Source organism: Xyrauchen texanus, chromosome 17 (genome assembly GCF_025860055.1).
Source record: "Xyrauchen texanus isolate HMW12.3.18 chromosome 17, RBS_HiC_50CHRs, whole genome shotgun sequence".
Taxonomy (NCBI): domain Eukaryota; kingdom Metazoa; phylum Chordata; class Actinopteri; order Cypriniformes; family Catostomidae; genus Xyrauchen; species Xyrauchen texanus.
In genome coordinates, this window is record NC_068292.1 from 29415707 (window position 1) to 29557311 (window position 141605).

Sequence of the window (141605 nt, forward strand, 5' to 3'; positions counted from 1 at the left end):
TTACAGTATGAGCTCAGATAGCGCTTATTACAGTGGGAGATTATTATCCAGTTCTAAAGGCACTGCCATAAGCACAGTGTGCAGTCAGCTGCCCTAAGCGTTTCTTTGATTTGCAGAATAAACACCTAAGCTCATCTTGAAGACAAGCAGCGCGCACACAGCAGGTCAACGCGTGTGACTGCATGGGCTCCAAGTTGCTGAGAAGTTAAGCGTTGTTAGCAGCAGCAAATAATTCATATCTAATGTACATGTTAACCATGCATTTTAAGGATATCAGTGCGGGAATACCGCCATATTTTTGCATTCCTACTTATGTTTTACATCAATCAAATGTAAATGCATTGATAAAGAGTGCTGAATTAATAGAAAATACAGGCATTCCTACAGTTGACACGTTTGCATTTACCTTTGTCGTGTATTCGAAAGCTAAGATTGGTCCTGGACCTGCCGTACGCACTCTCAAGTTCCGTGGATGAGAAATCATCTAGCTTCACCTTTTTCACCAAAAAAGACCTTGGCATGTTTAGAGCGCAGAGCAGAAGCACTTGTCCAGCCCGTTATCCTCACTTTATCCACCGTAGAGTAAAATACTTGGACAGCACGGTGATCCTTAAAAGTGCTGAAAATCAAACACCTGAGCAGAGAAAAAGACGCAGGAGCTCCGTGGCGATGCGTTTCTGCTGTACACGAACCGTTACGCGGAATGCAACTTCAGCACTGGATAGCTCCCGACAGCAACAGATCCGTTCTCCCTGAGTCTCCCGTGTCAAGCGGTGAGATCAGACTCGATGCCGTCACGCAGTTGAAAGCACTCCAAAAATGGGCACCTTTAATGTGAATACGTTTCCGGATGAACTGTTAAGTGTGGGTAGAGAGAGAGAGAGTGCGAGAAAGAGAGAGAGGTATCCGCTCCCTTCTCTCGCGTGTGTCGGTGTGATGTCTGAGCTCTGTTTATCAGCTGGTGGGATTTATACGCGCAGCGATCAGGTGGGAGATGGAGATGGAAGTACTTAATTTAATCCATCAGAAATCTCCCGGGAACAACATTGGACGAGAATGATTTATTGATGCCGTTATTTGTCTCTGCGTCTAATTTTTTTCCACGTACTGGGCGGCCCGCCATGTTTCTCCGATATATAGCCTAAGAATGGAATTTCTTGTGAAAAAAGCCGTGATAAGGCAACGTAATAAGTATAATCCATACGTAGAGGAATTGCTGCTTAAAAATTAATTTAAGTGAAACAAAATTATTTTATGGGATCCATTTTCAAATGTGAGAACATTTTACAGCCTTCAACTTTCTTTTTTTCTTTCTACAGTAAGTTAATTGAAAAACAGTAACATCCCTACTTTGGTCTGTTTTACCTTTCTTCAAGTCAGCTTTGTTTTTTTATCAACCCTTATACACTGAAACTTCTCCAAAATACCTCCACAAACTTATCGTTTGCCCCTTCAGGTCACTTTTGTCACCTGTTTACATGACAAACATGACAATCTTACCCTCAAGAAATTTGTTCCAGTAAAGCGAATTCAGTTACAATTTGTTTTATTCAAATTAATTGGACATTTGCTTCTGACTTCTGAACAAAACAGAGACCATACATATCAAGTACTAAAACAAGGCAGAAGTTCATATCACTTATTTAAAAGCATAAACCATGAAGTGAGCTGGTCTTATATATTTTCAGACCTAAACTACTCTCAAACATACACATTTTCCCATATTGTATAACCAGTATAACCTAAAATCCCATCCATCATTTGCTATCACTAACTAATCACCTACCTAATCTCTGTGATTTTAGCAGCAGTGCTATTATTTGGGAAAGCAAAAAGAGACTAGTTTACAGCTGGTGCTCACATGCAGTGACAGGCAGCAAGCATGGAGGAGAACAGGATCCAGGCTTTGCAGCTGCTGCGGCCCCCTCCACGAGCAGATGGAGCCTAGTGGGAACAAGGCAGGGATGGGGGGGGGAGACTAAGGAGCAGCTAAGGGGAACACGGAAGCATCAGCAGCGAGAGAGGAAGGGATGGGGTTTGAAGGAATTGTTTGGTCGCAGTGTTGGTGAAATCTTTGATAGAAAACAGATTTTTCCTCTCGTGACTTATTCTACTGAGTTACTGAAAAGAAGCATTCCCCATCAGACATTTCGGCATCACTTTACCTTTCCCTGTGGCACTAATAATAGCACTTTGCCAAAATACAGGTTCTGGCTCAATGAAATATCATGTCTGAACACATCGAATTAACCACTGGTGTCATATGGATTCATTTTGGCACCCATTCACATGCATTGTATGGACCTACAGAGCTGAAATATTCTTCTAAAAATTTTAATTTGTGTTCTTCAGAAGAAAAAAATAATTCACATCTAGGATGCCAGGAGGGTGAATAAATAATGAGAGAAGTTTCATTTTTGGGTGAACTATCCCTTTATTAAACATATCTCTTCATTGTATTACATCCTTTACAGCTAAAACAACTCTCTTTTGGTGCCAAATCTGTGGGCATTTCACCCAGAAACTGGAGCTCACACTTCCGCTTTAAGGGCAGTGCTTTGCGTTTCAGTAAGCACAGACAGAGTTTACCTCAAGAAAACTTTTGTTCCAGGTTGATAATGCAAGATTAACAGCTGAAGTACTTTTACTGCTACAGAGCACGTCGAACTGTCAGACTCAAAAAAGAACCGAATGAGCTAGTCTCACTAACTGTTGAAGTTTAAAGAGGATTACCAAGGACTTGCTGTGTGTTGAGACATTAATGGCAGTAGCCGTATAAACCTACAGATGTTTTTTTCTTTTTATTTTCTTTATATTTTTTCTGATTATTTAAAAAAAATCTTTGCAAATGAAGGTCTCGAATTAAGTAGGTGTATTTACTTTATGATATTACTAATATAAATTATTAATACTATATGATTTTTATAGTTATGTTTGTATGTGATGGACATTTTCAAGAAATCTGAATTTCGTTTATTTATGTATCAGCAAAAACATACTAAAACAATGCTAAATGCAGACGACTAGTAGCCTGAGACTGAGTTCGAAATGAAAGCGTTGGACTCATTCAGGCTAGGCGGCTCTTATGAGTGACTAGACCGATTACTGAACCAAAGAACCAATTCGAAATGAATGAATCAAACCTACAGGCAGAATCGCAAGTCAGCTTTTTCGTCGTGTGAGTTGTAAGTACACGTTTCTTTTTTTCTTTTTTTTTTTTAAATATGATGAGTTGTTTTTTATTATTAATATTTTTTATTCAAACACAGAAAAGAAAAACATAAATACACAATCAACTTTGAACACCCACTACCACCCCTCCCCATACCCTGACCCTCAACAAACACCCCAGTGGTCATACATGAGCTCATACAAAAGAAAACAAAAACAAAACAACTAATAAAAAAATATATATAAAAATCGCACACATTAATAACTACCCCTCTCTCTCCACTGTTCCACCCTGACGATCATCCAAGAATACCAAGTATCTACCCCATTTCCTAACAAACAAATCCAAATTTTCCAGTCTTCTATATGACCCTTCTTTTAAAGCCGCCACCCTCCCCATCTGCGAGCACACTTCTGAAATGGGGGCACTCCAGCCGACTTTCAACCCCTCAAAATCACCTGCTGGTGACCATAACACTGGTTAGGACCAAATCCTCCACATGTTTATTCCCCACATTGATGGCCCATCTCCCAAAATAAAGAGTCTGGGGCAAAACCAAACCTGAGTGCCCAAGACGTCACATACAAAACTCTGAACCCTCAACCAAAACCCTTGGATCTTAAAACACATCCAAAAAACAAGTTTAAATCAAGTTTAAATCTTTCTCCCATAATATCTTGATAGAATTTTTCCAAAAGCAGTAATCACCTCTCCCTGAGTATCTGCCTCTTTAGGGGGGTGTATGCGTGCAGTGGTGGTGGCGTAGTGGGCTAAAGCACTAAACTGTTAAGCAGAAGGTTGTCGGTTCGATCCCCACAGCCATCACCATTGTGTACTTGAGCAAGGCACTTAACTCCAAGTTGCTCCAGGGGGATTGTCCAAAGCGTCTTGGACAATCCCCCCATCTGCCAAATGCATAAATGTAAATGTATGCTACTCCCAAAAATAATACAAAGCCGTTTGCACAACTGTAAATATCTATAGAACTGAGATCTGGGAATCCCCAAATGTTGAACCAAATTTTCAAAAGATCTCAACACTCCACTCTCATACAGGTCACCAAGTGTATTAACCACCCTCACAATCCACTCTGACCAGCAGAAAGGGGACTTATCAATACATAATTTGGTTACATGCCATATGCAACGTTAAAATAAATGCCAGAATTAAACACACTGGACACTTTTGTCCATACCGAGTGCAAATGCAAGATAATGGGGTGTAACATAACTTCTCCGATTAGTTTGATAGACAGGCTTTGCAATGGCAAAATAGGCAAAATCATAAAATTTAAAAAATGTAATCTTACCATTCAAAATGAAGGCCTTGCTATGCCATCAAATTGCTTGAAATAAGAGAGGGGGACATCTACAGGGAGAGACTGTAGCAGGTAATTTAATTTTGGAATACAATTCATTTTAATAGCATTAACCTTCCCAATCATAGATAAATGTATTGAAGCCCACCTGCCCACATCGATCAAAAATGTTTTTATAAAGGGGTCAAAATTAACTCTAAATCAGACATATTAGCTGGGAATAAAATGGCCAAATATTTATTGATTTACTGTTTGGCCACTGGAAGGAGCCCGGCTGGAAAGCCGTTACTGGTCAGTACGCTGTCAGAGCCAAAGCTTTGGATTGAGACCAATTGACTCTGTATCCTGAGAATTTAGAAAAGGAATTAATAATTCTGTGGAGGCATAGATCTAGTGGGGTCGGAGTAGAATAAAAAAATATTATCTGCGTAAAGCAAAAGCTTTTCTGCCACCACTCCAGGAAAATCATCTTCCCTTATTATAGCGGCTGCTAATGGTTCCAGGGCAAGACAGAACAATAATGGGGAAAGAGGGCAACCTTGTCGGGGGCCCCTATCCAGAGTAAAATAATCTGAAATGAACCCATTTGTTTGTACCGCCACTACCGGGTCTATAAAGTAACTTAATCCATCCAATAAATGTATTCCCAAACCTGTATATTTCCAAAATCTTAAAAAGATAATCCCATTATACCACATCAAATGCCTTTTCAGCATCAAGTGATATGGCCGCGACCGGAGTCTGATCATTTTTATCGTGCATGCAGATTATATTTTAAGTTGTTATAAACTTAATCATGGTTTCTGGTGAGTTGATTAAAGACTAGTTTATTCTCTTTATATGCCTTAGACACATAGAACATATCTGCATTTGTGTATCAGTGTCCGGATTGGGTGCTTTAGGTGCAAAACTTTAATGTAGGTATACTTTCCAAAATGTAATACATATTTGTCAGTCATATTCGACATGCAGAATCACAGGATGAAACTCTGATGACAATAAGCACCCTTATCATTATAACTTAATTGAATAAAATTATTCAATTATCAATATGCATATTGCATATTGCTGATAATTATCAATTAAAGATAATTATCAGCAATATGCATTCACATATGGCTTAATTTGGAAATTTGAGCATAAATACCATGACACAGGGATGTTTGAATTACGTGATGAATATATTTTTTTAACTGGTTCATTGAAATGAACCATCTGAAAGAACCAGTTAGCAGAAATGAATCAGACTTCCCATCACTATTACATACAGTATATCCTGTGCTGTCAGTGTAGGCTCAGCACTGAACTGTACCAATTCAAGAGATTACAAGGATTTTGTTTTGCATTTTCAAATCATTCAGTATCCCATATCCAGCTGATTAGGTGACTTTAAATACACAGAACTTGATTACCTAATGTGGTGGATGTGGATAGTAGGCACTGCAGAAACATTAAAGAGAAAGCATTTAAAGAGTATCACAAGCATGTATATTTAAATTAAAAAGCTATTATATAATCATAAAAGTCTTATCCAACCTGTTTTTGATAAACTACAATATACTGTATAAAGCATCTGAAGTGGAAACAAGACTAGGGCTTCTGCAAAGGTTTGTACAGACAGCGCTACACACACAAGTAGCAACAACAGAGGGCTCAGTGCATAAAATATGGGCACTGCTGGATACTGTCCTTCAGCCTGCTGTCACAATAATAACACTAAATATTGCTGAGTACAGTTCTCACCAGGCTAGAAATGCTGGGTTAGGTGCAAAAACATGCTTTCCTTTCTAGGCCTCTATTTTCTGATGACTTTGAGTGAAATATACTACAGTACACAACATTTAGTCCTGGGCTGATATTTAGTACAAACAACACTGGGATGCTTCACAGTTTGTATCTTTCTGTCAGCGTGTACGTTGCTTAGTGTCTTAGTTATTTTCATTAGCAGAGCAAAAATAGACTAAATAAGTGGCCATACTGTGTCTTCTATGTAAGTTTTTGATATTCAATTGTTGAATTGTTGTTGAAAAACAATATCACACTTGCAGTTAAGCATTTGTACTGTTGTGTTGTGTATATCGTAAGCAGTCAGTCTGATAAATGCTATGTAGTATGTTTTACGAGCTGTCTTTCTTTTTCTCTGCCCCACCTCCCAAACACCACACACATTCACAGCAAATTGAGGATGATGCAAGTGACGGTGGGTAATTAGGATTCTCTCCTCCTCTTTGTCTCGAGCGCTTGAGCGATTTAAGTCATCACCACGCAGTGTCAGTGGAGCTGCTGCGGATATTTGCCTCAAGCTCTTTCCTTTACAAGAGTCAGCCTCCATCTGTGCCTTTGTAGTTCTTCATCCTGATGAGGAGAGGGGCTCCAAGGTAATTGCCTTGAAACATTGAAATTGCATTTCTACACTTGACAAGCCTTTCTGTAAAAGAGTAACATACCAGAGACTGGGAATTCCGTTTTGGAGAGCAGAAGAAAAGAGAGGAGAGAAAGATATCATTTCATTCCACCGACAGTCAAACAATGGTGTGTCAGAAGTGATCAGAGGTTACATTCTTCTGAACCGTGAGACATAGAGCCAAGGGAGAGAGATATTAACACTCGCTCAGAGACTATATTCTAGCCTGCTTTGACTCACACACATGCAACATCTTCATAAACAGATCCTGTACACACATACTTGCACACAGTGTCACCAATCTACCTCCACATTCATATCCGTGCAGGTGAGTAAAAGGCTCTCACACATTTTCCCTGGTCAGTGTGAGGAGCCAAAACCAATCTGAGTGGAGGCTGTTTCAAAATAAACCAACCTGGCATCAACTTTCAATCGAATTCAGAAACCTGATTAATGCATCATTGGCAAAGGGCAATGTGGTGATGTGGGCATGGTCGAGCGACGCCTGTGGAGAGTGAGGCCAGGAAAGAAAGAGCGTTAAGGATTGACACCTGTGGAAAATCACCTCTAACAGCTGTTTTCTGTTACAGGGAGAGCTGTAGGGTGTTAAAAGGAAGCTGACTGAGTGTGCTTATGTTGAGCTGAAAAGCAACCAGTTTGTGTAGACTGAAAAGTATTCAAAATAAAGACTTGTGTTGAACATTTACTCAGCCCTCACTTTATCCTTAAGAGGAAAGCTAGATGCTTTTTCCAGTGTCACAGTGGTGCTGAAACCCAGAAATTTGGAGGAAGAGTCCTCGCCCTTCGCCGATCTGATCAAGTCCCTCTCCAGAATTCTCCAAACGCAACATCAATCTCTGCTTGAGCTGTGCCAGGTACAGGAGCAGTGATTCTAAGTCATCCTTCAAGCTCAAACAGAGGACCAGCAGGTGCTATGGAGCTTGATACCCCAGCGGGATTCCACTGGCACGACCTTAGCCACTGCCCCCGCCATGACCCACTTCACCCTCACCAAGTTGGGGCCAGAGGATGATCCAGCCTCCAGCCTTTTAAGATCGAGGTGGTCCACAGGCCGGATTACTGACAATGCATTTCTCATCAATATCTTTGCTTGAGTTTGTGCGTTTTCCTTTTCCTTTGGCGCTACCGATAGTGTGTAGTGCAAGCACACTCCACAGAAACCAGGAAGTAATCACGCTACCATAAAGTATAAAAAGTGTGATTCCGAGGAAGCATTTTACTTTGTGACAAGGCGGAGGGCGGGGCCAGGTCGTGGAGGAGGAACGGCCAACAACCGCAAGGGGAGAAGGGGCTCCTAACATCCCGCTGCCAGGGATGGAGGAGTCCCCTACCAGCCACTGAAACGCGGCGGGGTCTGAGACCGCCGACTACGAGCGGGGAGGGGCTCGCTGCCGACCGCCTGGAATGGGAGAACCGATGCCAGAGGTTGGGGAGGACTGCCTCCGATCCGCCCGGGGAGGTGCGGCTGTCGTCCGTTAGAGGGTGGAGGAGTGGCCGAGGACCAAGCAACGGCGTATTGGAGAACTGGCGAGTAAGTGTTTTTTTTTTCATCTCTCTCTCCTCTCTCTCCCACTGCCACTCCGCGTTGGCCTTTTCCCTCTCTTTTAAATTTTACAGTGTTTTTTGAGGGGGTACTACACTGTAAAATATTTTAATTATTTTAATTATTTTTGTTTCCCTCCCCTTGTCCCCTCCAAGATTCAGGAAGGCGGGGATGACCTGTCGGCAGACGGGGCTTAGGGCACGTCTATAAGCAATAATTAAATCAGCATACTATCATCCAGGGGCGATTCTAGGGTCAGCGCTTTAGGGGTGCTGAGCACCCACCACCACCCACCCTCTTTTCACACAAAAATAAAAAATATGTCTATTGAAAAATAACTTTATCATTTTAACATTGGTTCAACTAACTCCAAAATCCAGATTTCTTTCTTCTTTTTTTTTGAGACCTTTTCAGAGCACCAGCTTAATTGTGAGAGTTCACACAGACAGCCCCCTGTAACAAACAAAAAACCTTCTTCACTCAGCTGGTTTTCCTGACCGTTAACTCCATGTGCCTCCTTTTGAATCAACAGTCATCAGATTGGTTAGATTAGATTCAACTTTATTGTCATTGAACAAAGTAACAGGTACTTGGACAACAAAATGTAATTCATCTTCTGTAAATTATTTACAAAATATGGTTCTTGAAAGGCTCTTTTTAGTGTGCCAAACTGAGTATGAGGGTATTGAGACAGCTTTAACTGTTTAGGACCAGTGTCCTTATCCCCTAAGTCTGAACAGCTCTCTTCTGTCTCTGCTGCTTTGGCTTGGTGGTCTCTATGTTGCACTCCCTCTGTCTCTTCATTTCTTTCACTAGTCAATTCCCTCTCATCCCTTATGGACTCTCCCTGTTGTTTTCCTCCTCCTTTATTATGAAAAAATGTGCTGTAAAATAATGTTACAAAAAGTAAATGTAATATAGGCTACTTAATGCCTATAAGTTAGTATAGGAGTATGAGTAGTTACTCTTTTGCTTGCCACTATTCACTATATGTCAATTTATTGTTTTTGTTTCCTCACCTGGTTCTTCCTGCATGCTCTCCCTTTCCCTTTCTCCTTCTCCATCTCCCTCTCTTTCCCTTGGCACTGACAATCATACACAAATATATTGTAGGCAGGAGAGTTGATGTCAGTTTGTCATGTCACAAAAATGTCATGGAGACCATTTACAGATTCTAAGGATATGATCAAAAGGCACACAGATGCGTGCCATTTTCAATGTCTTTATTATTATTATTATTGGGCTTAGAAACTTTTTTAAATCACAAATTCCTTTCACAAGAGAAGCTGTATTCTCCATTGTAGGTTTGAAATAAATAAAAAAAATAAAAGCAGAGGATTGCCTAGATAAGTAATTTGATACAACAACAGATAGCTGGTTTGCATTATCTGTTACTTTAGCTTAACACTTTTCAGAAGATCAAAAAAAACAAAAAACAAGACAGAGGTCATTATGGACTGTCCCTAGTCTCTCACCTGAATCTGTCGTATGTCCATTGCTCACTGGCAGGCCACACACACACACACACACACGCACACACACACGCACGTGCGCGCGCGCACACACAGAGAGAGAGAGAGAGAGAGAGAGAGAGAGAGAGAGAGTGTAATGCTAGGAGTTCAGGAGTTAAGCCTGGTTCAGGTTAAATCCTCTGTGTGTGAGAAATGAATAAATACAGCAAAAGAAAAACATTCAACTTTATTTTATTGTCTAGTTTGATAGTCAGCCACAACTGAAAAATAACAGATATAAATCTAGGAATGAATAACAATTCATTTAAAAAGCCACAGTGAGTGTTTTCACACATAATGGTGGTATACAGTGATATGTTTGTTTTACTCTGGTCCAAACGCCAGGGCTTCATGTTTCCATGACGACTGACCAGAAAAGACGCACGTGATGTCATGTTTACATGACTCCCGATTGTTAAAATGAGTATCAAATTAACGATAAACTTTAACAACAGAGACGCACGTACGCACTACACAGGTACAGTGATATGTTTGTTTTACTCTGGTCCAAACGCCAGGGCTTCATGTTTCCATGACGACTGACCAGAAAAGACGCACGTGATGTCATGTTTACATGACTCCCGATTGTTAAAATGAGTATCAAATTAACGATAAACTTTACCAACAGAGACACACGTACGCACTACACAGGTACGCAGTTTATTTGTCGCGCTGCTGTTTTTGTTTCACGCTCTAGCAGTTAATAAACAGAACTGCATGCGTCTTGCGGAAGAACATTGTAACCGGCGCTACTTCTCTCCGTTTATGACTATGGACGAGTCACCCAGGTCCTGTGCTACTCCACAGCGGCGGCGACCGCTGGACTAAAATAGTCCGAAAATAAACACTTATTATAGGTGTACCATGGTGATTCAGGATACTGACTCCAGTACTCACCGATATGGTTTTGGAATCGGAACAACTCTAGGTAAAAGGAAAGAAGTGTGAGACACAGCTTTGGAGCAACTTAGTTGATTCACAACACTACATAACGGGTTCTCACTCTGCGTGTGTTTCGCGCTGGATGACGGTCGTGCTGAGCGGTGCAGGTACAGAGGAGAAGTAGAAGAAGAAAAGAGGATGACACCATTTGCTAAGCGGGGGTGTTTTCATTTTCATCCTTAACGCATACATTTTAAACCACAAACTACGGAGTATGTTTTGGACATTATTTAACCTTGTCAAAGATGAACAAAAATTTTAGAATAACAACATTTCTTACTTTAGGGGTGCTGAGCTCCTTTTTAGGGGTGCTGAAGCACCCCTAAAAAGGGGCTAGACTCGCCTTTGCTATCATCTGAAAAATATTGCAAGAATTAGATGCTTTGTTTCCAGTCAAGACCTGGAGAAACTTGTGCATGCTTTCATCACCAGCAGGGTGGATTATTGTAATGGACTCCTCACTGGCCTTCCCAAAAATACCACAGTTGCAGCTCATACAGAACGCTGCTGCCAGAATTCTGAGCAAAACCAGAAAATATGAACATATCACACCAGCCCTCAGGTCTTTACACTGGCTCCCAGTTACATTTAGGATTGATTTTAAAGTATTATTACTGGTAGATAAATCACTCAATGGGCTAGGACCTCAATATATTGCAGATATGCTCACTGAATATAAACCCAACAGATCACTCAGATCATTAGGATCACATCAGCTAGAAATACCAAGGGTTCACTCTAAGCAAGGAGAGTCTGCTTTTAGCTTTTATGCCAGCCGCAGCTGGAACCAGCTTCCAGAAGAGATCAGATGTGCTCCTACAGTAGTCACATTCAAATCCAGACTCAAAACACATCTGTTTAGCTGTGCATTTACTGAATGAGCAATGTGCCACTGTGTGTCCGACTGTTTGTACTGTATTTTATTTTATTTTATATTCTAAACTGTTTCAATTATTCTTTTTTTTATTTTTTTTATTCTCTTCTATGTAAAGCACTTTGAATTACCATTGTGTATGAAATGTGCTATGTAAATAAACTTGCCTTGCCTAGATGATGTTTTCCCTACTGAGATTAGAGCACATGGGGTAACAGTCTATGGGTAACAGTCTGTGACCAAATGTCTGACCCACAGTTTGTCTGGTCTCCACTGAGGTCCAACTTGCCAACACCTCAACCTTGCACTGACCAGCATGTACTTTGGCTACCAGCTGAAAAAAATAATCTATTACTTTCTGGACTGCGGTCTGGTGACAGAGGGACTACATTAATCTTATTTTTCATAAGCAGTCCCTTGGGAGAAAAATGAGCCAGCCTGGGACACAACAAAGCCTCTTTATCTCACACAATCATGAAAACAAACTCAAACACACACACACACACACACACACACACACACACACACACACAGCCCTATCTTTGGCTGGCAGTCTGGAGCTCTAATTAGATGTGATAGTTAAAGAGACTGAAAATGGGGACAAAAGCCACATTATGCAAATGGTGTTTGATTTTTGGCCATTCTCTAGCCCATCTCTTGCTTTCTTTTGCTCTTTCTCTTCTTCTACATTCCTTTTCTTACTGTGTACCCAACTTGTGAAAAGACAGAGAGGGAAAAAAGAAAGAAAAAGAAACTTGAGTCATGCTGGCCTCAGTGCACACTTCCATGTGTGACGACTCAGCTGAGTAGGTCCGATAATTGGACACTTTGGCTAGAGATATTTTCATAATGGAGAGGCTTGTCATTGTAGTGTAAGTGAGTGTGTTTGTGAGTGTGTGGGTATGGGAGAGAAGGAGAGGTTTTTAGGCAAAAGATATAGGAGAGGCTGAACTGCTTTAGCAAAATTACAATGCAAATGGGGGATTGTGGGTTTAATTATAAAAATGCAGTAAAGCAATAGACAATGTTTCACATAACACTATAAAACATTGCAGATGTGATGTAATTTGAGTATAAAAAGTAATGGATAATGTACAACAGGGCTATTCAAATCCTGTTCTGGAGAGCCACCATCCAGCAGATTTTAGTTCCAACCCTAATCAAATACAACTGAACAAGCTATTGAAGATCTTCATGTTTACTTAAAAGTAGGTTTGTGAGAACAGTGTTGGAACTAAACTCTGAAGGATGGTGGCCCTCCAGGACTGGTTCAAATCACCCAGATGTAGAGTCATTAACGTAAAATGAAGCCTGACCTTGTGAAAAGGACTCAAATACAAAATGATTTTGTATCATCCTGAAGGGGTTTATTTTGCAAAAATGACCAGCAAATTGTACAGTATCCTGCTTGTTACACAGTTACTTGGCAAATGAGTTACTATGCAATTTGATCGTGCTTACACAATCTTGCCAATGTAGTTGGTTATGTAATGCAAAAGCTATATAAAACTATAGTAACCCTTTTTTGATATCCTAAGATAGCACTGAGTGAGGAACCGGGTAATGGGCGAGTGTTTATGAACTGATAATCTGCCGTTTACTTGGGATTTGTGTGAAAGTGAAGAAAAGTAATTGTTGTTGCAGCACCTCTAGTGTTCATTTCACCAGGGAACTGCCACGATCTGTACAACGATCCATGTCAAAAGTACAGTTGAAGTCAGAAGTTTACATACACTGAAGTCATTAAAACTCATCAGCAAACAATAGTTTTGGCAAATCTACTTTGTGCATGACACAAGTAATGTTTCCAACAATTGTTTACGGATCGGTTGTTTCACATTGAATTGACTATATCACAATTCCAGTGGGTCAGAAGTTTACATACACTAAGATAACTCTGCCTTTAAGCAGTTTGGAAAATTCCAGAAAATGATGTCAAGCCTTTAGGTAATTAGCCAGTTAGCTTCTGATAGACTAATTGGCTAATTTGAGTCAATTGGAGGTCTACCTTCAAACTCAATGCCTCTTTGCTTGACATGATGGGAACATCAAAGGAAATCAGCCAAGACCTCAGAAAGAAAAGTGTATACCTCCACAAGTCTGGTTCACCCTTGGGAGCAATTTTCAATCACCTGAAGGTACCATGTTCATCTGTACAAACAATAGTATGCAACAACAGGGACAATGCAGCCATCATACCGCTCAGGAAGGAGATGCATTCTGTCTCCTAGAGTTGAATGTAGTTTGGTGCGAAAAGTGCAAATCAATCCCAGAACAACAGCAAAGGATCTTGGGAAGATAAGTATCTATATCCACAGTGATTCAAAGCAAGGAAGAAACCACTGCTCCAAAACCGGCATAAAAAACAAGACTACAGATTGCAAGTGCACACGGGAACAAAGATCTTATTTTTTTTTTAAATATCCTCTAGAAATATTCCATCATTTAAACTGGTGCGTATAAATTTGTATAGTTTACGGAGCATGTGGAAAGGCTTGTTTTTCATGACATGAGATACAATATAAACATAAAAACTATTATATGCAGAGTTTGTATTCATCCTGTACATTAACTGTGTCAGTCTACTTCATTAGCAGTTTATTTTTCTTCGCTTTGCGTGAGCTTACAGAATTGCTTTCATTCTATTCCTTTTTTCACGCATTGCTTGTTTAAATATATATTTTAAAAAATCAGGACATGATATATGCTTGTTTTGATTATAATTAAAAGCTTGTTTTTAAATTGTGACGCAACCTTTATGACTAAAAAAATTATTTATCATTAATTACCTTCATTTAAATAATAGAATATTTGAATATTTTTTTTTATGAGCTTAAATATTTGAATACCAAATTATTGATAAATGTCCATCCCTAGTCTGATGAAAACAAATGTAATTGTTTGGCCATAATGACCATCGTTATGTTTGGAGGAAAAAGGGTAAAGCTTGCAAGCCGAAGAACACCATCCCAATCGTGAAGCATGGGGGTGGCAGTATCATATTAGGGGGTGCTTTGCTGCAGGAGTGACTGGTGCACTTCACAAAATAGATGGCATCATGAGGAAGGAAAATGATGTGGACATATTGAAGCAACATCTCAAGACATCAGCCAGGAAGTTAAAGCTTGTTTGCAAATGGTTCTTCTAAATGGACAATGACCCCAAGCATACATCCAAAGTTGTGGCAAAATAGCATAATGACAACAAAGTCAAAGTATTAGAGTGGCCATCACAAAGTCCTGACCTCAATCTGATTTGTGGGCTGAACTGAAAAGTGTGTGTGAGCAAGGAGACCTACAAACCGGACTCAGTTACACCAGTTCTGTCTTGAGGAATGGGCCAAAATTCCAGCAACTTATTGTGAGAAGCTTGTGGAAGGCTATCCAAAATGTGCACTAAAGGTGCACTAAGTAATTCTAATCTAATACACTTTTTGTCAAATTCTGCAAATATCTCCTCACAGTCTGCTAGCTGTCCGTTCTGTGGGTGGGCTGAAATAAAAATCTAGTATTTGTACACAGCCCTGGCTCTGTAAATGGGACAAAAACAAATTTTAACAGACCGATACACACTACACTACTCCAGCCAATCAGCAACAGGGGGTGGTCCTTGCACTTGCACATGATGGCCGGTGGGGGCAGAGCGAGAGGGAAATTCATTAGAAGAGAGATGGCAAATCTGGCTGATGCAAACTTTCTAAACTCCAAGGAAGACAAATGGCTGAGAAACAGACCAAGAGAAAAAGGTCAGACAAATATAAACTAAAAAAGAAGCATTATGATAAGTCTAGGGCTAGGAGCCACGTCAATATTGGCGAGGCTTTTCAGCGGTGGAGAGACCTCCGAGAAGTAAAATGAATGAATTTGCGTGCATTAATTTGGGGGGTGGAGCTTCCAAAGGAGCACTGAAGGAAGGGGTGTGTTTGTATTGGCAGCTGGGTTCGAATATCAACACTGTGTCTCAGGAATCGCAGAGTTTTAAAACAATTTAAAGGCAATGCTAACAAATACTAACAACATGTATATGAACTTCTGACCCACTGAGAATGTGATGAAAGAAATAAAAGCTGATATAAATCATTCTCTCTGCTATTATTCTGACATTTCACAGTCTTAAAATAAAGAAGTGATCCTAACTGACATAAGACAGGGAATCTTTTCTACGATTAACGTCAGGAATTGTGAAATGTATTTGGCTAAGGTACATGTAAACTTCTGACTTCAACTGTATTATAACATGATTTGATTAGACTAGGTTAAGTTTAACAGATATTTTACAAAAATTTGATTGACCCATGAGAATCAACTTACCCAGAGAGCCATATAATAATGAGCATGTAATTCAATACAAGTTTGAGATCTCCGGTGAAGCCCAAGTCTACACTTTGAGAACAAATACCTCATGAATACTGATATACTGTGTTAGTATGATGCATGAATATATATATATATATATATATATATATATATATATATATATATATATATATACCCCTCTAGAACAAGGGGCTCCTAAGCACTCTGCGTTTGACCTATCAAAGCTGATTATATGACCACCACACCATTGTTTCCTTGTATGAATGAATTGGGCCGGCCACTGTGAATGGCTCAACACAATTTACTTACACCAGACAATGGCCATTTAATTAACAGATCATGATGAAAAGAAAAGTGAGAGCAAAGTAGAGGGGAGGGAAATGAGCTATTTGAAAATAGACACGACTTGGCAGGGAACTCTAACACTGCAGACAAAGCGTGTGAGGTCAAATGAATTAATCTGATTAGCATGTTTATTCTAAACCCATTTCCTTGACTACAAGACCCTTTTCGCACCCAACAAAATCAACAACATCCTGCACTTACTGATGTTAGATCATCAGCCATAATGTATAGTGGACGAACGCATTGTGTGAAAATATGTAAAAATCTCCCAAATATCTAAGAACTGCACACTTTTAACTACACATTGCAGTCTGTATGTGCGTATGTTTGTGTGGCATTGTGAAGTTGATCTGGAATCTGGAAGCTGCCCCTTCTCTGCACTTCAGCATGAAATCTGGATGAGATAATTAGATCATCTGAATATTCACCACACTGGCAGACAATTTAAGTCTCAAATTGGCATAGCACTGCCTTATTACAGTTAAGACTAATACAGTAAAAATTTAGCAACCGAGCAAAGTGACGCAACTGCCCTAAGTGAAGCCCTCTGCCTATCTCTGTCAAACTCTAAAATTTGTTTTGTCTGCTCATTGTATTAAAACAAACCTAAAAGTTAAATATGTCTATATATGTAATTGGTTTAAGACAACTCCGTAAGGACACTTTTTGGTTAATGCTTTACTGATACAATGACTTAACATGTCAGACTGAATTGCAATAAAGTGACAAAAAGCAGCCAAATTCTGTTAATCTGAAAAATTTGGACAGAATTTTGACTTAATCACTGCCTGTCCACTGGAATACTGCTTGTCCAATCAGATTAGAGAATCAGAACTAACTGTTGTATAATAATATTTGTAACACAGGTCTGTTAAGTGCTTGATTTTGATTGGTTGACAGACATTCTAAGGTTTACAATTATTTTTCAACTAAACACACGTCTTTGAAGTAGTTCCAGGTCTTGGCCACATAACGGTTCCATATCACTTTGCCAAATTAATTCAGCTCTCTCTCTCTTGCTCTCATCTCACCCACAACCGCACACACCGTACATGCTACCACAGCAAAATAACCATATAAACCAAGACATTAGTTAAAGTAAATTGGTTAAAAACATCAAAAAATATCTATAATATCCTACATTTATTTCAATTTTGGTTGAAAAGCACACACACACACACACACACACACACACACACGCTCACACACATGCTCACACAAACAACCTTGATACTCCAATGCCGAAAAGCAGTGCATCCTCATTGGATTGAAAACCCATTGGTTTTGCTTTATTTAAACCTCACATCTACACTAGAATGGCACTTTCCTTTTTGGAAAATGATGACATTAGGAAACTGAAAACTGAGTTTTCAAATGTAAACAAATTTCTGTGGACGTGACCATGGATAATGCTCCTTTGCTTTTGGTCCATGACGTCACAAAAAATTGAGTTACAAATAACAGAAATAAAAGACAACAATATTCTATCTTTCTCTGACTTTGGTCCTCTCTAGCTGAAAAAGAGGGATAAGAAACAAAAGAAAAAAAATCATTATCCTCTAAGTGGGTGATGGAGGCTATAAGTGCAGTAAGGTAGACATTAGATGGAGAAGAATGAGGCAGCAGAGCTCTCCTTCACAGATAACCCCACTCTAAGATTGATAGCTGGATAGACTTGATGCCTTATTGGTGTGGACTGGCTTTGTGATGTTTATCTCGAGGGAGAGAATCATCACATCAAGGTTAAAACAAGATGAACAGTTTATGGGCAGTAAAGAGAACCCTGAGTTCAGCTGCAGGTGTGACACAGCTTGGTATATTTTTGTGGCGGGATTAAGGGCAAAGAATTGTAAGACCGTGGTTTTAGACAGCACTGGTTTGATTGTCACAGATCTGAAATCAATCCTTGCTCCGAGCAACTCTGTCACAACAGTCACAGATGTATATCTGTGCATCGACGAATGACTTGCACTACATTCAAAAGTCAGGCCCATACAAAATCTAAATGGACCTTTTTTTTTACCATATTTTACTTTTCTAAATTTTACCATAGCAATTTAATATTTAATCAGCAAATTTCACTGCCTTCATTTAAGTTTAAGTTTTTTTTTCATACATTTGTTTATGGATGATCAATTACTGCAAGTTTTCTCTGCACATTAATGCAGCAAGCAATGACAAGTTAACCGCAACCACTGATCTAGAATCAGTTTTCACATTTCACTAATAGTTAAGGCATGGCTTTGGCAATGGAAATCTAATCCTAGACCAGCAGTTATTGGCCGCTTTACAGTGAGATAAGTGTGAGATAATTTCACTACAAATATTTTGTGCGCCAGCGGAGTTTGTGTGCACGTTGGAAACATTAAAGCAGTATGTTGTGCCTTCAAATTAGGACACACTGATTTTACATGTATATTAGTTTTGATGCAGGAATCTTGTGTGTGTTCAACAGGATTTAAAGAAATCTGCTTTGCCAATATACAGTTTGAAGGTGCTCTAACATTCATTTGAGGGTGCAATGCAGAGACAAATAAAATGGTAAATAAATAAAAGTATCTTACAGGTTTGCTGCAGAGTTTTTAAAATCAAATTTAAGACTTTAAGACCTTTTTCCAAGACCTGAACAGATACAATTATTACCATATTCCCATACCAAAACAAACCAACACAATCTCAAAATAAATAATGTATCACAGACTCTTACTGAAACAGGCAGGGGCACACATTCAACATGGCCTTAACGTTGCTAATCAGTAAAAACAGGGTAGGCTATATGTAAGTTTAAAATACTCAAGACATGTTTTCCACATATATCACATTCAATTTGGTTTACGTACCCTTACATAAATAGATACAAAGGTAAGGTAAGAGGTAAGACTTTATTGGCTTGGGCTGATTTAATAATGTGTTAAGAGACATATTTTATATTAATAATATTTTATTAAAATTTGTAATTTGTAGCCTATATTAAATGTTCTGGTGCAGCTCAATCAGTTCCCTAGTTCAGTAGTTAGGGCACTGATCAGTGAGTTGGACATTTTAATGGCTGTCTCATTTGCAAAAACTTTCCAATGCACTGAAACCCTCGCTCCCTCAAAAATAGCACAATGCACCTTAAAACCAGGGAGCATTGTTGCTCACTATGTTCCCTTACTGGAAACGTTGTCATGTCTTCTGAAGTCCTTAGAAGCCAATGCTCCCTGGTATTACAAGAGTAAAACTACGAAGTCCTTCATAAAAAATTATCTTTAAAATATCTTTAAAAGATATGTTGTTTGTAATGTCTTTCATTCATAATTACCATGAAAGTTAAACAATTTTTTAAATATTTGAGTTAGAATACACTCCAATGTATTTATATGCATGCCATTTATCTGTTACAATAACACTACCAAAATGAATGATAGTGTAATTTATACATCGATGGTGCTGATTAATAACAGCTGTGTTTGAATGCGCAAGCTCGTTAATGTGTGGCAGGTGATTGAGTCATATGTATCCCAAGTTTCAGTGGATCAGTATTCTTACCAGTGCCCGAATTCGTGTTCACTATATACTGATTCACGAGCTAGGGAGCTGATTGAGACACAGGGTTAGTCTTTTCTTCCTGTGATGGGGAGGGCCCAAAATAGATTTGTTTAATAGCGTGGAACTGTTCAATTTAAAGGCACTTTAACTTTGAAATACACCAGGGACTATTATTTTGAAATGTTTGTGCTTCACTGCTTCCAGCTGCTCATTCAAACAAATAAGGGATTTAAAATGTGCACTCCTACAATAATCTACAGTGTATTTCTATATAAACAATTAAAAGTAAACATTGTCATATTTCATCATCAACGGTTGATCTTTAGAAATAGATTGTCATAAATGGTTTAATGATTGTAAACTGCTCTGCAACAACTAAAAACACTCACAAGCCCTGTTTGCTTGGAGAAAATAAAACAGTGCTGCGTTTTCACTTCGAAGGACACAGCACATGCATTTATTTAATTGAATTATTATTTTGAAGTTTGATAATCACATTAGGTCATACCACAATTCCTGTCTTTCCACCCCCAAATTTAAGACCTCTTTAAATATGAATTTGAATAAAAGACATTTGTTCTATCATTTAAGAATTTTTATGATCCACGGGAACGCTGTCTTATATATTAGACTTTTAAAATTAGCAACCCTGAAAATTCTGTGCATTATCTCTACCAGCTTCATGAGGTATCCACCTGATATGCTTTTGAAATAGTATTGGAGTTCCTCTGTATGCTTGACACTTGTTTCCTTCACTATACAGTCCAACACATCACTTAAAAAAATCATCCCTATTGTAGAGCACATATAAACTTGTTCAGCGGGAGACACGGGTATAAACACGTAGACAGTGTGCATCAGTGAAAGCCGCAGGGGTAGCGCACGTTGATGGAATAACTGTTTTCACCCACCTATTACTACTAGACTAAAAAAAATTTAATCTTCAAGTCAAGTCAAGTGGTTTTTATTGTCGTTCAACCATATACAGTTAGTACAGTACACAGTGAAACGAGACAACGTTCCTCCAGGACCATGGTGCTACATAAAACAACATAGGACAAACACAGGACCACATGACAGTACACAAACTGAATAACGTACCTATATAAAGTGCACGTGCAAATGTGTGCAAAAAGTATGGGACAGTACAATAAATTACTAAAAATTAACAGGACAATGGGCACAGTGAGAGACCAGTACACAGTAGTGCAAAAAGATGACAGTTTCTAAAAATGCCAAATGTTAACATAAAATACTATGAGATAGCGTTCTATGCACATAGCAGTTATTGAGGTAGCAGACAGTTATAAAGTGACAGTAATTAAAGTGCAACTCAGGACACGTGTGTGTCAAACCAGTCTCTGAGTACTGAGGAGTCTGATGGCTTGGGGAAAGAAGATGTTACAAAGTCTGGCCGTGAGGGCCCGAATGCTTCGGTAGCTTTTGCCAGATGGCAGGAGGGTGAAGAGTTTGTGTGAGGGGTGTCTGGGGTCATCCACAATGCTGGTTGCTTTGCGGATGCAGTGTTTTTTGTAAATGTCTTTGATGGAGGGAAGAGAGACCCCGATGATCTTCTCAGCTGTCCTCACTATAATCTGCAGGGCTTTGCAGACCGAAACGGTGCAGGTCCCAAACCAGGCAGTGATGCAGCTGCTCAGGATGCTCTCAATAGTCCTTCTATAGAATGTAGTGAGGATGGGGGGTGGAAGATGTGCTTTCCTCAGCCTTCGAAGGAAGTAGAGACGCTGATGGGCTTTCTTGGCAAATATCTTGTTGACTTAAGCTCTCTAATGCCAATAAGTAGGCCTTCAACTTCATAATTATTCACATAATTTTACAGATACCCTACTCCTTGGGAATTTTGTTTACAAAATAATTAAGCTCATTTAAACATGTACATTTTACATTTGGTGATTTAGCAGATGCTTTTATCCAAAGTGACTTACAAATGAGGAACATAGCAAGCAATTTGTCATACAAAGTTCAACAATATCTGCAGTGTTTTTCTGCCAAGTTCTTAAGGTGGCTGGTGTAGTATAGCTGCTAGCACAGAAGAAAGAGACAGAGAAGGTTTTGTTTTGTATAGTAAGTGCAACTTAAGTTCAATAGTAAGTGCAATTAGCATGGATTGGTTAAGTGCAAGTGGGTCAGATGTGTTTTCAGCTGGTTCTTGAATGTTGATATGTTATCAGTAGCTCATGTGGAGGTAGGAAGTTTATTCCACCACAGAGAAGCAGAAAAAGTGAACGATTGTAATGTAGCGAATCAGCTCTATATTCTTCCACCATTAGGTAGCGAATCAGTTCTATGAAATATTAATAATCAATCATAACTTGTTATAATCGATTATGAATATTTGGATCAGTTAATCGGGTTAACTTGATGTAGCTACATTAACATTACAACCAAATACTCGGTTCATCCCGTGAACACTCAATATTGGTTATTAATTAATTAATTAATAGAAAGGTACATTTCGGGGCATGGGAAATGTCTTTCTTACTAAGTATTAAGAGCAAGTAGTCAAAATCTATGATTAGTGACTTTAGATATGAGCTTGAGACACAGACAACTTTACATGTGACATGAACAAGACTTTATTAACTAGACTAAACATTTAAACTACTCTAACATACATATACATACATTCATACAGTTTACCAAGGGAAAGAGGGCTGAAGCAGAATACAGGAAGGCAAGAAGTTATAGCATTGTTTGAAGTTCAGCAGATCAACAGCCTGAACAAACCATCATATTAGTTCTGACACGCCCTTTTTAGAAAGGGGTGAGGATACTTAATGTATCAAATAATGAGACTAAGTTTGATACTTGCATGTCCCATTTGAATTAAACTGTCCTGATGCAATTTGTTGAGGCTCCAGTTGATCTTTGGTGATGTTGTCTTGATGAGAGAGAACCAGTGAGAGTCAGAGAATCTTTGGTGAATGGAAAGTCAAGGCCGTAGCCTGGCACACGCTTGGGAGTCCTTGGGGGGCCTTCTAGTTCAGCATCATCTTCATTAGGACTTCTCCGGAAGGCCCAAGAGAGTAAGAGAGCACAAGGCTCAGAGAACCAGAAAGCAAGAGATAAGAGACAGGGCTAAGAGCGAGCTAAGAGAAAAGAGAAAGTGGGCGCAGCAATTTTATACCCTCAGGAAACAGGTCCCACCTCTCATTGGCTCGACCAATAAGAAGGGTTTGAGTTCTAGGCGGGAATTTGGTTTATTGCTCTTTGTTGTAAAATTGCCCATTGCATGTGCAAGAAAGAAAATAGGAAATATACTTGTAATACTAATATGTTGTTGTTATCGACATATCATGTACACAGTCATTTCAATCTTCAAAATACCAAGTTATAGAGACCAAATATGCCACACATATGATTTTGGTTAATCATAGTATGCAAAGTCTGAAACATTAACCCATTAGTTTGCAAGAAAACATAGATCAAGCACATTTAAGGGAAAATGTGAGATGGCACATTAGATACATGTCAGTATTTATCACATGGATATATAGAATATATATATAGGATTAACAGGGTTCATTTCTCTTTCTCAGTAAGAGAATGAAGTGAGGGTCAGCACTTCTCTGAACATTCCTTTGGAGGTCGTAAAAGTCTCTCTTACTCTGGGCATGAGAGAGTTCCTTTGTCAAAGCTCATTTGCATGTTTATGACAGTAAGAGATTTTGGGCTGAATGACTCAAAAGATAGTAAAACATCGCGTAATATCATTCTACAGAGATCTTATATTCGAATTCAGCTCGGACAAATCGTAAGGTTTAATTTGATACCAAGAAACATGTGTTTAGTACACTTAGAAAGGGAATATACACTGAGGCTATTAAATATGAGGCCTCAGAGTTTAAAACACACAACGAAACAGTTCTAACGAGTTTGATATACCTCAGAAATACACAACATACAGGGATTACACGTATTTCATTAGCAATATGCAGTTCTGTGTTTAACTGAAAAACACACACACATTTTTACGTTCAAAGTTTCCCCTTCCTGTCCACCACGATAAGCACGTGGTGAGCATCGCGGATGTCACATGCGGTTCTCTGTCAATAGTTCATTGTCTCTTTGTCAATACATTTATTGTGCTTGTGGAGACTGGTTGGCGCTATTTCAGTAATTAGGGGAGTTTTTAACAGTAAGTTCTTGTTTGTTCGTGAATCTGTTAAGGCCACTGATCCTCCGCCATACCTTACAGTAAAATAGACTTTTAGCCTCTTTGTGATGAGACCACCTGGCGTCACAGAAAGCGAGTTCGAGCACAGTCCTGGAGGACTGAATTGAAGAGGGTGTGGTTCCAATGGCTGTCCTGAAGGCCAGAATCAAAGCCTTGAATTTGATGTGGGCAGCTACAGGTAAACAGTGGAGTGAAATCAAGGGTGGGGTGAAATATCCAGAGCTTGGCCAGGAGCTGTGCAGCAAATTCAGACAGAAATGGTCTGATTTGCCTGATGTTGTAAAGCATGAAACTGCAAGACAGGGCAGTTGATGGGATGTGGTGATAAAATTAAGCTGATCATCTTCCACTCCCAGGTTCCGGGCTGTTCTGGTTGGTGTAAATGTAGTTAAAAGTGAGGTTGTGGTCAAAAGATGGGTTAGCTGGGATCACGAGGAGTTCTGTCTTGGCCAGGTTGAGCTGAAAGTGGTGTACCTTCATTCAGGCCAAAATTTCAGAGAGGCAGGCAGGGATACGAGGCTGAGACAGTAGGGTCATCAGGCGGAAATGACAGGTAGAACTGCATATCATCTGCATAGCAGTGGTAGAAAAAGCCATGTGCCTCAATGATCGGTCCGAGAAGAGGAGGAGTACAAGCACTGATACTTGAGGAACACCAGTGGTCAGCAGGTGTGAATTGGACACTTTTCCTCTCCAGAAGTATGACTCAAACCATCCAAATGCAATTCCTGTGATGCCCAGGTCAGAGAGGGTGGACAGGAGGATCATGTGGTTTACTGTGTCGAAGGAAGCAGACAAGTCAAGGAGGATGAGGAAGGATGATTTTGAGTTTTCTCTTGCCAGTCGCAGGGTTTCAGCTACAGACAAGAGAGCTTTACTCTGTTTTTCACTCTGTTTAGTGTCCTTTTTTGAAGCCAGACTGATGTCTGTTGAGTAGGTTGTTCTGTGAGAGAAAAGCAGACAACTTATACAACTGAATACAAGCCTCTCAAGAGTTTTAGACAGGAAGGGAAGGAGAAAGACCGGTCTGTAGTTGCCAACTACTTTGGGGTTATGTTTTGTTATTTTTTTTAGTAGTGGGGTTACTCGAGCCTGCTTGAATGTTTTGGGATATTTTCCAGTTGTGAGAGATGTGTTGATAATGTGTGTGATAGGGTAAAGAGGACAGGTGGTAGGACGGTTAGAAAGAACTTAGGAGAACTGAGTCTCGGAGAAAGGAGAGAAGATGAAAACAGAGGAGGGTATGTTGGAAGAGAGTGGCTGTGGGTGTTTGGTGTACAGAACTAGCTGCTGATGCTTGCTACTTTGTCAGTAAAAAATGTGGCAAGTCATCAACAGTCAGAGAAGTAGTAGGATTTGGTGGAGGAGGATAGAGATGAGAAAGTTGAAAATAGTTTACGGGAATCTGAAGTTTTAGTGATCCATTTAAGCAGCATAAACGCTAACAGAAGAAGAGGAGAGAAGTAATCGATATTTGTTCAGGTCAGCAGGGTCTTTTCGCTTGTGCCACTTTCTCTCTGCAGCCCTCAGATCGGTGCAGTGATCATGAAGTGTCTCCGATAGCCAGAGGCTGGAGGGTGTGGCATGTTCTGGCCTGGAGGTAAGAGGACAGACACTATCAAGGCAGTTAAATAAAGTAACTGAATTTTGTCAGTTTATGACAAAAGATAACATGAGCATTTAGATGAGAGATTAATCTTTTATTTAATACTCACTGTATTGGAAGGCTGTTATCATTTATACAAGAAAACATGCCAAACTTAGATTTGGATGGGCTTAATTGGGTCACTTCCAATACACGTCAATGTGACTGAGGGGTCTTTTGTTTCAAGATGTGATTTTATGATGTGATTTTATGTTCCAAAACTTGCACCCTGTTTTGCTACACACTAAAGAGTCGACACTTTTCCATCAAAAAATAGTGCACACTTTAAGGGCATAGTATAAGTATTTAAATTGGACACAGCACAGGATTTAGCACTTATCACTTGCACATTTGTTATGTCCAACCAATTGGCGGAGGCTATTGCTTGATTTTAGTCATCATTTTGCGGCCAAGCAAAACAAAACTAATTTATTATTTCCCTGAAATTTGGGAGGAGTAAACGTGTTTATTTTTTTTATTATGGTCTCTTCGCTCCTGGTGAGACTGTTTGAATGTGGCAAGCCACTGCCCCCAATGTCATAAACATTTAGCATTTGGACTGGGATAGCATGCTGAGTTTATCACTTTGCGATTCCCTTGATGACTGATTGGCTTGATTAAAGGAGGACTATGATGAACAAACAGAGGAGCAGTTCAGAATGCTGTTTATGTGCACACTGTGAATCTGGATGGCAAAATCAGTCATGATAATGAACAGAAAACATTGGACTGATAATTAAATGCTGTGACAAGCTCAATGCAGCCACATCTTTCCCCGACTCCTGCATTTCAACAGTCTGTGCATGTCCCACCCTGGATATTTTTCATCAGTGAATCCAGCGAGTCTTTCTTTTATAATGCAAGAATTTTTAAAGATTAAATGTGAATTAGTCAAAGCAATTCATCAAAATTATAAACATCTGAGCACATCTTATAAACCAATTTAACCTTGATAAGGTTTTAAAATGTGTTATAATTAGACAGTTTAGACATGCAGCAAAAGTTGGCCTTTTATCAGCAGAGTGAATGATTAAATGGGCTCTTGAAGGATCACTTGAATCTTCTGACTGTTAATGCATGGTTACCTAACAGCCTCCCATAGTGCACCAGTATGCTCATGCACACCTTTATTCCAGATGGTGCAGGGTGACACACATATACACACATAGAACTGTTTGTTCCACTCACTGTGCATTGTTCAATAAAGAAAGATAATTGTGGAGCTTTGAAAGATGTTAATTAATTATTCCAGATGGACATGCATGGAATTTCATTACATGTTGATGATTTTTACAAATACCACAACACCTGTGCAAAAACTCAGCTGCTTTTAATGCGGTTTAGTATGTCTGATGGGCAGCAAATAATCCCCTTCCTACATTTAAGTAATTCTATAGTCATATTAGAGCTGAACCTCAGGCCTGAATCTAGTGAACATATTCAAAAGACATTTTCTAAAGCATGGCAGATGTCACAGTGTTTCCAGTATAAATGTTGTGAGAGTGATGTGTGTTATATAAAACACAGCATCAGGGCTCATTTGACAGATGAGAACTCACTAAGGGACTGTTTTTTTTTTTCCATTTGCCTGTGCTGTTTTTCAATTGTTTTTCTATATAAACATGCACCAGATGGATGTCTTTGACCATTGTGCTGCATCTTGCTCTTTTTTTCAGCCTCTTGCGCCACATTTTGTAACGTTAAAAGAAGTGAAACTTTAAAAAACAGGTGTCAAAATAAGCATTCTTTGCCATTTGTTGCATTGCGTCAAGCTTTTTTTTTTTTATCAAAAATGTGTCCTACTACACAGTATGCAAAAAGCAGTATGTCAAATGAGTAGGATGTCTGAAAAAGCAGTATACATGACTTAGTCATCGGATTTTAAAAGTTGAGAAAAAATAAATTAAAGAGAACTGTAAGCCTTGTGAGTTTTTAAGTATACCGCTGATAAGCCAAAACGTTATGACCACCTGCCTAATATGCTCTATGTGCCGCCAAAACAGCGCCGACCCGCCAAGGCATGGACTCTACAAGACTATTCATTCTCCAAAGTGCTTCAAAGTAGAAAATTGTCAGTTTAATTCAGGTTTTGTTATCTGTACCACGCTGTTTGGTGATCTGCATGATCCAGTCATGCCAGGTTTACGATGTGTCCAGTGTGAGGATGCACGCACACTGTACAGATGGAGATGTACTTAATGTACTTAAGTAGCTTTTTTGCGTATCTGTACTTTACTGAAGTATTTAAATTTGGGGAGACTTTTACTTTAACTCCACTACATTTCAAAGTCAAATATCTTACTTTTTACTCTACTACATTTTCAAAATCAGTCGTTCCTTTTTATTTATGAGTGGATAAAAACGTAACTGGTCAAACGAGCCACCAATCATAGTACAGCGCGCACGCTTTGTTTTAAACTTGCCTTGGCGGCATCTACTAAGCGCGAACCAGGGGTGCGTTTCCCTAAAGCATCGTTAGCAACTATGGTCGCAAGTTCCGTCGTTATCATCATAGTTCAACGAGTCGGTGTTTCCCGAAACCATCGTTCCAACGAACATTCGCAAACAGCATCGCAGAGTTGTGTGGTTGGAACGACAGCTCTCGACCTGTGGTTAGAAGCAGAGTTTCTTGTTATTATAACATGTGGGCTTAATAAATTATTATCTTGAGCCAAATAAGCAAGATGACATTCAGTACAATCAGTATCTTTTATTTAGAAGACATACAAATGTCCTTTATGTCTTTTAGTTTGTCAATAGATTTAAAGCACCGTTTTTGAAGAGTGCGCATGTGTGAACGTGCTCTAGTGCGTAAGAACGAGCCTATGATTGAATCTGGAAATAAAGCAAATAACTGAGTAAAATATGAGATTTTGACATCCTCAGATGACATGTCCGTAATTTATAGCAAAACATCTAGCATTAATTCGATCACAAACAGATTCATTAAAAGTAGTTTTTACTCCACCACATGTGTGACATCATTAACCAACGTGGTTGAACAACCAATTTGCGACAATACGGTTTCGGGAAACAGTCGTGACTAGCAAGTTGATTTCTTCAACAGTGCATCGTACTACGGTAGTGGAGCAGCAAGTTACGTCATTGTACGGGACACACACCCCAGAGCCATTAAATATGAGAGTTGCGAACATAGACGGTTGCGACAGTGATCTCGCCGCCGCACGGTCACGTGATTCGTGTAGCTCTCAATAGTTCCAAACAAATTGCGTTGCCAATGATTTTAAGCGGGGCAGAGAGCAGCAGCTATTATTGCAGCAATTATCGGTAAATATTGACGCATAATGTACATTGCTTATTATGTTGACACTAAAATGACTTGCATATAATAGCATTTTTTTTCTGGGGAATAGCAGAAACACTGCATTAATACGTTTTTGTGTTTAATTTTGAAGGGAAATTGTCTGCTCCCATAACATAGAATATATATATATATATATATATATATATACATCTGACTAATTAATGTCATTTTATTAATAGATTGGTGTGCCAAGAGTGACATTAGTCTTCATGTAGACTGAGTTAAGCAAGAGTCTTGTGACAAATTATAATAGGACATTATGGCCATAAAAAATCATAGTACTTGGATACTTAAGTACATTTGAAGGCAAATACTTTTGTACTTTTACTCAAGTGAATGTTTAAAGGCAGCACTTCTACTTTTACTTGAGTAATATTTTACCTCGAGTATCTTTACTTTAACTCAAGTACATGGTATGTGTACTTCGTCCACCACTGCCCACCCCCTACAACCCTGATACAGCACCCGTGACTGCACACCTGTAAGTTAATCTTCAAATTTAGTACATACTACAGTATAAAAGAAATTTGGATGCAGCTTCCAGAATGTTCCTTCCATGACTACATAGGTGCAGATAAGATGACAGCCTGGTTCAACCTAGCATACAAACAACTCTCTCACCTCCTATTAATCCACAATATGCCATAATGTTAATGTGGAGCATAGGTGATAATGTGTGTTTTTGTGAGTAACCTATCATGGACCGCAACTAGCTACATTTCCAGATGAAAACAATCCTGAATCTAACAACAGAAGGGCAAAGGGCTGCAAAAGTCAATGAGATGTCACCATGCAGTCGCTGTAAGCCTCCTGTGTCATCTCAGCTTCTAAATAGGGTAACATTAACAGCACTGATTAACATAAGTGTCGGTAGGAATCTGCCAAAGAGCACCCTAATGATTTTTAAATTGATCTGTGGAGAAAGTGGTGGGTTTCAAACAGTTCTGGTGATAAGGATAAAATGGAAGGAGCAAAGACTTTTTTGTTGAAGATCTATTAACAAAATGGTGAGTAAATATAAGACATTTGAACTTGAAGCCATGTCTTGAAATCAAAATTCGAGTTTTATGGATTTTAGTTATTGTCTATTACCTTTCGAGCCATTTACATGCAGTTAATGACAAAATTACAGTCTTCTTATTTTGTGTATACTGTATATTATTTTTGTTGTTAGGTGTGTATTGTATATTGTGCTGTGTAACAAGATGTGTAAACTGTGTTATGTGTAAATCAGATGTTTATTGTAATTGTCATACAGCTGTGTTACATGGAAATGCACCCAAGACTTTCACCCACTGTTGCACTTTTGTATATGGTTGCGTGACAATAAAGGGATTTGATTTCATTTAGATTTGGAACTTCCTGATTCAATAGGACAAATTCCTATTGAATTCAAATTCAAATCAGAAACAAAATAAAGAAGCCAAACTAAAACAAATACACAATTTCGGACAATTAAAGCTCTTTTTTTCTGTTGAACCGGTGAATAAGCATATGGACATTGAACTGCATCATATTTACACAACCAAATTTATTTTGAATGCATGTTATCAAGCAAATTATTAAATTATTTGCATAAAATGTTCCGTGAAGGTTGAGTCATTAGCTTTACATTTGGTGAATACAGTATAAGATCTGTCATATATAACAAATTAATTTTATTGAAATAAAGCCCTGAAATTAAAATAATTTTGTATTAATCATTGCTTTCACCATCTTTCATGTCAACATGCTTCTTCCAACATCAACTCACAATCACCTCATTGTCAATGATCTCTTTGAGCCATTTCAGTCTGGTTTTTGCTAATTTCATAGTACAGAAACGGCTCTAGTCAAGGTCACTAATGACGTGTTAATGGCTTCAGACTCAGGCTCTTTTTCTATTCTCATCCTTATTTATCTCAGTTTTTTTAAGTATTTAAATGTTCCCTATTGGTCAGCTTTTAAGAACCAATTTGGCCTGGTTGCTAGGGAGGGTAGATTCACATGGGGTAACCTCCTCGTGGTTGCGATTAGTGGTTCTCACTCTCAATGGGGCACGTGGTTGTGCGTGGATTGCAGAGAGTAGCATGAGCTTTCACGTGCAGAGTCTTCGCGGTGTCATGCACAACGAGCCACATGATAAGATGCGCATATTGACGGTCTCAGAAGCGGAGACTTGTCCTCCACCACCCGGATTGAGGTGAGTAACTGCGCCACCACGAGGACCTACTAAGAAGTGGGAATTGGGTATTGGGTATTCCAAATTGGGAGAAAAGGGGATAAAAAAAAAAAAAGAAACATTGCAAGACTGTAACTATTCGGGACAATTTGTTACTATTCGCCCTATGTTACTATTCTCTGTGGCTGAAAAGCTGATCAATACATTCGTCTTCTCTCGCACTGATTATTGCAATGCTCTCCTTGCTGGGGTCTCAAAATCTACATTAAATAAATTGCAATATGTGCAAAACTTAAAACCAGAATCATGACTAGGGCCAGGGCAAGTGATTGCTTTCTTGGACTCTTTGCACTGGCTCCCTGTCAGGTTTCATGTTGATTTTAAAATTCTTTTACTTACATACAAGGCTTTGCATGGTTTGGTTCCCCAATATTTGTCTGAGCTTTTAACCCGCACACCCCAAACAAGATCTCCTTTCCTCTAAATCAGTTTTTTTTAACTGTCCCTCAGACTCATTTATGCTCTATGTGTGACAGAGACTTCCCTTCTTATGCTCCGAAACTATGGAATTCTCTACCCTCATAATTTAGAGAAGCTCAGTCTTTCAGTGTATTTAAATCATATCTTAAAACTTATATTTCAGTGAGGCTTTTATTTGATCTTATTGGTTTCAATTAATTTATCAATATCGTGTTAATTTCTGTATTTGTATTCCTTTCTATGTAACTTGCCTTGAGAGTCCTCTTTAAAGGAGCTATATAAAATAAAGTTTATTATTATTAACTTAGGTATCATCTAGAATTTCAGTTTCCCACATATTAATATGACTTTTCTTGGTCATTTATGTGCTCAGAAATTGTAATTACGATATTTATTGTGATATTTATATTAATTATGTTAATCTGCATGGAGTTGTTTTAGTTGTCGTATACTTGTTGAAATTGCAACTATGCAAGACAAACAAGTAAATTGCTGTAAGTAACCAAGAAAGTCACATGTTCAGCCCCTGAGAGCATTGGAGTAAAACGTTTTTAAGCATTCAGTATATCAAGATGAGGCATCAATAATAAGGACTTTGCAGAGTAAATAAGTGGTCTTTTATATTAAGGCCTGAGACGAAGGCTGCAAATATTTTTGTAACCTCATCTCAACTCTGTATGGGGACATCTTCACCTCAGTGGCTTCAATAAATCTACAGGTCTCAAGAACAAACTGTTTATTTTGTTCACGTAAACGGGTCTTGTTCTCTTTTTTTCCTTGTTCTCTATTTGTTGCATGACATACATTTCACAAACAGACAGACATTTGACAGGCAGACAGACAAACAAATAGATAGATAACTCAAGTAAAATCCATCTGCCTACAAGCCAGACTTTCATATCATATCATGTCATATCATATCATATCAAATCATATCATATCATATCCCACAGAGGACAAAACTAGAACCAGAGAATCAGAAGTCACCTTGCTGCCATTTGCATTGACTACAGGTGGATTAATGTTAAGGCAGAAGCTAATTATCATGATTCCAGTCACAACGATGCATCAGAGGATATCCTAAAGAACAGGGCGGCTCTGCACATATTAATGCAGTGTACATACGGCCTGAGCCACAGCAAGTGTGACGGGGTTGCAACGTGCAGATTTCACTTGATTATGCAAAGCTTAGTGAGGTGATACAGATTGAGACTAGATTATTTGAGCTTGGATATCCCATGGGGGCTGGAGATAGGGGCATTTTAGTCAGCAAAGCTGAAAAGCAGATTTGATTGTACATTTGATGGTAATGCAGGGACGATACTGTTAATTACATGGCTCTGAAAAAAAAAAATAGAAACAGGATATATTACCATCAATTTCAAAATCAAAATCTAACACATTTTTTTTTCTTCTTAAATCCATAGCAGGACAGAAATCCACCTTTATATATCCTTGTTACCTTGAGCAAGAAGTAGGGAAAAGCTGGTTAGTATTTTATGCAGACAATAGGTTTAAGTCTTTCCTTGGCCTTCACCTATTTATGTTTCTCAAATTAAAATATGATTAATCAAAAGTATAGTGTATGTGGTCTCCAAACATCAAAATAATATGTGACTGAATAAACAGTAATTTTCTATCTATTGTTGTACCTATTTTTATCAAAAGTAACAGCAACACATGTTGTGCGACAGGTTTTCATGCATCTAAAGTAATATCCTTCTCTTCCCTATGAGATTAAATCCTTGTTTTTATAAAAAAAATGTAATAATTAAAATAATAAATTCACATTGTAGTGCAAAACCTATAGTCCAGCTACACCTAATCTTCTACAGCCTAAAATCTACATGTATGCTCTTGGCAGACAATTAAATGTCTGAGTCGAAAGTTTGTGTTAGTCTTTTGTCTGTCTAAAAAGAGCCTAAAGTGTATGTAATACAGTATAAAATATTCCTGCACTGCACTGACATCAGACATGTTGCACTTGCTGTCTGATTGCTAAACAAAATCAGCTTCAAATTCTGTGAAACACGGAAAAGCCTCAACTTTCCCACAACAGCACAGTTAACTCCTCAAGATGCCTTCAAATTTAGTTAGCAGGCTAAAATATTCAAGGTAAGAGTCAATTATGGCATCCTGTTACATGGTAATGTGACTGTTGAGAGCTGAGAACAATATTATATTCAAAGTTAATGTGTTTTGACCCAGTTTAAACCTCAAAATTGAATTGTCAGTTGCAAGCTTGCCACCTTGCTAATGTTAGCCTGTTTATTTTTTGTAAATCTTATTTTAAATGATTTACTTACTTTTTTTTTGTAAACAAGTAAACCTTTAGGCATGGAACATAACTGTTTTTATAAGATCTGCTTATCAACGCGGATACATGAAGTATACTTTGGCCTTAAGAAGTACTAAGCTGATACTCTTTTTGAGCACATTTGATTTTTAGACTGGTGAGGAAAGTTATGTTATATAGCCCAGCTCTTAAAGATTCTGTAAGTAGCTGTGCGATGCCTTATGTTTAATGCAATAATGCCTTGGGTAATAAATTGTCCCGAGCACTAGCTTTCGAATTCTAATATTTCTTGAGGACGTCATATAAAAGCATAATTAATTATAACCTATACAGCTATAATTAAAATGCTAATCTTTAACGCATATAACAACCTTCTGAAAAAGATCTCATGTGCCGGTTCTACCTAGAACCCATTTTAAGATGGTTCTTCATATAGCACATCTATCAAGCTGAATAATCTTTATGGGTGCTACTCAGAATCTTATTTTCTAAAGGTGTACTTGTTGTGATAGGGTTCACTGTGGCTCAGAGAAAAGGTGTTTTTATTAGACTATGAGTGATTTCTGAGTCTCTTGATGAGCACAAGAGAATTATTTACATGGTGTAGCCCATCAAGTTCTGGGTCACCATCTGGAGTGTACCTACATCCTCACTAGCAGTCAAGGAGATTGTTCTTTATCTGCCTGTCTTTTTTCTCCCCCATCGTCTCTCTTTCCAAGCTCCATCCCTTTTGTCTGCCCGCCTTACGGTTGCTTGACAACCTGCCAGGATAGAGGAGATGTAAAATGGGGGAAGAAAAGAGAAAAAGATGAGAGTAGATCTGAATCTCACCCACATCTCCCCGGACCAACCAGCTCCTTGTGGGGAGACCAATATCATCGTACTGTTTTAGTCACAGGATTGATTGCAGGCATTGGTCAAAAGCCCAAATCATCCCAGGGGAGGGCATTTTCCTCTGATTTAATAAACAGGGATAGAATGCCAAAATCATAAGAAAATGGATTGCCTTCAACAGAGCTCATCTAATATTATCCACTGGTAATCAATTTCTCTCTCTCTGTCTCTAAAAGAGGCAATTTTAAACAGAGGCATCAAGCTAAACCATAAACCAGTTGGAAAAGAAAAAAAAAGCATGTGTGTGTGTGTTGCAAAAGAAAAGAAAGCTAGATAGATGGATAAAAATGTGAGAAAAGAAAGAAAATCAGAAAATGAAAGGAAAACGAAATAAAGAAAAAGAAAAGAAAAAGGCAGGTCTATTATTAATTGCACTAATCATACATTAAGGAACTGTGTGGAATCCTATGCAAGCTTGTCTATAGCTATTTACAAACAGAAAAAAATCCTTGGGGAGCTTTTATGGTAGACAAACACCTCTGTTCAGTCAGAGCAGAGCAGGCTGCATGTGTTTGTGTGTGTGTTGAGGTTGTTTGTGTTTGAGAGGAGGGGAGATGTCTGCTGTCCTTGATACAGGCTACCTGCTGCTGGCTGGCTGATTTTTACCCTGCTTATCTCCCTCTGCATGGGCCACAGGCTTTAGGGAGCTTTAAAGGTATATATAAATTGGAAATGGCCTAATTTCCAAATTAAAGTTTATTCATCATGATTTTTGAGTTTGTAAAAATTCTAAAATTGACCAAGAATTTCAAAGAACAGATGATGTCACAAATGATTTAGCTCTGTACCCATTGTGTCTGCCCCTCCTCCTCAAATATTATGCAGACAGGACTCATGAATATGCATGATTATTTTGGGATAAATAAATTCAGAATATTTTGAGTTTTCTCCCTACAAATAATTCAGCACTAGCAACACTTTGAAATTCAAAGCATTCACAGCATGCACATGCAATTGATTATTTTTTTGGTTTGAAAAAATCTTTAAGGAAAACAAAATGTAGTGATAAAAAGAAATGATTCAAGAACCGGTGGTTTTAAAAATGCTATAAAATTCAGTAATTTCATGTTTATGCTGAACTCTGAAGGAGGCGTGCTGACTTTGCCATTTTTCACAATAATAATCTTGTCCCTTATCTCTTCATTTAGTCTGTTTTCTGCCACCGCACCTCATTATTTCCCTCTCTCCTCTGCTTATACTTCATTGAAAAGCTCCCAAATAACCCTGAAGTGCCTATTCACTATCTTAATGTTGTGCTACAGCAACAAAGGAGAGAGGAGCAATGGAAGGAGGGAGTGTGTGTGTGTGTGTGTGTGTGTGTGTGTGTGTGTGTGTGTGTGTGTGTGTGATGGGGGGTCTGAAAGCTGTCTAGACCATCACACAAAAACAGGCAAACTAAACGCATCACTTTATTTCTAACATGCCGTTATGGCCAATTCAAACAAAACATTCGGTAGCTGTGGGTCGCCCTGGCTGAGCATCTGCATGTTAGAGGAAGTATTACAGTTTGCAGGCACTAACTTGGACAATTATTGGCACCATGACGGAAATATTTTGGAACAGGATCTCGATTTAATTTAGTTGCTATCGGTACAAAACAAACTGGCAGCACCAGAGGTCTGACATTGTCTGATAAGAGCCCAGCCACCAGCTCGGCCTGATTAGAGTGCATCCTAAAACACACACACCACCTCACCCAGTGAGTGAATGGTGAATGTATCCATCACTAGAAATGCAAAGTCACATATACAGTATACTGCATATATATATAGAGTATATATATATAATTGTAATAACAGAGTATATTTTCATTGTATTTTTGGCCATCCAATACAAGCTGACTTCACAGGCAAAAGACTTGTGAGGATAGTGTGTGTATAAGAACAAGGCAGCACATGCCAGGCAGAAAACTAAAGCAATCTTACAATGTAACTGAATAATAATCAAGCATACAAACAAACAAACAAAGGAGGTGTCTATTGTCCAGACAAGTGTCTTATCATTCCTATCAATACGGATTTGGAAGAATACTGATAGAAGAGAGTGAGAAAGGAGAAGAATTCAGTGCTCATTATCGGAGGACTGTGTGTGTGTGTGTGTGGGGAGCATAATGTATTCCTACAGCCATGCAGAGGGCTGGGCCACTTAGCATGCGCTACAGGTTTCCTTTGTCCCCTGAGACAGTGATGAACGAGTACTACTCTCACATAAAGACCTGGGAGTTACACCCCGCAAACGCAAACACTCTCACACACACTCCACAAGTGAAGTGACACACTCCAATGAGCTATAATTAAAATAGACCTGAAATAAAAAAATGTTCATCTGACAAACGGGTTAGAACTGTAGAGGCATGTGGACCGTGCATGGAGACATCAAGTACACGGCACATGCCCTCTGCTTCATGTGGTTTCTCGCCATGTGAGCCGCCATACATAAAGTCATGTTACACATGTGCTTGCACCTACAAGGATAAGATTCACAATGTACAGTTGAACAGCACACAGAAGTAATTATTCAATAATACAACATAAAAAAGTGTAACAATAATGCAGTTACTGGGCAGTTGAATACACAGGGAATACTTTAACTGCACTATATTCATATGTTGTCATCTTCATTAATCCTTAGTTAACATTAAGACACGTACATGCAGGAGTTATAATGCCCAGCTTCTTTACTTGCATCTTTTTAGAACACCTCACCAGATTGGCCACAAGCCATACAACAGTGGGTCATACCAACTACATGAACTATAGGGGTGTGCTGGTCAGAACCATTCACTGCATATACTACATCTCCCTTCTTAAGCTTTTAAACAGAGTATTAATCAGACATAAAACAAGGACAGTATGCTGACAACATTACCAGTGTATGAAATAAACGTTTGCTATGAACAAGCAATAGCTACACTAATCTAGCATACTTAAGTAAGCACATAATCCTCGAACCGTGCCGGTTGTCTGACGATACGTCCGGCTCTTGTGCATTCTGGTCGCTGCACACTTCTTTCCACATCTTGAGGAGGCTCATTTGGAACAGGATTTGAAACAGTGTCTTTGCTCAGATCATTGTCAGTGTCCATGGAACAGTGAGGTTGTGAGCCCTGTTTGCTTGACCTGTCAGGCCTGAGATGACGTCTGTTCCTGCGGTAGACTGTGCCCGCTGGTGTGACAACATCGTATGAACGGGGCTCTTCTCGGGCACTGACAACTGTAGCTGGTTTCCATGTATTTCTGATTCTCATATATACTCTCTGTCCCCCCTTGAAGGCTGGAAGTGGGGCTGCTGTTCTATCGTACCATCTTTTTTGCTGTGATTGAAGATGCTGTAGCGCTTCCTGGATGTGTTTAGGTATAGAAGGTTGCAGAACAGTTTTGCTGGCCGGTAAAGTAGAACGTAAGACTCTGCCCATAAGGATCTGGGCTGGGGAGTGCTGGAGACCAGTGACAGGAGTGTTGCGGAGAGTCAATAAAGCCAGATGAGGGTCAGTGCCAGACTGAGCAGCAGCTTTCAGCATAGATTTGACAGTCTTTACGGCTCGCTCTGCCATGCCGTTGGACTGAGGGAAATTGGGGCTGGAGTGTGTGATGTTGAAACCCCAGTCATGAGCAAATCGAGCCATTTCAGCACTGGCAAAGGGTACATGATCTGAAATCAGGATCTCAGGCACACCATGTCTTGCAAACACTGCTTTGAACTGTGCTATTAGTGAGGCTGATGTTTTGTCTGGCAGCTGTAAGACTTCTGGGTATTTAGAAAAATAGTCCACAATCAGAAGAAATGACCGTCCTTGAAAGTCAAAAATGTCAGCAGCTATCTTCTGCCAGGGTCCCTTTGGAACTGGATGTGAGATAAGTGGCTCCTTTTGATTTTCAGGGCGACTCTCTTGACAGAAACTACAGACTTCTACCATGTGACGTATGGCTTCAGTGAGTCCTGGCCAGTAGAAACATGATCTGGCGTGTGCTAGAGACCGCTGTATACCCTGATGTGCCGCATGAAGTCGTTTCAGCACTTCTTGTCGCAGTGCGCGAGGGATAATGATGCGATCATCTTTCAAGAGTAGCTCATCATCTATGCTAATAGTGTGTCTGACTGGCCAGTAAGCTTGAGCAGCCAGTGGGACATTTTTCTTTCTGTCCGGCCATCCTCGCTCATGTAACTGCCGTATCAGTTGAATCTCAGCATCTGACTGTGTGGCTTGTTGGATCATGTGCATGATGTTACCACCAAGTGATTCTCCATTCATTGCATAGATGACTTTCTCTTCGCTCAGGTCTAGACTCTCTGTTGTATCAGACTGAATGTATGCTCTGGACAGCGCGTCGGCGATATGCATCTGGTTGCCTGGAGTGTAAACAATGTGGATGTCATACCTTTGCAGCTGGAGCAGCATTCTTTGAAGGCGTGCTGGTGCTGCGCCTATGGGTTTGGAGAATATCAGCCTCAAGTGGTTTGTGATCAGACTGAACCCTAACAGGCACACCGTAAACATGCTGGTGGAATTTTCTCAGAGCAAACACTATGGCCAGTAGCTCTTTTTCTATCTGGGCATAGTTCTTTTCAGCCGCAGATAGCGCTCTCGAAGCATATGCAATTGGTTGCTGTTTCTGCATTAGAGCAGCCCCCAAGTCATCTTTTGAGGCATCTGCCTGCACTTCAATAGGCTGCTTTGGGTCAAAATGTCCAAGAACAGGTGCAGTTGCTATGGCTGTTCTGAGTTTTTCAAGTGCTAACTGCTGTTCAGGATGCCATTGCCAGTCTATGTCTTTCCTTAGCAACAGCCTAAGAGGTGCAGTGAGGGTGGCTTCATTGGGAATGTATTGTGACAGGTAGCGTGTCATACCTAGCAGACGCTGAAGGGCTTTTCTGTCAGTGGGAGGGGAAAACTGCAATATTGCTGAAACCTTCGATTCATCAGGCTTCACTCCCTCAGCGGTGATAACGTGACCTAGGTAAGTCACCTCATTGACCATATACTGCAATTTGTCTTTGTTGAATTTCACATTTAGACTCAGCGCTCTGTTCATCACTTTCTCTAGGATGTCATCATGCTCCGCTTTGGTGGATGCCGCTATGATCATGTCGTCAGCCACCATGAAAACACCTTCAATGTCCCCAAAGCTTTCTGAGTTCAAGTGCTGAAATACCTCACTCGCTGACTTTATACCAAAAGGCATGCGATGGAAACGGTATCTGCCCCACAGCGTGTTGAAAGCACAGAGATCTGCTGACTCCTCAACTAGTTGAATCTGCCAGTAGCCATCCTTCTCATCCAGGATGGTGAACAACTTTTTGCCAGCTAGCTTACTCCGTATGTCCTCCAGAGTGGGAATATTGTAGTGCTGGCGGAGTATGGCCTTGTTTAGGTCTCTGGGATCCAGGCAGACTCTCAGTGCACCATTTTTTTTTTTTTTTGTAATGCAGAGACTGCTCACCCATGCAGTAGGTTTAGATACTTTGCTTATGACACACCTTTTTTCCAAATCATCAAGTGTCTCTTTCAGTCGGTCATGAACTGCATACGGTATCTTCCTGCAGCCGTGTATTACTGGAGGAATGGAAGGGTCAGTGTGAATATGGTGCAATCCAGGAAACTGGCCCAAACCTTGAAATACTGATGCATAGCGGCTGAGGAGCTCAGTTTTTGTGGCGGGTGATGACGGTGTGAGAGCGTCTACTTTTCTTATAAGGTCCAACTGCACACATGCCTGTCTCCCCAGTAGGGCTATATCTGATGCTGTAGTCACAAAGAACATCATGTCAGTTGTTTTATTTTTAGCCTGCACATGGAGTTTAACAACACCATCTGGTTTGATGCGGGTGCCTCCGTACGACACGAGCACTGTGTTTGTTTTTTGGATGTTCACAGGAACCTGAAGCTGATCAATGATTTTCTTTGGAATGACATTTGCTTCAGCACCTGTGTCAAGCTTGAAGTTTACAACAATGCCTGCCATACTCAGCTTTGTGTGCCAGCCTGTATCTGACGTGTTTGAGTGAACTACCGTACCCACAAACAGTGTGTCTATCCCAGAAATTTCGGCATCTATATCGAGCGCGTCCATTTTGGCTTTAGATTTGCACACAAGTGCGAAGTGGTTCTTTTTGCCACATTTTTTGCACACTTCTTTATAGGCAGGGCACTGCCTTGGCATGTGAATGCGTCCGCATTTGCCACAATTTTTTGAATGTGCCCTAGTTGGCGCTGTCACTTGTTTGTGCACTGCTGATTTGTTTGATCTCCATTTAGGCTGAGAACCATTTTTGGCGACGGCATGCACAAATTGCGTTTCTGATGATGCTGCCATAGCTGTGACTTGCGCCCTCGTGACTTCTTTAGCTCTGCACATGTCAATGGCTTTTGACAGGGTTAACTCAGATATAGACAGCAGTCGTTCACGAAGGCCAGAGTCTGTTATGCTGAAAACTATTTTGTCTCGTATCATGAGATCTTCAGTTTCTCCAAATTCACATGTGCGTGCTTTGTTTCTTAGCTCTGTGAGAAATTTATGCCTGCTTGCTCAGAGAATGTGTGAGCCCAGAACTGATGTCGTTCAAAGACAGTATTCTTCCGCGGAGCACAGTATTTTCGCAGTGCTGCGAGGACCTCTGATAATTTTTTATCTCGTGGATCCTCGTATTCGATCTCGAGTGAGTTATAAATGTCTAGCGCCTCTTCTCCTATGCTATGCAGCAGTACAGCGATTTTTCTCATCTCAGATTTATCCACTAAAGCTGAGGCAGTAAGATACAAGTTAAATCTTTGTTCCCACTTACGCCAATTTTCAGCCAAGTTCCCCGTCAGTGACAAAGGTGATGGCGGACGAAGCATTTCCATTTTGTCCGTCTCGTTGTCTTGTTAGCTCGTAGGGCTCGTTAGGATAATCCAGCGGTGCTGCAGTTCGACACTGTTTTTGTTTTGTTTTTTAAGTTACCCCCACCACGGTGATCTTCAGTCACAAGTTGATGTGCGTGGTGTTATTCAGGAGATACATCCGACTTCTGACACCATGTTGTCGTCTTCATTAATCCTTAGTTAACATTAAGACACGTACATGCAGGAGTTATAATGCCCAGCTTCTTTACTTGCATCTTTTTAGAACACCTCACCAGATTGGCCACAAGCCATACAACAGTGGGTCATACCAACTACATGAACTATAGGGGTGTGCTGGTCAGAACCATTCACTGCATATACTACACATAGATGGGTCATTAATATTGTGGCAGTCATAGATTTCTCCAATACATCATTCCTACATTTTCAGAAAAATACAGGGTCTGAATATACAGTACAGTTCCATAGTTAATGTGATGAACTATAAGAGTGGTTCCTCAATTAGGTCACTTGTGTGAACTTGAGGGCAAATTACTCTCTGAATTGATTCTCTAAAAATGATCTTAGGACCAGTTGGTTTAAAGTAAGCAAAAATCTATAAAAAGTGAGAAAAGTTTCAACTGTTGCATTATTTGTTTGCAGAGGCAGATATTTTGTTATCTCATGCAATTAAATCCATAACTTTGTAAATGTGGCTTAATTGTCCAAATACTATTTGGGGCCACTGTAAAATCTTTAGGCTTAGAGACAATAAATCGTAATCCGACAAGAAAGCAAGTCAAGCCATTTCCAATCCAAATAGCAGTGACAGTTTAAATGCAGTATTTAAAGTCTTTATCAAATTAAAAATTCTCAAGTTAGTTACAGTACTTCTCTCTGTTTTTCTCACTGTGTGATGAGAAGTTTGGAAATGTGTGTTTTTATAATTAGTCTCTGTTGTGGACATTATTGCTGAGCTCTGGGACATTTTTGCACCTGAAATGCAACATCACACAGGTGTGTTAATAAGCTGTCCACAAGCACAACATCTGCACTCGTTCTACTATTTTTAACTGTCTGTCTCTTTTCTTAACAGCTGAACTTTGAGGTTCACATTCTTGCCTGAAAGTAAAGCACATGATGTAGTTTACTCTAATAAAATCAGGTTCAAATGCAGATTGAGTTTTTTATATATGCAGAAATATAACTAGATATAAAGTGTATCTTCATGCATATTCTTCTGAATGTCTTCCAAGATTTTGAGGCACTTAAAATATGCAACATGATCTTTGAGGTTCTCTTAAGGGTTCTGCCATTGTGTCTAACATCCAGTATCTTTTCATATTTACAGCTTCACATCTTCTATTTTTATTTGATTTTATTTGTTTGAAAATAAAAAGTTAAATGTAACCCTCTTGTGAGGTATAATGGCACTCGGTTAAAAAGTACGACATGGAGTCCCAGCAGCTGATGGTGGGCTGGCTGGATTTTCTCTGGTAAGTTATAATTTGTAAGACGTGGTCCCTCCTATTAGTTTCATTTATTGTTCCTAATAAAATGTAATTGTGCCAACATATTTTGAGAGCTTGTTTCTTTCCCAGTATTTCCAATGTATGCAAAAAAAAAACAAATTGAGTATAATGAAAAAAAAAAAAACAAATACAGATTTATAAACAAAGAACAATTATTTATTTTAACATAGTTAAATAAACCAAAAATAAAATTAAATAATAAACTAATTAAAATAATAAGACTCCCTCCTATTATATCCAAGGAAAAAGATAAATAAATGATTTATAAAGAATCAAATTAGCAAAATGACAACGTTCAAAAGAATCAAATGAGCAAAATGACTCTGTATTAAAACACTGCTAAACCCAAATTATTAAACTCAATAATCAACAGATTAAATGCATAATAAGTAAACATTCACTCTCTAATTAATTACTCAGTGTCCTTAAACCAAATGCTTATGTTTGCTTGGGGCCCATACTCATTGGTGCACATTAGAGTAATCAGATGCAATTAAATAGTAACATTTTGCCACACACAGTCAAGGGGTTACTTACAAACCAAACTCTGTTGCAGTGAAAATTCTCCACACACACAGAGGGTGGAATCCAGGAATAATCCTTGAGAAAACACACAGAGGAAATCCAGCAAAGAGATGAGTCATGAGTGAGAAAATGGCCAGGGGTGGAAAGAGTACTGAAAAATAATACTCAAGTAAAAGTACTGTTACTTCTTAAAAAAATTTAGTTTGAGTAGAGTAAAATACCTGTCCTAAAAACTACTCAAGTAAGAGTAAAAGAGTAGCTTTTTTAAAAGTACTCATGAGTAGTGAGTATTGAGTGGCAAAAGCTATGCCCTTTATAATAAAAAATGTATGCTGCAATTTAAAAATGTGGCACACTTTTACAATTCCCTTTCATGGGTGCTTGCCAGAAAGAATAAAAAATATAGGTATTTTATAGGTGTTTGTGACTGCCAACTTTTAAATCCATCTCTTATCTATGATACTGTAAACACTACATAAATCTGATTTAAAAATAAATTAATAAAAGGGGGACATGATTACAGAAATGAAAAGATGTATTTAACAATTACATTAAAATCAGTTTACGTGCAGGGTCTACATTTCCTTTAATGCATACTGAGAGAGTTATTGTTGCATATAAAGCATGTCCAAAACAATGCAAGGAATGCAAAACAAAAGTAGCATAATCTGTGACTCCAGTGGTTAAATCCATGAATTCAGAAATGACATGATAGGTTGGTGAGAAACAGATCAATATTTAAGGCCCTTTTTTTCTAGAAATTCTCCTCCATGCTCAGTCAAACTCCACTTCAACTTTCACTTTCTTCTTCTTTTGTTTTTGGTGATTCACATTCTTCATGCATATTGCAAAAATTCAAAATCTTCTGAAAATCTAAATTTGTGTTCTGAAGAAAGAAAGTCACACATCTGGAATGGCATGAGGGTGAGTTAATGATGAGAGAATTTTCATTTTTTAGTGAACTATTTCTTTAAGTAGCACATGGGGTGCCACATTGTCCTCCTTTTGAGATACAATGTTCCACATATATTTAGTTCTTGTATCTTTTAAGCCCACAAATAGTTGTGTTCTCATTCTAATGCATGATGCAAAATTTGAAAATTATGAAAGTTTGTGACTGGTGGAATGTTCTGCTGAAGTATTGCTCTGCAAATGTTGATATTTATAAAGCAGGGGTGCCCACACTTTTTTGTGTGATGATCTACTTTTATATGACCAACTAAATAAGATCTACCAACTAAAAAAACACAGTTTCATTTAAAATAAGAAAATGCTTGTTGGGACTACTGCATGTATCCCTACATGGAATTCATCTTCTAATTAATAAAAAAATATATAACAATGTTCAATGTTGATATCATTCAGTTTTAAAACTAAACCCAAAACACCTACAGCACAATAGATTACAATAGCCAGGGCATTTACCTTATTCTGATGACTTGCACTGAATGGAATCAGACAGTTTTGCCTAATCCGGGCAGTAGCATCGCAATTTCGCGCTCCGTTCTCAGAAGTCTTTGGAAGGCGCGTATGTGCAAACCTAGTTATCATGGCAACTGATTAAACAAAACCTCACCTGGTCAATATTTACTCGTCAAGTGCAAGTCAGACAGAAACTAAAAGAAGGAAAGACATATTTATTTTTATTAAAATTTAACGAAAGTACATTAACATTTTGTGCGATCTACCAGCATTGCCTTTGCGATCGACTGGTAGATTGGGCACCCCTGTTATAAAGGGTAAGCATAATTATACATAATTTGATCATCTCTACTTTCCTGGTAATTTATTATACAAATTAACACAATCTCTACATCAGGGGTCAGTACAAAAAAATAAATAAAAAACAACTAACAATATTATTATTAAATATATTATATTAAATTAATATTATTAAAGCTACTCAAGTTATTCAGCCAAAAGAGAGTGGTTTTCTCGTTTCCTTGTTATAAAATGAACTGAAACTCTGTGAATACTTAGCACACAAACAAGAAACATATGTTTAAAGAAAGCTTAAAATGTCTACTTTTAAATAAAATAATAAAAATTTAAAACGAATATTCTCCTGCAATGTAATCTGTATGAAACAAAGCAATGTACAATTTCTCCTGGGTCAGCTAATTATCCCTAATGTGATCACACCCACAGGCAGAGGGTGCTATTCATACGGTAATGTGCTGAGGCGATCAATGCAAATGGTAAACGTCTTAAAAACAAAGTTCATTCACTTTTCTGCGCATTTGGAAGATCGCAAGATACACAAGTGAGAAAACTCCTGGATAGTGACGAAGAGTTAACATTTTCCTCAGAAGAAGTCAGACTTGATCCAGCCGAGGATACAGTTTTGGACGAGTAAGTAATTTAGTTTTCATTAGTTGACATGCTATTTTATATAAACATGTACATATTTTACTAGTGGGACTGTTTCCAGACTTGCCAGCCAGGAGTATTGAAATTTGAAATATGTCTTAATAAGCAAGTTTTAGTTACATTTAAATGCTGTTTCGGCTAAAGAAGACATTTAAATTGTATGCTGTATGATATAAATATGATATGTAATACGATATAAAAATAATATGAATGTTATATTTTAACTAGTGTTTATGCTGCCTCATTAACATCAACAAAGCTTGTGCTTGCAAAAATCTGTTCTGGTTAGATGAGTAAAATGCACTTTAAATATAACCATATTAGAAAATCTGCATATTATAATGATTTCTGAAGGATCATGTGACACTGAAGACTGCAGTAATGATGCTAAAAATTCAGCTTTGATCACAAATTGCATTTTACAATATATCAAAAATTAAATTGTAAAAAGAGTTCACAATATCACTGTTTTACTGTGTTTTGGATATAATAAATGCAGCCTTGGTGAGCAGAATAGACTTCTTATGTAAAGAAAATGCATAGTCAGATTACTTCTTTTAACTTAAAACTTGATTTTGATCATTAAGTCTCCTCACATTAATTTTCATTCTGTCACATTCCTCAGTGATAGGCACAGGGGAGGGGTCTTTGTCTCCTCAGGTGTGAATTACAATCAATATTCATGATCATTCACATCTCCTCACATATGACCTTTCTAACACTAAAAGTGTCTTAGAAAAGTTTAATTACTATATTGTTTTGTATGAATGAGAATTCAGGATGGTTTTCACATCATTTTGTAGCAAAAAGCTCTAGGCTACAAGATCTAGTTCTCAAAAGTATTGTGGACAAATGTTTAGTACCTTTTTATTTACCACGGGAATTCACCACTGTTTGCATAACTGGAGTTTACATTCCTCCCAGCGCTAACGCTAAGGAAACTGTATGGGGCTATAAGCGAACTGCAGAACGCTCACCCCGACGGACTGTTTATTGTCGCAGGAGATTTCAACCATGCAAATCTCAAGACAGTGCTCCCTAAATTCCATCTGTATGTGGACTTTGCAAGGAGTGGGGCGAACGTGCTTGATCTTGTTTACACAAACATCCCAGGCGCATACCGGGCGGTGCCCCACCCCCACCTCGGCTTCTCAGACCACATCTCTGTTATGTTAATTCCAGCATACAGACCGCTCATCAGATGCACAAAACCACTTCAGAAGCAGGTGAAAACCTGGCCAGCAGGAGCCATCTCTGCTCTTCAGGACTGTTTTGAGTGTACTGACTGGCATATGTTCAGGGAGGCTGCAACATATGGCAGTTCTACCAATTTGGAGGAATACACAGCATCAGTGACCAGCTACATCAGCAAGTGCATTGATGATGTCACTCTCTCCAAGACATCACCACACGCTCAAACCAGAAGCCGTGGATGACTGTGGAGGTGTGCACGCTGCTGAGGACCTGAGACTCCGCCTCCGCCTTCAGAGCAGGCGATAAGGCAGCCCTAAGAACAGCTAGGGCCAAACAGTCCCGGGCAATCAGAGAGGAAAGCGCACTCAAGCCCAGAGAATCCACAGTCACTTCCAGGACAGCGGTGACACGCGACGCATGTGGCAGGGCATCCAGGCCATCACCAACTACAGGACAACATCAGTTGCCTGTGACAAAGATGCCTCCCTTCCAGATGCGCTGAACGACTTCTACGCTCGGTTTGAAGTGCAGAACGACGTGGTGGCGAGGAAGACCACCCCTCCTCCCAACGACCAGGTGTTCTGTCTTACCACGGAGGATGTGAGGAAAACTCTACGTAGAGTCAACCCATGGAAGGCTGATGGACCAGACAACATTCCTGGCAGAGTGCTCAGAGGATGTGCAGACCAGCTAGCAGATGTTATTACCGAGATCTTCAACATCTCTCTGAGCAGCGCCGTCGTTCCAACGTGCTTCAAGGCCACCACCATCATCCCAATGCCAAAGAAGTCTTCAGTGTCCTGCCTCAACGACTACCATCCCATCGCACTCACATTAATCATCATGAAGTGCTTCAAGAGGCTCGTCATGAGGCACATTAAGACCCAGCTGCCCCCCTCACTAGACCCACTGCAGTTTGCGTATCGTCCAAACCATTCAACAGACGATGCCATCGCCACAGCCCTCCATCTGGCCCTCACCTACCTAGACAAAAAGGACTCATACGTTCGAATGCTGTTCATAGATTTCAACTCAGCATTCAACACAATAATTCCTCAGCACCTGATTGGAAAGCTGAACCTGCTGGGCCTGGACACCTCCCTCTGCAACTGGATCCTGGACTTCCTGACTGGGAAACCTCAGCCAGTCCTGATCGGGAACAGCATCTCCACCACCACCACACTGAGCACTGGGGCCCCCCAGGGCTGTGTGCTCAGTCCACTGCTGTTCACTCTGCTGACTCATTACTGTGCAGCAATGCACAGCTCGAACCACATCGTCAAGTTCACAGATGACACGACCGTGGTGGGTCTCATCAGCAAGAACGACGAGTCAGCATACAGAGAGGAGGTGCAGCGGCTAACGGACTGGTGTAGAGCCAACAACCTGTCCCTGAATGTCGACAAAACAAAAGAGATGGTTGTTGAGCACAAGGTGAACACTCTCCGCTGAACATCGATGGCTCTTCTGTGGAGATCATCAAGAGCACCAAATTCCTTGGTGTTCGCCTGGCGGAGAACCTCACCTGGTTCCTCAACACCAGCTCTATCACCAAGAAAGCGCAGCAGCGTCTCTACCTTCTATGAAGGCTGAGGAAAGCACATCTCCCACCCCCCATCCTCACTACATTCTATAGAGGGACTAATGAGAGCATCCTGAGCAGCTGCATCACTGCCTGGTTTGGGACTTGCACCGTTTCAGACCGCAAAGCCCTGCAGAGGATAGTGAGGACAGCTGAGAAGATCATCGGGGTCTCTCTTCCCTCCATCAAAGACATTTACAAAAAACACTGCATCCGCAAAGCAACCAGCATTGTGGACAACCCCACACACCCCTCACACAAGCTCTTTACCCTCCTGCCATCTGGCAAGAGGTACCGAAGCATTCGGGCCCTCATGGCCAGACTGTGTAACAGCTTCTTCCCCCAAGCCACCAGACTCTTCAATACTCAGAGACTGGTTTGACACACACACACACACGTGTCCTGAGTTGCACTTTAATTACTGTCACTTTATAACTGTCTGCTACCTCAATAACTGCGATGTGCATAGAACACTATCTCATAGTATGTTAAGTTTACGTTTTTAGAAACTGTCATCTTTTTGCACTACTGTGTACTAGTCGGAGCTGCATTGTCTCTCACTGTGCCTATTGTCCTGTTAGAAATTTCTTGTACTGTCCCGTACATTTTGACACATTTGCACGTGCACTTTATATAGGTATATATGTATATATAGGTATTTTATATAGGTATTTTATTTAGTTGTGTAGTCTCATGTGGTTCTTTGTTTGTCCTATTTTGTTTTTATATAGCACCATGGTCCTGGAGGAACGTTGTCTCCTCTCACTGTGTACTGTACTAACTGTATATGGTTGAAATGACAATAAAAACCACTTGACTTGTATGTGATATATGGCTTTATTTCAATGACTTATTTCTCAAAAATACATACATGTTGCTCACATATTATTGTAGCCCAGTTTGTGCTGAATACAGTGTTATCAGACTTTAGCCATTAATGTGTTAAGCAACTGAAAAAAGCACAAATGTCAAGGCATGTCAAAACTCCTCCAGGGCCCAAAACACCCTCAGACCCCAGAGGGTTAAAGACAATGCTAACAAATACTAACAAAGTGTATGTAAACTTCTGACCCACTGGAAATGTGATGAAAGAAATAAAAGCTGAAATAAATAATTCTCTCTGCTATTATTCTGACATTTCACATTCTTAAAATAACTGACCTAAGACAGGGATTGTTTTCTACGATTAAATGTCAGGAATTGTGAAAAACTGTGTTTAAATGTATTTGGCTAAGGTGTATGAAAACTTCTGACTTCGACTGTATGTCGGATATAGTCGGTGCAATGATATCTTCTGCATCTCTTAAAAACCTAGCTGGAATATTATTTAGATCAGCTGCTTTAGACACTTGTAATTCTTTTAACATTATAGTAATCTCTTCTACTGTAATTTTGATGAAAGAATTTGGTAACACTCCTTGTCTTGAATAGAACCTCTCAACAAAATCAGTCCCATAATTTCCTTTACTTGGAGGCAACATTTCTACTAAGCTATCAGCAACAGATGAGAAAAATAAGTTTGCAACTTTACATTTATTAAATTCTACCTCTCCAACAAAATCCAAGCCCATTTTTGATGAACCAGGTTTCGATTTACCATAAAGTTTAAGCTTATTCATCACCCTCCACAATGATTTTGGGTCCTCTTTGTTTATTTTTAATTTTTCAGTGATAAAGATACTCTTTGCTTCCCTTATACTTTTCTGTACTCAGTTTCTGAGTGCTTTAAACTTATCATAATCCACTAAATTCTTAGTTCTCCTATTAATCGATAGGGCCTTATTTCTATTTCTTTTTATTATTTAAATTATCTTTTGAGTCATCCAAGAACTGGATCTTTGCCTAAATCTCACCTGTCTAAGTGGGGCAACTTTGTTTTCTACATTAAGAAATAAATATAAAAAATGTACCCAAGCATCATCAACTGATGAGGTGTTTTGTATATTTTCCCATTTAACTCTATTTAGGTGATCTTTGAATATTTCATCATTAGCATTTTTAAGTAGTCATGTCCTGACTACTAAATGCTTGTTTAAATAATTTCCTTGTACAGAATATAATATAATGATCACTGACCATACTCCATCACTCCTTTCTAGGAAAAATAATTTTCATCAGATACCAAAATAAGGTCGATAGTACTATCGCCACTGTCCTAAACCCTAGTGGGTTGTGTTTATGATCTGGGTTAAATGAAATGATTTAGCATAATGTCCATACAGCATTTAATTCTCCCATGTTCTTTTATTAACAGCAGTATTAAAATCCCTCATAATAATACATTCCTTTGTCAAACCATCATTATAATTGTTCAAAGCATCCTCAGTCTGTCATAAAAATCATTTTAATTTGGTGGTCGATAACACACTCCAAACAGAATAGGCTTTGTTGCAGGAAATGTTACATCCAGAAACAATAACTCATGCACAGCATTTGTGTTTAGAGTATCAAAATGAATATCGGTTCTAATAAAAACAAGAATGTCTCCCCCCTTCTGTTGCGATCCTTTTTAATTATATTATAACTTTTAACACCAACTTCATCATCACTTGTCGAATCTAACCAGGTCTCTGTTAAACATAAATTTCCCACTTTCCCACTAGTTATTAAAGAGGCCCTACTATGCTTTTTGGGATTTTACCTTTCCTTTAGTGTGTAAAATAGCTGTTTTGCATGTAAAAGGTCTACAAACCACAATGTCCATGCCAAAGGGAGTTACTCTTTCCCTCAGAAAACACTGCTCTTGAATTGTGAGAAACGCCTGCTTTGCAGTCCAGCCATTACTTCCATGACATAGCAACGTCACAATGTAACATATTTGCATAATGCCCGCCTAATGCCCCGGAGCTGATACTCGGTTATGGTAATAGCTGTTACATTTCCGACACACGCTCTAAGCAGTTGACCAATCACAACAGACTGGGCCAGCTAACCAATAAGAGCAAACTGGGCTTTTCGGAATGGGGGGCTTTAGAGAGACAGGAGCTACAACAGAGCGTTTCAGAGAGAGGGTGAAAAGAGATGCTGCAGAAATGTACAGTATGAAAATTAAAGCATGTAAACCTATTATAGTAGACCCCCAAAATAAAATGATGAAACTGTACATGAGCATAATATGGGCTCTTTAAGCAACCACCTTAATTAATCTATCTTCTGTAATAAACTCCTTATATTTAAATGCACAAAATGCAAACCTTTTACCTTAAACAGTCCTTAAATTAATCGTCTGAAACAACCGAAAACCCAAAAGTCTCTCTGACATATAGCTTCACAGTTTCTTCTGGATCCGCGGCAAAATTCCGACACCGTTCACCGGCAGATCACTACACCGATCATCACTCCTCAAACCGGAACTCGCGGTCCCCTCTGCCTCCATCTCAGCCACAACATCAGCATCCAGAAGAAGGTAGGAAGTATTATTAGACATACTGTTAATATTTAATTCCATATTTCTACTCAGCACACCTGTTCAACAGAAATGTTTCGTTCAGCCAAACATATTCTGGAGTTCAAAACCTCACCATTTGGACCTGTACATGAGAAAATGTATCCAGAAAGCAGCAGGCACAAAATGATGATACATTTTCCAGCATTAGTATGGTGTTTTGAGATGGAAGGCTTGGTTGAGTGCAAATGGAAAAAGGAAAGAATAACACTCTGACCGTAGCCAAAATTAACAAAGTTAAAACATCCTCCAAATAAATAGAAAATATTCCTGATTATTGTCCAATTTACAAGAAAATACAAAAAGCGCTCCACTCGAAGGACACAAATTAATGAAAATAGTAAATGACTAAATTGCTACCACAATGCCGAATGCACCTGACGCCATCTTGTTCTAGACTGGTACATTTTCAGCACTCCCTCTCATTATTAGACAGTCATAGTGTGAAGATGAATATTGTGCACATATTGTACCTTATGTGACATGTTTTCAAAGCAGTGATTATTTTGGTGAATAACTAAATAAGGCCTTTGCAAGATTCTTCTCAGTAACCAAGCGATAAAGCCCAGACACAGAGTCCTCAGAATTTGCTGTTTAAAAAGAGCACTGGCAAAGGTAGCGGCCCCCTGCTGCATTGGGATGAAAGGGGGAGCTTACCTCTGTTGGATCAGTGGTTCATCATTGATGATAGATCACAGCCACAGACCACAGCAAGTATACTTGAACAATGGCTTGGTTATTAGTGTAAAGACACTCAGTGAGGGATGATCTGAAAGTAAATCCTTATTAAACACTGCAAAACAATAAAGAAGACAAACGTCCAAATGACATTAACAAGTACAGTACCGATTTAAGAACACAGTGAGAAGTGATGTATGAAAATACATAATCATTAGTTATACATCATTAACAAAAAAAAAAAAAATGTTGTATCATTGTTTATCTACTAGTGGGCCACGGCCCAACATTGGCTGCTGGTCTGTTCTAATAGAGACACAGAGAGCAAGAAAAAAGCAAATAATAAAATTCAGCCAACCGTATTATTGTGTATAATTAGTAGTTCAAAATAAATAGGCTTATCAACTTTTAAAAGGGAGGAGAAAACACTTCCCGTATCTTTTGTTGCTGACATAAAAGGCCATCCATCCATGCAAATTCTCCTAAATTTTGGAAAATATCATCTGTCACTTGGATGAATTGAGCCAAATTAGACAGATGCCACCATGGACAGCTTGTGTGCCCATGGCTGCATTAACGCACAGGCTTACCTGGGTTGAATCCCCTGGGCAATGGATGCAGGGGGGCCCCCAACTCGCACAGCCAGTGACGTGCGGTCTGGGTAGGCAAACTAGGCACTGCCTACCCTGCCAAAATTCAAAAATAAAATGTTTATTAAATAATAAACTTGTATTTGTATTTTTACTTTTTATTCTTGTGATTTTTATATATGCAATATGTGTGTTATTACAATTGTTTAGACGTTATGATGACAAATGTAGCAGTTACGCATAATAATCAACTAAAAACAAATGGTAGAATAAGCAGTGCTTTTACGGTCCATTCATTGCAGATGACAAGCGGAAAACCCATGTTGCGCATGCGCACTTCGATCCTGTATTCTTTAACATGTACGTCAAAAAGCACAAATCTGCTGTGCCTTTTGACGTAAATATGTTATGCCCGTAATCATCTCCGTTACGTATCAGACATGGACCAATTAAAATCGAGATATTCCTGGACATTTGCGTAGCTAACGTCATTACACCACAGCTAGCGTACATGCCTAATCCCCGCCAAAATCAAAATCAAAATAACAGCACCGGCCGTAATCACGGAATTAAGACATTTTTCCAAACTCGATTTTAATTCAAAATATGAGTTAATTGCAAGAGGGAGGTCTACGCCAGCCTTAGATGGACTAGTACAGCAAATGGGCCCAAAAATTATCCGATCATTTCAAACTGATTGCCTGTAAAGACGAGTTTTACAAAGCTGTGATCGACGTCTTCACGAGGAAAGAGCGGCGGATGGATTTTATGTACAAGTAATCTACCGATTGGCGAGTCAAAAACTATTTTGGGCTTAATATTGAATTGATAAATGTGGTTGAATTAATGCAAGCCATTTGCCTTCATATTCTATTGAGCAGTGTGTGATTTTACTTTTGCTGACTGACAAACATAATTGGCCGCTGTGATATTTCTATATAGCATTGCTTGTTCCACCACCACGCAATGACTGTTTTTAAGGTGACAATCTGTTACACATTTGAAGATTTACTGTATCTTGAAGATTGTTGTATTGTATCTTCTGTTATAAAGATGAAGATTGCACATAAAAAAAATAAGCACATAATGTTGTAAAAAATAAACAACTTATGTTCTGTTATATGTTCTGTGTTTTGACAACTGAATTTTGTAAAATAATATCAAATGAAGATATATTAACAAAATCGTGTATATTATATATAAAACATATATAAAATACATATACATTTCTTGATATGTACACGATATACATCCTGATTTGTACATTTCTTGATATGCCGCACTTGTGCGTAATGTTCACTGTTATTACGTATTATTAGCTTAAACAATAAATCAGGTAATCTGGCTTTCATAACTCAGTGCCTAGCCTCTTTAAGACATCACCGCACGTCACTGCGCACAGCGATAGCCGTCCGTGTAGCGCATGGTCACAGAGTAATAAGCCACCACTTGGGTCCACTGTTAAATCTGCATCCTGAAGCAAAACCAGTTGAGAACCACTGATCTATATGTTCTGAGCACAAGTAAACGGAAACAGGTGAAGTATTTACACGTGCCGCAGACTTTACCTACTCTTTTCTCCATAGGGCATGCTGCACTCCTTTTCTCAAAGAGTATTCTGAGCAATTATTCCGATCAACTACAGAGCAAAGTTATTAAGCATATGCACAGATCACTGAAGGAGAATTTCACCAGGTGTTTCTCTCTTTATCTTCCTCTTGGCCTGATCCACCATTTCGTGGAGGAAAAGAGAAACAGAGTGTGGAATTTCTCCGTCCTGCTCGTGTCAGACTCTAATGTTCGTCTCTCAGGGACACCAGATGCTCGCTCTGTAATTATTTTCAGCGTGGAAGCTGGCGGCTGCCAGAGTAGATGTGCATCACTCTAAATTGACTGGGAATGACCCTTGGCTATCCAGGAGCATGAAGGGCCAGTGGAGGTGCAGGGGAGGGGAGGCGAAGGTCCTGGCGTACTAACAAGCAGCCAACTCAGGACATGGAAGGCCTCAAAATTTATTCTTTCTCGGTCTGCCTTTCTTTTTCTTAGATTTGCTTCTTTTACTCTCTCAATTGTTCTGTCTTTCTCAGACTAACAAGCAGCCAAATGTTTATGTGAATCATTGGCAAGACACAGCATCACTTGGCAGTCCCACCAACAACCTAACGAGGATGCATTAGACCATGCATCAGCCAAACCAGACTCATTTTCACTTAGTCGCACTGTCTCTCCCAACAGGAGAGTCGCTTTGACTTTGCCTAGGTATGCAAAGACTTAAAGGGATAATTCATCTGTAAATTAAAATGTTTTTCCAAAGCTGTATGACTTTCTTTCTTCCATAGACCACAAAAGGAGATGCTGGGCCAGAATGAAATTGAATGGTGACCAGGGGCTTTAAAAAGCACAATAGAAGTGCCACGACAGTACAAATAATATACAAATAATTTACAATATTTCAAGTCTTCTGAATCTTTACAATAGATTTATGTTAGAAACAGTTAAAAATGTAAGCAATTTTTAATGGACAATCTTAATTTTTGCAATATCTCTTAAACCTTATTTGTAAAATTAAAATATGCACATATTCTAATTTGGTGCATAGCAACCAGTTATAAGACATACAAGAACCAATGCAATTTAGCATCACTGAAGACAAGCCTCGCATGAAACGACTTGATGTGCCACATCTGAATATATGTGAACAAAATTTAGATTTGAGAGCTGCAGCACAAAATTTTATCAGTAAATAATTACTTAAATTGCGTTCTTTACCATTCACAAGGCTATTGTAAGGCTTGAGAAGACTTGAAATGACTTAGTGCATATATACTAAATTCTATGGTGCTTGTTGTATGGAAAAGAGCAGTGTTAACCAGCGGCTGGTGGTGTAGTGGCTAAAGCACAGGGCTGTTAATCAGAAGGTTGCTGGTTCGAACCCCACAGCCTCCAACATTGTGTCCTTCAGCAAGTACTTAACTGCAGGTTGCTCCGGGGGGATTGTCCCTGTAATAATTGCACTGTAAGTCGCTTTGGATAAAAGCGTCTGCCAAATGCATAAATTTAAACGTTTAGCGTACTTTCTCCTCTCCGCTTGGAATGACATGATGGTAAGCATATGATGACAGAATTTTCATTTTTGGCAAAAATAACACAATTACTTTTTTGTTTGACTTGCTGACCCAAAGAGAGGCTAACTGCTCGGTGTGATCCTGGGTCAGAGTTAAAAGGAGTCAGACATGCTGACATAACAGCAGCATGCAATTAACACCTCTTCGTCATAGAAGTCTCCAAACAGGCTGTCCTCTCCTCAGACACTCATTTCTAAATCATTATGAGTAATTTCAACATGTTTGAAGTTTGCCCTCAGAAGATCTTGACATCATTAGCATTAATATTAGACAACGCTGTGGAACTGTGATGAGTTTAACCATCTGAGAGTTGAATTCATTAATTGACAGTTATTAACACGCAAAGGTAGTTTGTCCTCTAACGAAACGACACTTTAAATGGATTCTGAGTGGCTAAACCAGACATTTAATTTAGAGAGGCAGAGTAATTCTCTGAATGTCCTCTTGACAAAATAATTCTCTGCTCTCCCTGAAGGACGTTTGTCCTCTTCAACCACTGAAAACAATGTAAGATTCTTTCTGATAAAATGTATCAAATGTTTTTTTTTTTTTTTATAAGTTAAAGGAAGTGGATGATTTCTGGTTAATTAAGACTCTATTAATAGCAGTGATTCCTCATTTAAAAGTGAACATTATTAACCAAATATTGTCCAGTACAGATCAATGAGATGTATTAAAATGCAACATCGCTAGATCAAGCCATTAAAATCCAGTAAAGAAAAAAGCAATGAAAGCACCAATTTTACTTTCTATGGGTTATATCGCACATTCTAACAAAATTACAAAACATGTCAATAAAATGTCCTGATCCTATTTTCCTCCAAAATCAAGACACAACTGGAGATAAGATATTTGCATATAGAAAATGAAGCATATTTTAGCCATTAAGCTTTTTTTACATTGTGATATTATTTTCATTACAGTTACCGTAATTTCCGGACTATTGAGCGCACCTAAATATATACCGCACCCACTGATTTTTAAATAAAATATTATTTTGAACATAAATAAGCCGCACCTGTCTATAAGCCGCAGGTGCCTACCGGTACATTGAAACAAATGAACTTTACTCAGGCTTTAACGAAACACGGTGTGGCAGCGGGGGCGTTGTCAAGCGCCCGTCCGGGAGAGAAAAGCGGTAAAGGCGCTTACACCTGAGCTAAATTATGTCTAACACCGGTGTCTCATTTCAGTAAGCATGGGGAGAGCGGCATAAAAAGGCAGCAGCCACAGAGCTGAGAGAGTGACACACGTCAGTCTAGTGTTGGCGCATAGAAGAATTAAGAAACTTTATAAAATTGATTGTAAACATTGCTGTGACCATTAAAAGCCTTACCTGGAACGTCAAGTGCCCTGCTGAAAACTGTCACACTGGTGCCCGTGTGACAGTTTTCCCAAGAAGGACACGTGAAGCAGGGCACTTGAAATTAGACACCGGTGTTAGACATAATATAGCGCAGGTGTAAGCGCCCTTACAGCTTTTCTCTCCCGGACGGGCGCTTGACCACGCCCCCGCTGCCACACACGGCTTGTAATAAAACATTTGCAGTAAACAGTAGCCTACCAAGTCATTGGTTACTATCTTCCTCGTCCTGTGCACTGATACCACTGAAGTCATCTCCTTCGGTGTCGGAGTATAGCCTCAGATTTAGTTGTCTTTTTGCACTGAGTCAATTCCTCACGCTGCTGTTTCCAACGTCTTATCATCGACTCATTAAGACCAAGCTCCCGTGCAGCAGCCAGATCAATCGTCTTCAACTTGAAAGCAGCATCATATGCGTTTCTCCATGTCTTTGCCATGTAGGCGGTGGGCCAGACCTCGAAATTATGAATTTAATACTTACCTCACAGCTGTGTGAGTCTTTTTTTGCTGAGGTCATGTAATAAAATCGTATAAGTACTACAGACATTGTTTCCAACTTTGTTGTTTGCACATTTGACGCAAACTGTCCTTACAAACTCTTACTTTTTTAAACCGGCAAATAAGCAGGCGTACTAATCATAACGTTAGAAAACCTCCCGTTTCCTTGACAACCAATGTAAATAATGAACACAGATCGCAGGAAGCTGCGTTCTTGAAATTACAATTTTGCTGTAAATCATTAAAAATGTAAATTTAGTTCTGTAGTTCAGTAATACTGAGGTAAAAATGAGGTGTTTTATCCATTTAGCCTCAAATGTAAAAAGCCCTGTAACCCCCCTTTCCCAGACAAGTTGGGCAAAGATTGTTCAATGTACAAATTTATGGGTGAACCTGCAAACCACAGAGAGTACAGAAGCTGAAAAAGCCGTATTGGCATTAAATTCCGAAGACGTCCAAGATGTGCCGGCTAATGTTGGATTTCACAGAGAATGCTACATGCTCTTCACCAACAAAGAACACATAAGAAGAGCACGTAAGAAGATCGAAAATGCAGCTAACAACAGTGAAGGTTTGTATCAAATGTATAATTTTTATATAAAACGTTTCATTTATATACGTTTAACCCCTTACTAGTCAGCCCCAATTTTGGCAAGTGATGCATTCATGACATCCCGAAAATAAAAAGGTTGCTGCTCAGAAGTCATTCTGAATCTACACATAACCAACATATATTTAGAAAGCCAACCCTTGAGAGTTTACATTTCAAGACTCAAAATTAACCAGACTGTTATTAATATTGAGATATATAAGCTCAAACATAGAAACAAAAACAACAAATATTAAGAATATATTTATAAAATGTATAAAAATATTATGTGAATTTAGGATTGCAACTTATAACCACAACTAAAACATGGGGATTTTTTTAAAGACAATCATCCCACACATTCTATTCAATATTCTATAATAAAGTCAACTAATCGAATATTCGAAAATCGTGACTCATCCCTAATTAATATAGTATTTCAGTGCAAGTGGATGACATGACAAGTAGCAAAAGGCAGTGCAATATGTGTGTAAGTGGGGTCAAATGTTCATAGCAAATTTAAAAATAAAAAAAATAAACCAATGTAGCAGCATCATAGTGTAAACTACCAGTGTATTTGTGCAAGAGTCAATCAGCTGCCCTTAGGTTATTGGAGGGTGGGGGTGGAAGGAAGAGGCTCTCTATGATTCCCCTATAGAAAGTTAAGAGGATGGATTTGTTGGAGATGAGCATTCCTCAACTGTGGGAGGAAGTGCAGAGGTTTTTGGACTTTCTTGGCCAGGTTCTGTTGGTGGTGTCGATAGATCAAGATGGGTCATCTGTGATGTGGATACTAAGCAACTCCGTGATCTTGACCTGCTCCATTCATGGTGCTGTTGATGTGATGATTGTCAACGATCACCTCTGTAGTCATTTGGGTGTGGAAAGATATGATGTTGTCCTGTCCGTGTCTGTGTGTTAGATACACAACTGAATTATATTCAGATAAATAAACACAGAAAGCACACATTACTAGATAATTTTAAATCACATTTTTCATCTTGACATTTGTATTAAGATGCTAACCATCTTAAACGAGCTTGACAAGACTACTGCAGTTCTGACCACAAATAATTTTGTTAAATAGCTTAAAAACAGCCATCTTTAAATAAAATATTTTTCCACCATATGTGCATAAGCTACCATGCACAGAATTGTGTCATTGTATAAACTGTGACAATCAACCATAAATGGCTTATATAACTCCATGACTACCACTATAAAGTTGATTTGAAATCATTTTTTTGTTTTGCTTTGCACTCTTTTTAGCTGATAATTAGTCTAGCTTACTTGTAGCCTAGGTAGCTTGCTATAAACCAATCCAACCTTGACATACCTGTCAAATTATTTCCTACTGTCTTCCCGTTTAAATATTTACCCGTAATTATCCCGTATTTGAATAATTTTTGCTTAGTTCATTGTGTATGTACCAAATGATTTGGATTAGCCTAAGCAACATACCGTTAGACCTAGCTTTACTGCTCCACTACCAACATTCTTTCGTGGCTACTGTTCTCATCAACGACAACGCATATATTCACGACGAAGTATAGCTTGCAGTCTTAAATACAACTTATATGAAAAACATTAAGATATAGGGGTGTATAATCATTGTAAAACAAATCTTACCTTGACGTTGTCTTGCCGAGACACACCGGTCTCTCCAGGTTGGGTTGTAGACTCATTTGGCTTCAGACTGATGCGAGTCACGCGACGCCGGTTCAACGAATAACGTGATTGGCCAAACCAATTCAACAAGGTAACAACACAAGCGTTGATTGGATCTCACTCCGGCCAATGTTTGTGATCAGCTAGTGAAATTAAATCTATTTTTATACTTTAAAGTCCCCATGAATTCAAAATTGACCATTCTTACTTTGTTTGCCTAAATTGATCGTTTTGTGGTGAACAATTCATCCATGCAAGTCAATCCACACAAAAAAAAAATTTGGCTTCCTAATCTTTAATCAAAATCTGAAAATTCCCGCCCCTCTGCATTGGAGGACCTTGCCTGATGACGTAGGTTTGACCGGTTTAGGTGTCTCCTTAACATCCGTAACCACGCCCCTCCAACTGACAGTAGACAGGCTGCCTGTGTGTTTGCGAGCATTGACAGCGTGTGAAAGGAGAGATGGCGAGGAGGTGCATTTTTGGTTGTGACACTCACGGAACACTTTTTACCATTCGAACCCTCCGCATGTAACGGCTCAAACATGTAAGGTCTGATTCCCCGTGACGAAATTATCCTCCGTGTGTTCCTGTTCTTCTTCATCTTCCTCCTCCTGCTGCAGGAAGGGGACTGCTGGCGGTGTTTCAGGCGGCGAGTAATCCTCAACAACCGATTGTAAACTTGCGTTAAGATCTGCCTCCATTTCTGAATGAAACACCTACTTTTTAGATCCAATCAGGTGCTAGTTGGAAAAAAGCCACGCCCACTATTTTGCCTCATTTAGTATTCCGTTTCTCTCGGAAATACGTCACAACAATGGAGAAAAGTCGTTTGCAACTTCCGGTTCACGGGGACTTTAATGTGCAACAATTGGCGTTGGAAACAATCGGTAATCTTTTTGTGAATTATTCATACAGACAAATAAAAAAAATGAGCCAGACAGCTGCTGGGTAACTATCAAATCAAAAACTAAACGAGATAGACGGACTCGGCCCACCGCCTAATGGTGAGGGTGACAAAATGACTACCGTAATCAGAATGATGGGAAGTTTGAGCGCGCTCGATTTAATCTAAACAGTAAACAAAAAAAGTTGTTTTGACCTTAACCCGTTCGGCAATTTCATTGGTCTAATGAAAGCTTCACGCCGCCAAAAAACTGAGCACGTCACAGAATGATTTTTTTTATTATTTTTTATAAAATTTGAAAGCGGGAAAAATCCATATATTAGCCGCGTCATTGTATAAGCCGCGAGGTTCAAGGCGTGGGAAAAAAGTTGCGGCTTATAGTCCGGAAATTACGGTACAAACATTTTACCCTATAATTCTCATTAGCGCAAATAGAAAAAAGATGGTTGTCATACTCATTATCACAATGTTAAAAAATATATACAGTGCATTTAAATTGAAAATTTTAACACTTTATAGCAGTACTCCCTTGATACTGACTTTAATTTTTGCTGATTTTAATTGTAAAAAAAATTATAATTGTTATAAGGATCATGTTTATGAGAATCATCATTGAAACCAATGGGAATAAAATAAAAATAAAAAGGAAAACATCCAGGCGCATTGAGGTAATAAGACAATTTTACCCTGCTTTTTTGGAAGTGTCCTGAAAATGATGTCACATTGTAACAAATTTTAAAGGACAAGTTCACCCAAAATGAAAATTCTCTCATCATTTACTCGCCCTCATGCCATCCTAGATATGTATGACTTTATTTAATCTGTTGACCACAAACAAAGATTTTAGAAGAATTTCATAGCTCAGTAGTTCCTCACAATGCAAGTGACTGGGTGCCAAAAATGTAAAGCTCCAAAATCCATATAAGGGCAACATAAAAGTAATCCAGACGACTCCAGTTAAATCAATGTTTCATGAACCGATATGGTTGGTGAGGGTGAGAAACAGATCAATATTTAAGTCCTTTTTCCCCTATAAATTCTCCTCCCTGCTCAGTCAATCTCCACTACAGTTCACTTTCCCATTCTTCTTCTTGTGTTTTTGGTGATTCACAGCCTTAATGTATATCGCCCCCTACTGGATAGAGAGGAGAATTTATGTTAAAAATGACTTAAATATTGATCTTTTTCTCACCCACACCTATTATATGTCTGAACACATGGAATTAACCACTGGATTCGTATGGATTACTTTTATGCTGCCTTTATGTGGCATTTGGAACTTTACATTTCTGGCACCCATGCACTTGCATTGAGAGGAACTATAGACCTGAAATATTCTTTAAAAATCATCATTTGTGTTCTGTAGAAGAAAGAAAGTTATACATATCTGGGATGCCAGGAGGGTGAACAAATCATGAGAGAATTTTCAATTTTGGGTGAACTATCCCTTTAATTGTCCATTTTCTTTATGCAAAATATTAACAAATCACTTTAATTAATACAAATTTAATTAATTGAATAATTATCATCCTCATCATCTTGGGAAGATACATTTCCACACGAATGAACAATAAAGATTCAATCTTATTATTATTGCTTTTTTATATTTACCCCATCAGGGCAAAATCCATATAACAGCTAATGCAAAAATGCATACAGAAAAAGTTTAACATCCACTAGAAGCCACAATCTATTTCACCCTGGTCTGATCAAGCATCAACCACACTGAAATATAAAAACCCTCAGAACTCTGGAAGAATTTTCTACCATTGCACCACAGGGTATGAATTGATGGGCACTATCACATGTGAGCCAAGCAATCGAGTCTTAGATTAGATCCATATGTTCTCTGAGTGCCAGGTCAACTGCAGATATGCACTCTCTGTCTCTTCCTCCTGCACTGACACAGGGGAATGAATGAGTGTAATTTTAGAGAGAGAGTAGAGAGAGATAGAAAGTGTGAACTAAAGAGATAGAAACTTTCCCTTTGAAGTGTATGGCATTATGTGCAGATATATAGAATAACAAATCTGAGTTTTGTAAAATAATACAGTCAGAAAACAATATGTGGAAAACGGTTATGAAAATAGAGTTGATAAATTCAGTAGAATAATAAACAGCATATTCTCCTCAAGAGTTATCAGAAGATTAGTATTTATAAAACCAGAATAAGACACATTCAAGAGCTCTGATCCATATATAATTTATATTATCAAATATTACACACATCCTGCTGTGTAAAGCTCAGTTCTGTAGGTAAACTGCAGGGGTACAGTACAGCGTGTGCTGATTATTTCAGTTGAACATCAGAACTTAGTTGCTCTGGCAGATTTAAATGAAGCCTTGAGGAGTTTTGATGTTTCAGCTTGTATTTAATGCAGAAGGCCCTGTCATAAAAATTGCTATCATGATGAAAGGAGCTGAATTAATATCAGGAGCTAACTATTCCCCAACCTGAATATTTGTCATTTTGACAGGGAAGTTTGAGGACACTTATGGGCCATTCACATAAAACAAGATTTTGCATTCATCTGTCCTATTTTTTAATTTTTGGTTTACACATATCATGTCTTTGGCCATGGCATTGCGTCATTTTATTTCAGTGTTTCGCACCTGAGTTCTGTGTTTGTTTTTCCAGTCCTATTTGACTTTGTCTTCCGTGGAACACAAAAGGATATGTAAGGCTGACACAGTCTCAGTCACCATTTCTTATGTTAAATGAAAACAGATCCAAAGAAAGTGTATGGTGACTGAGACTAATGTATCTCTTTGTGTGTTCCACTTAAGAAATAATGTCATACAGGTTTGGTCTGGAACAGCATGACAATGAATGAATGATGACATTTTATTTTTTGTATTTTTTTGGTGAACTATCCCTTTTAAAGTAGTTTGATTAATTGTGTCTTGGGACCATAATTTCTCCTCTAGTCTGTCTAGCTAGAACCCTTCTGAAGTTCAAAAGTATTAATATATCTGATCTGCTCCACCTCCGTAAGTCTCACACACACATACTCACAAACCTTTTCCAATTTTAAATTTCCTGCCCATTTTAAATGAGTGCACTAAAGGGATGTGCACAATGAAACCGTTATCAAACTGCAAACAAATGAAGCCTAATCTTGCAGCTATAGAATGCAGAGAATGTGGAGAGTCAATAGACGTGAGCCGAAAGGCAAGATGAGCTTGATTAGGGAGAAGGACGGCCAGTGCATCCAACAGAGAAAATTACCCTCAGGTACACACCACATGTCCACAATCTCATGTAGTCCTACCGCTAATCATTCAAACACCTTCATTTATACTTAAAAGGCCTTTCGATTTGCTTGCAAAGGTAATGTGATTTTGAAAATCAGAATCTAATCAAGGTAGCTTTGACCTTTTGGTCCAGTAGAATTATTGTTGGATGAGCAATCTCATTCACTTAGTCTGGTCATTTATATGATAGTCAGCTTTTAATGCCGTAAGTGTCATGGGGCTTCTTTAAACATACATTGTTGCGCTCTCTTGTGGTTAAACCTGGAAGTGAAAGACGCACATTAGGATGCTCAGAGACCTTAAAGTATTGTGACAGTATGGTACAGTGATGGTATCAAATAGTAATGCTCTAATACTTTGATACTAAAATTGGTTTAATATTTACCATATTCATGTACTCTGCTATTCGCATGTACTTTTACATCACAAGGCACTTCAAAGAATAGCATGGTATTACATTTAGGCCCAATTTTATCCAAAGCAACAGAGCATTTCCAGTGCATTCAAGGTATATACACTGAATGTTTTGTGACAAGAAAAAAGCAAATTTTCCTTAAGGTGTGCCTTTATCCCTATTGCCTTTATTGTTCAAGAAGGGGTCCTTTGCAAAGGGACCATCAAGTGTTTAGAGGTCCTTATCTAAAGTTTGAATATATATTATATATATTTTGTACACTGTATAAAATACTGTTCAAGTCACAGAACAGATCACAATGTCACAATGAGTGACAGTTCCTGTAAAAATTCATATTTTAATGGAGGTTTCTTTACAATGTATGACAAAATAGATTACGTGCCAAGTGCCAACTTCAGTTTTAATGGTCTAATATGACCACTAAACCGTTTGAAGCATACAAATGTATAACCCAAACCATTGCTAACACATTCTACTTGACACACCCTTTAACTACTGGAAATAGGGTTAGGTACGCAATGTACATACCAAAACATAAAATATAAAGACCTCATCTTACCGTGCGTATTCAGCGTGAAGGTTGAGCTTGTTTCACTGTGCAAATGCTTTTCAACACCACTCATAAGTTGTCGTAAATCATCCTTAACTGTGAAAAAAACATGTAATAGTACATATTTTTAAATGTAGCCGAGTCTGGAAAACATCACGCTTACGTACGTAGCCTCGGTTCCCTAAAACGAAGGGAACGAGACATTGCGAAGCAACACATGGAGGATACCTTCTCGTATGGCCTAGTTGAAACCTCACTGCAATAACGCCAGTATTGGCTATGGTCGCTAGCATGTTATGTTATATTGCTATGTTATATTTAGCATCTTCAAAGTGGCCACACTTTGCCTAGATTTTGCAGAAAAATACTTTTGGCATTTTCTCAACCAACTTCTTGAGGTATTACCCTGGAATACTTTTTAAACAGTATTGAAGGAGTTGCTGGGCACTTAGTGGCTGCTTTTCTTACTTCGGTCCAAGTCATCCATTTCAAAACTTTTTTTTTTAAATACAATTTTAGTTTTTAAATTAAATAAATTAATATGTTGGCACAAATATATTTCCCCTTCTGTCACTCACTCGACGTTGTGTCGCATGAAGTGACACAGGGGTCTTCCTTGGGAGCCTTTCATACCTCTGAACTTGAGAAAAGGCCCACGGATACACAGCGTTCCCCAGGTGTTTGTTTGTCATTGTGAAGGTCGGAGCTTGTCACGCACATAGCGTAATGAAAACATGCGATTTGGAGATTTAGGGGGCCGTGGGGCATGTGCCACCATGAGGACCACCTCAAAGTCATCCTGAACGAACTTGCGGCCTTGCCGTGCCTCCTCGTGTGAATCACTGGGTATCACAGAAGAGGCGGGTGGGTGGTTGCGTGAGGCTGTATCGTCCTTCAGAACGAGGGTGATTCGTGAGCAAATCATCTTGAGACTCATGCCTTCTCAGTGAGGACAGTCTGTCTCCTGATCTGATGGCTGGATGTGCCTCTAGCACAAGGAATACTTACAAAACATCTTTAAAAAGACGCAAACTAGTAAGTGACTCTTTTAGATACATATTTAGACATATTTATATTTATATCACACAATATACAATACACAACTGCTTTGTAAGGATGCACAAACCCTGCCGAAGTGCTGCAGGGAATCAGGATGCTGAGCCCTGTTCACCAGCGAAGCGTCAAATGGCGAGGCCGTGTGATGTTCGACGGAGCACTGCAGAGGAGCAGAAAGTCTTCCATGAAGATTCCTCCCACTGACACTTATTTATCGACGGCGAAGGTAGAGGGCTTCTAGACAAGAGATGATCAATGTCTTGAAGGAAGACAGTTTCGTGCCAAAACAGGCAGGGCTCAAACACCATAGCCAATATTAGAATATTGGCATTATAGTAGAGAGGTTTCAACTAGGTTGTATAAGAAGGTATTCCCCATATTCGTTGCTACACAATGTAGAGTGTGCTAAGTTGTAAGGGAACATTGCTTCGCACTGTTGTTTTGGCTCATTATTAGATTTTTGTTTATGAATCCAGACTCTTTGCGGTGGAAGTCAGCTGGCCTATCTTTGTACGTCTTGTGTTTGGTTTGTCTTCTTAATTTCACATGTTTTAAACTTTAGCCTGATTTGCAAGCACCTCTGAACCTGTGGACGTGGTTCATTATTTCATCATATTTCTTTCGCTCAATCTGTGTGGCTCCAGTGTTTTTCAAACGAATCAGTGTTTTTTAATGAATCTTTTGAATCAATTGATTCAGTGACTCACTCGTAACACATGAAGACGCTCATTTTTTGCCACCTACCGGCATGAAAGATATACTGAAATGTTGACTAAACTAATCTTTTTGTGAACGGATTCAAAAGACATGATTCACTGGGATGAATCAAAACACTGTATTTTCGCACACCCCATTGACAGGTGCTCACGTCCCACAGGTTGAAAACCAGTGCTTTAGCCCATATGAGGGTGCATTCATCACCAAGCTGAAAATAGACAGACTTCATATTTTATATAATACATCGTAAATATGCAGTATCTAATCTCACTAAAAATCTAATTTCCATGACAACCAAATGTCAAACTGATAAATTCTTAGCATAATCACAGTCTTCCCTTCACTTTCTGCCTATACACTGCATATTTTAAGTCACAAACTTCACATCAAATCTCCCAGCAGCATCTTTTCAGTGATTCCATTACCCTCAATGTCATTATGTAAAGAGGGTCAACTGAGATTGAAAATGACTCAAATCTCCATATACTCCCAGGGCCGTTATAGGTCTCAACAAGACATGCCGGGAAAGAGAAGAGACAGCAGTGTTGATATGCAAGCAAGGAGACCTGAGTGACTACTGGCTTGGATTGAATGGGTTGAGAACTATGGAACTTATTATGCAGTCCTGACATCTACAGCAGCACCGAGAGCAACACAAGACTAAAGGTGATCTCAGCTGTTTGAATTATTACAGTGAGGTGTGCTTGAAATGAATCTGGTTGGAATGTTGCAATAGATGCTTGAAGATGATACAGCATTAACTGTCCAACTTTAATTATAGAACTAGCCAATGTAAAGTTCATAATTACGGATTCAATACAGCTGAAAGAAGTACTTTTCATACAAGTTAGTCTTTCTAAAATATGCAGCAATAGGCCAGTTGTTCTGGTAGGTCGCAAACCAAAAATTGGTTGCAGTTGCTTATTTTACTTGTTTTGATAGTGTCAGTGACAGCTGGGAAAATGCATTTCCATGTCTTTTTAACAGCAACTTTGGGCATTGAAGTGCACTGACTGATTTCTTGTAAGCTTTGGAGAGGAAAGGGGCAGAAAACTTTAGACCAATTTTTCTGAAGAAAACATTACCAAATTAAAGCCCATTTCCTTAGCAAAAGTTCTGCAAAAAGGATGTTGTAATCATCCTATTGTGGTCAGAAGTCCAGCAGGGTGTGAGATTGCACAGGAAGCACAAATGTGTGATTTCTGTTATGACACCCATGATGTAGTGCATCTCAAGGCTGAATTTTGTTTTTGAGGCTTTTGGGTTGCACCCTTTCCAGTTAAATCAACCAAACAGTTTCAGTTGCCATGTATAATAACTTTAATGATTCAGACATACATATTCTTATCTACATCATCAAGAGATGAGCTCTTTTACATGAAACAAAACAGTTTTGTCTAAATAGAAACAAAATACATATAAAACAAATTAACAAATTCATGGGAAGATGCAAACAACAGCACACCTGACAAAATGATTATCCTGCAGACCTGTGAAACTTCCAGTGACAGTTTTTCTTGCTCAAACAACCTTTCAGTCACTCTGACTCTGTCATTTCAGCACAGGTTTCCTGACCAAATAAAATAACTGTCTTTAATTACTAATCTCTGGATAAAGCATTTAGATTAATGGTCTGTGTCCATAGGAAGTGCTTTAATTTGATTGGCTTGTGCTATTTTAAAAGCCCAGAGCATTAAGGAGTTTTAACTTTTGTCTCTTTCTCTATATCTTGAGTTTTAGTGGTAATAAGCACTCGATCTGAAACAGTTTGCACATAAGAGATCATTTACACATACTGAGACTATATAATTGCATATTTTTAACTTGATATTTTTCATGACCTAAGATCGTATCCTAAACTGACTGGATTAAAGCATGTGTGGTTCTTGTGAGGTTGAGAATCACACCAGTGCACTTTACAGAGGTTTTTTTTTCCCTAATTTGTTTATGCAAAGTTCACGAAAATATTAACTAACTAAAGAAAAAGACATTATTAGACATTATATTGTAAAACTGTACCAGACAATCCACTATAGCAACTGTAATGAATATTAATATGTAGCACCTTCATAGAGGACACGTGTCCCATGTACTGAACTTCTTAGCATACCAAACTTCTCAAACATATTTGTCCAATTCAAAACTCTCAATATTCTGAGAAGTTTAATACATTAAATCTTCATGCAAATCTCTAAAACAGTTAACACTTATCCTGAAATTCTTTGCACTTTACTAATTAACTTGCAAACAATCTGTAATTTGCAAAACGCAACAAGACAACACAGATGAATCACAAAAGGAGTATGCAATACATAAATTCTTTTAATATCAAATCTACATTGATTTGTCTAATACATATCAATGTTTTGGCACAGTTTCTCTCCATTGTTTTACTTTGGACTAGAAGGAAGCACAGTTCTGTCTCTGTAGTGAATGAGATATAATCAGAAGCAAAAATCAAAAAAACAAAAAACAAAGCTAATTTAAATGTCAATTTTGATTGTGGACAACAGGGATAAACTATTTCTGTCTCAGTTAGTGGCTCAGCAGCTTACACTAATACACAGCCCTTTTAGGGTTATTTATTGCTGAAGGTATATGGTACGGTGTGACTCAACCGTTTGCTTGATACAATCTGATAGAATTAAAAACTAAATACTCAAAACCTACTCTAACTGAGAAGTATTATGTACTGTAATTTTATTATCCGGAAAACCTGATAATAAAAGTTTTTATTTTTGTTTAAATATACTAATTTATCTTAAATACTTTAATGACTTTGTGCTGATATTCATTTAGTACACTTCAGGAACAGCCAAGCAAACTTGTATATTTCTTTTGTAAGTCTAATGTTTAAAGGGTTGCCAGGTACCTACTGTACCTATACCATATATTACAAACCCATTGCTGGTGACAAGAACCATGGAAGGAATCACACACCACATATCTGACATTACTTATAATAAAAGTGCTGTAACATGACACATCATAGCTGTTTAATTCTTCTATTTTCTTACAGAACTAATGTACAGACTTTGGTCTATAATAAAACCTTTAAAGGTCCATTAAAGAGCAACAATTCAAGGCTTTCTCCTTATTTAAAGCAACAAAACTAAAAGACTAGATTGATGGCTGTAGAGCGGAGATTACGTCAGTGAAAATGACCCATGGCTTCAGCGGCTTTCACTCGCACAAGTGGATCTGGATCCTGTAGCAATATTACCAGACCTAAAGGAGAGTTGGAAAAGAGAGAAAGAAATATGAAGGAAACTAATAAATTAGCTGAACAAATACAAGGTTGGATTTTTTGATAAAATAGATTCATCGGCAATGCATTTTCCAATGTATTTTGAAATACAAAAATCACCATTAAAATACACAAACATAACAATAGAGTTTGAGAGTGCAATATTGTATTGTACAAAACAACATATTTATCACAATAACAACAATGTGCTGTCCTTACTGAGATATCACACTAGAAATATTACTAAAGGACTGCAGAACCTACCCCTGGTCACTGACCCCATATTTATATGGGAGAAATGCTCTTCAGGAAGGTTCCCAAGCAGAAACCCTACAAATACACATATACCAAAGGCCTGTTAGGTGCATTGTGGCAATTTAATTTAATACTAAAAAGTGTGTTTGTGTTTCAAATGAGTATAAGCAAGAGTAACCTTTCTATGGCACATTTAGGCTGCTTTAACACTAGAGCTTTTGATGCAAACCTGAGCCTATTAGCAATTTTGCATGCTCCACACTTAATATGGTATAATGCATTTTTCAATGCTGCTTGTTTCCAAATAAATTGCCTTTGTACAGCAGCTCACAATCTTCACATCTCTTGCAATGCATCAACAGCAGACAAACTAAAGTATGTTTGTAAGTTTTGGTGGTAAATCAAAAGGGACAAACACATAATTTAATTGTTTTCTTCTTGGGTCAGTTACCTAGTTACACTGGTAAACAGCTGTCACTCGAACTCAGGTTTGGACCAAGCAATAGAAGCCTGAAAATAGCCTGAGTGACAATATGTTTTTCAAATAAGCATAAAATGCAATACTGAAATAAAATAATGGTACCTATGAACATGGCAGCACCGGCTCTGATCGCAGCCCAGTTACTCTTGAAGAACTGAATGACGGTGATGTGGTAGAAGTTCAGCATGCCTGGGAAATCCTGGATCTTTGGGTAAAATACACATAACACTATTTGATTTCCTTTAATTTAACAAGAGATGCTTTCATTAACAAATGGGCCATGGCATTACAGTGTTTTACCAATTTCAGGCAGTTAAGTTTTTGGGGTTTACTAAAAATGACTACTGAAAAAAGTTCCTTAATATTTCAAAGCAAAAATATGGATAAGATTACAGTTTCATAAACTAGATGGGTAAAGTGTCTTTGTCAAGGCAAACGTTGATGTTGGATTGACAAAGTCTTGCCTGAGAGCTCAAAAGACTTTCCGACAGACTGTCACATAGATAAACCGTCAGATGGAAGGATGGAAGTAGACAACTTAAAGTAGATTAAAAGCCTTTTGTGGCTTTGTTTTCATTTGAACATTTTAAAGTTGGAGTTTGAATTAACGAGCACTTTGTTGGCCCATTTGAATATTACATCAATGTAATTTCATGGGATTTGTACCATTTTTGATCGTTCACTCTGTGAAAACCACAAGTCTGATCAGTTAGAAAAGACAAAGCATACTCTTCCAGAACAGTCTGTTTGGTGGATGTAGTTTGAAAGCTCTAGGAGGAGTTAGTCTTCATCTCGGTTTAGGGATTTTGAAAAAACAACTTTGTAGAATAACCTTGTCAAGCCAACATAACAATAATCGCTAAAGATATTGATGAGTATACAACAGAAGAGAATTAACTATTCACATTTGGTTTAGCAGAGTTATTATTATAATAACCATTATAAAAGTGAATATACCAATTCATAAGCATGCAGAGTTGTATCAGATAAACAGAATGTCCTATATAGTATTCAATCCATGTTCTTATAATAAAGTTTTAGCTCTTGCCGTACTATGTATTTGGTGAGGTCATTAATGAACTCTCCATAATGCAGACCCTTCTCCTCATGAAGATGGTTCTGGAACATAGCGGAGATCTGTACCGAACCTACAACTGGAGCACACGCCCGCATGGCATACTTGCATGCCTAGGGGAACAAAGAGGCACACACACACATGCAAGCATACAAACACAAACAGACAACTTGCATTTGGACTTCAACAGTAAATGTCTCAAATTGCACTTAATTTGATAGAAACATGTAATAGGTAAAAAAACAAAAAACAAAAAAAAACACTATTTTCCATATTTACAGCCATTACAACAAAAGCAATCTGTGCAGGAGCGTGCACAACTAAACACTGACCTTGACCACTTGAGTGTTGGGATCACTGAGGTGCAACAGCAAGCTGACCAAAACATTGTGGATCTGGTCCATAAAGACGGGCTCATTCGAGCCAAATTTTGACAGGTGTCCCATGAGCATGATGGAAGCACATCGGATGTCATCATTCTCCTGATTGAATATGACAAATTATCTAGGAGTAAATGCTTAAAACAAAACCTCCACACCCAAACTAAGAGGCTTGTACTTTGTCAAATTACACCAAAAATAATATACAAGTGAACTGTGAATTGTGAGATCAGGGGTGTCTGTTAGGTCAAAAATATAGTTTCATGGTATGGGTAATTTTACATCATAGTAATGGTTTATATATCACAAAATAAATATTTTTTCCCCTCCCCTTTTCTCCCCAATTTGGAATGCCCAATTCCCAATGCACTCTAGGTCCTTGTGGTTGCGTAGTGACTCAATCCGGGTGACGGAGGACGAATCTCAGTTGCCTCCATGTCTGAGACCGTCAAGTCTTATCACGTGGCTTGTTGAGCGCATTACCATGGAGACATAGCATGTGTGGAGGCTTCACGCTATTCTCCACGGCATCCACACACAACTCACCACATGCCACAGCGAGAGCCAGAACCACATTATAGCGACCACGAGGAGGTTACCCCATGTGAACCTACCCTCCCTAGCAACCGAGCCAGCATGCTCTGATTCAAACTCGCGACTCCAGGGGTGGTAGTCAGCGTCTTTACTCGCTGAGCTACCCAGACCCCCACAAAATAGTTTTTTTTTTTTACAGGAAATTATACAAAAGATTAAAATGTAAATATGGTTAATTGGATACACTGTATTCAATAAACATTTGGCAATGTCTATTTTTGGATAATCCAGTGAATTAAATAATTTGCTATGATTATTTTTCTTTTTATTTGGAACTTGATGGATGCAAACCAAAATATATGATTACTTAATAACAAATAAAGTCTGACACAATTGCAAGAAATGACTCTGAAGAAATTCTGATTGGCTGAGCCAATTAACAGCCACATAAATATAATCTACCACTTTTTAAACAGTATAAAAAATGATCTACCGGTTGACACATTGACTGTTGCACAGTTTATACACTGTCATGCTGCTCTGCCTTAGATGGTAGAATAACTACGACTCTTGCCACATTATATGGGATAAATTAAAATGATGCACTTTCGCTCTACACACTCACATTCTCCAGAAAGGGTTTAATCTTCATGAAGATGTAAACCACAAGCAGGTGGACGTTCTTTTGGTCCAGATAAAGCAGTATCTTGGACATGCCTGACATGGCCTCCAATGTGATGTGTTTCCCCGGGTCATCCTTTTCCTCCATGCCTGAACTCATAGCTGCTAAAAGCTCCTTTGCATACTTATTCACCTGATCAAGAACAAACAAAAGCAGGGAGATCACAGTATAACTGCATATTATAACATACTTAACAGACTGTTATGTAGGTAACGACGTACGACTTCATGACTTTAGAAAGAAAACATAAAAATGCTAAGTATAATAATAGAACAGTGTAGAAGTGTAGGAAGTTTTTTCTCTTTTAGGCAAACAGCAGAGGATATTTGTTTAGGCAGCATTTGCTAGGTAACATCTTAACAATTGGTGAAACAATTTTTTGCATCAGACAACTTCCATACTGATTGTCACATTGACAAGTCTCAAATCGTTGCCAAGAAACATTGCCCAAAATCAATTAGCTTTACTCTTTATCCAAGGTGTATTTGTTTACAGATGTAAAGCAGGGAGCCTGTACCTTCTCAGGTGAGCCCACAGCAATGTTCCCCAGGCCTCGGATCGCCAGCATGCGGACAGTGCCGCAAGAGTCAGTTATCCTCTCCATCATGTTGTTCATTAACATGTCCAGAATCATCAGTTCAGTAACCACATGGTGGTTCAGCAGCTAAAAGCAAAAAAACACAAAACAAATTACAAATAAAAATTAGCCTGTGGGTTTAACACATTTGTGGCATGGTTTATCTCATGACTAATGATACCTCAAAAATGTATTAATTACATGTCTATGAATTGTAAGGTGTCCTTTTTCAACAGTACCAATGATAATTATCTGTATACTAATTATAGGTAAAAATAAATAGAAATGAAAAGGCAAAGTTATTTCTTCTAAACACATATTTAAAAAAACTGAACTAAAGCAAAACCAGTGAATAATCTGTGACTTTGCAAAAGCATAAGGTACCATTATCTGTTTTAGAATGCTGAAGTGACATACACTCTTAAAGGGATAGTTCATCCAAAAATGAAGATTCTATAAGTATTTAATCACCCTCATGATATCCCAGGTGTGTATGACTTTCTGTCTTCACCAGAACACATTTGAAGAAAAACTGAAAATATCTCAGCTCAGTATGTCAAGTGGATGTTGACTTTTGAAGCTCCAAAAAGAACAGACAGTCAGCTTAAACATCATCCATATGACTCAATAAGTTAAATTAATGTCTTCAAAAGCAATACGATCACTTTGGTGCAGAAAAAAAAAAAAATCATATTTAAGTACTTTTTAACTATAATCCAACGCTTCCGGTAAGCTTCACGAGAGGGTGGAGATCATGCGGTCTCTCGCGTGATATATTCATGTTGAAATGTTAATCTCACGTTCTCCTCTTGGTTGAGACATCCAGGATAAGCACACAAGCACACCATTGTGAGTAAATAAACAGAAAAATACAGATATAAACCAATATCAACAAAGATTATGTACAGCGTTTCTCCTTCCCACTTGTAAACAGCGCTGCTCTTCCATGTGTATTGCACGTGCGTCAGTTCTCACGTGTTTCAAATGTCAATGCGATAATGTCACACACTGCTGACTGGAAGAATGTTAAAAAAGTACTTAAATATTTATATTTTTCTCACCAAAAGGGATCGTGCTGCTTTCGAAGACATTAATTTAACAGCTGGAGTCATATGCTTATGCTGACTGTCTGTGATTTTTGGAGCTTCAAAAGACAGATCACCATCCACTTGCATTTTAAGGACCTACTGAGCTGAATTTTCTTGAAATGTGTTCTGGTGAAGAATAAAGTTATAGACACCTGGTATATCATGAAGGTGAGTAAATAATGAGAGAATTTAAATTGTTGGGTGAACTATCCCTTTAATATTTACATTATGTCAATACTTGTAATCACATTTATTCTACAGCACAACTGACAGACTGCTACGTGACTCATGTTTAATAGCCTGTTTTGAGAAACAAGAAACTCTTCTCACCTCAGAGAAAAACGCTGTGACTGTGATCCTCTGGCACTCATAAATATTACTGAGAGAAGGGCAGAGACTCTCCACAATGGCAGGCAGTCTTGGACCAGCATGCTTGGCCATAGCTCTGATACAAAGAGAAGAAAAAGCACCTTCAAAACCTGCACTTAAGCCCCTCGATTTTTCAGGCCCAAACTTCCTGTCTCAATAAAAAAATAGATCAACAGAGGAAAAAAAACAGTGCTCATCAAGCAAATTCATGGGTCATTTTATAACATTTTATTATCTTGCCCCATCATAAACATGAATACAACATTAATGATAAAAAGATTGGTTTGCAAACAATGAACAGTCTGAGCGGATTTCGTGTATGAGAGAGGAGACAACAGGTGTCTCTACCTGGAGAGCAGAGTGACTCCTGTCATGTGCTGCTGTGGATCCTTCATCTTGTCCCAAGCTCCCTCCTGATCTAATGGTTTCACAACAGCGTCAAGCTGAGCTCGAGCCAGCAGGATCCGCAGGGCCTCCATGGCCACCCTGAACACAAAGAGGAGAAACACAGATGTCTCGGTGCTCTTCCAAAACTTGCTGTCTTGTCTGCATGTGTAGTAACCTTCGAATTCAGCATCCAAAAGGGATTGTTTTGAAACATTGGTAGCAACTCTGTTAACATGCAAATTTGAACCACACCAATAGAGCTCTTATTAGAACCACATGACAGACTACCTCATTACTACAGAGATTGACATTAGCATGTTGCAAAGCTAAAGACTTAATACTAATAAGAATAAAAATACATAACACACAAATATTAGGTGAAAGTATATTTGAATTAGATAATTTAAAATGTTAGTTAATATAAATACAATTGTTCATTATTAGGTCATGTTAGTTCATAGTGCATTAACTAATGTTAACAAACAGAACCTTATTGTAAAGTGTTACTGATTATGCAGTACTGAATAAAATACAATGTTGACTTTGTAATATGCTCATCCCTTGATAATCACAGATTATTGTGTACACAAATAAAATGCCTACATTTTTGCCTAAATGAAATATCTTATAAGGCAGTATACATTTGCTGCCCACTGTCTGGAACAGCCTTTGCATTAGGAGTACCTATAATGTCTAAAAATGTTGTCAAGGAGGCCATCTTAACTGGGCTTTGGAACCGAGATAAAGTCTCTAACAACCAAAAAACATGATATTTTTCAAAATTCTTCTATAGACTTGATTTCTAAGGCTGGATCCAGCTTCCACTGGTTTTGTCTTGATGCATAAATAATTTACACAAAATTAATCTTTTACAAAAGAGAATATTAAAAAAAAAACACCAAATTTTTTTCTAAACTTGGAATGAGCATGACAGCACATTCTATATTTATGGCACTTACCCACACACATCAAAGTTGGCCACAGTGTTTTTGTTAGTTGTTTTGCGGTCTGAAATGATGCTGTTGCTGTTGAGATCTTTTGGCAGCTGAACTCCCACGCTGGAGCCCAAACGAACCAGCAGAGCACTGAAGAGCTTTGGAAACACAGCGGCCACGGCATCAGCTGACTGACCGTTCAGCATCATCTCACGCAGGGCACATGTCATCTATAAACACATAAATGCACATATAGATCGAAAATACATGATTATATAGGTAAAAGCTGATACATGTGCAACAGCCACTGGGCTTTTTTTTCTTCTTCTTTTTTTTTTGCATATAGCTATACTCTATATAGCTGAATTTGAACCTTGGTGTATAATGTAAACATCAATTACGTTGACAGCTGTACTAAGACTCACAGCCAATGGGTGACTGGTGGCGACTTTGGTCAAACCAGGCCTCAGCATGGACTCCTTCTTATCCGCATAGGGAACCATAACATTGAGCTTCTCGATAATCAACTCCATGATTTGAAGGGCCAAAGTGCTGTCTGCTCCCAGAGCCATCCACATTTCACAGCTCCAGCTGGAGAAATCCCACACAAACATATGGATAACATTGTAACAAACACTCAATCAGGCCATTATTATGCTTAACCATCATGGAGCACATGACAGATAATGAATGCCATGCACATTAACACACACACACACACACACACACACACACACACACACACACACACAGACAGACAGAAATCACCTGTCGTAAGGCAGTGGGAAGGCGACAAGTGTGTTGATAACGGTCTGCAGATGCTGTGTAGCAAATATGAGGATTGACTGAAAGACGGCCACCTTCACCTGCTCTTCACCAATCACCTGTAGCCGACTGTGTAGCACCTCCAACATCTCTGGTACCTGACAAAGAACAACACAAAACACACACACAGTTGAGATGAAAAGTGAAAAATGGCTTAGTAGCACATAATACGAATTACTTAAATTTTGAAACCAGTGTGTACACACACTTAGCTTTTAGCTAAACATCGCTTTGAGGACATCTGGGACATCCTCAATTAGAAAAACAATTCTGTGACAAGGTCCTGGTCAGTCTAGGGGTAAATGAGGAAGCGGGAACCAGCTTACACACTTTAGTATTTTTTTTTTTCTGATGCTTTTCAGCGTATACACAAACAGAAACACAAACGCTTAATAAACATAAATCAACGCTCTCTTAAAGCAGGCAGTGTCATAGTTGGACTCAGGTCCTTCTCTCCCCAACTGCGGATCTGGCTGCTTTTATCTCTCTCCAGCTATTACCGCAACACAAAAAAGCTCTTAGAGATAATTTCCCCCAAGTGTCAATATTCCTCTCCAGGCCTCGCTCTCCACAGGCATTGCTCGGCCATGCCCCCATCTCCACATACCCCAATCGCCCGACTCTGACCAGGGACCATCCAGCATGTCACCCAATCAATCCCCCTGTGGTCCGAACAGGGGGGGTGAAGCATGCCCCAACAGATTGTACCGGAGGGTGCGGACCACCCACTTGATGGCCAATCACTTCTCAATTTTGCTGTACCTAGTCTCCCTCAGTGAGTGATTTAGACCCTGTCCGATGCATCCGTCTGCAAGATAAAAGGGAGAGAGAAGTTAGGAGAGTCCAATAAAAGCCCACTGCAAAGTGCAGCTTTCTTCTGCATGAACGCCTGCTGACCCGTCTCCGGCCAATGGATCGGATCTGGAGCCCCCTTTTTAGTAAGATCAGTCAGCGGGCTGGTGAAGGTCAAATAGATGGGCACAAACCTATGGTAATAGCCAGCCAGCCAGCCCCAAGAACTGTCTCATGACTTGAGCAGGCTGCAATTGCTGCGGTTTTATCAATTTGGGGCCGCACCTGCCCATGACTCAACTGGAAGCCCAGATAACATCCTTCCATCCGCCAAACTGTGCACTTCTTTGGGTTTGCCGTGAGTCCCACCATCTCAATGACCTCAGGACAACCCTCAGATGCTGCAGGCCAATCATTACTGTAAATAATTAATGTCATTCCGGAACCACCGTCGCCAAAGTCACGAGAACTGCCTCTCTCCATGGTTTTAGGAGGTTGAGGTGGTAAATCTGACATACTCCGTCAGAGCTCGATTTTCCCAACTCGCCGTATGACCTCAAAGGGCCCTTGCCACTTGGCTAGTAATTTAGAGCTCAATGTGGGGAGCAATACAAGGACTATATCTCCCAGTGTACATTCCCGTAGTTGAGTGACCCTATTATAAAGCCGGCTTTGACGTTCTTGAGCCTGGAGCAAATTCTCCTGTGTTAGTTGCCCCAGTGTGTGGAGTTTTGCTCTCAGGTCAAGAACGTATTGAATTTCGTTTTTACTGTTTGAAGGTCCCTCCTCCCAATTTTCCCATAGGATATCAAGCACGAGCTTGGGAGATAATTCTGAAGAGGGCCTCCACAACACTTTGCGCTGAGATGTTGCGAAGAGGCACTGATATCCTGTTGCGTAGTGCACCAAAACCAACACAAAGTGATGCCCACGTGCCATTGTTCTAATGGCCCGACGAGGTCCATACCAATTCTTTCGAAGGGGACCTCAAATCAACAGAAGGGGGCACAATGACGCTCTTGGGGTGGCTGGCAGATTCACCAGCTGACATTCACGGCATGCCACACACCACCTGCGAACATCCCCGCGAATGCCCAGCAAACAGAAATGGGCCATTAGATGGTTTAGTGTTTTTTCCTGCCCAAAGTGACCCGCCATCGAATTATGAGCTATCTGGAACATTTCCCAATGGCTCTGCGGTATTAACAATTGGGTTGTATCCTCCTTTGTCTGAGTGTCCTGCATCACTCGATACAACCGATCATTGATAATCAAAAAATATGGGAATGAGCGTCTGGCTGGGGGAGTTGATCATCAATCACTTTCACTTGGTCGAAGGCACGCTTAAGTGTTTCGTCTCGCGTCTGCTCCAGAGGGAAATCCCCTACAGGGAATACTCTAAGGGCTGGGGAAGCTGAGAAGCTCGCCAGCCCCCTGATATGCTGTCAAGTGTTCCTCAGCCAGCTGGATGGCCTCATCCAACGACGCTGGGTGGTGGCACTGGACACATTCTGCCATCCCCTTCAGTAGTCTGGTGATAAAACTGATCCAGTACCACCAGATCGACCACTGCCAGATTCCCCCAGTGGCTCCAAGCTCCGTAACACCTGCCGGGCCTCAGCCTGGGCCTGAAGGAGCACCTAGAACCATTGCTTCTGCTCCATGTGCAGATCCAGGAGAGCTTGATGCTGGGATTGTTGGATGCCGGCGAGGGACTTTATTACTTCGGCAAGAGGCAAGGACTCCATGACGGCGATTCCTTACTCTTTTTCCGGGTTTCGGCACCACTGTGATAAGTTTCTGGTCAGTCTCGAGGGGAAATGAGAAAGCAGGAACCAGCTTACACACTTTAGTGTATTTATTTGCTGATGCTTTTCCAGGCAAGGCAAGGCGTTGGACTCTGGCTGTTTATTTATCTCTCTCCAGCTCTCACTGCAACACAAAACCGCTGTTAGAGACAATTTCTCCCAGGTGTCGAATCCAGGGCGTGCTGAGTGACTCCAGCCAGGTCTCATAAGCAACCAAATTGGCCCAGTTGCTAGGGAGGGTAGAGTCACATGGGGTAACCTCATCATGGTCACTAAAATGTGTGGTTCTCGATCTCATTGGGGCATGTGGTGAGTTGTGCTTAGATTCCACGGAGAATAGCGTGAAGCCACCACACATGCTACGTCTCTGCGGTAACGCGCACTTAGAATGCATTGGGAATTCCAAATTGGGAAGAAAAAGGGGAGCACATTTTTTTATAAATAAAACAAAGAAAAGCAAAAAAGAAAAACCAGTAAAACCGCACCTCCATTTTGGAGACAAGACAAGGATCCCCATGAGGTAAAAGGCTTAAGAAACAAACTAAATAATCTTAATTAAAGAAAGTCTTAATGATTATGTAAAAATGCAGAAAGGTTTGTATGAGGGTTAAGTTTAGAAATAGAAATCTTTTTTTGTGTGTGTGTGTGTATAATGTACCAGATCCTGCAGGGCAGAACCTCTGTTCTTCAGCAGAGTGTTGAGGATCACACTGGAAGCTCTGGAGCAGTTGGACTGCGAGTCCACCAAACCATCAAACAACATAAACAACAGAGTGCTCAACTGCTGCTGGGGTAGACGCTTACTAATGACCTAAAACATGAGATGGGGAAGAGAGGGAAAGAGGAAGAGAGTGAGTTAGTTCAGTACAACAATCTTGATAGGAAAAGTAGTGATCTTTTTAGGCTCCTCATAGCTTTGGAAGCATTGATTAGGAGAAAAGTACATTAAGACAGTTTACCTTGGTCAGCTCAGAGCAGGTTTTGTACAAGACTGAATGGTCAGGATTGTTTAGTTTCTCACGAACATCTAAGAGACTCTCGACTGAATCGTCCTTATAGTCCAGTGAAAAGCCTGTAAAAACAAAACAAAACAAAAAAAACGGAATATAATACAGAATTTAGACAGTGAGGCATAGAGATGGTATGAGAAGCAAAATGCATTTCTAGATATTTCAGGGGTGAAAACACTAAAAGTTCACCCAAAAATCATTTACTTACCCTAATGCCATCCCAGATGTATGACTTACTTTCTTCTGCAGAACACAAATATATATTTTTTTAGAAGAATATCTCCACTCTGTTGGTCCATAAATCACATAAAGTCCAGTGGTAAATTCAATTTCTTTAGAAATGATATGATAGGTGTAGGTGAGAAACAGATCAATGTTTAAGTCCTTTTTTTACTATAAATCTCCACCTTTGACCAGCCCCAACCAATAGTTGGCGATATACATGAAATGCAAATAACCAAAAACAAATAAATAAATAAAGAAGAATGTGGATGTGAAGATTTGTAGAAAAAAGGACTTAAATATAGATCTGTTTCTAACCCACACCTATCATATCACTTCTGAAGACATACATTTAATCACTGGAGTCTTTTAGAATACTTATGCTGCCTTTGTGATTTTTGGAAATTCAAAGTTCTGGCCACAATTCACTTGCATTGTATGGACATACAGAGCTCAGATATTCTTCAAAGAAATCTTCTTTTGTGTTCTGCTGAATAAATAATGTAACACATCTGGAATGGGATGAGGTTGAGTAAATGATGAGAGAATTTTCATTTTTGGGTAAACTATCCCTTTAACATTCTTAATTCTTCAAATGTTTGCAGTAATGTCTCATTATACATTGCCAATTTCCAGATAAATGGGATTATGCACTGAACAGGGCAGTACCTTCATAGCGCAGCTGAATGTACATTAGGCTATAGATGCAGTCAATGGCTGCCCGGCGCACCTCAGGGTTCGGGTCTGTGCACCGTGGTGCCAGACGGCCCAAAAGAGCTCCTAGATTATGAAATGTCACCAAGTTCTAGATAGAGAGAAAGAAAGAGGGGCACAGAGAAAGTCACAATGCACTGATAACTACCGTACATTCTTTCCCCAATGCACGTATTTCATAAGTCAGTGCCAGGAAAAAAAACAAAATGGTTTTGAGGAAAAAAAGAAATAAATGCTTAAAGTATCAGCTTGGTCAGAATGGAACTAATAGGTGCTTAAAGTGAATGTTTTGTATCATTCCACAGTTATTAAATACCCAGAGGACATTAAAGGATGAGAAAGATTTGTCTACACCAGTATGTATTGCCAGATCTTTTTAGGTTAATACACTCATGGCCATAAGTATTTGGACACACCATTCTGATGAATGGGTTTGGCTATTTCAATTACACCCATTACAAACAGGCACATAAAATCAAGCAGACAGCCATGCAATGTTCTTAGACAAAAACTTTTAATAGAAAAACTGATCCAGCATGACAATGTCCCTGTGTACAAAAGAGAGGTCCATTAACAAATGGTTTACAGATTCTAGTGTGGAAAAACTTGACTGGCCTGCACAAAGCCAAAAAACCTGAACCCAATTGAACACCTTTGGGATTAATTGGAACGCTGAATGCAAGTCAAGCTTTCATCACCCAAAATCAGTGCTAGACTTAAGAGATGCTCTTGATTCTTAATGGGAGCAAATGCAGACAGCTATGTTCCAACATAGTGGAAAGCGTTCCTAAGAGTGAAAGCCATTATAGAAAAACACAGCAGCAAAGGAAGGCCCAACCCGCTATAAATGTGTATGTTTGGGTGTGCCTACATATTGTTGTTTTAGTGTTCACATACATTTGGTCAAGTAGTGTATATAAAAAATTGTTTTTAAAAAAAAAAGCTCAACTAAACATACAAAAAACAAAAGCAAAACAAAACAACAAAAACAACAACGAATCTATACAAACAAAAACAATTAAAAATAAAACACTGTAAATTAAAAATTAAACACTAAAAACAAACAAAAAAACTAAAAACCAAACAAAAAACATAAAAACAAACAATTATAAAACAAAACAATACAATAATCAAAGCAATGTACCTTCTCAAATCTATCTTAGTTCAAATTAAAACACTGCCCTTGTCACTGAAGTCCCTTACCTTCACACTGAGATTGTCCAAATAAAACTGCAGTAACTTTGCCGTGGTCTTCATTGCTCTCTCCCGCTCATGCTCTTGCCCTGAGCTCAACCAGCTCTCTATATGCTGTGAAAATTCAAATCAGTAAATAAATGTGGTTCGGAAAAAGGGACTATGAAGTGTTGCAAGTAACATTTACAACTTATTTACCTTGAACACAGACTGAAGACCATCAGGACTCAAATCTCTGGCTAACACATTTCTCAGCAAATCGTGAAGAGCGTTAAAGGTATCGGAATAGAAGGCCTGGGGGGGTGGGGACATGGTGGTAAGTTAAAAAAAAGAAAAATAAACTTACCGGTATATACATAATGCATATTACTTGCACAATTTAATGCCTTTTCACTGAAGGATGTTTAAGATCCTAAACATGGATTTTCTCTCTAGTCTCTTATATAAAAAAGTCACATAATATATAAAGCCTATAGTAATGAAGTTGAAAAATTTGCAGGGGTGTGTACATTTTATACATACCTCTCTCTGCTGCAGATCCAGGGCTTCTTCATCTTTACCTTTTTCTGGTGTGTCTGCTGTTGGAAGCCCAAAAACTCCATTCAAACATGTTTTTAATAAGTCAAAACTCTCATTTTCTGTTAAAGGGGGATCTAAGTTTCTGTAGGCTTGAGTCAAGTTCTTAAACATTCGTTTTGTGAAATCTACAAATTTACCAGTTTGACCGATACAGTGTTATAATACAGTATATAAATGCAACTTATTCAGAAGGAAAAATGCTTAAAAGTGTGTTAGAGTGAAATGCAGTCATAAGATGTGTAACATTTAAAATAACATGACAGGATACACGAGGTTGGCACATGTGGTAAAAACAAGATAGCGAATAGGGGTCCGCATAACATCCGCTGGTTCAGATTTAATGAAATCCTGCAGAAAAATAGAAAGACATGAATCCAACAGTCCTAATGGTACTTGTTAACTTGTTTTGGTGGTGATCAATGCATAATTAAAAGCAGGGACTAAAAACGGTTCAAGGAACAAAAATGAAAAATGAAATAGTTTTTCAGCAGAACGAAACCAAAAACCAGAACAAAATGATTTTCAATTGTTCCAGAGAGAAAACATTATATTTAAATGCTGGTAACTGGTTATAACCTGTTAATTTTGTTCTGATCATTTTTACGTGAAACTAAAGGCCAAAGGGTTTATCAAAATAAATGTTTGGAACTACACAACTTCATGTTGCCTGAAAAAATGAAACATGTGCTTTGAACCTGAAGGAAACTACTGCATCACACATTTTCTTTTGCCTAATTCCCCTTTGTGGATGTCACATTCTGTGAATGAAGACCTTTTTAACAACCATGTATAATTACTACATATACATGCACGGCTAATCCAGGTACAAGGAAAGCATTATTAGAGTAACAGTAAAAAGTCTTCGCTGAATTATTGTTAGATATGATGCATTAATACAGATTTGATGCTGCTGGGTTTTGACTGAAAGCAGATCTGTAAATAAAATTGTACTTAACTGTTAATTAACTGCTTGTTATGGCTTCTATGCCGATAAATCCACCACACAAGGGAAAACAATTGCTTATTTTAGTTTATTTTGGTGAGGCAAGTGGCTTATTTTGAGCTTGTTTTTCCAGACCATGTTGCTTGTTTTTCCTGAAGATCTGGCAACACTATTGCAGAGTACTATCATTTTTAAAAGAACATTATTAAGAGTACTTTTATTTTGTTTTAACCGGTAACCATTTGGAATGGAGACTGCAGAACTTTTGAACCGGAACAAAAAATACAGTATTTGCTCAGAACAAACCAAAATGAAAAACATTTCGTTTTCAGACCCTGCTTAAAAGACAGATATCAATGTTTTGTGACATACAGACATGAACATTTAACTTAAGAGCCAACAATGTCTGCATTTCAATTAGAAACCAAGATTGGCTGAGAGTCTAGATTTAGGCCAATGGAAATTGAACTGTAAACGTTTCTATATGTAGACTCTAAAGTTGTCAAAGCAGAGCAAAGTAAAATGTCTGGTAAAAAAATATAAAACTGAACAACCTTCAAATCAAACATCTTACCATCATAACACCCATAAGCTCTTGTTTGCGGGAGAACACGAAGCCCTGGTTACAAACACAGGTGCTGATCGCCTTGGCGATGAGTCCAATGCTATGAATCAGACTAAGCTTCATTGTCAGGTCCTACAAAGTGTACATGCACAAAAACAAAGATAAAGAGAGACAAACAAACTCAAACTGTGGTTTATAGAACACTGCAAATGTCAATCAAAAAGCACAAGCAAAGCAAATCAAATCAAATCAAATCCAGTAACCCCTATACAAATCAGCCCAGCTTGGTCAGTATTCAGACACCACCAGGATTTCTTTCCTGGTCACGGTGGCTACACAAAATGCTTATTATAAAGTAATTAATGTGTGAGACATCTTAACATCTACTCAGCACATGTGATTCAGTTGAAGAAACATGTTTGTGTAAATCAGAATTGATGAATCAAGCCACCTAAAATATAGAAAAGCCAGAAAACCAAATATATAGAAATATAACTGTGACGCTTTAGTAAGACAAAGGTTATCAGGTTAGTGAGCACCTTTTGACCTTCTCAAAAAACATTTAATGTTCACTTCATTTAAAATTGTAGCTAAAAGTGAGCCTTAAATTTCATATTAAAACAAATAGCCTATAACAACAGAACAGACCTTTTCCAAAAAGTTTGGACTCAATAGGAAGGGCTTTATAAATAAATATTTTTATAAACTAATACCAGTCTCAGTGTCATAAAAATACTTTTATATGCCTTTTTGAGAAGCTCAAGAGGCTATACTTTAAAAGGACTCATTGCAGCATAAAAACTGAAGAGAGAGAAGTTAAAGTTTAAAGGTCAGAGGTGAGAAAAGGTCCTTATGGTGGCTTCCCTTCACAGTACCTTGGTCTCTACTTTAATTCCCAGAACCTGTATAACAATAAAAGTAATGTTCTAGTTTAAATCACAAAAATGAAACAATTGATTTTAAAAATAATCAGAATGTATAAATCTATAAGAATAAGAATATGTTATGAGTGTACAAAATGGACTATAAGAATGATAATTTATGTGACTATTTAAATGTGTGAGATATAAACTGAAATGCCTTTGGTCTTTAAATCCAGTCTGTGATAATTATATATAAACTGGAGTGCAAAAAGTTAAAAACAAAATTAGTTGCATGGTCCCCTAACAGTGAAATAATTTCTTACAGCCAAATTACATTATGAATACTAATGGGATATGAATCAGCACTCAAAGAGAATTAATGATCCTTGGCACTAAAAATAATTTGGATCAAACTCTCAAATAACTGCAGACTCTAAAGCAACCAAGGGAATCTTGTCAACAAATGTACTAGGCCATTCAGAGGACTCATTTAGCAACAAAACTCTCACAGAAGCAACACATTTTTCAGTTTTGGGTCTCACTGTGGTCACAAACAACAGGAAATGATTAATGTATTCATTCTGAGAATATCAATTAGCCTTTTTTTCTTTTTAAACAGAACTGAATTACAATTTCCAAAAAAAACTTTAAACTTTAAAAGGAATCCCAACACAGGAAGACAATTTTTAATCAGTTATTTGATCTTGTTTTCCAGTGGAAATCTAAACATCAATAAAACAAGAATTGCATTAAGGATACAAAATGCATAAGACTTGTTTTCAGAGATTAGACATATCAAATTAAGTGAACCTCACTAGTTTTTCCTTAATTTAATCCTAAAATCCACTAAAATTAGTTTTTATTTTGAATGGAAGATGAACAAAAACAACTCGTTTAAAATTAATTTTCACGTACACCACAACGTGGTTTTTTTTCTCCCAATTTGGAATGCCCAATTCCCAATGTGCTTTTAAGTCCTCGTGGTTGCGTAGTGATTCGCCTCAATCCGGGTGGTGGAGGACGAATCCCAGCTGCCTCCGTGTCGGAGACCGTCAACCCACGCATCTTATCACGTGGCTTGTTAAGCGCGTTGCCACAGAGATACTGTGTGTGTGGAGGCCACGAGGAGGTTACCCCATATGACTCTACCATCCCTAGCAACCGGGTCAATTCGGTTTCTTTGGAGACCTGGCTGGAGTCACTCTGAATGCCCTGGGATTCGAACTAGCGAACTCAAGGTTTGGTAGCCAGCATCTTAACCAATAAGCTACCCAGGCCATAAAAAAATGTTTACACTGCAGACAATATACAAGTAATGTTCTAATATATATATATATATATTTTTTTTACTTTCAAATAGTACTACTAACATCCGATAAGCTTTTTCTTATCTTTGATCAATGTCTAGATCCAGACTGTTGTGTGGGGTTACATTACATACTGAACACAGCCCCTTGTGATTTACCTTGGTGTTGAACTGCTTGGAGATGTTTTGCAGAATGACGCTTTCGATGCGAGTGAGGAGCTGATCTTCTGGCGCGTGCATCGCAACATAACCATAACACAAAATTAGAGTGCTTTTCATTTTTTCCACATCAATGTCATTTTTATCCTGGATGATAAGGAAAGTGAGAAAAAGCACATCAGTTCAATGTAACAATACAAACAAGTTAAATCCTAAATGCATTCAATCAACAATTTGCAAATTTTCATAACTTTTCCATGACCTTTCCAATCATTGGTCATTGATGATTGATGATTTTTAATTAATCACTCATACCCATTTGTCAACTAACAAAACAACAATTCATTTATTTCAAATTGGATATCACTACAGCTTGTGAGCAAATTTTACTCGACCTGAGAGCAATATGAAGCAAATTAAATATTTTAAAAGCAGAGCATAACTAAAGCAATGTATTTTCACAATAAATAATTAATTGACTCTCCTGTGACTTTACCAGGCTGCAAAACAAAATTTCAAAATTCCCTGATATTTCCATGATTTTCATGACTGTGGGACCCTGGAAATAGTTATCGAAGCTCTTTACAAAGCCTAATATAATTAACTTTCTACTATTTAAGCCTTTGCACTATGGCCACAATGTACTGCTGAATTATTTTAAATAATATAATATGGTGGAATATAAATTAATTCATAACAACTGATTTGGAAAACTAAAGCAGATCTTTGGAATCTGTAATACATGAGAAGAACAATAAAGCTTGACCTACTTTGAGTAGACCAAATATCCCTGAGGCTTTCCTGAAGATAACAGATTTCCCAAACTCCTCCAGTTTTTCCAGAGTGCCATCAAGATGGCTGCTTGCACACAGCCCGATTCCCATGGCAACACCCTACAGAACCAGTTATTGCATGTTTCTTATATCAATCTCAATTAGCAGCTTTTAAATGACTGCAAAAGCCTCAGATTTCAAAATCTGTGATAAGTCACATTATAGTAGAATGACCTCACTTGAAAATTAAGCTTAAGCTTTAATGCATACTAGTCTTGTAATTTGAATCTCATTGACCAACTGTGTTCATAGTTCACACAAAAGTTAATTTCAGTCATAATGTGTTAACCCTCATTTAATTCCAAGCCTGTATAAGGTTATTTTTTCAGTGGAAAACAGAAGGAATATTTTTGAAGAATCTACATGCAGCATTTTTCCATTCATCGTCAGTTCATAATGAAAACCACACACCAAAAAAAGCACCATTGAAATAGTCAGTACAATTTTTGCGCTATATTACAAGTAGGGCTGGATGATATGGCCAAAAAATAAAAAATTAAATCTTGATTTTTATCAAACTTAAAAAAAAAAAAAAAAGAGTTTTTATTTTGAGTATGTCTTGTCAGGTTTGTGCTGCCGCCAGTTAAAGGAGAAGTTCACCTAAAAATGGAAGTTGTACTTTTACTCACTTATTTACTCACCCTTATGTTGTTCAAAACCCATATGCTGGAATTTTGCTTGGAACATAAAAGTACATATTTTAAGCAGCTCTATACCATAGAATAACCATTTATAGTGAGCAGCAGTTTTCAAGCTTCAAAAAGGACAAATACTATAAAGCACTATTAAATGTTCAGTATAAAGACAGTATACTGTAGTCCATATGACTTCTGCACTATATTTCAAGCTTTCTGGGGCATACAACAGCTGTGTGTTCCTATTGACCACTGCTGTCGAGGTCCAAAAGAGAAAATAAAATCATTATAAAAATACTATAAAAGTAGTCCATTATGGTATTTTTATGATTATTTTATTTTCTCTTTGGACTTTGACAGCAGTGGTCAATATGAACTGTTTTTGTATGGAAAAGAGCAGCGTTAGGATTCTTGAAGAAAATATTGAGTTAAGATTCTACTGTGAGGAAAAAACAATGAGGGACAAGTTGAGGGCAAGATATACAGTCATTTTGTGTATTTTCTTTTTGCTAGCCAGCTGATCTAGTCGTGCCATTTTACAGATACATCAATGATGAAAAGAAATTGAAATGATATTCATCTTTTCTATGAGACAGCACAAAAAAGAAAGAAAACATGACTGAAACAAATTGATAGCAATGCAGACACAGTGTTTATCTTGTACTGAATGATTGGAAACAGTATAGCATTGCTCGGCCGTTTAGAAATATGCCATTGCAATCATAAGACTTCAGAAGGCTTGCAATATACTGTCGTGGACAAGTCAAGGTTTTGTGTGTCCTTTTTGGAGCTTGACAGATGTGGTCAATATGATCTGTTCTTGTATGAAAAAGAGCTGCATGAAGATTCTTAAAAAAAAAATCTCCTTTTGTGCTCAACAAAAAAAAATAACAGCATAGAAGAGCATGAGGAGGAGCATCTAATGAGTAATAATGATAAAATAGTAGTGAGGGTGAGTTTTAATTTGGGTGAACTATCCCTTTAAAAGGTACAAACGGGACTCTGTATTTTCAATTGGATGATAATTATATCATAATTGAGATATCATGTCAGCTTTGCTTCAATCGCTGCCTTACTGTTGGTAGATGTTAACTGGTAAGTGTTCAGTGTACCAGTGTCAGCTGGCTGTGTGCTTAGCAGACATTTTACTGTACCGTTCTTTCTATTGCATCATTGTGACGAGCACTGATCAGGATCTCCTGCAGCTGTTTCCTGACCAGCTCTTTATTGTAGCACTGCTGGAGAATCATACCAACACATCTATACAAAAAACTCTGAAGAGAGACAAAGAGACAGAGGAGATTATCATCTGAAGATAAATACATGAGATTCTAGGGAATACAAAAAAAATATATGTCATGTTATGTGTTATATGTTATGTTATACCATGTTATTTTACATGCTACATGTTATGTTACTGTATGTTATGCTTCTTTCCATAAAAGTAAACATTGCAGTATATCAAACTGAATTACCTTAAAATATAAAAGTTGCAATGGTTCCCCTCCTAATATAAATATAATATAAAAAAAATACTCTGCAATCTGCTAAATTAGCTGCGTCAATGGCATATCTATATTTTTATATATGTTGCCAGACAGGCTGGTTTGAGTATTTCTGCAGATCTCCTGAGATTTTCACACACAACAGTCTATAGAATTTACTCTGAATGGTCCCAAAAACAAAAAATTTCCAGTGAGGGGCAGTTATGTGGATGAAAATGCCTTGTTGATGAGAGAGGTCAACAGAGAATGGCCAGAATGGTTCGGACTGAAAGTCTACGTTAATTCAGATTACCGCTCTGTAAAATTGTGGTGAGAAGAATATCATCTCAGAATACTATTTGTTGCTGATTTGGTGGCACGAGGGGGACCTACCCAATATTAGGCAGGTGATTTTAATGTTGTGGCTGATCGGTGTATATGTCTGCACATTTACACAAATGTACAGAAAAAGACATCATTAATATTGTGACTGTTCCTTTTCTGAAGTAAAAACGCTGTTTTATACTGCACAGATTTATTTTCCAAACTGACCTTCTCATCCAGAGAGTTGTTGTAGGTAGGAAGGTATCGTGTGGCCTCTACGGCGAGCTGACCCGTCCACTGGCTGTCATCAATGGCTGCCAGGGTTTTAGTCAGGAGCTTCATCACAATCAGAAAGCAACGTCTGGTTAATCACCATAAACAACTTTGACAAGAAAGCTTAAAAATATCCTAACAGCATGAGGGGCCTGGGTAGCTCAGCGAACATTATTTCAAATGTTATTTTATCCTCTTTCCTCCCAATTTGGAATGCCCAATTCCCACTTCTTAGTAGGTCCTCGTGGTGGCACGGTTACTGACCTCAATCCGGGTGGCAGAGGACAAGTCTCAGTTGACTCCACTTCTGAGACCGTCAATACACACATCTTATCACGTGGCTTGCTGTGCATGACACTGCAGAGAATCACAGCACGTGGAGGCTCATGCTACTCTCCGTGATCTATGCACAACTTACCACACGCCCCCTTGAGAGCGAGAATCCCTAAGCGTGACCACGAGGAGGTTACCCCATGTGACTCTACCCTCCCTAGCAACCGGGCCAATTTGGTTGATTAGGAGACCTGGCTGGAGTCACTCAGCACATCCTGGATTCAAACTTGCGACTTCAGGGGCAGTAATGGGGTAACGTCCTTGTGGTCGCTATAATGTGTGGTTCTCGCTCTCAGTGGGGTGTGTGGTGAGTTGTGCGTGGATGCCGCAGAGAATAGCGTGGCCGTCCACATGCGCTCAACAAAGCATGTGATAAGATGTGCGGATTGATTGTCTCAGATGTGAAGGCAATTGAGATTCATCCTCCGCCACCCGGATTGAGGAGAGTCATTCCAAATTGGAGAGAAATGGGGAGAAAATAAAAAACATTTATATACAAACAGCCAATCATCAAAATTCCTTGATCAAATTTGGAAAAAAAATGGTGAGCCGTTCCTTTCAATAAGGATGTCTAGAGATAACTACAGACCTGAAGTAAACTCTCTTCCCATTTCTTTTCATCCAGAGACTCTTCTGTTGATTCTGGTAAGAGGACAGAGGAAAAGAGAATGCAGTGAGAGATGCAGTCAAACCGAACACTCTGGAAAACTGTAAGCAAGCAAAGATAATGGGATATGCAATATAACAATTTAAAGATACACCATGTAACTATCTTGGAAGAGTTTAGGCATGTGAAATATGATTTTGGCTGCATATTGGACACATCTGGTTGTCTTGTGAAATCTCAAAGGACAGGTGGTTGTGGTTTTGGAGGACACTTGAGAAATTCTTTAGAAACCTCATCTTACCAGATGATTCAAGAAGCTATTCACTCAACACTGACCGACTGAGTCTGAGAAAACCTGCAAAGCAGCAGAGCACAGCTGGTTTTGCTTCAGGATCCATATTTTCACAGTGGACATGAAGTGGCGACCCAACACAGTACCAAAATTGTTTATCGTCCAATAGTAACAAACACGTTCTCTTTAAAATGTAAATCAAATCATATTAAATACAAATCTTTTAAAATGGGTTAATAATACCATGAATTTGGTTTTGATGATTTGTTGTGTTTAGATCCCGTTGATTTCTTTAAAAAAAAACTCAAAAGACTTGCTTTTGTGTCTCTTGATCACAAAACACATTTTTGTTGACACAAACCAGATTTAACTGCGTTGCAAGAGAACCCCTATAAATGTAGTCTGGGTTGTGTTATCTTTTACCCAAAAAAATGCCTAATATTGTTTATTATAATAGTTATCACTTTAGATCAACTTCAGATGAAAGGAATACCTTTGTCAGGTGCTATATTGATAAATAAACTAGTTAAACGGTTATCTTTTCTATTTTTTCTGTCTAACTATAATGCTATTGTGTACATTGACCACATTTACATGTACACCAGTAAGCCATTTACTGTGATCGGTGTATGCGTTTACATGAGCTGTGTTAGTGGCTTTCTCTTTACTCCCATATACATGTGACTTGTTCAGTAAGCAGCATTAACCACAGCAAAGTAATTTCCCTGTGACGCTTGTGTAAATAACAAACATGGCATCCAACGAAGACTTTGGTGTTTTATTCTCTGTTGCTTTGCTTTATTTCCAGATATTCCAGAGTTGTTAATGTGTTTGTTTTTATCACAACCTGCAGCAGAATTGCGCTACAATAGTGGGGATTCCCTCTTGGGGATCTCTGGGATTGCCCCAATGTATGAGCACATCTGCGCAAACATAAGGGACAGTCTATATTTTTGACATTGGTGTGTATAAATGGGAATAGTTTATAGTTTTTGTGATTTTTCCCACTGTACTCCCAGAAATGTTAAATTAATTCCACTGTGTTGACTTGTTGGGCTCCATTCTATGCCACTTGTTATCCGGTCTGTTCACGCACATGCGCACTCCTAAAAATTTTAACAATGCTGTTTATGCGTTTACATGACCCTAATAAGCGGTGTTCTCCGGGAGAAACCTGGGTGCGTTAAACTGCTTTTTCTTAACCCCTTACACGGCATAAGGAAATCTGTGCTCTAGTTTACATAACGTTTCAGAATGCTGCTTTCAGCAAAAACCCTGGAATAAACTGTTTTCTTAAGTGCATGTACAAATGGTCATTGTCACAAACCTTCAAGATAATTGAGCAGCTTTGGAATCTCTTTGTCCCACAGTGGTTCGGCTTTAGGATGAATGTTAGGGCTGATGGCGTTGAGTAGACTCAAGGATGGAGCCCCGTGCCCCCGACAATGAAAAGGGAACGAGGCATTCACCTGAAATGTCACATATACATTTTAGATGTATAAAGCCTACACAAAACTACAGCTGAACAATTCCATTCAAAAGAGTCCAAAATATCTGACTTTCTTAAGAGAAATTTGAAATCAAGTGGGAAAAAAAATGGCCACAGGGAATCAATAATGTTTAAGCATATCATGAACAAATAAAACATTTTTTACTGGTTTATCTTACACACAGACACTTCAGCTGAAACTATAAAGATTCAATTGAAAATTATACAAAATGCTTAGCTACTTACAAGGAGCCTTATCATCAGTATATACTGGGTAGGAAGACTGGAACCTGTGGAACGAAGAGAGTGAGAGAGAGAGGGCAGACGAGGGTTAACCCATTAGTGCAGCACATGATCCAAAAGCATTACAATTAAGGAATATATAATCACTGAGCCTGGGACTTATTTGTCCAACTAGAGTTCAATTTAATCATTGTCAGTGCAAGAAACAATTACCCTCTGCTCCACAACTTTATTCACTTGATAAATACCACTTTTCATTTGACTAATTAGAACCAGATACAACTGGCAAAGCAAACGACTTGCAAAGAAAACAAAATGTCTGCAAGTAAAATTTACTTTAAGGCCAACAGTGGAAAAAAGTTAAATGACGGCTGCTGGCTTTGCTGAGGAAACAGAGAGTTTGATTCCAGAGTGTCTTTCTGAAGCAAGATAACATGGCAGAGACAGTGGAAAAGCTCCTCTCCACAAATGGAGCTCTGGGGCTAAGACCATGTATCCACACCTTGTGCACTGAAGTCGATGGTGAAGTTGGGTTCGTGTGCTGCTCGTTTCTTATTGGCCAGCAGAATTAAACTCTTGCACAGGGGGGTGGTGGCGTTGGCGTACTGATTTGGGGTCAGATAGCAAAGCAGCATCGGCCACAGTACCTACACACAACACAACATACACTCATTTCAGATCTCCAGAAAGTCATGCAATAAATTAATGATATACTAAGAGATCAGAAAGCATCAGAACATTTAGGACAGTACATTAGGACTTCATTACACTTTCACATGAGAAAACACACTTGAATAATAGATATTGTTATTTTTTAAAAGCTTATTACTGCAAGTTGTCATAAATGCGCTTTCATTTTATATTTCCTAAAAGAAACATTTGAAATCTGCAGCCAAATCCAAAAAATTTACCCCACCACTTTTGTTGTATTGTCATATTCAAACATTAAATCCAATCTATGTATAGGCTAAACCTATTTAATTAGCATGACAAATCTATAACATGATAAAAAAAAAAAAAATGTAAGATCATGTGACATAAATCAGTGTCCACCCAGCTAAACCAATACAAATGTTTAACTAAATGTCTTAACTCAGGGTGTATTCCCAAACTGTTCACTAACAAAGTTTCTTTTCATGCGCTGTTGTTTTAGCACCCGATCCATTAAAGGAATTATGCAAATAATGTATCGGTTCAAACAAGGCTAGTGTCAAACACAATTTGCATGCTGTAATTACCAATCTTGCAGGTTGGTTTTAAAGCCTTATAATGCTTTTCTCCATCATTTGATCATTAGTTCACGAATGAACTGAACTAATCTATTGCCTTTTTGAGCAGTCAGAATGAGTTTTTCACCAACTTTCTGCATTTTTGTCACCAAAGTACCACGATAACAGTTCACAGCTTGTATATATACAGCCATCATATAAACACGATTTTCCCATTCACGCAGCTACATCTGCTTAGGTGCAGATGGGGTTTTCATCCACACAAACAGCAACTCAAACTGTTTTTTCAGGCATATAATATGTTTTTTTTCTGAAAGAGAGAGCCAAAATATCACAAAAGCACCCCAATAACAGTTCACAGCTTGTATATGCACAGCCATCATATCTAAACACGATCTTCCCATGCATGCAGCCATGTCTGCTTAGCTGCAGATGCGGTTTTCATTCACACAAACAGCAACTCAAACCATATAATACATTTGTTTACTGAAACAGGCAGCCAAAATATCACAAAAGCACCACGATAAGTTTAAAACTTGTATACTCACAGTGAACACATGCCGAGCATGATTTTCAGATGCATGCCATGCAGTCAAGTCTGTTTGCATTAGCGCTTGTCACACTCACACACAAACACACACAAATTCTGAGATGTCAAACAGTGTTAGGCAAACCGGACTGCTGATATTACTTGTTCATTTGTTTGTTTTTTTATAGCTATATATATATATATATATAGTCTACACTCTGCCCTCCTCTAACAGCTGTGCAGAGTCACGTGCAAAAATAACTCACTCTATATATATATATATATATATATATATATATATATATATATATATAGAGTGAGTTATTTTTGCACGTGACTCTGCACAGCTGTTAGAGGGGGCAGAGTGTAGACAGTATATATATATATATATATATATATATATATATATATATATATATATATATATGACAATGACATGCTGCAGTGTTATTTCAGCACATTCAGAGAATAAGATGCAAGTATAAGATGCAAAAGTGGTGCAACTGTTAAGTGAATTCAGCCCTGAGTGCTCTAAACCAACATTAAGAGGTAAGACACAACAAAGGTCTAAAAATAGTCTTCAAGATGTAACAGTCTCCTAACACTTTCCTGGTTATCATTTGAATGTGTTTTGGAGAAGAGAATGGAGACAGTCTCATCGGCACATAAACAGTCTTTCTCTCAGAGGAGAGATTCCTGTCAACAGCCTGCTGTTGATGCTGGGAAGCCCATAGGAAAAAAGTTCTAATGTCTCTCTAGACACTCTCTCTTACAAGCTGCAGTGCAGGGCTGGGGCTGCTGACTTTGGCTGTGAAGATGATGTATTGTGCTGCATGACTGCATAGCCCATATCTCATAGCACAACAGAGTTTTTCAAAGAGTTATCTCTAGGAAAGGACATATTACAGAATGGCATGTGTCTGATTGTAGTGGCAGCTCTCCTTACTCATTATAAATGACAGCCAAGATATTATATGACAGCTGAACATTTATCAAGTTCACTTTTAAGGGCACAAAGTGTCAATATTCAATTTTAATTGTCATATAAAAAACTGAAGTCTTGACATATAGAATGATAAAGACTATCAAATGAATTAAAATACAGAGATTCACCTAAAAATGAAAATCGTGAGATCATTTGCTCACCCTCATGTTGTTTTAAAACCATATGACTTTCTTGGTTCCATGAAACACAAAAGGAGCTCTAAGACAGAATCAAAGAAAAATGCAATGAAAGTGAATGGCGACTGAGTCTGTCAATTCCTAACATTCTGTCTTACATCTCCATTTGTGTTTCATGAAAAAAACTAAATCATACAGGTTTGGAACAACATGAGGGTAAGCAAACGATGACAGAATTTTACATTTGGGGTGAACTATCCCTTTAAAAGGCCATATTCTAGATATTCCACATACAATATCAGTCAATCTAAATGAATGATAAAGACTATAAATTAACTGAATTAAATGAACCTTAAAAAGGCCAGATTCTACAGTACGTATTTTTACATACAAATTCAGTTAATCATATAATTGCTTTAACACTGACATAAAAATTCCATAGCAAAACACTCAAATAACAAAACAAATCAGAACTGAGGTGAGCAGTGTGAAATCTGAAAGAACTATAAGAACCATGAATCTTCAAATGTCAAGGAAACACATTGTTTGAGGAAGGTGTATGTATGCTTGTGTGTACTTGTCAGTGTACTCACATCTGTCAGGCGACCAACTGTGGTAGTGAATAGGTGAAGTGTGTTGTCACACATGCTCCGCAGAGCTTCATTGGTCACTTCCTCTGGGTCTGGGGGTCGCTGACCTTGCTGTACAAACATCAGCACAATTCATCACCAACTGTATCACAAAAGAATTCAGTACAACTAGGGTTGGAACAAAGCCAACATCAGATCAACCTATGGGGCCATATTCAACACTTTTTTTGTCTACTGATAATGGTAGTTAAAATTATTTTTTCAAGACCATTTTCCACAGTTTCTATGACTTAACCTTTTGAATTAAACAGGCTGTTTTGCTACTGCACATTTAAGACATTTACAGTATATGTAAAACTAAAGGGAAGTTCAGTTGCAGCTACAGCTACTGCCCACGTAAGACATTTACAGTACATGTAAAACTAAAGGGAAGTTCAGTTGCAGCTACACAGTTTTGCAGTCAGATAAAGACGTGCTCTTCAGTATATATTGTTCGTACATTGAAAGTGTCAGGTAGAGCACAGTGTTGGATGATGAAACGGACAAGCAGGTCTCCTCCATCCAGCTCCAGGTATCCATGATGAGCCATTGCACTGATCACCTGCACAACTCTCTTCTTAACCTGGACAAGTAAACACTATTATGAAGACATTTTCTGCAAATGTATCCCCCACCAAATGAGCTTTATTTCACATTGATTTAAATGCACAATATACGCTAAATAGCCTTAAGTGTGGACACCCATATACAAGCACACATGGTTGTAGTGTTCAGGTGTAAAGTCCACATACTTTTGGCCATGTAGTGCATGTTTTCACTTGTCACATTGAGAGGATATCAAATGTACCTTATTGTTGTGGTCAGCCAAAGGTTGTCTGATGCTGGCAAGAATTAGAAGTTTTTTGGTTTCCATAGTGGAGGCTAGAACAGACATAGCACAGCCATTCAACTTCAGGTCTGAGCATGACAAATTAGCAACATAATGATCCTTGCATTACAAAGCATGATAGTCTGGATAAAAGTGACTTGCTCAGTAAGGAATCAGTGCAGTATTTGATTACACATGTAACACTCACTGGATGAGTTGATGAGGTGTCGGAGTACGGCCAGAGAGCCCATTCTGTTCCTTTCATTACTGTTCTCCAACCTCTGCAGGACAAACGCCATCAGACGGTCTGGGAATGTGTTAGCTTTGGGCAAAAAGCAGCCAAACACAAAAGTGAATTCATGCAATTTATCATGTTCACCCTCAGTTACCGTCATATAATTTGACAGTGTTCTATGCCAGTAAACGAACCACCAAAACCAATGTATAAAAGTTAAGCAATGGTACCTGGTTTTAATATCTTGTATCCAGTAAATAAATAGTCCATATCAAATCTGTATTGGCATGTGCACAGTTACATCCTCTAAATCTGTGTTTCTCAACTGTTTTGCTTCAGGACCCAGGTTTTACATTGGGCATCAAGAGGTGACCCAACTAGTACCAATTTTTTGGTATAAAAGTAAACAAAATATCCTTGTATGAAACAAGAAATGTATTAACATTACCACGATCTGCATATGCCCAAAAATATGCTAAACTATTAACATGACATAGGCAGAATAAAAAATAAACAACAGCAAAGGTGTGATTTACCAGCCTAACACACTGAAGTTAGTCAGGAACACTTTTTAAACTGCATTTAGCATGTTTTTCTTCCCTTTTGTCCGTGACTACCCTAACAAACTTGCAAACCATTTTTGTGTCACGACCAATTAGTTGAGAACCACTGACCTAATCGTATAGCTGTAATGGATATTAAAACTTATAAAAATCCCAGTGATTGAAAACATGGGCCGTGTAACCATATAAACATTTAGGGAGTCATCATTCTATATTCAATGAATATGTTTTAATTTTTCAGTACAGACATAGCCTTAATACCAAAGATGTTTACAGTTGAAAGAGACTTTTTCTTCAAAATCATGATTGACACGCACTCTGAAAGCACTCCAAGACTCCTCACTTATCCCAGACAAACATTCAAATGAGAGAAGGGATATCCAGCTGGTCTGTGTCACCTCAAATAAGCACCAAACACAAAACTCTTCGATATCATTTCACTGAATGGAGGAGCCTGCTGGTCTGACAGTTTAACTTAATCTTTGCTTAGACTCCATCAGCACATGATCAGGATATTACTGCCACAGTCAGCTGACTGAGACTACAACCTTCAGCTGAGTTTATGTCCAAGACAAAGGTGCAGCAATCAGTTGTCCAATAATTATGAGCTTTTTTGTCGACATAGCTAGTTACATGAATCCACTATAATAATTTCTGTGAGCTGTTTACACTCAAATGTAGCCTGAAAAAAAACAAAGTACAGTTTAAACAAGAACTCACCAAGGATACTGAAGCATCGCAGCACTTCGTTGTGATTTTTCACAGTTGGAGGATTGCTGAAGTCCACAGGTGAACATATCTGAAGAAAAAATACAAGAAAATGAATTAGTTATATGCAAAAGAGATGAATGTGAATCTATTGACAGACACAGAGAGGCCCTGAGGCAAAATGATGTCCTCTCAATATAAATAAAGTGTATTTAGTTTTAAATGTGCTAAATTTAAGTAATTATTGGTTGTCGAGAAAAATATCTCAAGAGCAAAAAGAATAACAAATGAGTATTTTATATATATGGGTTAAACATGGCCTTTTCAAAACAAAAACAAAATGTTAATGCAATTAAATAATTTGAAAATGAACAAATTGAAATAAAACCGTTATAATCAGATTTTAAATATCGACTGATTAAAAATCTAAACAAATTCAAAAGCAGCAGGGCAAACTTCTGTGAAGAGTGACATTTCCCATTATAACTGGCTTTGCTCTATGTGAAAGGTTTTGATTATGCAATGTAAAACCTGTTGCACCAGAATGAAAACACACTTCAAGAAGTTGTGAAAGAGAGGTTGAAGACACCCTTAAAACACTGTAATGACATCCGAATAGGAAAGGCAGAACACATAAATAGAGAGGGGGGGTGTCTCTAACCTGCTGGTGCAGAGCGAGTAAGAGGCTGTCAATCTGTGTCTCCAACACTCTGCTCCCCATATTCACAGAGGCCTCCAAAACCTGACACAGGCTCTGAACAAAAACAAACCACATTAGACTACATCAGGCAATATAGATGTCATCTTTTTCTAATGCAATCAGAGGATTATTAGCTTTTATTTCAGACAGACTAATAAAAACCTATGCACCCAACCAATCAGAAGTGAATTGCCGATTTTGGTCTGCAAATTGAACTGCCGATTTTGATCCGATATGCACCAGACATACTGTGATGTGTCTGTGGACAATCCATGTGTATTTCAGACCACTGTCTGAGGCTTTGAGCATTTCTAAATGTTCCCTCTAACGTCTGTATTAACATCTCTTTGAAACTCTCTTAACTGTTTGGCTACAGCAATGTAATTTTATTGAATAAAATAAGATCTTGATGTCAATAACAGATTGTGATATGATGTCTGTTTTATTAATATGATATTATTACTCGTGTTGTTACAATAAATCATGGTGCTGCAAGACCCTCATAATTTCCTTGATCATTTATCCCAATATTCCAATGCTCTCAAGTTTGCCCGTTGGCAATATCCAAGCATGCATCAAGCTCATTGATGCCTTTTGATGTCATACATGTCTTTTGTTGCAATGCTCCTAATAAGATTATCTGAGAGCCAGATATGAAACGTATCACAAGTAAATGGGTTAAAACTTATCTTTGCATGTTGATTTTTAATAGCAAATGCAAGCAAAACTGTCGCACTGTACGGCCCTGCTCTGAGATGTCAGATGAAGCTGTGAGGAGGGCTCTACCTTGCTGATGATGTAGTGTTCTGTATTCTTCTTGTAGAGGCCCAGTATAGTGGGAAGTAGTTTAGGAAGCTGCTCTTCCAGTTTATCATGTGCCATCAGGTGACTCATGGACCCAAAAGCCTCTGCAACCGTCAGACGCAGCTGCAGAATAAAACACACATGAAAACAATCACAACCCATACAATACATTCATGCATACACGACAGCTCGTACACACTTACCATTTCACAATAGAGCAATTTCTAGTTCAAAAGTATAAGTCCACTTGAAAATGCTTCTTTTTTTTTTTATCTAATTCAATTATTTTGTGGTTCATTTAAAATGCTATTATTAGCATAGGAATTCCAGTACAAATTTGGACTGAAAAAATGTAATACATTTTTGAATTTAGAAGTATTTTGTATGTTCCCCTTTTGCTTTGATTACAGCATTCACCAGAGATGGCACAAACTCAACAAGTTTGTAAAAACCTGATGATCCATGTTATCCCAGCATGATTTAAGAATGTTCTAAAGAGCATCTTGTGTGCTTCAGTGGAGGAAAGGAAATCTGAGCTTCTGTACAAAGGAGTACACATGGTAAATGTCACAAATTTGCATATTGACCTTGAAATAGTGAAGAATCTTACATATTTCATATTCATTTTATGGCATAACTAATGAGAAACTTTTATTTCTAGGTTTACATTAGATTTTGAATCCTAGATTTCTGCAAATGACTGGTGATGATCCTATAATCAGTTTAACCCTTGCTGTGGTAAAAACAATATATCATATATTTATAATGACAATAATAATACAAATATTGTAAAGGCAAAATATCTACACCCAAACAGATCTTCTGCATTTCAAAAAATATAATAATTATCCTCTCTGAAAAAAAGCAGATCAAGTTCACAAGCTTGACTAAGCGTTCCAAAGAGAACTAAACTTGAAATTAATCCTGCTGGATTCAGATGAATTAATCTATTCAAATAACAGAGTCCCTCTTTAGTCTCAAAGCAAGTTCGGCATGACTGGATGTGTGCTCGGTCTCATTTAGTGTACCTTGGGCTCCCTGCTCTGGACCCAGCTGCTGAACAGTATGTCATAGGCCAAGTAAATGTCGCTGGAGAAGGTGTCCTTACGAACAGTGGGGTCTGGAGCCTTGTCTAGGTTGGCCAGATACTCTAGAATGCTCTCACTAAATCGACAGAGAGCTGAGAGGAAACAGAAAGGTAGGGCGACAACATCACAACACAAATTAAACAGTTGCCAACACATTTCATAAAAGCAAGTGACAATATATTAATGTATATTTATAAATGTTGAAATAAAAGTCATTAAAACAAAATCACTAATAATAGCACTACTGACAAAAGAAAACCAATAAACTTTTTAATCACTTATGGACTACTATGCTCAAATCATGCGATTAATTTTATAATATTGACATCAACATCCAGTGATTGAGCTCACCAGAGGAGAAGACCCATTTCATGTTGTCCTGTTTGGCCATACCCAGCATGGGCAACATGGTTCCCATTATAGCATTGAGAAAAGGCACCATCCCATACACTGTGGACAGAGACAAGATGTCAGATACTAAAGATACTGTTATATTATCTTTATTACCATTTTTCTTTATTTCCTTTAAGCTAACCACAAAAAAATAATAATTATAATAAAATATTTAAGCTTTAAAGGGGTCATGACATGAGAAACCAAATTTGCCTTGATCTTTTGGTATATAAGAGGTCTTTGTATCATTAAAACGTCCTGCAAGTTTAATATTTTAAGACGTCCTCCCCATTCTAAACGAATCATTTATTTAATCAAGCTCTAAATACAGCTCGTTCTGGATTCATGGTTAGAAGTGACGCGACGGTTAGAAGTGACGTACCAGCGTTTGCATATGACCGCCTCCAGCACAAGATAACTCACGCTTTAAGCGCAAGACAACTACGCTCATTTCAGTATCGCCGTCGCCTCACAAGTGTTCAGTCGATGGACAGCGAGCTCTGACAGAGACTACTTGTGCACAGGAAAATTACGATGCCACACAGATGTGCTGTTCCTGGCTGTGGTCAAACAAAACCTCTGAATAAGCTGCCGAAAGATCCAGACGTCAGGGAAAAATGGATGCAGTTTATTTTTTGCGGACGCCCCAGTCACGGCAGTGTTAACTTAAGCGTTTGTTCTGTACATTTTAAGGATGACTGTTTTGAGAACAAATCTCAATATGATGCTGGCTTTGCCAGAAAACTGTTGCTCAAAGATAAGTCCGTGTCGACTATTCTGGGAACAACGACGACGCAAACTGTAAGTAATATATTTTAAACTTTAAACTACTTTTTAAAGCGCAATTTCATTCATTATGAATAATCACAGTGTTTTTACTTAGTTTACTTGCATATTGTTCTGGCTGGGGGCGTCAATAATTGATACATAGGCACTGACGTTAGCCAATCATAACAGTGGGCGTTAACACTGAAGTCTTAAATGGAAAACGCCCCCAAAACAGACTGTTTGAATCAGAGGATGAGAAACAGGGTGGGAAAAGGTCATAAATCACTAGATTTTAAAAGTTTTTCTTAAAAAAAAATATATTAATACTATAATTGCACCTAAGGGAACATAATAATACAATAAAAAAACCATGTCATGACCCCTTTAAAAAAAGCTTTAAATAATCATGTGAACCTATAATTGATAAACAAGGTTTGAAGAACTGAAACAATAATGATCAACAACAAACATACAAAGCATGACCCAACATAATTTCAGGACTTCCTGACACAGATTGAAGGTCAACATTTCTTTTTAGTAGTTGAAAAGAAAAGCTAACAGAAATCAAACACAGAAAGTATTTCAGTTTGCGAAATTCTTTGTCCAGTTATATAGATATAGAACACAAAGATATGACTATAGAAAACAAATTTGAACTGTTTTGGACTGCAAGGTACATGTCAAATGTTTTAAATAAGATCACTTAAGATGCGCACCATTTGAGTCTGAGAGATTGGCTAGTGTTTGGACCACAAAGAAGTGAGGTAAAACTCCTGGCTGAAACTTGCTGAGTATCTCTTCCATGATGTCATTGATATATTTGTTGCCCACAGCAACCAGAATATTACTGGCTGCTTGCTGCCATTCTGGGACAACATCCTATGAAGAATATAAAATGTAAAGTCATTATAAAATGTCTGTTAGTCTGCAACCTATATTAGATCAATGTTAACTAGATAGGTAATATCTGTAAAGATAAACTTTGATGTTGGCTTGGCAAAAGATTGATGCTTATATAGATATAATAGTAAAACAAAATGGCAGCTAGCTAGCTAGATAGTCAGACAGAACATCAAGTAGATTGTCAAATAAATCTTAAGATAGATAAAGATAGAAAAAGAGAAAGAGAGCAACTTGAAGCAGATCAAAAGGACTTTTCTGGGTTTGTTTACATTATAATTTTTTGACAGTTGGAGTTTGAATTAAGGAGCATTCCGTTGGCCTGCATGAACATTCCGTCAATGTAAGTTTATCCACCATTTTCCTGAATGCGGAAGTGTTCCATGATTCACCGGTTTTCAATTTCCAGTCTCCTTTGTTTTCACCTGCATTTCATCTTACCGCAGACAAGTAGCGCGTATAGAGGCTTCACGCTATTCTCTGCGGTATCCACACACAACTCACCACACGCCCCACCGAGAGCGAGAACCACACATTATAGTGACCACGAGTTAGTTACCCAATGTGACTCTACCGTCCCTAGCAACTGAGCCAATAGGTTGCTTAGGAGACCTGGCTGGAGTCACTCAGCACGCCCTGGATTCGACCTCACGATTCCAGGGGTGGTAGTCAATGTCAATACTCGCTGAGCTGCCCAGGCCCACCAAGAACCACTGCTTTAATGTATTTGGGAAAGATCCGAGCAGATTCAAGACTAAATCGATTATCATATCATAATAGCTGTTACAGCAGAAATATAATGATGAGTAAACACCAGAAAACAAGACAAGATACATGAGGAAACTTAACATGTTCGGAGTGGAGCACTGCTTAATGTTTTTCATGCTTTCATCAATAAAACGTCCCATAAATACCAGTATAAAATGTTCAATCGTTCTATTTTATTTTATTTATAAATAAAATTGGAGTGGTGAATCTTAACTAAAGGAGTTTACAGACGTTTAAAGTAAATTTCTGAAAAGTAAAATAGTCATTAAAATAACGTTGTAAAGAAAATGCTATTATTTCTTTCTTTTCGTTTTGTAAGCTCAGTATTTATTTAATTCAGAGAATAATGCTTTCATATTGCTGACGTGTTACACTTTTCTCAAAGTATTTTCTGCTTATTTATTAAAACGTTTTATATCAAATGAAAAGAAGAAAAAAAATTTAAAGTGCTTGAATAGAGTGATAACTGGGCACAAATGTTGCTATGGTGGAGATGCGGAGCAGGTTTCTTTCAGGTGCGAGAGAGGAGCTCATAATAGCAGTCACAGTATATGGCTGCGATGCTAAATTTCAGACAATGCCCAAACCTTGTCGCAGGCTGAAGATCATCGCAAAGGCTATGAAGCGGCTGTCTGTGAACATGTAACACTCAACGTTGTAAGATTAGGATTCCCGAAATTTGTCTCAAATGGCTGAATCGTGGCCAAAATCATACAGTGTGCACCAAGTTCGGTTTGGCAAAGTGTTTAGTAAATGGGGTTTCTGGTCAAGTTCCTGTGAAATTTGAGCTATTTTATGTGTACAGTCATTTCATTAACCATCAATCATATTAAAAGGTATAAATAAAAATGTTATAAGATACTAATCAAATGACAAAATATTAACGTGATATAAACTTCTGTCCTGGGGTGGCCTGCTGCTGCTAAGAAACTACTTCATGGCTCAACAGCTTGCAGCCGCAGGGCTCTTCATTGGGTTTATATTTCTGTCAGTTGGCGAGCAATAAACAAATCTGTTTTGGGTTTTTGGGCATTGTTTGAAATGAAAAACTATACAATAGCTTTTCATCATGTTTTTTATTGTTAAAATAGCCAAATCTATTGGATATTTCTCCCCGTTATCCTCATAGGAATGTATGATTAACTATGGTAACAGCGCTTTGCTTTCCCCCACAAGTGGGCGGGGCCGCTTTGCCAACTGTATCTATGGAATTTTTCCTATATTTGATAATCCGCTGTGCCAAATCCGTAAGACTGATCAGTTAGAAAAGATACAGCACAATATTCCAGAACAATCAGGTCTGTGTCAAATTTGGTGAATGTATCGTGAAAGCTTTGGAGGAGTTAGTGTTCAAAATTTTGGTCTGTAGACATTTGATTTGTAAAATAACAGCTTCATCAAGCCAACAAAATAACAAGTACTAAAAACTAAAACACTGAAATACTAAAACTTTGCCAGATTTAGGAGTAACGGTCACATTACTATTGTCCTTAATACGACAGAGATATTTCACTGGACTCATAACAAAGTACCATTTTAAAGTCATAGGTCTTCATTCTCAGAGAACAAAGACTCACCTTTGATTTGGTCATCTCATCTGATGCCAGCTGTATGACATTCTTGATCTTAGGGTAACTGATGTCATCAATCCTGCTCTTTACCACCAACTCAATGGTTTGCAAGACCACCACTCTGTGCCCGATCACCAGCTACAGAGGACAGACACAAAGACGACACAAGTCAGGACAGGCACATACAAAATATACTTTGAAAGATCTCAATGTGTTGCAACCTCAAAAATTCCTAGAGGCACAGTATTTCAGCATTTCCAGTACTAGCTAAATCATACCCAGTGTCTTCATACAGCTTATACAGCTATAAAAAAACACCTGAAATAAATTAAGACACGAAGCCAAAAAGGTTTAGTTTCTGCCATATGTGGGTTTGATCATGCCAGTCACAAATTACATCACCCCAATTTTATATTGAAACAACGAAAGCAAGCAAAGGTGAGAAAAACATTTTTCTAAATCCAAATACATCCAAAAAAAAAACAACAACAACACTACTCAAGACAGTGTACACTGGGTTCATCCAGCAGCACTATTATGGCAGTACATATCACCAAAAAGAAGAGATCTGATTACAGATAAGTTATTCATTACAGTTGAGGGTTGTGTATTTTCATTTAAAGAAACAGACTTTTCTAAAGCAGGTCTTGACCTCAAAGAACAAAATCACATGTTTCCATAAAATGAAAACAGGGCATGAGACTGCTTAACATGACACACTGAGTTAAAATGCAAACATCTGTCACATCAAAGACATCATGCGCTTAAGGATATTAGCATGAAATGATAACACATGCTCCCAGGCCAACCAAATAATTTTAGGCATCATTTACACATGATCATTATGTTCCACATTTTAATTACTTGTCTTAAGTGGACCACAAAAGGTGATGTTAGGAAGAAGTTTAGCCTTAATCGCCATTCAGGTTCACAGAATCTTTTTTTAAATACAATGAAAGTTACTGAGGCTTTCATTCTGCCTAACATTTTTGGGTGAATTATCCCAGTCAATTCTTACATAAATCTAAATGCAGCTAAAGTCAGAAATTTACATACACTTAGGTTGAAGCCATTACAACTAATTTAACCACTCCACAGATTTTATATTAGCAAACTATAGTTTTGGCAATCATTTACGACATCTACTTTGTGCATGACATGAGTAATTTTTCCAACAATTCTTTACAGACAGATAGTTTCACATTTAATTGTCTAGATCACAATTCCAGTGGGTCAGAAGTTTACATACACTAAGTTAACTGTGCCTATAAGCAGCTTGGAAAATTCCAGAAGCCTTTAGGGAATTAGCCAATTAGCTATTCAGTCCCAGAACAACAGCAAATGACCTTGTGAAGATGCTGGAGGAAACAGGCAGAGAAGTATCTATATCCACAGTAAAAAAAAAAAAAGTCCTATAGCAACATGACCTGAAAGGCTGCTCAGTAAGGAAGAAGCTACTGCTCCAAAACTGCCATAAAAAGCCAGAGTACAGTTTGCAAGTGCACATGGGGACAAAGATCTTATTTTTTGGAGAAATGTCCTCTGGTCTTGATGAAACAAAAATGGAACTGTTTGGCCAACATGACCTTTGGTATGTTTGTAGGAAAAAGGGTGAGGCTTGCAAGCTGAAGAACACCATCCCAACCATGAAGCATAAGTTAACTGTGCCTTTAGCAGCTTGGAAAATTCCAGAATATGATGTCAAGCATTTAGACAATTAGACAGTTAGCTTCTGATAGGAGGTGTACTGAACTAGGTGTGTACTCGTGGATGTATTTTAAGGCCTACCTTCAAACTCTGTGCCTCTTTGCTTGACATCAGGGGAAAATCTAAAGAAATCAGCTAAGACCACAGAAAGCAAATTGTGGACCTCCACAAGTCTGGTTCATCCTTGGGAGCAATTTCCAAATGCCTGAAGGCACCACTTTCATCTGTACAAACAATAGTACGTAAGTATGAACACCATGGGACCACATAGCCATCATACCACTCGTGAAGGAGACGTATTCTGTCTCCTAGAGTTGAATGTAGTTTGGTGCGAAAACTGCAAATCAATTGCAGAACAACAGCAAAGGACCTTGTGAAGATGTTGGTGGAAACAAGTAGACAAGTATCTATATCCACAGTAAAAACAAGTCCTATATCGACATAACCTGAAAGGCTGCTCAGCAAGGAAGAAGCCATTGCTCCAAAACCACCATAAAAAAAAGCCAGACAACAGTTTGTAAGTGCACATGGGGACAAAGATCTTACTTTCTGGAGGAATGTCCTCTGGTTTAATGAAATTAAATAAATGAAATTTAGTAAGTCGAAGAAAACCATCCCAACCATGAGTCATGGGGTGGCCGCATCATGTTGTGGGGTGCATTGCTGCAGGAGGGACTGGTGCACTTTACAAAATAGATGGCATCATGAGGAAGGAAAATGATGTGGATATATTGAAGCAACATCTCAAGACATCAGCCAGGAAGTTAAAGCTCAGTCACAAATGGGTCTTCAAAATGGACAATGACCCAAAGCCTACCTGCAAAGTTGTGGCAAAATGGCTTAAGGACAACAAAGTCAAGGTATTGGAGTGGCCATCAGAATGCCCTGACCTCAATCTGACATAACATTTGTGGGAAGAACTGAAAAAGCGTGTGCGAGCAAGGAGGCCTACAAACATGACTCAGTTACACCAGTTCTGTCTGGAGGAATGGGCCAAAATTCCAGCAACTTATTGTGAGAATCTTGTGGAAGGTTACCCAAAACGTTGACCCAAGTAAAACATTTAAAGGCAATGCTACCAAATACTAACAAATTGTATGTAATCTTCTGACCCACTGGGAATGTGATGAAAGAAATAAAAGCTGAAAGAAATCATTCTCTTTACTATTATTCTGACATTTCACATACTTAAAATAAAGTAGTGATCCTAACTGACCTAAGACAGGAAATGTTTTCAATGATTAAATGACAGGAATTTAATTGTATTTGCTAAGGTGTATGTAAACTTCTTACTTCAACTGTAGGTCTTTGTATTTAAAAAAAACACTAGGCTGCTGTAATTCTACTGACCATTTTGACAGTTTGAAGTTATCTACAGTACATTCTTTCCTTGAATTGAGAGGGAAAATGCAGATGCAATAGTCTGCTTTATTTTAAAGGTGCCAAAATTTTGAAGCTCCAAAATCCACATAAAGGCAGCACAAAAGTAATCCAAAAGACTCCAGTGGTTAAATCCATTTCTTCAGATATGAAATGAAAGGAGTGTATGAAACAGATACATTTTAAGTCATTTTTATCATAAATTCTCCTCCCTGCCCAGTAGGGTGCAATATGCACAAACAATGTGAATCACCAAAAACAGAAGGATGTGTATGAGAAAGTGAAGTGGAGATTGACTGAGCAGGGAGGAGAATTTATAACAAAAAGGACTGATCTTTTAATGATCTTTTTCTCACCTATCATATAACTTCGAAAGATGGAGTCATCTGGAGTACTTTTATGTTGCCCTTATGTAAATTATGGAGCTTCCAAATTTTGGACCTACAGAGCTGTGACATTCTTCTAAAAATAATTGTTTGCATTCAGCAGACGAAAGAAAGTCATACACATCTTGGATGGAATGAGGGTGAGTAAATGATGAGAGAATTGTCATTTTTGGGTGGACTAACCCTTTAACCCCAGGTTACTCCAAGGATACTGTCCTTGTAATTAGTGTACTTATTTACTGATAACTTATGATACTAGCAGTATCAATATTCAGATCAATATCACATTGCTCATTGGCCATATACTGCAGTGTAAAACCCATTACATTAAGCTTGGCATCAAGTATTACTGCGTATAGTCCATGACAATCAGACCAACTTCACATAGGACAGGACAAACAAATACAGAAGACATACAGATACAGTATGCAAACTTGATGTGAAACAAGTAACATGGATTTAGTAGAAACCTGAACTCGAGATTTTCTGCTGTAAATCCATTTTTAATGCAGACTAAACTTAACAATTCTCTGGAATACTTTATCAAAGCTGATTCAGACATTGTACAGGGAGTCATTGGCTGACCTTTGGGTGTTTGAGCACGTAGTCTTGGCACATGGACAGGACCTTGTCAGGCTGCTGTTTTCCCAGAGTCAAGATGGACTTCCTGACCTGCTCCTGCACCACAGGGTCCCTGTCATTGGCAGCATCCATTAGGGCCAGGGTCACCTCTGATTAGATAAAAATAAATTCACATAAATATACACACATAATTTGATGAACAATAAACAAATATACACTATATATACACACATACATACATATATACATATATATATATACATACACACACATATACATATACACACACACAGTATACTAACATACAAGTATATACTAACATACAAGTATTTATATATGTCTTAATGGGCAAACTGATCTTATAATCCACATGAAACCCTGCATGCATTTTAGGCCTACTTCTTTAATATGACGCATTTCATAGTGAATCAGGATTTTCAATGAGAAAAATGTAGGGCAGGGCTTCATTTTATCCATTGGGAATTGATTAGATATAAAGTGGGAATTTCATATCATAATGGAGTCAGATCCACATTTTGTTTTTGCCAAAACAAAAAAGTAAAGCACAGTCCAAGTGAGATTAGCGCAATTCATTGTGTAATAAATATTAGGAATATGATTAAAGATATTAATTTTATGCAGATTATTTTTCACAATTTTATCATTCGCAATAAGACCAGAAACATGCATTATGAAAGTAAATAGCATAATAATGACATTATGATGTCATGTGTGTTGACTTGAAAACTATTTTTTCCCCCTAGTATTTCAGACTATGTGGGAATTCCAGATATGACACTCCTAAACAAATGCATTCTTTCAACAGTACAAATTACTCTCAAAAACAACACTTGAAGGTCTGAGAGCTTAAAGGAATAGTTCACCCAATTTTTTTTATTCTCTAATCATTAACTCACCCTTATGCCATCCCAGATGTGTATGAATTTCTTTCTCAAATGAAAATGTTTAGAAACATTTCTCTGCTCTTTTGGTCCATAGTGAAAGTGAAAGGGTGCCAAAATTTTAAAGCCCCAAAGTGCACACAAAATCAGCATAAAAGTAATCCATCAGATTCCAGTGGTTAAATCTACATCTTCAGAAGTGATATGATAGGTGCAGGTGAGAAACAGATACATTTTAAATTCTTCATCTTGTGTTTTTGGTGATTCACATTATTCATGCATGTCGAACCCTACAGGGCAGGGAGAAGAATTTCAAGCAAAAAATTATTTTAATATTGATCTGTTTCTCACCCACACCTATTATATAACTGAAAATATGGATTAAAACACAGGAGTCCTATGAATTATTTTATGATGCCTTTGTGTGCTTTTAGGAAGCGTCAACATTTTGGCACACATTAAGGTGCATTGTATGGACCTACAGAGCTGAGATAAAGTTGAAGTCAGAAGTTTACATACACCTTGGGTAAATACATTTAAACTCAGTTTTTCACGATTCCTGACATTTAATCGTAGAAAACATTTCCTGTCTTAGATCCAGTTAGGATCACTACTTTATTTTAAGAATATGAAATATCAGAATAATAGTAGAGAGCATGATTAATTTTAGCTTTTATTTCTTTCATCACATTCCCAGTGGGTCAGAAGTTTACATACTATTTGGTAACATTGCCATTAAATTGTTTTATTGGGTCTAATGGTTTAGGTAACCTTCCACAAGCTTCTCACAGTAAGTTGCTGGAATTTTGGCCCATTCCTCCAGACAGAACTGGTGTAACGGAGTCAGGTTTGTAGGTCTCCTTGCTCGCACACGCTTTTTCAGTTCTTCCCACAAATCAAAAATCAGATTGAGGTCAGGGTTTTGTGATGGCCACTCCAATACCTTGACTTTGTTGTCCTTAAGCCATTTGCGACCAAGCTTTAATTTCCTGGCTAATGTCTTGAGATGTTGCTTCAATATATCCACATCAATTTAATTCCTCATGATAAAATCCATTTTGTGAAGTGCACCAGTCCCTCCTGCAGCAAAGCACCCCCACAACATGATGCTGCCACCCCATGCTTCAAGGTTGTGATGGTGTTCTTCGGCTTGCAAGCCTCATCCTTTTTCCTCCAAACATAACGACGGTCATTTTGTCCAAACAGTTCCGTTTGTTTCATCAGACCAGAGGACATTTCTCCCACAAATAAGATCTTTGTCCCATGTGCACTTGCAAACTGTCCTCTGGCTTTTTTATGGCAGTTTTGGAACAGTAGCTTCTTCCTCACTGAGCAGCCTTTCAGGTTATGTTGCTATAGGACTCTTTTTACTGTGGATATAGACACTTCTCTGCCTGTTTCCTCCAGCATCTTCACAAGGTAATTTGATGTTGTTCTGGGACTAAATAGCTAATAGGCTAATTGCCTAAAAGCTTAATATAATTTTCTGGAATTTTCCAAGCTGCTTAAATGTACAGATAATTAGTGTATGTAAACTTTTGACCCACTGGAATTGTAATATAGTCAATTAAAATGTAAACTATCTGTCTGTAAACAATTGTTGGAAAAATGATTTGTGTCATGCACAAAGATGTCTTAAATGACTTGCCAAAACTATAGTTTGCTAATATGAAATGTTAGAAATTGAGTTTTAATGAAGTGTATCTAAACTTCTGACTTCAACTGTATTCTTCCAAAAAGTCATACACATCTGGGAAGGCATGATGGGGGGCAAATGATGAGAGAATTTTCATTTTTGGGTGAACTATACCTTTAAGTGAGTGGGTGATCAATTAATCATTGGGATTACAATAATTAACTCAGTCTGAGACGAACACTGCCGGATGGATATGACTCACTCCTGCGTATACAGAAAGAGCATCCAACAGTGGAAGATCTGCAATGTAGAATATCTTAAAACAGACCTCTCGACCTCTGAACATTTGTACCCCAATCGGTATTTGGATCTTCATATGCAATCTCACAATAGATTATTCTAATCTACCTACAGCACACACAGTATCAACAGTGTACCAAATTGCCTTAACATAATTAGAAGCAAGTCAGTAAAGGATTCATTGTTGAAAGACACTAATGGAATAAGAGAAGTCTGTGTGTTCATGTGAGGTCATTCAAATACATTTAAACTATTGATAATCAGCTGCTTCTTTGGATGTACATTTACACTTTAAGATCAACAAGATAGATCAAAAAAGGCACATGGATATTCTATCAATAATTTACCTATTAATATTGCATGCCTGTTAAGGTCAGCTGCCAAAAGCACAACAATTACCCAGAAAGAGTATTGCTTTATTACATTGAAACAGCTGAGAACAAAATTTAAAGTAAATGTTTAACATGAAATCCTTTCAGCATATCATCAACTCTTGGTTTCCGTATACAATGTCATTAGATTGTGCTCAGAGGTGTTTGTGTGTAGGTGTATGTGTACACATTAGATCACTGTACACACCATTAGACAATTTGGTCCCTGCTGAAAAAATAAAGAGAGAACAAAAACAGCTAAAACCAGCAGGTTAAGCTGGTTGTCCATTCTGGTCCAGCTGGCAGTCAGGCTAGTCAGGCTGAGAGACCAGCTAAACCAACTGAGCACTGGCTTAGCCTTTCTGAGTCACCATCTTAAACCATCCAACCAGCTTAGGCTGATTTTAGCAGTTTTTCAGCAGGGGGCAAGGGTGAATTAGAATGTTACTCACGCTCTACATCGGTCTCCTCTATTACACCCATGACGAGGCAAGCAGCAGATTTAGAAATGCATCTGTGGTCCAGTACAGTCCCTCAAAAAAGCGCCCACTCTGCAGATACAAAGCAAAAACATAGGATGCGTCTTTATTTTGAGCCGTCATATGGACATGCAGCATTTTTGGGGCGCACCATATGAAGCCTTAAATGCTGTTCAAGTAGACAGCTCAGTATGTTTTGAGACACAGAGGCAACGTTGCAAGGTGGCACAGCAAAAAGCTACGGAAAACGGCATGTTTTCGGACTGTATAAGTATATATGGTACACAATAGGGTGTTTAAAGGTTTGATCACACGTCATATCATACAGATATCACTCACTATATGTCACTTCCACAGTCGTTGGTATTTTACAAAGAAGCAGCTGATTATCAAATCCACAAGTCCATTGAACAACTAAGGCATCTTTTGCATTGCAAGACGCAAATGCAACAATAAAACTACCATTTAACACTACTTTACAGCAACGTAAATATTATATAGAGAAGCACATTACATCAATCTCGTGTTACCTTTCCCCACTACGTCTGCTTGGCTTGCTCGCACCGCAGGCTACACACTCAGATTCCCTTTCCCCAGAAAAACCCGGTGGAAATCCAGTTTATGATTCTGATCATGAACGTGACAGTGATATTGATAAAGGTTGATAAACTCAGGATTGATAGTCTCACTTGCACTACATTGTATCGCACGTAGGTAAACACGCCTAATCATGTGCTTCTGCTCAGGACGAACGCATCAGAGTGGGCGTGGTCTTTCGCGCAATCCTGCAAACACCAGCGAAGAAGACGCATGTGCATGCGGATCTTTTTATTTTATTATTAATATTATTAACAGAACATAATATACAACAGTATACAGAAATGTACCAGAGTGTACTCATATGCATGCGAATCGAAGGCTTTTATCACAGTCCGCGTGTATTTACATCCGACCACCGGTACTACCGGTAGCACATCCTGAGCGGGTAGGACAGATTGTCAGAACACCGGCACCAAATATTAGCGTAACAAAACATGCGCCCATCGTTTTGTCTATGGACGATCGCAGTTTTTCTAAATAAATGTAGCCAACTTGGATGTACTTGTCAGTAAACATCAGACGTTTAATTGTTTCTTTTGATTAACACAGCACTTCACCATGTGTTATCTAGCACTTTAATGTGTAATAGTATCTGAGCGTGGCGATTATCAGCGCAAGGTTTTCCCAGTTCATGAGGAGCTGAGCTAGTGCCAGAAAGTTGGCTTGACGTTGGATACGATATTCAGAAATAGTAGCAAATTTAGGGACCGTCTCTTAAGTTACATACGACATTGTTGTACATATTTCTAACTTCAATAGTATTTGAAGCATATCACCTACAGTCACAAAACCAACTCCAATGTCTTCATATAGGTGTCCGCAAGAATGCACACCTTTAGATTTTTCATATTTATTCAAGTAAACTGTCCAATCATATGTAAACATTGCTATGTATTTCCCTACTGTATAAGCTCATACACAAAATATAAAATAATGTGAAGCTCAATAAAGACATTACAAACTAAACAAATTGTATAATTGAAGGGTAAATTACAGTCACAGCCAAATCACACCTTTTAGATTTTTTTATATCTATTCAAATATACTGTCAAATCATATGTAAACAGAAACATTTGTTTTATGTTTGTTAATATACCAAACATCTAAAAGGTGTTCATCGTAGCTGACATGTAGATGAACACTTTGGAGTTGGTTGTATGACTTCAAATGCTATTGAGGTCCAAATTATTTCAGGAAGTGTCTCAGCTGAAAAACCAGCTCAGAAAAGTAAAGGGAGCAGAGTCGAGTCAAACTGTAATGTGCAGTGGAAAAGTGCCATTATTAGTTTTGTAAACATCTTACACAGGACCGCTGCATTTTTTTAGACACCATACCAATTTAAAAAGAACTTCAACTTTCAAAAACGCATGTCGATACATCTGTGTTTTGTTTCCTACGTTATGCTGCATCTATCTTGTTTTAAGCACTGGCGTTTTAAATATATATTATAAAGGTCAGGCTGAAAAGAGGACTTAATGTGGCTGTTACACTCTTACACATGATTCCAGATTGTTCTAATCTGCAACAAGCAAAGTTTAAGCGCTTGATTAACAGTATGCCATTTTGTCCCCTTCTGCTACTGCTGTAAAGTTGTTTTTATATTGGATATTCATAAGACACTCAATCATTCCTTTAACATTAATTGGTATGTAATTGCAAAATTGTGGCGGATCATGCTGTGTCTCGCTCAGAAAACACTGTAAATCATTATAAGAAAGGATGTTATTTGATAAATGTAATTGTTTTAAACATCAAAAGTGTGAGTTTTAACAATCCAAGTTAGGGAGTGTCTCAAAAGGGCAAAACGCACAAATATCAATTAAGAGATACATTATTCCATGACTACATTACAAAGTGGTTCTTTTTAAATGTGAAATGTTTATGTTGATAAAAAAAATTAAGTTACATTTAGATTTTTAATTTTCTTATGATTTACAGTGCATCTGGAAAGTATTCACAGCGCTTCACTTTTTCCACACTTTGTTATGTTACAGCTTTATTCCAAAATTGATTACATTCATTATTTTCCTCAAAATTCTACAAACAATACCCCAAACAACCTACAAACAATGACAACTTCAAAGAAGTTTGTTGGAAATCTTTGCAAATTTATAAAAAAAAATGTATAATAAAAATCACATGTACGTAAGTATTCACAGCCCTTGCCATGACACTCAAAATTGATCTCAGGTGCATCCCGTTTCCACTGATAATCCTAGTGGTGTTTCTACAACTTGATTGGAGTCCACCTGTGGTAAATTCAGTTGATTGGACACCTATCTATATAAGGTCCCACAGTGCATGTCAGAGCACAAACCAAGCCATGAAGTCCAAGGAATTATTTGTAGACCTCCGAGACAGGATTGTATCGAGGCACAGATCTGGGGAAGGGTACAGAAAATGTCTGCAGCATTGAAGGTCCCAATGAGAACAGTGGCCTCCATCATCCGTAAATGGAAGAAGTTTGGAACCACCAGGATTCTTCCCAGAGCTGGCCGCCTGGCCAAACAGTGATCGGGGGAGAAGGGCCTTCATTAGGGAGGTGACCAAGAACCAAGAAGAGATCATTCCAGAAGAACAACCATCTCTGCAGCACTCCACCAATCAGGCCTGTATGGTTGAGTGGCCAGATGGAAGCCACTCCTCAGTAAAAGGCACATGACAGCCCATCTGGAGTTTGCCAAAAGGCACCTGAAGGACTCTCAGACCATGAGAAACAAAATTCTCTGGTCTGATGAAACGAAGACTGAACTCTTTGGCCTGAATGGCAAGCGTCATGTCTGGAGGAAACCAGGCACCGCTCATCACCTGGCCAAAACCATCTTCCAACAGGACAACGTCCCAAAGCACACAGCCAAGATAACAAAGGAGTGGCTACAGGACAACTCTGTGAATGTCCTTGAGTGGCCCAGCCAGAGCCCAGACTTGAACTCGATTGAACATCTCTGGCGAGATCTGAAAATGGCTGTCCACCGACACTCCCCATCCAACCTGATGGAGCTTGAGAGGTCCTGCAAAGAAAAATGGGAGAAACTGCCCAAAAATAGGTGTACCAAGGTTGTAGCATCATACTCAAAAAGACTTGAGGCGGTAATTGGTGCCAAAGGTGCTTCAACAAAGTATTGAGCGAAGGTTGTGAATACTTATGTACATGTTTTTATTTATTTTTTTCGTTTTTTATTTTTAATACATTTGCAAAGATTTCAAACAAACTTCTTTCACGTTGTCATTATGGGTATTGTTTGTGGAATTTTGAGGAAAATAATGAATATAATCAATTTTGGAATAAGGCTGTAACATAACAAAATGTGGAAAAAGTGAAGCACTGTGAATAATTTCCGGATGCACTGTATATCCCTGTTATAACTATTTAATGTGAACTGATTGCTTTAATTAACTCAATTTAACTTCCTGGGAATGTGACATGATGATGTCACACCACCTGTTAAATATTTACAAACATCTATAACACATCTTACATGATTTGGATTTTGGAAATATGATTTTGTGTATTTGTTCTGAATGTTTGAAAATTTCAAATCCATATAACTTACTGGTAATGTGACCTGATGATGTCACACCACCTTATATATATATATATATATATAAATATCTTTAACACATCTTACATGACTTGGATTTTGGAAATATGATTTTGTTATGAATTTTTTACATTTTCTAATCCATATAACTTCCTGGTCATGTGTCCTGTTGATGTCACACCACCTGTAATATATTCACAAACACTATACTCACAAACACCTAAATCACATATTTCACAACTTGGATTTTGGTTTAAAATTTTTATTTTCTATTAATTGAAATTAAATATTTATATTTAAAAGACAATCAACCTCCTTTGACACAAGCCAGACTTCAACTTATGTTACCAGTATGCCTACCTTAATGAATCATGGCAAAGCACTTGCACTACCCACTAGGGCTAGGCCACATCTTAGCCTGCTTTGCTATTTTAATAAGTGACCATAACTTAAGTTTGGATGATGCCTGACTTGTGTTTTGATCCAATGTTCTTGGTGTTGCCAAGAACCTGCTCTATCCACTGAGCTACAGGACAGTCTCCAAAAAACCTGGAAGGCTTACAAGGCATCTGGATTACTAACTCAAAGGACATGTCTGTCTCCAAACAAAGACTGTCTCATTGGATTGTCAATGCGATTGCCCTCACCTATGAGTTACAGGGTGCATGATGCCCCATCGGTGAGATAGCGCATTCGACCAGAGGCATGGCCTCTTCATGGGCATGGGTAAATGGTGTGTCCTTGCAGGACATATGTTTAGCAGCAGGTTGTTCTTCGCAAAGCCCATTTGCCAGGTTTTATAACCTAGATGTGGCCTCTCTCTCTCTTCACAGGTACACACTGTCTAAGACTGAACTGCATAAAAAATACTTTTTTCATTCTCTATATTCTTTCTGAATAATTAGATTTAGCATGTCAAAGAATAGCTACTGAATACTGAATACTTTAATATCACCAGTAAGCCCACAGGTAAAAAAAGGCTCACACAGGTTCAGATAAAATATCCTCTGATCATGTAGCGTAAAACGCACTAGAGGGAGCTGGTGAGCTCTGTGCGTCTCTGTGAAACGTCTGTTCAATGGTGTATTAACGAGAGCTGTTAGGACTAAAACGTCTCCTTTAGGCCTAAAACATTTTCCAAATGGTCCTTAAATATGCGTGCTAACTAAACTCTCAACTCACTGCTCATATTGATGAGTTTGTGTTTAGCAACCACAAACTGCATCACTTTTCCAGAATTAAATGTGTATGTTTCAGGTGTGTGTGTATGTATATATATATATATATATATATATATATATATATATATATATATATGTATACACACATATACACAACCTCACATTTATATTATGTTCATAAGTAGATCTCTCAATCAAAATACACATTGTTTTAATGCTGCGTTCCATTCAACTCGGAAAGTCGAATCTCCCAACTTCCTACTAGGAAAAGTGCAATGAAATGCCACTTGAAGTCAAAGTCAGAATTCCAACTGTGAAACTCGTATGGAAACATCCAGCTACCTGTTACTCATGCTGTCTCTCGTGCACACACTCCATAGAGACGCGTACAAAGAGACTGAACGTGATCCACCAGCATCATGCTGACAGATGAGGTAGCATAATGAAAATTACACAGTTATGATTGTTTTACAAACTTTTAGACTAAACTAAAACTACTTATCAGCTAACATAGCATACTGATACACACATACAGCTATATCCAAACTATAAAAGACAGTTTACTGTTGTACTGCACTGTTATGTTGCACTATTGTATGTTTTGTATGTCATATGTTGTACTACGATCAAGAAACCAGTGTATTTGCTTAAATTTATCCTGTATACCTGACTTTTAGTATAAAGAGAAGATTTTTGAAATTATTTGAAAGTTACGAAGTAAGGTATCTTGCATTTCGGCAAGATCAAGTTAGTTAAAATGACACAGATAAATCCTTATGACACTACATTTCACATGCTTTGTATTAATGTGAGCTTACCTGTCCAATAAGAGGAACGCCAATTCAGGGTCGGTTTTGATCCCCAAAACCGAACAAAGGTCCCTCCAGGAATCAAATGCCCTGACGATGTTCACTCTATTTTTCGCTCGACCACGATCATATTCCCGCTTAGCCACAAATGTTCCCACTTAGATAAATGTTTATTTATTTATTTATTTATTTTTATTTTTGCAGGAGTCGGTGTTGTGCTTGGAGCCAGACATTTTCTGGATTCCATCTCTAAGATAAAATTACCTAGTGTTGCTCTCAGGAGCGCGCATAAACTTCACATCCTTTGGATTTTCCTGGCAAAACCGACCCACTCCCTTCGCATGAAAAGGGAGTCTACAGTCTACAGGCAACTTAAAAAAGGAGCCCTTCCCGGACTTCCTAGGTTGCGCAACACTCTTTTCATAATCGTACACCTGTAGCACAAATGCTAGTGTTGCAGCATTGTTTATCAATTGTGTTGCTAGGAGACGTCTCTGGTTATAGTCAAACACCTGCTACGGTAAAGAGAGCATTGGAGCTTTGTTTCCTTACATGTCATCTTCTGAGCATCTGGCATTGGAATGCCTGTAGTCTGAGATATCAAGTAGGAATATCCAACGTCCGAGTTGAGTGGAACGTAGCATTAGCCATTCACATATCGCAGAGGACACTGCTAAATTTTACATCAGTTGAACCTAGATATACTGGTATATACAGGATATTAGATAAAAACAGTATTTGGTTTTTAGAAAGGACACTGAGCTACAAAGACACTACAACAGGGATCATTTAGGTATAGTATAATAAACCTGTAGTAAAGTTGTTAGTTAATTTGTAAATAACCCAAATCATAATGCCTTTTGTATTTGTCATTAGGCCAACAAAAAAGATTAGTTATCATTATCCTTGCACGCTATGTATTAAGTTATTAACACCTGATATGTATTTGTATTGAGGGTGAGAATACATCAATCAAGTAACTATGGCCTTAAAGGGATAGCTCACCCAAAAATAGAAAGTCTCTCATCATTTACTTAGCCACATGCCATTCCAGACGTGTACAATTTGTTGAAGAATGTCTCGGCTCTGTAGGTCCATACAAAGCAATTGTGGCCAGAATTTTAATTTCCAAAAATCACATTAAGTAATCCATATGACTCCAGTTGTTAAAGCCATATGTTCTTATTACTTCTGTAACATGATAGGTGTGGGTGAGAAACAGATAAGTCCTTTTTTACTAGAAATCTCCACTTTCACTTCCACATTCTTCTTCTTTTGTTTTTTGGCAATTCGTATTCTTAGTGCATATCGCCACCTACTGGTTGGGGGCAGTCAAAGGTGGATATTTATAGTATAAATTTATAAATTAGATATATATTTATAAAGTTATTGTGCAAATATACAAATACAATTTCAACAGTGTCTTGACTGAAAATGTTGTGCAATATTGTATTATTATTTAAGTTGATTTGTTTGCCCTGCCATTCAGGCAGTGCTGTAATTACACAGCTTTTATTTGCACAGCATGTACTATATTTTTTGCTTTTTATTTTCTTGGCCTTGTCACAGAGTTTAATGAAAGTTTTACTGCAACTGACGAGACACAACTGGGATTTCCAGTCTTATTAAACATTAAATAATATATAAAGTCCATGAGACTGTGTGGCCCTTTTATTATTTTAATTAGGAATGCAAAACTACTTGGACATTTTCTTCTCTGCTAATTCATGGAGAGGACTGGCAGCCATTAAAGCCAATCTGTTTCACCCCAGTTGGGACTCCAGGTCTGACAGAGAATTACCAAGTCAATCTAATAAACAGAGTTTGGGATGGATCGCTCACGAAAACCTGCTGCTTTTACTGAGAGGACCTAATGTGTGACAGACACATGTGTGCACCATGCAGCCAAATAAGCAAATGAAATATTTTCACCCATTAAAAATTTGACGTTTTAGAATGACTTTGAGTACGTTTTGTAAAATATGCTGGCTTAAAGAGCCAGTTAGAAATTCAAAGGATTCTTTTTTCGGTTTTCATGTGGAAATGAAAGACTTCTTTGCTATCCAAATATGCGAAACCACCTTGGTTTGCTATAATATAGATCAATAATTCATATAACATTTACACACTTGAAAAATCTAACAGTTAGATTCATATACGGGTCTGACTTCATATCAGCACAGTTTGAAATGTATATAAATAACTGTAGGTAAAAGAGTCCCTCACTGCATAAAGGAGTGTCTGTAATCCACTCATTCCCTTTAATGGCATGACAAATTTCAGAGCCCCTGCGGCTCTGTCATTACCCCTAGAATTAATATTTTTATATTCAGTGAAACGAGAGGTGAATCGCAGTAATAGAAAGGTTAGACACATGCCAATGCTCTAAATCTACCATTTACATTCGGCTTTAAGGCATAAAAATCAGGACCACATGTGGAGGGAAAAAATTCCAAACGGCAGCACAAATTCAGGGTGAGTTTTGCTGTTAGCACAGGGTGGTATGGATCAGTGCAGACAGGAATGTAACCTGATCTGAGACCAGATCTCTGACGCAGTGTTTTAGACCAGTTACAGGACGTAAGATATACACTTTCCCATATATATTAACAGAATGTTTTATCTAAAATCTTGACGCTGAAGAAGAAGAAAATGAGAAAGATAATCAAAGGACACATTGTGTCGATAAGGCATGCTTACTCAGTTTATTTAATTTTGATAAATGTGAAATCTGTGTTTAAAAATGTGATACAGAAGGTAAAAAGACATACAGCAAGACTTGGTTTCAAGTCATTTCAGCTGATGAATTTGTTGACAGTAGCTTTAAAAACAGCCTTTTAATGTTTTTTACTAGACAGATTTGACACAATTATTGCTGTTATGAAGAAAATGTAAGCCCAGAGGTCTGAAATCTAGAGTTCCATTTGACTGTTTTCAAGTCAAATATCTCCAGCTGGAGATTACCTGTGTGATGATGTCATATGGCTGTTTTCACACTCACTGATGGTTGGTTGGATGTGGAGGAAATTATCTTATTAATGATAGACACAGGATTATAACTGTCTGCAAGGTTTGGAGCCAGGGTTCTCATTGGTCCTCTTCTGATGGTGAACAGATTGTGTTATTTGCTGAATGCGTGTGGCATGAATCCAGTGCTGTTGACTGGTAAAGTGATCCATGTGATGAGGGCATTGTGGCTGAAGTCGATGTGAATACTGATATGGCATCTACCTGTCAAGAACCTGGCAACACATGAGTCTTGGATCAAAACATACATCATGCAATTCAGACAAAAACATGAGGTGTTTCATAGAGTATATGCATGTGTTTGTCTGCTGGGTGTTTGAATGGTTTCAACCAACCTTCATGCTTTTGCATTGCTGTCCAATAGTGTCTTAACTTTTACAATTGGCTCTCATGTTCTTGACATTAATACAGTCCACAAACACAGGAGAGAGATCTGAAAGTTTCTGGCTGGCTCAAACATTCTGTTCCACAGCCCAGATTTATCACATTGAACCTGCCCCAAACAGCACGTTCTCCAAGATCCAATTGTGTTGTCACTGTCATTTATTTAAAATATGTGAATAAAATATCCCAATGTGGAATTTTCAGGTGGAATTTGGCTCCTGAGGAAACAATGAAGTAACTATAATGAGGTCATAAAAGTGACCTGTGGGATGAGTGTCTGAATTCTTTTATTTCCCAATTGAGTCTCTTTTTCTCTTCCTATATCTCACTGTAATAGATAGATCTTTCTATATAAAAAAAAAAAGTACCTGGTATAGTGACTGGTTACATCAAGTCTCGCTTAGCAAGACCTTTGACTGCGATAAAAGGTCTAGAGCTTTAACTGACCAAGAAACGCCAACTTCCTGACTGACATCAATTACAGTTCATAGTGTTCCAGTATGCTGTTAAGGGCCAGTTTATCTGAGATATATAACGTGATAATAGACCAGCATGGAAAACACATGTTAAAATAATTGTGGCAGTCTCTATGATAACTGAAATTATGTAGAGAGTACAGTACAGAAAATAGGCCCATACTATTTCAGTGACATCCCTAATAAACAAAGAAGAATGTAAAATTCTGCTCATGGATATCTGCATTACTTGCTACTCCGTGCCTTATATATCTTATATTCCGAAACTCTATATATCTTTAACCTTGTGCCACCCCGCGTTCACATGTATGGACGTTGTATTTTGGCTTCACTATATGCAATGCCTAATTTAAATGTATTAAAACCGACTGAATACTGTTCGCAAGACTCTTTACACCAGGGAGGTCAAACTAATTTTGTCCTGATAGGACCAAACAACATTGCTTGGGGGCTGAAATTTATATTTCTAAATTAAATATACTAGTATATATTATTTAAAAATATAAACTTCGACCCCCAAGCAATGTCAAGTTATTCTTTAAGTTGTCTATATGTTATTCTTTAACTTTACTTTTAAAATTATGAATTATCTTTAACAAAATGTTATCCTATATTATAATATTTCATCAACTTTGTACACAAAAAATGTCGACATGACTGAGAGGAACTTGTAGAAAGTTTCCCGCCACAGAAATAACTCACCACTACACATAAAATATCCAAATTTGGTGAGTTGGTGGGTGCTCATTTTACTTTGAACAAGTGAGTGGAGCAACCCGCCTCCCGTGTTCTCCTTATCGACCACCCTCACAGTGGACAGCAATTTTTAGGAAAACTATTTGCCCTAAAATATATTTGCTTGTTTATTAGGTGCAAATCAAAAAGGGAAATTAAAAAATGCACACAGCAGTCCAGTGGGGGTCTCAGGAGGATAACCACTCAGTGTTGGTCCCCCTTCTGTCAGACCAGAGTTGCACCCCTGACTTTAATTAACATAATTTATGTGAAAATCAACCAGATAAAGGGCTAGTTAAGACAAAGATGAAATTCTGTCACTATTTATTCACTCTCAACTTTCTTTAAGAATGTTGATGCCGCTCTTTTTTTCCATGCAATGAAAGTGAATGTTGACTGAGGCATTATGCAGGCATTGACTAACATTCTGCCTAATGTCTCCTTTTGATTTCCTCGGATGAAAGATAGTCATACATATTTTAAACAACATGAGGGTGAGAAAATAATGACAGAATATTTATTTTTCCTATCCTTTACATTTCCATCAGTGATAATAACAAAATAGCAAACATATTAAATGATTAAGAAAAAGGGTAAAACATTTTTTTAAATATGAACATATTTAAAAAAAATAAATGAATAAAAAAATCATGTTAATTTGTGTCAGTTGCTGACTTCGGAAGGTCTTATAGCTCATCAGAAGTAATGCTTAAAGTGTAGTGTTAGGATCTTTGCCACATACACAGCTTTTTATTACACGATATTTTACAGCCCTTGTGGCTTTTTCTAATTAAGCACGCTGAAATAGCTTTGTGTTTGAACAGCTGTGAACTACAATTTTACTTCTCCTGAGGATACTCAACACTTGCAAAAATATGAGTTCACCCCTCTCCTGTCTTTCGTCATGGACACTGACGCCAGCTTGTAAATCGGTAAATCTCTGTGAATAAAGATTTATTCTGGTTCTTCGAGTGATTGGCCACTTCAGGTTGGTCTTTGCATACCAGTGCCGAGCTCAAATGTGTTTGTGTGCTTGAGCCAATCTCAGCACTGAGTCAGATAATACTTGATAATGTTTGAATAGCAAATCCTTAATTGCTGGTTGAATCTCCAAGAAAGTCTAAGAGCAACTCTTACCTGCTGACCCATGACAAATAACAACTTCTCAATGACTGAAACCATCATAATTATGGCAGTTTATTTAATATACAATTTTGAGGGGTGCCTTGTAGTACTGTGGCACTCTCAGAAATCTTTAAACATTGTAATCGTATCTGTTGTGGAGCTTGTAGTCAGTGAATTATGAATTTGAATGTTCATTTTCCCTGCTGTTTTTACCCTATTTTACCTTGGGGTTTTGTTTTGAAAGAAACATCTTTTTTCATTATTCTCTTATGTTAGAGAACATCATCATAGGTGGCATATTTGTCAGCAGCCATATCACCCTGCAGCTCTCACCTGGTTAGCCACTAAAGCTAAGCAGTGTTGAGCCTGGTCAGTACCTGGATGGGAGACCTCTTGGGGAAACACAGATTCCTGCTGGAAGAGTTGTTAGTGAGGCCAGCAGTGGGTGTTCACCCTGTGGTTTGTGTGGGTGTTAATTTCCCCAGTACAGTGACAGGGACACTGGGACACTGTACTGTCAAACTGAGGTCCTGACTTGCAGTGGTCATTAAATGTCCCAGGGCATTATTTTCTTGTAAAGAGTATGAATGTGTCCTGGCAAAATTACCCCATTGGCCCTTTTCAGTGATGACCTCCTAATAATGCCCTTTCATGAATTGGAGTGTACTGGAACACTATGGCTGCTGTTGCATAATCCAGGAAGATGCTTCACACTGGTGATGTCCCCCTGACTTCCCCCACATTTCAAGTCTTTATTTAGCAAATTACTGCATTCAGTGGCTTTTCTATATTAAAAGACAAAAGAGGACCATTGTGTGTGCGTGTGTGTCAGTATTTTTCTTTAGCACCATGCACAGTTTATTCTTAGTTTTTAATGAGTTAAATTAACCAAGTGTGGCTAAGACTGAAGAGAAATTGAGAAAGAGAGAAATATTCTGCGCTTTTTATACATTTTGGCACTATCAGATACTTTATTACAAAACGGAAGTATGAATTTATGCTTCATGTGTGCTTGGCAAGCATTTAGGACAGAAATCCTGAATAGTTAAAGATCCACATAGGACATGTTCAGACTGCATATAAGACCTGGGAGAAACACACAGGTCCTAAATCTTTCAACCCTATGAGGTTCATGTTAAACTGTTCAGATATCCTTGTTTCTGTGAGGACGTTTCCTCAATTATCATTTTAGATTGTCAAGTCCTTATCAGCTTATAAAGACTTCACCTTATCAGGTGAAGCATGAATTTTTTGGATGTTAAAAGACATTTTCCTATCTCAGCATAATATGCAGAGACAACTATTAATCCATTAGTAGGTTGATTTGCCTAAAAATTGTATTATGGCAGTGGGGGAAAGTTCTGGAAACCTGTCTGTCTGTCTGTCTGTCTGTCTGTCTGACTGACTGACTGACTGACTTTCTGTTTGTCTGTGTGTCTGACTGTAAGACATACAACCTTTAAAGTTTAAAAGTTGTAAAGGTATAGTTCACCCAAAAATTCTCTCATAATTTATTCACCCTTATGCCATCCCAGATATGTATGACTTTATTTCACCTGCTGAACTCAAATGAAGATTTTGATTAAGATTTCACAGCTCTTTATGTCCATACAATGTAAGTGCAAAAATGTTGGAGCTCTAAAAATCAGGGGATTGCATGAGGGTGAGTAAATAATGAAAGAATTTTCATTTTTGGGTGAACTAGCCCTTTAAACAAGACTTTGTCAAGCCATCAAAATTTGTCATGGCAAACCCTATCTAGTTCCATTTGGAATACACACTTATCACACTTACCTTAACAATTACATAATTTATGTTAGTTCTTCTAGATTGTAGTAGTATGCATCATGGGTTTATTATTCTGGTAACACTACAATAATGTTGTAATTAAATTAGATAACATGAATTTACAATGAATAATACTTCTTCTAATACTTCAGCACTTATTAATCTTGGTTAATGTTAATTTCAACATATACATTCTTTCGATTAAAAGTTGTTTATGTTAACATTAGCTCATGCATTAGATATCATGATCTATTGTATCTTTATAAATGAACATTAATCAAAATTAATCAATGCTGTAAAAAATATATTGCTCATTGTTAGTTCATCATGATACATAATGCATTAACTTATGTTAACAAAAGCAAACTTATTGTAAAGTGTTACTGTTATTCCTTTTAATTCTGTTCCAATCAGAGAATGTTTAGCCTCCAAGTATCCTTGCTGAATTCATGATATCTAGGACCAAGAGTACCCTAATGCAATCTGTTGGTAGTAATTCACTTTTCAAGCATGTGTTTCAAACTAAGACGACCAGGGATTCATTTCATGGTGATTTTACATTACCCAAAAGAGCCTAAAATGAGATTTATTATGGTGCAGGCCATCAGCCCATTGTCCATACTGCAATAGCAAACATCATGTCCACACTGCATATGTATCTACCTTAAAGAGCAAAACAAGGGGACATCATGATGGATTGGTAGAGATCACATAATTATAAACCATCTCTGAGAAAGAGATACTGGCAGACAGGTAGAGATACAAATAAACAAAGAGAAAGAGCCAGACAAACTGAGATAAGCAGAGATAAACAGAGAGAAAGACATCAGGGCACAGAAAAGAGGGAGAGACACATAAGTGCTTCTAAGTGCTTTCCAGTGAAGGACTCAGGATTTCTTGTTTATGGAGCTCTGGGGGTTTCCCGTTGTGTTGAAGGTCAATACACAGCTGACTCTTGAGAATGGAGGAGGGATAAATCAAAGTACGCCTAAGAAGGTGAAGAGAGATAGAGAAAAGTGGCAAAAAGGGTAATCAAGGAAGGTAAGCAGTTCAAGTTTTTGTACTGTGGTTGCCATGATCAGTAATTGACAGCTATAGTGACTTGGGTGGATATCCTCATAAGAAAATTAATTACACATCAAACTAAGGCTGAAACGTTAAGTCAACTTAATCGACAACGTTGACGGTAAAAAATCGTCAGCAAAAAAGTAAATGGTCTAATAGGCGTTTGATCTCATTTAACCTAACATGAGATCACATTAAACTCTAAGAATGAAGCGCGAGAGCAGCACTGCAGTTCGTGGCTGAATGAGGAGAGGAAGAAAACTGTTCACAGTCCAGATGCACTCTAAACTTTCCAAATAGCATCAGGTGATGTAGTATGAAGTATGCAAAAGTAGAAAATGAGTAAATACAGGAGCACTCTCGTTGTGGAATAAACGGAGCTAGGAAACACCCCGGCGTTACATCTTGAATGCAGTTTTATTTAATAAGTTATAGCTTTATTAAAGTTCAAATAATACTGAAGCAGATCATGTAAGTATCTACAAACTTGTGTAAAAGTCCCGATCTAAGGGGGAAGAGATTGAAACTGCACCCAACTGAGGCACACTCTGGCACGGGGACGCTCACCCCTCAAGCGCGCACGTGGAAATACACAGCTTTATTATTACAAGAGAGTTTTTTTGTGAGTGAAAGATGGATTGAAGTAAACAGAAATGTGAGAGAGGTAGACTTCGCCCCATAATACACTGCAACAAAATAAACATTTTTATTTGTTTTTGTTTTGGCTTGTTTCCCAATATAAATAGCTTTTTGTCCTAGATTCCATTTCCATCCATATGCCCACCCAGTGTACTCCTCTTCCGCTGGCTCTAGCCAACATCATGGACACATTAGTTCTGTCCAGTACCCTAGTCCTTCATTATCTGCTGTCTCCACTCAGGACACTTCCTCCTCCTCCTCGGTCCTCCGAGCCTTCGGCGCTACCTCGATCCTCCGAACCTTCGGCTCCCCCTTGGCCCTTCGAGGCGTCAGCTACTCTCCAAGATCTAAGTTCCCTGGCTCCGCCCATTGATATCTCACTGTGGCAGCGGGGGCGTGGTCAAGCGCCCGTCCGGGAGAGAAAAGCGGTAAGGGTGCTCACACCTGAGCCAAATTATGTCTAACACCTGTCTCTAATTGCAGTAGAGCGAGGAGAGCGGATAAAAGGCCAGCAGCCACAGAGCATGGGGAGAGAGAGACCGACAGCAAACCCAGCGTTTGAGTCCTTATTGTATTGTGTGTGTGTATGTTACTACTGCTGTCACCAAAAAGGGAATTAAAAGGCTTACCGTGTGCTGAAGACCTGTTTCCTGTCCTCCATCCTTTAACTGTTCTACACTGGTGCCGAAACCCGGGAAGCTATTAGGAACACCTGTTCTTGTTCCAAATTATGGACGAATCGCCCCATAGAGTCCTCCCAGCTGGCGGAAGTCCTCCAGTCCCTCGCTACTCTTCATCAGGGCCACCAACAGGCTCTGGTGGAGCTCCGACAGGACCAGGATCGCCGGTTCTTTGAGATAATGCGGGCTCAAGCAGAGGACCGGCTTGCCATCCGGAGCCTCCTCAGCCAGGAGGCTGCCCCAGACGCAGCCGCGACCCCGGACCCCCGCGTCACCCTGCCCCCGCCCTCGCTACAGAAGATGGGGCCGGCAGATGATCCAGAGGCGTTCCTGGACCTCTTCGAACGCACGGCGGAAATTTGGGGTTGGCCCCGCGACCAGTGGGCAGCCCGCCTCGTCCCTCTCTTGTCCGGGAAGCACAGCTCGCGGCACAACAGCTGCCGGCAGCAAGCCTCCTGGCTTACACCGATCTGAGGAGAGCCACCCTGCAACGGGTTGGTCGGAGTCCGGAAGAAAGTCGCCAGCTCTTCCGGGCCTTGAAGCTGGATAAATCCGACCGCCCGTTTGCGTTCGCCCAGCGGCTCCGTGATGCCTGTCGGAGGTGGCTGCTCGCGCGGGACCGCGACGTCGAGGAGCTAGTCGATCAGGTGGTACTGGAGCAGTTTGTCCAGCGTTTGCCCCGGAAACGGCGGAGTGGGTCCAGTGCCACCGCCCGGCGTCGCTGGAGGAAGCCGTGCGACTCGCGGAGGACCACATGGCGGCGATTCCCAGGGCGGATGAGCCCTCTCTGCCTCCCTCCCCTTCCCCTGTGCCTTCCCCTGTTTTTCTTCCCTCCCCTCTTCCCTCTCACTCTGCTCTCTCCCCAGGGCCCGTTCCTGCCCCCCGCAGGCACGGAGGACTCATGAGACCAGCTTCCCGGCCGTGGGAACACCCGCCTAGCCCTTCCCCGTCCTTCAGCCGCTCTCCTCCTCAGGTGGGGGCACCCGCCAGCACGGGTGCGGCCGCAGCGCCTGGGCCGGTCTGCTGGAGGTGCGGAGACCGGACCACTTCCGGGATCAGTGTCCGCTGATGGAAATAGGGACAGTGGTGCGGGTCTCCGATGTCCCGCAGGCTGCCCCGATCGGGCTGGAGCGTGCACGGATTCGGTAAGGATCCAGGGGGTACATACCAAGCTTTGTTGGATACCGGCTGTAACCAGACCACCATCCACCAACGCTTGGTTCAACCCGGGCTCTGGGCTCAGCTAAACTGGTGAGGGTGAGGTGTGTGCATGGGGATATTCACAAGTATCCCGTGGTGACTCTGGCGATCAAATTCGGGGAGAAAGACATAGTGTGGAGGCAGCGGTTAGTTCCCGCCTCACCCATCCGCTAATTTTGGGTACTGATTGGCCGAATTTTAGAAAGTTATTGGAGGGAGTTTGTGCGGATGGGTCCTGCATGAAAGTGAAGGGATGTGTGATGTGCGATGCTTTGGCGGGGGAGGCGGAGCCAGGGCCGTCCTCTGCTGCTCGAATGACGTGGGAAGGGGCGAGGTGGTCGCCTCTCCTCTCCGGGAATTCCCGGAGGGGGACTTCCCTTGGAGCAGTCGCGGGATGAAACCCTTAAGCACGCTTTTGACCAAGTGAGAGTAATCGATGGTCAACAACTCCGGCCGGGTGTCGCCGTTTCATATCCGTATTTTTCGCTTATTAAAGATCGGTTATACAGAGTGACGCAGGACGCTCAAACAAAGGAGGAAGTAACGCAATTATTGATTCCACGGAGCCGCCGGGAAATGGTTTTCCAGGCGGCTCACTATAATCCCATGGCCGGTCACCTAGGGGAACGGAAAACACTTCTCCGTCTAATAGCCCGTTTCTATTGGCCGGGCATTGGCGGTGACGTCCGCAGGTGGTGTGCGGCGTGCCGTGAATGTGAGCTGGTAAACCCACCGGCCACCCCAAAAGCGCCATTGCGCCCTCTACCATTAATCGAGGTCCCCTTCGAAAGAATTGGGATGGACCTCGTCGGGCCATTAGAACGGTCAGCACGCGGACATCGCTTCGTGTTAGTCCTAGTGGATTACGCGACGCGATATCCGGAAGCAGTGCCTCTGAGCAACATCTCCGCACGTAGTGTTGCAGGGGCACTCTTCAAGATAATCTCCCGGGTGGGGATTCCGAAAGAAATCCTCACCGATCAAGGCACGACTTTTATGTCATGAACACTTCGCGAACTTTACGAGCTCTTGGGCATCAAATCGATTCGCACTAGCATTTACCATCCTCAGACAGATGGCCTAGTGGAACGATTTAATAAAACGCTCAAGAACATGATTCGTAAATTCGTACACGATGACGCTAGAAATTGGGATAAGTGGCTAGACCCCCTGTTGTTTGCAGTACGAGAGGTCCCGCAAGCCTCCACCGGGTTCTCCCCGTTTGAGCTGCTGTACGGGCAACGCCCCCGCGGTGTCCTTGACGTCATCCGCGAAGCGTGGGAGGAGGGACCTTCTAATAGTAAAAATGAAATTCAGTTCGTTCTCGATCTTAGAGCAAAACTCCTCACACTGGGGCAACTAACACAGGAGAATTTGCTCCAAGCTCAAGAACGCCAACGCCGGCTGTATAACAGGGGTGCTCGGCTACGGGAATTTGCACCGGGAGACAAGGTACTCGTATTACTCCCAACATCGAGCTCTAAATTACTCGCCAAGTGGCAAGGACCCTTTGAGGTCACACGACGAGTGGGGGATCTCGATTATGACGTTAAACGTACCGATAGAGGGGGCGCGCGTCAAATTTATCACCTCAACCTCCTGAAATTATGGAGGGAGGAGGCGGCCTCTGTGACGTTGGCCACGGTAGTTCCGGAGAGGGCGGAGCTCGGACCGGAGATAAACAAAAACTACAATCTCAACACTCCGGTTACTTGTGGAGACCAACTCTCACCGCGGCAGCTCACAGAGGTTTCTGAATTACAAAAAGAATTTGCGGATGTGTTTTCCCCTCTACCGGGCCGTACAAACATCATACAGCACCACATCGAGACCGAGCCGGGCGCGGTGGTGCGTTGCCGCCCCTATCGCTTACCCGAACATAAAAAGAAAATAGTACGGGAAGAATTAGATGCGATGCTTGATATGGGCGTAATAGAGGAATCCCACAGTGATTGGTCCTGCCCGGTTGTTCTTGTTCCCAAGAGTGATGGGTCTGTTCGATTCTGTGTGGATTACAGAAAAGTCAATGCGGTGTCTAAATTTGACGCGTACCCAATGCCCCGTGTTGATGAACTGCTCGATCGGTTAGGTACTGCTCGATTTTATTCGACCTTGGATTTAACGAAGGGTTATTGGCAGATCCCCTTGACACCAATGTCCCGTGAGAAAACAGCCTTCACTACGCCGTTTGGATTACACCAATTTGTGACGCTTCCTTTCGGTTTGTTTGGGGCACCAGCCACGTTTCAGCGACTCATGGATCGGATTCTCAGACCGCACACCGCGTATGCCGCTGCCTATTTAGATGATATTATCATTTATAGCAATGATTGGCAGCGGCACATGCAACATCTGAGGGCCGTCCTGAGATCGCTGCGGCGGGCGGGGCTCACAGCAAACCCCAAGAAGTGCGCGGTTGGGCGTGTGGAGGTACGGTATCTGGGGTTCCACTTGGGTCATGGCCAGGTGCGTCCCCAAATTGATAAGACCGCGGTGATTGTGACTTGCCCTAGACCTAAGACCAAAAAGGGGGTGAGGCAGTTCCTGGGGCTGGCTGGCTATTACAGAAGATTTGTGCCTAATTATTCGGACGTCACCAGCCCGCTGACTGACCTCACTAAAAAGGGGGCTCCAGATCCGGTCCAATGGTCAGAGCAGTGCCAACAGGCGTTTACGCAGATTAAAGCTGCACTTTGTGGGGGGCCGCTTTTGCATGCACCTGACTTCTCTCTCCCTTTTGTATTGCAGACGGACGCTTCAGACAGAGGGCTGGGGGCCGTACTCTCGCAGGTGGTGGAGGGAGAGGAGCGCCCGGTGCTGTACATTAGCCGAAAGCTCTCCTTAAGGGAGACTAAGTACAGCACCGTAGAGAAGGAGTGTCTGGCCATCAAGTGGGCGGTCCTCACCCTCCGATACTACCTGCTGGGGCGGGCCTTCACCCTCTGCTCGGATCATGCCCCACTGCAGTGGCTCCACCGCATGAAAGATACTAACGCCCGGATCACCCGTTGGTATCTGGCCCTCCAGCCTTTTAAGTTCAAGGTGGTCCACAGACCGGGGTGCAGATGGCTGCCGCTGACTTCCTCTCCAGAAATGGGGGGGGAGTGGTAGGCAGGCCGGATGACGCCCCGGCCTGAGTCGGGCGGTGGGGGTATGTGGCAGCGGGGGCGTGGTCAAGCGCCCGTCCGGGAGAGAAAAGCGGTAAGGGCGCTCACACCTGAGCCAAATTATGTCTAACACCTGTCTCTAATTGCAGTAGAGCGAGGAGAGCGGATAAAAGGCCAGCAGCCACAGAGCATGGGGAGAGAGAGACCGACAGCAAACCCAGCGTTTGAGTCCTTATTGTATTGTGTGTGTGTATGTTACTACTGCTGTCACCAAAAAGGGAATTAAAAGGCTTACCGTGTGCTGAAGACCTGTTTCCTGTCCTCCATCCTTTAACTGTTCTACACTCACAGCTCTACCTTCCATGACCCCGTCCCTTGAGCCTCCCATGGCTCCGCCCTTAAAGCCTTCCATGGTTCCACCAGCCTTCGTTGAGCCTCCCCTAGCTCTGCCCTCAGACACTTCCACGGCTCCGCCCTCTTCCCCAGAGTCTCCGCCTCCAGCAGTTCTGCCTCCTGACCCAGTCTTCAGCCTTTGGCTGCCCCCCAGGCCCTCTGATCGTCTTCACCTTCTGTATCACCCTACCCTCCTCATCAATCTTTGGGCACCAGGAGTCGCCCTTTAAAGGGGGTAATGTCACAGTCTTTATGTATTTTGAAGATTTCCTCCAGACTACATCTCCCAGCATCCTTCCATCTGTTTCCAATCCTCCTCACTTGTCCTCCATTCCATCATCAGTCATTGTTTGTATATATACCCTCCTGTTTTGTTCATTCCTTTGTCTAGCCTTAAAGTGTTACATTGTAAGGTTGATGTGTTATGTTTAATGGTTATGTTCTGAAGTTAGCTTTATAGTTTGTTCCACTCCAGAATTTGTTCCACTCCTGCATGTATTATTAAATCATTGAAAGTTTCTACTCCTGCGTCTCCTCTCTTCCTCTTCCACTCCAAGAACCCAGTGTTCCAGAAGGACTGACCTAACAAAGAATACAGACATTCCATGATTCCTCTAATCCTCCTCATCTACATGTCCAGACCGCCAAGGAGCTGACCGGTTTACCTATGGATTTATTTTGACAAGACCTTCCTCTCCTGGATTTCACCATCAATTCTCCCAACTCATCTCTTCCACCACTGTCTCGGACCCCTACCTTTGTGCCATTCATGGAATTGGCTTAAACTTAGATTATCCCACAGCCCTGTGTTGAATCTTACCTTTTTAGAATATGTCCAAGCCACACTGTCCCTACATCTCCTCTCACCTCTACCGACTCACAAGGAAGACCCTCAACAAGTCCCTGTGGTAGATAAGCTGTGAATTATGGCAGAAACCCCGGGCCACAACATGTTCACCTCCGTGGTCATGAACATGGGCTGTGAATTGGAAACGACCTCCGTGAACGTGTACATGGGCAGAGACTTCCGGGAGGGCAAAGTTGGCAGCGCAGGCTCTGGGACGAACGAGGCTGGCAACGCTGGCTCTGGCTCAGCTCCTTGGCCGTGGCAGGTGTGGTTGTAGACTCGTTGGCCGTGGCAGGCGTGGACGTTGACTCGTAGGCCGTGGGCGTTGACTCGTCGGCTGTGGCAGGCGTGGGTGTTGAATCGTCGGCCGTGGCAAACTCTGGCTCGGCAGCCATGACATGAAACTCTGGCTCGGCTGCCATGACTTGAATCTCTGGCTTCCAGATAAAATATGCTTGAGGACGAGCTCATTAAAAGCCACCTGACAGGCTAGGGCACAAAAGTCCTCAACGTAATCCTCCAGGGGATGACTCCCCTGAGAGAGGCTCAGAAGCTGAACTGCTGGGTCCATTGTGTGGTGGAGTATTCTGTAACGTTGCTAGCTGGGACAATGATGAAGACGATGTCCAAGACATGAAGATGAACTCAAGTGCAGTTTTATTATAAAACGTGATACCCAAAACCCTGACTACAAACGTGAATCAATACAAAACCATGAATGACTAGACTAGACTTAACATAAACAATATATTACTAGACAATGGCTCGTCTATGGCTTGTCTATGGCTTGTCTATGGCTTGTCTATGGCTTGAACAAAACAACAGTGTTACTTTAACAATACTCCACAATGGACAATGGTAACATGAGGGCTTAAATACATGACATGGGGGAACATAAACCAATGAACAAACAGAACTCTCAACAAGATGATTAAACAATAAACCAATGAAAACAAGACACATGAACATGAAGGGAAAACAGGACATCACATGACTAGGGAAACAGATGACATGAACAGGAACTAAAATTTTCAAAATGAAAGACTTGAAAACAAAACATAAACAAAAACACATCTAGACATGACAAATATCTGTGTCAAATAGTCAAACAACAACACTACCATTAATCTAAATTAAATATAATGAATTTGTAAAAGGCAAAGAACAATATATTGTTAAGAAGTACACTATGACATAAGATAAATACAGTCTTTTAAACCACACGATAAGTTTATTTTATATATATCCAACTCTTCACCAAAGTACCACGCTAAAAAATGTACTGCTCTCTCAAACACAGTGGTGGACGAAGTACACATACCATGTACTTGAGTTAAAGTAAAGATACTCAAGGTAAAATATTACTCAAGTAAAAGTAGAAGTGCTGCCTTTAAACATTCACTTGAGTAAAAGTACAAAAGTATTTGCCTTCAAATGTACTTAAGTATCCAAGTACTATGATTTTTTATGGCCATAATGTCCTATTACAATTTGTCACAAGACTCTTGCTTAACTCAGTCTACATGAAGACTAATGTCACTCTTGGCACACCAATCTATTAATAAAATGACATTAATTAGTCAGATGTATATATATATATATTTGAATTGAATACATTTTTTGTGTGTTTATTTTGGAGGGAAAGGGACTGTTCCCATAAGGTATAATACATTTACAGTATTTACTGTATATATTTTTCTCGAGTGTCTATGGTCATAATTATTAACATCCTAATGTTATGATACATTCACATAAACCTGCACAACGCCATTAAATAAATATATATCTATATCTATATCTATATATATCTATATATCTATATATATATATATATACATACACACACACACACGTGCGCACACACACATACATAGAATATATATAAATATATATATATTCTATGTTATGGGAGCAGCCAATTTCCCTCCAAAATTAAACACAAAAACGTATTAATGCAGTGTTTCTGCTACTCCCCAGAAAAAAATGCTATTATATGCAAGTCATTTTAGTGTCAACATAATAAGCAATGTACATTATGCGTCAATATTTACCGATAATTGCTGCAATAATAGCTGCTGCTCTCTGCCCCGCTTAAAATCATTGGCAACGCAATTTGTTTGGAACTATTGAGAGCTACACGAATCACGTGACGCGCAGCGGCGAGATCACTGTCGCAACCGTCTATGTTCGCAACTCTCATATTTAACGGCTCTGGGGTGCGTTTCCCGTACAACGACGTAACTTGCTGCTCCACTACCGTAGTACGATGCACTGTTGAAGAAATCAACTTGCTAGTCACGACTGTTTCCCGAAACCGTATTGTCGCAAATTGGTTGTTCAACCACGTTGGTTAATGATGTCACACATGTGGTGGAGTAAAAACTACTTTTAATGAATCTGTTTGCGATTGAATTAATGCTAGATGTTTTGCTATAAATTACGGACATGTCATCTGAGGATGTCAAAATCTCATATTTTTCTCAGTTATTTGCTTTATTTCCAGATTCAATCATAGGCTCGTTCTTACGCACTAGAGCACGTTCACACATGCGCACTCTTCAAAAACGGTGCTTTAAATGTATTGACAAACTAAAAGACATAAAGGATATTTGTATGTCTTCTAAATAAAAGATACTGATTGTACTGAATGGCATCTTGCTTATTTTGCTCAAGATAATAATTTATTAAGCCCACATGTTATAATAACAAGAAACTCTGCTTCTAACCACAGGTCGAGAGCTGTCGGTCCAACCACACAACTCTGCGATGCTGTTTGCGAATGTTCCTTGGAACGATGGTTTCGGGAAACACCGACTCGTTGAACTATGATGATAACGACGGAACTTGCGACCATAGTTGGCTAACGATACTTTTGGGAAACGCACCTGGTTCGCGCTTAGTAGATGCCGCCAAGGCAAGTTCAAAACAAAGCGCGCGTGCTGTACTGTGATTGGTGGCTCGTTTGACCAGTTACGTTTTTATCCACTCATAAATAAAAAGGAACGACTGATTTTGAAAATGTAGTAGAGTAAAAAGTAAGATATTTGACTTTGAAATGTAGTGGAGTTAAAGTAAAAGTCTCCCCAAATTTAAATACTTCAGTAAAGTACAGATACGCAAAAAAGCTACTTAAGTACAGTAACGAATTACATTTACTTTGTTACTGTCCACCACTGCTCAAACGCGATCTTCCTCCGATGCATGCTGCCATTTGTTTACATTAGTTTCTTTGATGAATTGTCATTCATCAAAGAAACAGATACTCTGTGTCTTTTCAAGCACGTTATATGTTTATTTTATGTAACAAACAGCCTTATTGTCACCAAAGTAACATGATAACGGTTCACAGCTTGTAAAAGAATAGCCATCATATCTAAACATGATCTTCCCATGCACGCAGCCAAGTCTACTTATTAGGTGCAGATGCAGTTTTCATTCACACAAACAGCAACTCAAGCAGACTTTTCAGACATATAATACTGTACGTATTTTTTTCTGAAACGGACAGCCAATCTATCACAAAAGCACCACGCTAACAGTTCAAAACTTGTATACTCACAGTGAAAATATGCTGATCGAGCATGATTATCCGATGCATGCAGCCAAGTCTGTATATATTAGCGCTTGTCATACACACACACACACACACACAATGTCTGAAATGTCAAACAGTGCAGGCAAACTGGACTGCTGATATTATTTGTTCATTTGTTTTTACATCTATAAAACCAAAATAAATAAAACAAATACAGTACATCAGACATAACCCATTTATTCACGTGTTTAGTATATACTAAAACACTTCTCTACATTCCCACGCCTGTGCAGTGTCACATGTAAAAATAACTCAATCCAGGTGGCACTGCAGGGGAATTTAGACCCTATTCATGAAAAGGTTAAAGGCTTCGGTTTAGGCAAATGGCTGCACTTTTTTGCTAAAAAGACAAAACACATTCAAATGTAACTATAATTATCAAAAAGTGGTTTAGTTATTTCTAAAAGTGAAGGGGACATATCTCCCTCAGTTATTATGGTTCCTATGCCCCTGTATACACATAAAAAAAATC

At 39.0% G+C, this 141605-nt stretch overlaps 2 protein-coding genes across 2 annotated transcripts in view; both read right to left on the reverse strand.

Moving 5' to 3' along the window:
- Positions 1 to 768, reverse strand: part of scrt1b (scratch family zinc finger 1b) — a 3365-nt gene extending 2597 nt beyond the window's left edge. The window contains exon 1 of the mRNA XM_052147093.1: positions 407 to 768. Coding sequence (XP_052003053.1) covers positions 407 to 521 — 115 coding nt within the window. The 5' untranslated portion in view covers positions 522 to 768. The remainder of the gene's footprint in view (positions 1 to 406) is intronic.
- A 68386-nt stretch (positions 769 to 69154) lies between these two features.
- Positions 69155 to 116659, reverse strand: mroh1 (maestro heat-like repeat family member 1). Its single transcript, XM_052147092.1, has 43 exons — positions 116471 to 116659; positions 115914 to 116012; positions 112256 to 112401; positions 108204 to 108335; positions 105675 to 105837; positions 104149 to 104247; positions 103738 to 103889; positions 102692 to 102832; positions 101867 to 101959; positions 101218 to 101296; positions 99908 to 100021; positions 99679 to 99752; positions 99331 to 99453; positions 98835 to 98942; positions 95864 to 96008; positions 95365 to 95408; positions 94957 to 95098; positions 93320 to 93372; positions 92353 to 92460; positions 91471 to 91590; positions 89619 to 89741; positions 88849 to 88995; positions 87396 to 87422; positions 86530 to 86652; positions 85281 to 85360; positions 84956 to 85094; positions 84632 to 84727; positions 84443 to 84547; positions 83195 to 83330; positions 82253 to 82365; positions 81952 to 82104; positions 78637 to 78791; positions 78294 to 78459; positions 77893 to 78098; positions 76895 to 77032; positions 76508 to 76622; positions 75030 to 75176; positions 74456 to 74644; positions 73249 to 73398; positions 72895 to 73029; positions 71944 to 72046; positions 71370 to 71435; positions 69155 to 71086 (listed from the first exon to the last, which is right to left on the reverse strand). The coding sequence occupies exons 2-43, from the start codon at positions 115942 to 115944 to the stop codon at positions 71010 to 71012; spliced, it is 4956 nt and encodes a 1651-aa protein (XP_052003052.1). The 5' UTR covers positions 115945 to 116012; positions 116471 to 116659; the 3' UTR covers positions 69155 to 71009.
- Positions 116660 to 141605: the final 24946 nt, after the last annotated feature.

Bases quoted from the DNA above. Each gene is read 5' to 3' on its own strand.
- mroh1 (XM_052147092.1), bottom strand. From the start codon at position 115,944: ATGGGTGTAATAGAGGAGACCGATGTAGAGC. The intron at 96,009-98,834 runs GTGAGTACACTG...TGTTGTGTGTAG, and splicing joins CAGTTGGTCGCCTGACAGAT to GTACTGTGGCCGATGCTGCT. The intron at 89,742-91,470 runs GTACAGTAAAAT...CTGGTTCTGTAG, and splicing joins ATGATGCAATAGAAAGAACG to GGTGTTGCCATGGGAATCGG.